Here is a 144,179-nt window from a genome sequence, read left to right as displayed (position 1 = left end):
GTATCCAGAATTGCGAATATCTTATTTTCTGTAGTATTATGACCACAGAGTCCGACATGGCAATAAGCTAATGGCCCAAATTACTACTATTGTCATCATCATGTTTAGAGGTCAATGAAAGAATTTTCCCAAGAAGTATTATTTTCTATTATCTCGGGAATGTATTTTTATGTGGGTTAATTAACGAAGGCGATGATGGATGATGGAGATTATCAAATGGAAGTAACTGAAGCACCTCTTGGATGCAAAACGTGTTTGTTTGAACATGTTTTCCATTTCTAGAAAATATGAAATTGTCTAAAATTCAACTTACATGCAATTTCGATAAACGCTAGGTGGGAAAAATACTTCTCGCTTGTTTGGAAACGTGACAAAACGGCTAAAACCTATCGGAAATTACCACAATAGCTTCATCTCGTTCGTTCCCCCAAACCGAACATCGAATTCCCCCTTGAGGGTAGTAAACGCGACCCTGCAATATTACATCAATATCTCCCCAAATAAACAAATAGCCGCAATAATGCGCCTGTGTAATTTTCACATTTGGTAAAGTGCAAATGTAACCATAGATAATTTAATGGGCACTGAACGGTAGTGATATGGAATATATTCGAGTTCATTAGTAGGTGCAACCGCATTAGTATGGGCACGTGTGCCAACCTCGACCTTTCGACCCACCTCGTTATTACAAGTAGGAGCGTGATCTCTTCCGTCCTTTAACATCTGACGCTAAGAGATGGTTCAAAATTGCGCTACTGATGGTAATAAATTACTTGCGTAGACGGAACTATAACTTACTGTATCTTACAAATCCATTCTGTGCTCAATTCAAATGTCAATACAACAGACAAATATCAATGCGCTGCGGAAAATAATGAACGTGAGGAATCTACTGGAAATCTAACTAAATGGATAAATTATTCTAGGAGTATTTAATGAAAGATTCTTCCATCCGCTTTTCTTTTACCATTGTGGCATGTTTGTTGCAATTATGCAAAAAGGACAAAATATTTCAATTAAAATTTCCATATCAGGTTACTCAGACAAAAAACACGCAATCTATCGGCGCTTATCGGTAATTACTCCAAACGGGGACATCAAATAACGCAATTTATCCCAAAAAGGGAATAATTTCACCGCTTCGATTAAAATACGCGTAACGAGCACAATAAAAAGAAGTTCTTTTTTAAGTATTTGTGAAGTGGACGTTTAAAATTGCCATAATTTTTAATGACCCACATCTTGAAAAGTGTACATCACAGGAAAAACATTTTACAAGGCAAGAAATACTCGTATGCAGCTACCATTTCGCCCTAATCACTTCCCCTGTGGTTATTCCATTAGCAAGCTCTCTCCGGGGTTGCATTACATGTCATGGTTTGTGATCTTGTGAATTCCGGTGTGTAAACTAGACAAGTAAGTACTTAAATATGAACTTGCATTTGTTATGGAAAAGTACGAAAAATGGCTTTTACAGTCAAAAAAACAAACTGGAGTGTTTAGGAGTCTTTTAAAGACGTGGTTACTTAAATAGGCTTTTATCTGAACGATATGGCACTGAGATGCAATCACATTGAATAAGAAATATATGAAGAAAAAATAATTAAAATTTAAGATATATTTTTGTACCAACGCCTTTGACAGCAGTGATTACATTGAAACCCCTAATCAACAGTTCGTCGGCTAATTTAACTCAAACAAAAAATTTTACGATTACTTGGAAGTTTTTGGATCTAAAATGTTTCTTTTTTATTCCAAGATTTTGTGTAAATAAACACGACAAAACCAGTGTTCTTGCACTAACGCAAAAAACTATTGGAGTATTACTTAATTAAGGAGAACAAACAAAAAATTCAACATTTCGTATGAAAGTTGGAGATTTTCTGTTGGTGTGATTCTAATTGAATTATCCTGTTAGAAGTTTACATTAAGTTCCCATAAACAAATCGCTCCCTATGACATTAAAATAATTCTGGCGCAAGAATGACGAACCAAAGCGTTGTTCTGAAGTTTATGGCTCCTCAAATAAAATCCGAAAAACCATAAAGTGTCACAAATATTACCTTACATAAATCAACGAAATGCATATTAAAAGTCAGTTCAGAGAACCGCAGTTTAATTCTTATTGTACCAGTCAGTAAAGTGAATTATTACAGTCAACATTAGACAATGAAAGTTTGCTTCCTAATTAGTTAAGTCTGAGCTCGAGGTAAGTTTTATTCTCTGAAAGTGAATGGAATTTCAAGTAGATGTCCATTAATGTGTTATCAGACAGTGATGTGGGTCAATAATAAAATTTTTAGAAATGACTTTTTTGTTTTATATTGCAATGTTTGCCTTTTATAACAAGACGGATGAGCATCATAAAATTTGCAGTTACAATAAAACATTCTGTTTTATTTTATTCAGATAAAATTTATAACGTTGCGCCATGAATGACAATATGAACATGGGGGAAAATGACTCTGAATTATTAGTCACTAATGCTAGTTTTATGTCGTGTATCAGTGACAAGACGCGGGAGATACCAGTTTCCTGCACTTTTATTTTTAATTATAAAGTCGTAAAACTTCCGTAGCGTTTTATTTCCCAATTATTATGTGTTTGCTTTTAATTACACGTGTTTTATGAGAGAGTGTCTTTTTACGAAATGCCAGCAAAAGAAGCAGTTTGTTTGAGCGTTCAATGACAATTTATCGTTGGCCAGTGGACTAGGGCCGTTCCAATCGAAGATGTCCTGACATTAGAGAATTGAATTTTCGAATCCCAACGGCTTTAAGCATCTACCAAAACTCTAGTTTAGTAGTCGATGCCACACATGCACCCAAACTGAGGTCGAGCCAGATTAAACAGTCTTTTACGTTTTATTCTCGATCCAACAATACATCGAGCTTTCCTACTAAATCCCCGATTTAATTTCACGAATACTTGCTCGAATTCCTTCCCCTGCTTAATTTCAATTATCATATTTGATTTGGTTTGTGGAATGTATCATTTGCAGAATTAATAATACCAGGACATCACAAAAGGGAGAGAATTAGTCAAAGCTTCTAATTTAACACGTTTGGTGAAAAGACGCTTTCGGGGTTGATAACGCGGCTATATTTCAACACCTCCACACTTTTATGTCTTGGATTTTACATATGTCAGAGGAAGACAGAGATGTGTAAGATTGTAAATTATTTGAAAGGCTACGTCAGCTTCATAAGACTGTATAATCAAGCAAAGTCCTGAATGTAGTCACTAAACCACGTTTCCTTTTCCTATGTGCACCCTGCTAGAACGGTGTTCGTAATTTCAGCAAGGAATTGTCCTGTAACAATGCACCAGTGATTTTGAGAAATTGTCGACACAACAACACATTCAATTGCTTTCTCTCTACACAACGTTTTTATAGAGTTTGCAAGCTTTAAGTTAAATGTATCGTTAGCTCACGACTTTTTCATGTCGAACTGAAAAAATCGGTTCTACGAAACAAGCAGAAAATTAATACGCCCACAGTTTAAATGAGATAAAATACATAATTTTCTCATCAAGGAATAAAAAATTCAACGATCGATCATTTATCAGACTTACAATGGCAGGATAATAATGCTGCCATTGTGTAATGGCATTAGCGAATTCCTGAAATACTGAGCTAATTTTCTAACTTTTGAGGAAGGACACCAAACGAATTGTCAAACCAGAAATAACATTATGGGAAATTTGTTTCAAGGCAGTGCTTCCAGTGGATATCGATTCGTTTGTTTAAACAACTAAATTAGTTTTCCGGAACAATGCTATTATTCTTCAGTGTCATAATCCAACTCGAGGAATTGTTGTTTCATCGCCTATAGAAATTTATTTAAATTTAATCCCTCGAAAATTGGATGGTAGAAATAAAAATTGTTGTAATATGGTAATTTTATTCGTAGTTATAAGATGGAATAACAACAAGTTCACGTAGCCTGTGGAGGCTGCTGCGCCTGAATGTGTGAATTTTAGTGGTATGTGTGTGTGTGAAATAAGCACATATCGTGCGCTCCATCAGACGACATGCTTCTCCGCTTGTACGTGTCCTGCATCGCAGGAATCATGATATTATTATCTCATCGACGTCGCTGATACCTCTCAAATATTCTAATTACCTTCTGTGGTGATTGGCACGAACAAGAAAAAATCATAATCCAGTTAGGGAGTCTCTTTTACCTAATTAAGGCATTGCGACGTGCTGCAGTAGCGTCTGCAGTCTACAAAAAATCTGCAGTCTGTCTCGATAAAATAAAATTACTCTCTGCAAACATTCGCATAGGATATTAGGTATATACGTGCATCTGAAGAGAAAATCGAAGGTGAGGGAAGGACGGGGTTGTGTCTTGTATTTCACGGATGAAAGAACAAAAATTTCATATCATGTTGATTTTGTGACCGACAGCAGAGCTTTGTCTTGCGGATTCAAGCCAAACTAACCCTAGTGTGGAAAGAATTTAAGGAATTTAATACGAATTTAATAGCATGCTAATTTATTTAGCCTTATTCCACGCCGCTTCCAGCCTTCCTTTATCCACCTTGAAGACTGGGATGTTGCCTAGATGCGAGGATTTACGTTAAGGCTGTTTCACTCTTAAACCTTTATTGCTATAGCTAGGAAACACGACGTAATTCCGACAAAAGGAAGCGAACATTTTTTCCATTCCCATGCTATTGACGATTCCACAACAATAAAATTTAAAATATTGTGTTTTATTGAAAACAGAATTAAATTTATTCGTTATGGTTTCTATATTGTTCACAATTTACTACAAATTTCTAAAATTGTTTGTTGATTTACCAGATTTTTTTGTTTAATGTCTGTTATTGTTCACATCCCGTTCTGTTTATTCAAACATTAAATTCAATTTCAAATAGATGAATTTTAACATGTCAGATCACTACTTCCTGGATAAATAAAATATTACAACACGCTACAGAATTTTATAATCGCTAAACACGAGTCTGTCGTCTTCAACTCTTGTTTGTACTCTTTACTGGTAAGATCCTTTATAAATCGAACACAATACCAACGTTTTATTTTCTTTTATTACGTTTAAACTGTGGCAGACACGTTGCAGTAAATACAAATTCTGCGGTTTATTTCAAAGCACAACTAGCTCAAAACCACTGCATCATGCTCTATTAGGTAAAGCACACGCCACGGAGTGTGAGCTTAAAACGGGATGTCATTCTAGTAAAATTCCTCACTAAAAATAATCAAAAAAAACTCACTAGGGTGTGATCAAACTGTACGAATGTTTGGCGGGCTTTGCAGGTATTACAAAGTAAAAAAATTCATTTAATGAATGAATGCAAAATATTTAAATGGACACTAAAATGTAGAGGAATTCGCAAAAAATTGGCATTGGAAATGATGTAATCCGAATCTGCGTGGTTCACCTTCCATTTGATTAATTAAGATCAGTTTTAGCGGATTTTTGGTGGATTTCGACGTTCTTTGATACCACCGCGAATTTTGTCGAGTCAGTGGTTATTATAGATTTTGTCTTTTTATTGCTCAGTTCACATAATTTCCCAGCGGAAAGTATAAAGAGTCGGGGTTCGATCATTAGTCGCTGTTGACGCTTTTTATAACAAACATCCTATTGAAAGGTTAAAATTAACCACGACAGGAGCCCTTCTCTGACTGACGTTAATTTATCGTCGGCTACGTGCATTTCCCAAGATTTAGGGAATTAGGATCTCGACATTTGGTTTTCAAGATGCAGCACTATTGTTAGTTTTCCGCTGTTGGCGGCGCTTTAATTTGTTCTCTTATCATTCCGTTCACGGCTCGATTCGACCTAAATAAGAGCTTTAAAAACTTAGCCAGCTGTACGTCATCAGCTCCAAAATATAAAGCGGCCGCTGTTAATGGCAGCTTTCAATGTAACATCCCGTGATTAATAATCATGAAATCAATTATTGAGTCTTCTACTTAAACTAAATTACCCCACGGTTCGTTCTTAGTGAAGTGATGAACATTAATATCCCTGGACCGTTTTTAAGTCGTACGTTTTCTGCAAACGCATCATAAAGCTCGTAATTAAAATCGCTTCAACAGGAGTTAATGGTTTGATATTAATTTAACGGAAATTGGTCAACAGGATGTTTCATAATAACACACTTTTCGCAACGCTATTTTCACCTAATTTGATTTTCTGTTTTTCACTGCAATCTTCAATTGCTTAGCTCTTCTTGATCAGTACTCTCATGTTTATTAATTAGCTGCCAGATCCGACCTCGCTTAATTATAAATCGCCACAATGACTCGCAATTAATAAATAATTAATAAATCAGATGTATACAAGATATAACTTATGTCAGAGATGTTGCCTTATTTCCATTAAGGACTACAAATGGCAACATCCCTAGATGCTAATTGTACAAACAGAAAAGTTACACAAGCTATAAATTCGTATTGACTTAATTATTTTCACAAAAAAACGCATTCGAAATCGGTGGAATCAGCGGAATTCTCATTTGCTCGCAGTATATTAATTATTTCAGTTTGTCGTGTTGAAATGTTGAGGCGAAACACCCAAAAGGTTCACTGAAATGCCGGCTTTAAATTATCGTTAAGCAGATTGCACTGAAATTGTGGCTCCTTTTAATGACAAATTCTGGAAGACGCTCGGTTGCAATATATTTACTTAAAATTTTTTTAAATTATAGCCGTGGGGAGACACACTAGAGATTCTTGTGCAAAGTTTGTTGTACCAAGTTAATGACCGAGCCACGATAATGATAAATTTTTATTCAAATTGGAGTTTTGATTTTTAACAGATTGCATGAGAGCATTTCGTAATTTTACTCGGCTTGAATGTTTTTGAGTCTAATTACCGCACTTGCTTTAAATGTAAATGAAAAGCTCTTCTCAAACAGACGCCATAATGCCGTAACCTGCTCAAATTAAGCGTTTCATATTATCAGCTGGTGGTTTAATAACCACTTAGACTGCGGTTGTTGTCCAGAAATGTTTATCTTTCGTGTTGAGGTGATTAGAGGAAGGCAGGCGGTAGCAGAAACGCATTTGTGCTTTTTTGGTTATTTTTACATACTTATGTTTGCGAAGATGGGCAAAAGTACTGACATTTTCTTGTAAGATTTTTATCTATTCGGTTCCTGCAACCGGATTTTACCCGGAGCTCTACCTTGGCGTTAATTAAAAACTGCAACTCCAAACCCTGTAGAAAGTTCCTCTTTATAATTTTAATCAAAATAAATTTCCATAATAAAAGTATTTACATATTTACAGCGGTTGTGACAGCTGTCAAGGAAGTATACACTTCTCTTGAAAATTAATGAATCATGCCATCGTGCTTTATGTGCTCGACTGTGAGAATCTTTTAAATGGAAATAATCTCGCCGGTTAATAATCTTGGACCGAAAAATAAAAGTGCAACTTGCACGCGAATCAGGCTAAAGCGAAACAGAAGTACTGTTTTCACCGGTCGGTATATCCTCTGATTTGCTTCTGATGTTATTATAATCTCATCGGAGTTTTGGTGTTGATTGCTAGTTTGGTTAGTTTTTTTGGTTGGCTGGATGTGGAAGCTGAAATTATTTCTTTTTATTCGACGAGGGGCGTTAATGCAGTCTCGCATAAATGTTGCTCTGACAGATTCGTTTCGAAGGGTTAATTACGGCACGAATAAACTATTTGTGCCAGATCTTCAATGCCTAGAATCATCTAATTTCAGGACGTGTTTGTAGTTTGCGGCAAAAAATCTTACATAGACTAAAAACGTGAATTTGACTAGAGTGCAACGAAATTTATCACTAAAACAACGTTAAAAATTAAATTAAAACCAGTGAAGCGTAGCATGGGCATAAAGTTGTTATTTTTCCGCTAGAATTGGTAAAAATACTACACATCTCGTTACAACATGAAAAGTGTATCAGGCCTGGAGAATTAACACTAAAATTCTCTGCTCTAAAAACTAGGCTAGACCTGTGTGGCCAAGTGTGAACGGCTCTTGCGTCACAAAAACGATTACCCTTCAAAATGCACCTGTTAAACAGAGGCGTCGTAAACTCGGCGGTATAAATCTCTCTGTATCAGATTTTTGAGAAACAATCAGATTTGAATAAATAAATGAGAGACGCAGTAAAAAAGCTCTCAGTCAATTCAACTGCATTAGCATCAGCACCTGTTCATTTTACACGAAATCCAAATAAAATAAATACACCGTCGGCGCCTCTGGCTGCATGATAATTCAGAGAATGAAGCTTTTGGTCCAGTGGCCACACATCTCCGATTCTTCGCCTTATTGGCGGCCGAATCTTCACAATCATCTCGAGTCTCCCGGTTTGATTTTTTATTTACGCTGGAAATATCTTTAGAACTTCCTTTATGTTCAGTTCAGAGCGGAAATTGGGTCTAGCGTGAGATTCTTCGAGCCTATTCGACGGTTTTTTGTAAACATTGACCACAAATGTTTATCTCGGGGTAATCAGTGGTAATTTTTAGCAGGAGATTGATTTTTCAGATCCCCTTCTAAAGTTCTTAACAAATTCACGCTGTTCTCTCACTGAAATAAAGTTTCTGACTTTTTCACTGTGAGGAGAATGCGTAATTAGAATGACTTCCGCACGGTGAATTTTTCAATAGATAATTTTACACTTGAAAGTCATAAAAAAACGGGAATCAATACCCGGACTAGCTTAAGAGAAATGCCTATTTTGTGTTAATTCAAATTTCTATATATAGTCTTAGTTGTAATAACCGCAAAGTAGTGCTTTAATAATTCATCATATGCGCCTTATCTTCGATTACCACGGATTGGTTTTTGCATTATTATTATAATGAAGCATAGCCGTAAAGAAGTTTGCAATAAACTTGCGTTACATTAACGATGTTGTTGTGTTTGTTTTAATGACCTACCATACATGCACCAGTTCACACGTAATTTATTGGAATAAAGCCTCTTCATTGTAAGCACTTGATTAAAGGTAATGTACGCGGTCATAGTGTGTAATTTCCAGTAACTGTGAATACTTCACCGTAGTCATGTTAAATAAAAAGACGATTGGCACCAATGAGGTGAAAATTAATTGCACCTCATACAAGCTCCATTCAATTTTGTTTTACATAAAACGGAACTGTTACTGCTAACGATGGTAATTCGCTTCTTGGTTCTCTATTTGATGCTGGGCTAAAAAATAAACATTCTGGAATTTAAAACTTGTAATGTAGAAAATCTACTTTTCAATTTAGCCCCTATCAATCTTCGTTCAGTTTTGTTATTATGGTTGCCTTGCACTTGGCAATTTTCCTGATTATTCCTCTTCTTTTCTCCATTCCCGTTTTATTTGCAAGTAAAAACATGCACAATTTCCGTTGTTTTTCGTCTAATTGAAATCGGAAACTCCGTTAATAAATATCATAAAATTTACAACTTTGCGTGCGATTTCCGAAACATTTTCTGTTGTGCTCGGTCGTTCTAAATCATAAAAATAGCATATTCTTACAATTAGTTCTCCTTGATTTGTGCATATGTATAAAATAATTTAGTGTCACTAAAAATGGCAACTTCCTTCACTTATGCATATGTGGAAATGGGCGCATATTTTATCCTTATCAAAGCCGTATAATACTCCTCTGAATATTTATAAGCACTTTCACGCCTATTTACGTGGATGGTTTTAATTTTTCTGGAGGATTCGGATTATGCGTGTGCGTAACAGATCGAAACAAAAAACAAATCGTCTTTTAGGCATTGATCCGTATGTGATAGCCGGCGATTTGCATTTAATTTTGTAGATGGCTTTTTGTCTCGCCTCCGGCTTGATCTCCAACCAAATCTGCAGACGATTGTAGATATGGATAAATTCGTATTTATACTTGTGCGGCATAAATATCACCGTTGGCTAAATTGTGATATGTAAATAACTTAATACGAAACTCCCTCGTCAAAATATTTAACGAAGCTTTCGTATTCATAAGCTACGTATTAATTCTTTGTCCCTGTCAAAGAACTAACAAGAAAATGAGCAGAAATTGCAGCATAACGTTACACGCTTTTTTCCTTTTTGGTTTATTCAATACAGGAGCTGATTGGACTCATGTCTCGCATAAAGATGATCCATTTATTTTAAGTGACATTCCGTGACAAAAGCTTCTATGCATTTGTCGCAGTGCACTTAAAGAATACGTCGTGAAAGATGATTAAAGGTAGAAAGAGAAACCGACTCAGACGGTTGCGTGGTTTTGCGTCGTAAAAGGTTCGCATGTTGTGCTTTGTGTATCTTATTAAAACCACTTTGACACTTTAATAACTGTTATTCGAAAAGCTCTAGCCATCGCGTTGTGAAATGAACACGATTTAGGGCTTGAATTTAAAATTTTTTCACTATCAGCCATGTTCGCTAATTTATTTTGATACAGTTAGATCTGCCATTACCGTTAACAAGATCTAGCAGGAAAAATAATTAAAATTTTTATTTTTACACACGACTGGACGAATTTCGTGGCCATAAATCTTCATTTATTGTAGTTAAAAACACAAAGAGGTGGTGTTTAAAGAATATAAAATTTAATAGTGACTTACCAGGAGGGTCATAAACGTACTTTACATACTGGGATTAAGTGAATGCCTCACGCAAGATTTTTAAAAGAAAACCCAATTATGAGTCACCGCAATAACAAATAAGGAGACTAGTCGTGCGCGTCCGTCTTCCACTGTAACAAATCAAAATCCACGTTTTAATCTGCGTTTTTACAAAATTAATTTTCACTTACAGGAAGTGTTCGTGTGAGCCAGAGATGTTAAATAGGCCCATAAAGTCTGATAACTGCTCGTAAGTCGTTGCAGAAATGACATGTAAACTCTGGCTATGAAATTTTAAATTGAACAATTTTCTGCTTGAATTGATCGAAAACAAGTGAAACTATTAAATTTTATACTCTTTCTTAGTATTATATATATGGCTAACGTCGGTGCCTTTTAGCCAGCGAAATAATTTGCTCCGAATTTTGTTGAGCTTCATTGTGGTGCTATTGAATAGTGTGGCTGCACGCTTTAATACGTTTTGTGGAAAGCTCAATTGCAACAGAGCTTGGCGACAACTCGGGAAAACTAATTTCGAAATATAAAGCTGAAACGAAGTTTTCACAGGTGGAAATGCACTTAATGGTGACAAATCTCTCGTAGGTAATTTATAAATGTTGCAACTTGAAACACTTTTCTTTCCAGAACCATATAGAAAATAGGTTTTGGTAGGTTAGTCAGGTGCCAAAATTGATTCCATTGTTACCAACAGATTGGAAGAAGACTTTAAAATAAACTGCCGGTTCAGCTAATTTTTTACAGTTATTGATTTGACAACGTTCAAAGGTTTCGATGACTTGTTTTATTGGCAGATTATACTATGTTTAGTTAGTTTTATTTATTTTGTTCTGATTAATGACTCATATTTTATCATGGGATGTAAATAGCACCAAACGAGCATTAACGTTTTTATAAATTTCCTCATTAAATGTAACTTTCAGACTGTATTCCGTTTGTATGCATATTTGAGAGCAATGTGCACTGAAATATTACAGTACTGAGTTTTTTTTGAGCTCGTGTTGAACAATGATGAAGTTGAAGACAGGGCTAATGTTCCACCTATGAAAATATCGATTTGTTTCATGCTGCAATAAATCACTCTGATCAAAAATGTCAGGAAAAATGTGTAGTTCGTTCGGCTTTTATTTAGAAGAACAAACTCGTCGGGAGCTTTCATCGAGAGAAATTTCAAGAAGAATACATATTTGTTGTAGCAGAAAATAAGAGCACAGGAAAGCACTTTCGAGATTAAAATATTTTAAAGACATCTCCCACAAATGAAGCAATACGTTTTATCGAGGTGAAAAATGAAGCCGCCCTAACAAAAACAAATTTCTTATCAACAAGAGACCTGATTTTAATCAGAGAATATGACAGGAGTTTTCCGGAAACCTGCGAACGAAATTGAGTGAGAAATTGCCGGTTTTCTCGCTCACAAAACCTTTCTGGCTGTTGTTTTTATACAAGTTTTATTCCTCGCGCCCCATATGCGTAAATAAACACATCTCTCATAATAAAATGGAACGACTCGCTCAACTTTCCAACTTATGGACAAGCTAGTGTCTCGAACGAACAATGTCAAGTGTTACGAAACAGAATAGCCTTCTCAAGTTTACTTTCGTGGACTTGTTGAGAGTTGGAAAAAACTGTGGGTCTAGTGAGACTGCATTCCCATGTAGCAGGTGTGATCAAAGCGGCAGTTGAAAAACAAGCGACGGTGTGTGGGGCCACGGCTTGCTTGATGATCGGAGTAGTAGCCACAAGCTACTTCGATCTGCGATGCTGTATTGTATTCCCAACGATTCACTTATCTGACCAAACAATGAATTATAAGTTGCGTATGGGAACTGCCGTTGTGCTCATTGGTAACAGCAATAATAATATCATGTTGTGTCAGATATAATGTATCCTTTCTGATTTTTAGTACAGATTATAGAGTGCCGATTCGCCGGAAATTATTGTTATCAAAGAATGCCGAACTTCGGTTACAATGCCTATAACACCATACTTTTCTCTTCGCAGATGCTAATAAATTACTCGGAAACATATCAATACAGATTATGTTAACCAGCAATTTGTTATTTATCAGTAAAATTGCCTGTAACATCCGATCCAACCTGTTTATATGTATTTCTAATACTTCACTGTATTTTATTTATTGCTAATTCTGTTAAAAGGTTCAACTTAAGTATTAATAACATGAATCCCTCATGCATGAATGCAAACAGTAAATTTAACATCCACTAATAACCAATAAAAAGTCTCCCAGAGCAACCCAACTGAAAAATATAAAATACTTTGGCTTTAAAAATAGTGGTAATGAGACTGATAAAGGATTAAGGTGCTAGTGAGTTTAACTCACTAAGGCTATAATCCCAGAATAATAAACGAGATACAATGTATGCTATTTTGTAGTCGAACTAGCTGTAGAAATAATTGATGCACACATTTATATGTATATGGATGCCAAAATTTTCTCTTTATGAAGCGGCGGATTATTATTAACTATTTTGACAGCTGTTTGAAATGCGTTAATATATTACAATATCCGTAAATTTCAAAGCCACATAACGTATTGATGAGAACCCATCACAGAATTTTTTCTAAAGTTTTGCTGAAGTTGAGTGAGCTTAAATTAGACAATTTTATATTCGAAGACTTGGAACCAATTGAAAGGGTTATTTCCTGAGAGTAAAATGTATTTTTAAATACTTTACTAGAAATCAGACAGAAGCTGAATCATCGAAGACTTAATTTGAGCTCTGTTCTACTTTCAGAGACAGTCATTCATAACTAAGTTCTAACATAGGAAAAAATAGATTTCAATTCCTCGAGAAATTCTGAAAACGATGAGTTCAGCGATTAAACTTGAGTAAATTAATTGCTATTGTATTTAACCGACAATTTTGTTTTTGATAGCTGGAAACTAACACAAGGTTTTAAATTTTTGCCCAAGCTCTCAACTAAAATCTGATATTCTCAGAGCCACGATTAGCCAATGCCTTCGTGCTGAAGAATTTTTATAGTGACTTAAATGTTAATTGGGTTTAATATTTAATTCACAATATTAAAACCCAGAACTAATTATTCCTTCATTTAAATTTATTCACAATATAAGATTTATATGAAAGCGATAACGTTTTGACATTACCATGTTGTCTTGTTATGTATGGTAATTAGTTCATTAAATAAAATCATTTTTAAAATGTAAACGTAACACTTCCATTTCCGCATTACACGACAATAGCTTCAATGGAAAATGTATTTTTAGTAAAGCGACAGGTTAATGGAGTGTGAAGAACAAGTACGATTTTTCTAAATTCTCTGTAATTCCTAACCATTGACTACTTCTTGTTTGCAAAAACACAAAAAAATTAAATGACATTCTGACATTTTCCGTAACTAGTCTGTATATCGAAAGAGGATGGGCAACGTCTATCTTGATCTTTATAAGGTTAAGGTTAATAAACCGTATCTGCGGCGATCAGTTCGTTCATTTAAATTAACAGCGCATGATTTTAAAAGTTGAGATAGATTTTGTAGGTATAATATTTCTGTTCTCCACCCACAAATCTTATCTCCCGTTATTGTTAGTAGAGAATGTAACAGTGAGTTTTTTCATTAATTTGAGCTTAATTAATACCAACAATAACTCATTACGTTTACAATTAACAAACCAATTATCTCAACAAAGTTAGTGCGATATAGCAGACGATACCGACAGCTCCGTTAACGAAACTCGGCTTTAATGGTGGTAAAAAATGGTAATTACGTTTAAGCATATTATATAAAGATACTTGTAGGTGTATCTCCGACGTTGCATAATTTACTACCCACTCATCTTTAGTAATTTATTTACTATCAGCCAATTAATTAAGTAAGTTGAAGCCGCACCAGCTTAGTGTCTAGTCTCTACCTTCGTTTAGACTCTTGTCAGGAATTAGGCAGGGAACAATATCTCGTCTACATAAGGATGTTAATCAAGGATTCAATTGTGTCTCGTCATCAATCGAATAATTGAGCGTTTCTATCCAGTTCAAATTCCAATAATCGCGCTCGACGTCGAATTCACAAATCTCATGTTGATGATACTCTCAGATTATTGGGCAGAGTCGGCATCCCCAGACATGATTTCCACGACTAATTGGAGGTAGTAATTTAGGCCTTTGAGCCATTAGCAGCGCACAAAGGGCCCGAGCAAATTGTTATGATGGCATATGGATATCGACATGACTTATCTATTAACAGTAATGAACCGTTCTGGCCAACATTTGAATTGGCTCGGTCGTAATGTCACCAACCAATTTCCTGTAAAAAACATTCTCTGATTCTTTAATAAACCCTATGAAAATGAAAACTGGTTAGTCCACGTATGCAACTTAAAATGATCGAAATTCAATATTATCGAGCTTCGTGTGGAAAAGTAGACTACTAAACAGGTACCAAATTAGAAGGCAAACACAATTAACAATGGCGCAGACATGATATGTGAACAATGAGCGTACGCATAACAAAATACATAGCAAAAGTGGTAACATTAACGATAATAGTCTAGAGGCACCAACAACACGAACAAATTGAGATTAGTCGTCATTACGTAAACTACAACTGAAACTGCAACAGCCGACAGTGGCGCAAAACAAACATGAAAATTCGAAACTAGTGAACACTTGCAAATAAAACAATTCCGGAATTTACCGCGTCTGTAATATTCTCCCCGTTTATAAACCTAGAAACAGACGCCGATATCTACAACAATTCAGATTTAATCAACATATTCGGGTAAAATATTTATTTATGTAAGCTTTAACACTGAGTGGTGGGCGAGCTTTTATTGAACTCGAACAAATCGAAGACGACAAGGGAGAATGTTGCGGTCGATTTTCGATGCTCAAAAGGGATTATAAGACGGAAATGTTCTGAATTTAATTAAATAACTTCCTTCTTCTGTCTGGACTTTGAAACAGTCAAGTTTGGGGTGGAGAACTTTATAAACGGTTACATTTTATAAACTTGATTAAATAAGTGGGCCTTGTTTCCTCTTAGCCTCTCTTATGTCAAACTTATCAAAGCAGAAAGTACTTAAAATAATCTAATTATGCTTCGAAGGCGCAATGGATTATGCGGAAAATTCAATTCTGCCAAATAACAATGGGATTTTTCAAAGCTCCTCCATATTTCAACAGACCAAAATGGGATGCAATCATAATCAATGAAAAAACTTCGTGCACTGCCCTTTAAGAGCTCGTGTTCTGCTCAGCAGACGATTAATCGTCTTCGATTTGTTTTCTTTCACTAAGCAAATAATGAACGCAAACACCACAAATATTTAATAAAATTTGTTTTCAACATGGAACTTGAATGCTTTGTACTGTTTATTGTCTACTAATCAAATGTTTTCGCAGTCTCTCCACCTGTCAGACAATCACAATAGTTTATTTTTGAGGTAAAACCAACGTTAATTTAGTTTCAAAGCAAAGTTTCTTTGAACCGAATATGTTCAATTTTTCGAAATTTTTTATGGCGACCTATTTCAAGCCAACCCAATTTCATGACAGAACATGGAAAGGATGAACAACAGAAACTCGCAACGCAAAGGTGTTTGTATTTATTGCCGAGCCCTAAAGTTTGGTCTAGAATGAAATAATTATTTTAATTTAACCACAAGTCCCTTGTGTACATTTAGTTGGATGAACTCGTATAAAATATTACGGTACAAAGTCAACATGCATATTTCAACCGTGATGCCAATTAAGAGGTTTATATAATATCAGAATTGATATCGAGAAGTGGTTATTATAATGATAACACGCCAACTATTCCAGTTATGAGATACAACTCGGAATAAATTAGATTCATACAAGACGTTACTTGCAATGTTGGAAAGTTTAGCAGCCTCGACAAAGCAAATAAATGCCACCTAATCAAAGACAAGGCTTTGGTTAGGACGGAACCGATTCCGATAAAGGAGACGTATTAAACTATCATTCGCCTTAAGCTCCGTAGGTTTGATTAAATCATACGGCACTTTGTCTACCTTTGTTTCACCCTCAGAAATTAGTCGGGCGTGAAGTCCACAAATTGTTGTCCAGCAGGACTTGTTATTGATCTTGCCAATTACATGACAAAGTGCGTCAATGAATTAATTCCTACTGTTGTCCTTACATGAATGGCACCTAATTAATTTGAGTCAAACTGAAAATAAAAGATACCCTTTTACAGTACGCAAGATTTTGTTTTTTGTTGTGGTGCTCTAGGATATGTATGTCACTCTCCGAGCTTATATAAACATTATTGAAGCTTGATCAAAGAGAATATCCACTCGAAAATAAAGTATAAATTTTCATCTGATGTCGCTAATGGAGTTGCAACCCTTTCACCCCTGAGCACGAAATCAATCACAAACATCACTTTGTCAACCGTTGACTGTTACAAAAGCACCGTGTAATTTACTTTCTATGATCAGAACGAATTTTTTATTAACTGCTTGCATGCATGTGCAGATAAATTGGAAATCTGATGATAACTGTTTCGATCTAGTGTATTACAAAACCCACAATTTCTCATTTTTAAATACAGGGATTTATGCCGACTCTTGTATTAGTTTCACAAAATCGCTATTATTACTGCATCTATTCATGTAGAATAGGCAATCGTACAAATATCGCTCATTCTGCTGCATTTTCAAAGTTACGAAGACGCAATTTTGACATTTTTAATTATCGCCAGAAGGTGCAGTGAAAGGAATACAATTTTGATTAAGCATAAACAGCAGCAAAACAAACAAATTAGGTAGTTATGTATGCCTTTTCCGTTGGAACAAAGTTTAATATTCATGAGTTTCGGTTGGCTCAGAAGAAAAAATATTTACCACTCCGTTTTAATTAAAAGCTCAACTAATAAAACGAAAATGTGTTTCTTAAAATTACTACAATAAACAATTGCTTTTATTTATTTACATAATCATTAATTACTGAATCAAGACCAGTGACGTGTTTCACGGCTTCAAAGGACCAAGTCCTTTCATCGTGGTTCTCGATAGGCGCAATGCCTCTCAAGTGTCACTTGCATTATTTATCCTACAGTTTTGACCTGGCAGCCTGCCAGCAAGTGCCTCCAGAATGCGTTTTTTTGACCATTAATTCTTCTTTAATAAGCCGTAAATAACGTGAATTGGTGCATTTCGGAATATTCCACCGATATTAAAACTGATAAAAAAATCTCCAAACGCCATGTGATATTTCAATGCCTGTAAACACGTTTTATGGACAGTAGTTATTTCGTGGTCATCAATAATGTCTCTTAACAGCATCTCAACATTTTCTGATAACGGAAATTATTTTTTTTTGTGGCGTTATTGGAATATCTGAAATGGTGTTCGATATGTACCGATAAGCCGAGATGGAACGCGGATATTCGGTAGCGCTCATACACGTGTACTTTCAGGAGCTGAAAAAAAGGTAGTATTAAGTTCATGAACTTTCAGTTTTGTCGGTTGGTATTCCTGAGTGAGTAATTACAGACAAACTTGCCTATTGATCAGACCTACTCGAGTGATTTATTAAAAGTGAACTGGTCTACGAGCCGGACAGACCTGATGCATATTAATTGGTTCGGACAGAGACTACTGCATCATCTTGAAGCTTTTCTTACTGACTTTGATTAATATTTTTATGATATCTATGCAAATTTGGACAAAAAGAAACAATGTGGTATTGAAACACCTTCGGACACGTGTTTAAATTGGCTGTAAATTGACCATTAATCCACGAAAGTCAGAAGCAAATTGCATTTAGATAGATTTAAAGCGCTTCTTTGTAGTGTTTGTTTCAAATTAAATGTCAAAGAGAAGAATAGAACTGTCTGTATTGCAAAGTAAAAAGCGCAAAATATCGCGGAAACAAAACGCTAGATCCTAATCAATCATAACTTATAGATATGTAATCAAGAACGAAATTGTGTTCATAATAAAAACTAATTAAAATGGTATTGGTTACTTAATAGAATCCGTCGTTCTGTTCCTTTTATAATTTTATAATTGCAACGCGGCGGTAGCCGGCATTAGATGTTTAATTACTTGACCTATGCAATTAACAATTACTAATTTTATACAGCCGTGTTGCATTACTTTCCACACATTTCCATAATAAAATTTGCACACGCACTGAAATGAAGAATATCTTCAGAGGGGTGAACGCCACATTTCGGCCTGTCTGGCCTTTAGGTGTACGATTTAAATCTAATCATGCAACTTGCTCAAAATAAATAAGTGCCAAAAAAAGTAATGAGTAATTGCCACACAAATCATTTCTTTACAAACTTCTAAGAACACCTGAAGACTTCAGGTCAAAGAAGTTCGCGTGCAAGTAGTCGATGCATTATCGTAATCGCATGATGGATAAATAGTTAAATTTTTGTTTGTTGTAGCTACCAGAAAACACACTCCTTAAAGAGTTATGTTCCAAAATGGGCATCGAGGTCTAGAGAAGTGCACATACCTATCTAATTTTAACTATTAGTACGATTCTAATAACCTCTCAATTTGTGATTTTGTGCTCACGACATGAAAAACTTGATTTAATTTTAATTGACGCTTTTGGATCGAATGAGTGTATGTGTTACTGGAGAATTCTGAAGTAATGACTCTGATTTACATCACCTCGAGCTTTAGAAAATGCAGATTGGTCTAATGGGCAAATAAACTCATCTTTTCATTTTGCATTAGTGGAGACTACTTGTTTCGTCATAAAATGATCCGAGAGTTATTTTATTTTCTTCATTACTATGATTCGCATGAATCAACATTTATAATTAACTTGATTCAGTTGTGGAGAGAAAATCAAAAATTAATGATTTATTTTGCTTTAGATTACAAAACGCGAACTGTATTAAGACTCTAATTACCATGAAGTAGTAGGCGTTAGAACCAGCTTTTGAGTGTAATCCAATTATTTATGGTACGAGAAGAAGTTATGGTGCTTATCCAGGTGGACGGAAGCCATATTTTCCAAATGACAAAATCAATAGATCTTGTAACGGGTCATAAGCCATATTTTATTTTTGTCATTTCATTAGTCGTGTAAAATAAACAACGAATATTTAATTTCACAAATGTGGCCCCACTGAAAAATTAAAAGCTTTTTTATACGGACTCAGTTTTGCATTTTTATTACAATTTTGAACGCACTTTAATTAAAGGGCTTTAATTTATAGCAATTTGTTTGCATGAAATTTTAAAGCTTTTTGATTTGATTATAGACTTTCAATTTTTGATCCATAAAATTTTTCGCATGCAGGCAAAATTGTGTAATCAAGCAAAGGGCTTTGTTTCAGGAGTTGCATTACGACACTTGGATATGTAGTTTTAAGTAGATATTATTACAACGTGGATTATGCTCAAGATCTCAGTAAAAGTCTCTTCAGTATAAATTATCTAATAACACGGAATTTCCGGCGACGCGACCTCGCAGTAAAACCAATTTCTTCGGAGTTCGTAAGAGAACTGGCGGAGCTACTTTTATACACCCGGTGTTTATTAATGCAAATTATTACAGGTTTGATCAGTTTCGTGCACTTTTTTATCGGATCCACGGCTATCCCAACACTCATTTGAGGATATTTGCGTTGCATCGAGAACCTCCAAGTTGTTTATTTATCTTCATAATGACATCTCTCTATAATCAGAGATTATTCACGTGAAAAATGTTTATCATTTCGAAGTTATTACAGTTTCATCAAGGCAAAAGCAATGAAATTTTATTTTCGTTGTAAACTAAATAATGCTGCGGGCAGATCGAGAAAAAAGAATGAATAATTTGCCAAGGAAATGCCAATTTCCCTTGTAAGCGCGGTAGATAAAGAATGAAATAAAACAGGTTAAACATTCTTTTGTATCATACAGATAATCATGCTTTATTGCAAGCTTGGATAATATACAGTGGCGTAACTTATGTCTGCAATTTGTTACTGTTGTTTTGGAGATGACTAAGTAGTGTAATGCACAATTTGGTACTATTTTTACAAGATGCTCAAAATTTATTTCACGAGTTTAATTAATACAAGTTCACGGTCTGTGTCGTTTATCATCATTTAGTTGAAAGTTAAGGCAGTTAATTATGAGCAGATGCTGAATATGTGTATTATTCTACGTGTTTTGCCACTATTCAGTGTTCTATTACATTTTGTACATAATTTAAACAATTAAACTGTACAGACGTTCAGACGGGTTCATTTGCGCACACGAAAACTATTAATTAAACGTTCATTTTGAATCTAATAAAGTTTCAGAGGTGTCAAATTTACTAACTGGGAATTTCCAACTACTCACTTGTCTAATATTTCAATGTAGGAAATAACTACTTGGACAAAATGAACTTGATAGATCGTTCGAGCACTCAAAATTAAAACATGTTCGTACATATTTAGAACTACTAACTTAGTATTAGTTCTAAAATACGACTTGTATTTTTTGGTCATTACACAAATTTGAATATTAGGACTGGATATTCAAGTTTCCTTAACTTCACTACCAGCTTAATTGATTATCCTTAGATTTTTTCGTTTCTCTTGGCTCCTCGCTACCTTTGTTCACATCATTTAACTCCTATGGCTTCTTTGGATTCCATAGATTAATTCGATAAATTTTCTTGGATTCTCAATTTCTTAAGTTTATTTAATTCATTTAGCTTCTTAAACATCTTTCTTTTTGACTCCTTTTAGCTTCTTCAGTTTTGATTCATATTTGCTTATTTCCGATTTTTGCGATTTTTCTACTTAGTTCACTCATTTAGCTTTCCCTTTCCTTTTTGTAACCTTCCAAAAATAATTTATTTTTCGAATCTTTTTGCGTGTCAACTATAACTAATTTCGCAAACTTTGTAGTCTAGTGCAGTGAATTGCATGGTCCCTATAGACTATGCATTAGACAGCGGTTTGGACGATGTCGCCACTTTCTTGCGGTAATTTGCAAACACTTTCCACTTAAATGAGGATCTCTCATCTTTGCTGTCACTTATAACAATCCAATCAATCGTCAGTAGCAATTGACAGAAGCCGGTAAGTGATTTTAACAAACAGCTAACTTAGCCAGAGATTTGTACAAATAGAATGTTGGAACATTGATGGTAACACAGTAGGCAAGTGCCGGGAGTATTGCTTACAAGTGTGTAACACGACTTTGAATGTGAGGGGATCTCAAAGCTGAGATCCTGGAGGCTATGGGCCGATCCCCTGAGAATTAAGCACTAACTAATATCTCATAACGTTGGGATTAATTGGGACACCCATAAGAAACTGGATTTCCTGAAATATGGCCTTTGTGATAAATGAGAACGCTCCGAAATTGTTTCCAGGCAGCACGTCTTTGTGTTGCTCTAATAAAACCAACACATTTTGCCGATAAGTCCGATGGCCAAATTTTAAAAGCTTCTTTGAAAGAAAATAAATAAAACCATTATGAGTTAAGTGAAAACTTAATAAAGTCTATGTGCAGCTGACAAGCTTTTAGGAATAAAATTACAAACGTCTCTTTGAACTTTATGTTATAAAAGTGTTTAGAGCGCTTTTAACAGTTTTATGTTGTTTTTTATCGGCTGGCTTTGCGAAAATAATTTTATAAGTGGCAGCTCATTTTTCACTGCAACAGATTCTGAATTTGTACAGAATACGCTTAACAGAATCTAAGCATAATCCTCTAAATACTCAAAATTCCATGCTTCCACTTTTAAGCTGCAACTATCCTATTTATTAAATGCCTTTTTAATTCTTTCAACGCCAACAAAATACAGTTTTATGCAAATATCTGTAAAACGAGAAGTTGTTCCGCTCTCGCTCTTTAGACTACCTGTCCGATTAAATTCCAATAAAAATCTCATATCTGATGACGTCCGACAAAACTCCACGTCGAAGAATAAATAAAAATTTATCAAAACGAATAATCTCAGAGGAATAAATTTAACTACTGTAAAGGTTCCCACATCCAAACTTAACCAGGTGTTATTTAATGATACGGAGTTCATTCATTCATCGACCCTTAACGCAGTTACGGAAACCCAGAAGCTACGGAGGCACAATTCAGCTTAAATGGTCAGTTTATTACAGGAGGTTCTAAAAGGTCTTGTCGACTTTGGAAACTAGAATTTCGCCATGGTATGAAACATTGCAGGAGATTCTCGTGCCTCACCACTGCATCTAATTTATGAGATTATGTGCGGAGAGTGGCAGTGGTGAGAAGTCAACCTTGTCCAGATTTATGGGGCGGTCGATAAACTTTATCAGCGGGAGCTTATTTCAGGTGAATAACAAAGGTTTCATTCAAGTAGCTCTGATACTACTACGCTGATACGGCTAAAATGAATTAAAATTTAATTAAAACGTGAAATTAGTGTAATTAATTATTCATACATTTTTTGCTTCGAAATTTTGTGATGTGTGTGTTTTTCTCGAGATGAATAAAAATGTAAACCATTACCTGCAGACATCCTGCGGTTGATATCACTTTCACCATAGTAATATAACGTGTCGTCGGCATGTCAAAGCAGTTAACAACAAGCTTAATGGAGTAATTTACGGCAAACCAGCGTCTAAACAATCTTATGCAGCTCTTTACCGGTATATTTATGGCGGCAAGTACCTGCTTAAAATTAAAATTGAGTTCCCTAGCTGATATACGTGCACGAGAAGTTTAATGAGAGAGCTTGTTTATGCGTGGCAAATGATATTTTCTTTCCCAGTATGTGATTTTCCCAAATAGTCTTTAGTTTGAACTAAACCGATTTCTGAAGGGCCTAATATATGTAGGATCTCTCCAGTTAGTTTATCTTTCCGTTTGTATGAGTTCCAATCCCATTTACCCTTAGGAAACGATACATTAAGATAACATCTCCTATGATTTAATGATGGCCATCGTTTAAATATGTGTAATCACTCGGTTATAAATGTTGGTAAAAATGTGTCGGCACCTTCAGCTTCTAATGTCTTTCATTAATGTAATTCACTTGCATAAGAAAGCTGATCAATTACTTACCATGATAAAGCTCACCGGCTCGCCGAGAACGTACGCAGTTGATACACATTATTGACCAGAGTACAAAAAATGATTTATTTTTAGCAACAATCAGTGAAGCGAGCTTCATACCGCGAGTGTTTAATCGTCCGAAAGCATTTAGCGTTCGCTAAGTACCTTCATTAATTTCTGTAAAAGGTTATTGAAATGTTTCTCCATCAATAGATGAAAAATTGTTGTGTTTGTATTCGTTTTTACTCCGAACCCGTTGAAGGGAAAATCCGGTATAAATCGTAAAATCTACTACCGTACTCTTTACTCCTTTTTCCTGGAATAAAAGCAATCCATATCTTTCAGTTCCTTCTTTTAGTTAGTAGCGAACACAAGGCCGACGTATGCATCTGAGTGGCTTAGGTATTCAAATCAAAAGTTTCAACGGGAAAATCCAAAAAAATAAGCTTTAAACATATGTAGACTTTCGCATTTACAACAAAGCAATGTTTCATGTAGTCCTTCTGAAAGCTCCCGTCGTCTAATAGTCACAATCACTGAACCAGTTCACAAACAACTATCGTCACATTGACAGTGAAATAGAACTGTAATTTATCGCCATTCATTTTACCGTGTAATATGCAATGACTGCACATTAATCAATTTTTTTGTGATTCTTTTTAAAGATCTGACGGGTGACTCCTCCGAGCATTTTTGATGGGTGATACTTTAATAATTATTTTTATCTCGTAACTGTTTTAGATTCTTGCCTTTGTTGCTTCAGTTCGGATACTGACTTGATAAAGAAAATTAATAACTTTTTTACTAGACACTGTTGTTAACAGACATTAATTAAGATAAATGCTGCTGTCTCAGGAGGTATTTATCTTTTAACCACCTAAATATCGTGTTTTTCAACGCTACACAGAAGGGGGTTCAGGTGACCGAGAGAGAATGGCTTCACAAATACAATAATTAGCGAAAGTAAAGAAGTAATAATAATTGATAAGTAGATATAAAAAAAGGCAATTTTCGGAGCAAAATAATTACAAGATAAGTATAGTTTCTATCGTATCAGAAAAAAATCAGGAATTTTTTTAATATTCTCCAAAACTAGCTCAAATTTTGAACAATAAATCTAGGGACTTGTTAACTGAATTTCGCGTGAAATTCTGCATGGAGCCCAAAGTTCCAGCGAATCGATTTCCTCCTGATCTTTCTCAGATATATTTGCTTATGTGAGCAGACTGTGTTAAATTCTAACTAGAGCAGGATTAGATTACTTTCTGGAAAAGATGTGCGTGTAGGTCGGAGATCCCTAATCACGGTAATTGCCAAGGGCCATGGCTTCGTAACAGACTCACATGTTAAATATATCGGCGAATAACCCATGCCTGATCCATTTCGGTATAAGCTTGTTTCAACAGGACAACAACATTGTTTGTAATAATAGGCAGCAGCAAAGGGGTTAACACTGTCAAAGTATTGTTTGATGTTGTGAAATGAGGTTCGCCATGAACGTTTTATTAAAAGAAATCCCTGTCATTGTGCTGCTTTGATCTGTACATTTAATATCTTGGATCAGAAATTACCTTTTGAAATTGAAAGCCTGAGGTCACATTTGATTTTTAACACTACAGTTGCATTGATTTATGAATACGGAAATCACTTCTCTAAAGCAATTAAAAGTTAGATTAGTTGGACTAAAATGTGCAGAACGTGTATAAGTTCGAATAAATACAAAGAAGCGAGTATTCGGTTTAAAAGCGCATTTCTATGAATTCTCCGTTAAGAAGTTAAATTCCGAAACTTGCGCTAGAAAATAAGAGGAAACGAAATAATCCGTGAAATTAAATTACAAAAAAGAGATTTTCAATTACAACTGTTTACGAACTCGGTTACAATTAAAAACAATTATTTTTAGATTCAAGCTGACAGTGCTCAGTCCTACAGGCGGCTCAGATATAAAAACAACAGTCATTTGCATAAAACCGTACGAGGCGACGAGAAATTCTAATTTAGATTAAAACTTTATACAAGAACAATAGGGAATAAAGAAAACAAATAAACCTTCAAGCAATTAGTCAGGAAGAACCGGTGCCGTTTAGATAAAACTGTAAACTGAAGTCGTTTATGAATAGGAACAGGTTACCTTTGTGAAAAAACTCGGAAACTTTCTTTTTGCCCTTTGTTGGATTAAAACCGTAGAAATTAACTTGGATTAAGTTATAAATTCCTCGGAAATTCTTTTTTGAGGGTGAAAACTCATCATTCGCGTTATAAACATTTATGATTTTCCAAATAAAGATAAACGGAGTCGATACGAGTCAATATTTTATTTCCACTTTACTTGCCGAATTCAAGAAAATTGGATTTTTCTTAAGCCGTATTGTTGAATATTCAAGTGGCTAATTTCTTTTTTCAGTCACAATTTACTAAAGTATAATAATTAATTCGCACGATTTTGCGTAAAGTATAAAATACGTCTTTTCCCCGTCGGCTTCCTTAAAAGCTTATTTGAATATAAGGTTCACCCGTCACCTTTTTCAGAAGTTAAAACTAAAATAACTCTAAACTTTCAGGGGTATTTAAAGGATTTCATTTAAATTCATTTAAAATGCTAATAGGCAGATCCGCTATGAATAAAAATCATTGGACTCCCATCCCGTCCTCCACCTTGGCGATTGAAATCAAGCTCGTTGGTGTTATAGAAACTGAGCTGAATAAGTTATCCATAAAAATGTATATTAAAACACTCGATCCCAAAAATATCTGAAAAAGATGAAATAAATCGACACAATTCCGTCCGGAATTTTCTATAAAATTGCGAACCGGTGCAGAAGTTGGTGGCAATAATCCGACCCATAAAACAACTTAAAGCTGGAAAACCATTAAAGGAATCAGCGATTATCTGTATCGATTTTACGTCTAATCTTATATTGGCTGACCTCAAGTTCGGTTTGTCCACTGCACAAGCCGTTAGGTTTCCATTACTTTGCCGAGATTGTGCCCAGATATTGTGAGTCTTTATCAGTGGTATCTAGGATTGCAAGCACTAATTGTTGGGTCAACAGTTCCAGCGACAACGATTCAAACTTTTCAGGCTGGCCCGGCGCATCCACCATTTGTGTCAGAGTTTGCCAGCAACTTCATTCATTAAAAATTAAAAGTTTGGTCTCGTTTTTCAATAAAACCATTTTTCCAAAATTTTCTCATAACCGTATTTTTTGTGGAAACGTTAGGTGATAAATTTGGACCGATTTATATTGGAACTGCTGCTACTGAAAGCGACTTGGGTCATTTAATTGGTGCCATTAGCCCCTTAAACTTTATGTTTGTTTCTTAAAATCGAATCATTAAAGCTTTATTGGCTAACGACCTGTTTACAAATTTACAGTTTTATTAGATCAAAGTCGTTTTCATAAAATTCATCATAAAGTCAAAGTCGCGTAAAGCGAGAAACTTTAAGTAATTCATTCAATTAGTGAATTATCTGTTTTAATACAGGAGGAATGCGGATCAAGTGTCACGTAAAGTTTTAATTAGGGAAGGAGAACTCGTTAGAAATATCAACACATAAACGTAATCCACGTTTAAGTTGCCAGGGCGTAAAATTTAGGGCGCAGTCTTAACTTTGTGCAACTAAAGAAACGATCTATTTTGTTTATTATAACCCTAGTTAACCGTCGGGAAGTAATTTTCTGTATTATTGAAAAACGTGACTGAATCTTAGTGTTACCACCGCCGGGCACGTGCAAATGGTAATTCAACTGTAATATTTCATACCTCTTGTGGAGGATGACAAGAATAAATGGTACTTTGTCTGTCTCTCTTCAGGGGTGCAAACAAAGTAAATGTGAACTTACAGGATATTACGTAACCATTGCAACAGACAGTACGTGCAAGAAATCTCAAAGGTGTTAGCGAGAGATTGAATCAATGTACAGAACGCACTTTTTATATTATTTTCTAGAATCATAAGGCAGCCTGTTGCAATCTCTATATCTCATTTTTAGAGACAACTTACTTAACATAAACTGATATCAGATTTCGAGCAAGAGTGGTTGCGGTAAGTGTTGTTCCAAACTAATGGAAATAAAAATATATTTGCATAACTTCGTGTTACGTTACAAGAGAATTCGATCATAAACAACTTCGATTTTCAATTCCCATTGCCCTTTAAGAGATAAGCAGCCTATGAGGTCAAACTCCAACCATTTAGTGCCGCTATAAAAGTAAGTTATCTAAGAAGTTAAATGTAAAGTAATTCAATATTTTATTCGTTTATTATATTTTTATAAAGATTAGTAGAGATAAATATTAAATTCCCCTAGCAAAGTTAGTTCCACAGAAATAAAACTGCGTTGTGTGTTTAAATATTCACCCACTGCAGCGTATAATCGGAAAACTGTTTGGATTGTACAAATGAAAACACGTGATTACTGAAAAAAATATTGAAAAAACCGTGAAACAATAAACACAATTTTCGCATTCTAATTTCCCCAGTGTTTTAAGCAAGTTATTTAGTACTTTTGTTCTTGTGTTTCCTGCACTGTGTACGTCTCATTGTCTACCGTTAGAACCGACATGAACTCGTAATGTGTCTAAAGAACAAATTTAGTTTGTTAAGAGGAAGTTTGTTTACGGAACAAAACTTTGTGGAGACGTAACTGTAAAAAAGATCGTTTAAAGTTTGCTTTCTATTAAAAATCTACTCGTATGTTCATCTGCAGGGAAAGCAGGTAATCCGGCTCGTGTATTAATACAGAAAATAAGTCAAAGTTTTTCAATTTGGAGGAACTAGTACAGAGAATCTTGTTAGTAAAGACTTTATTGGAATTTCTTGCAATAGGAAATGTTAAAAAATTAACGACAAACCAACAAAGCGAAAACTTTAAATTATCTCGTTAAAGTCGATAGCTTAATTTCGGGTATTTATTAACTCCATTATGATAATCAATGGACAGTTCTTTGTTTGTGTTTGCTCAAAAATTGCATCCCGCGCATCAACAACTGCAAATTAACGCTCTTTTCATTTTTGTCATTGACAGGTACAAAGCAAACTCTTGTGGTCGTGTTTATTTAATAAACTCGCCTGCATTAACGCAACGGACATGTGATAATTATTTGTGGCAAGTCTGCTTTTCTGTGCATAAAATATCTGACCAAAGCGTCATTTATATGTACGCACATAATTTATCGACAGGAAACAATGATGTCAGCTTATCAAAGATAACAAACAGTGACTACAGAGTAGCATTACATGGTTAAACGTGAATAATGAAGTTGGCAACAGCGGCTCATGTCTCTTATCCGATTCACCCCGATGCATAATTAGCGGTTTTCCTGCTGACCACAAACGTTACTTGCCACCACAAATCAATTCAATCGAACTATTGGGATGCAATTTGGCTTTGAATCTTACGAGTAGTAATTCATTTAAAGAGCTGTCTAATAATAATAACAATTAACGAGGCAGCACCGGTGGATTTGTGTCCGAGTCTCCAGGCATCCGTTTCCAGAATGCTTTCAATGGCAATTGTTGGGTTCTGGTTGAATTCCATACGTGAAATTTTGCTCATTGTTACCGTAAAATGTTCACATTATATGTCGTTATGAATGAAATACATCCTGTTAAATTAAACCGGATGTTGAAAGGAATCCGAACAGGATATCGAAGTTGTTGGATATATTTTTTACACATGGTAGAACATTCGACGTCTTCCTGTTCCACGCTCAAAATGTAACTAATTCAATAGCCAGTGAAGTGATCTGCGACAAACAGACTCCTGATCCTTGAAGCTCGATCGTCTCGTCTAAGTGTCCGAGTTGCAGGATTCTAGTCTTTTGGTCTAGTAGATAAAAGGAATGGTCACTGATTTCAAACCAAGTATCAATTTACTTTGTCGACTATAATCTTGTCTAGTTTGTTTGGCTAAGTCTTTGTTCACACTGTCTTCTGGACTTTTTCCTCGTTTTTTTATTAGTCAAAGATAGTGTTATCGGGGGAATTTAATTAAATAGTTCCAACGTTATAACGATGGGATTAAACAGCAATTTTGGACAGACTTGGATGAACTGCACGTTTTATGTAAATTTATGCCAGATTTGATATCACCCAATATTACGTTGCACAAACTAGAGACATGACACAGAAATAAGAAACATTATGACAAAACGATTTACGGTATAAGTTTAGTGATGATTCATAATGTGGCACAAAATGGGAGTTGGAAGTTTCTTATCGAGAATATCGCAAAATGAAGTTAAGAAACAAGTTCTCCACGTCTTATTCACTTTTATTAAAGAAGCAAAAAATAATTGTAATTTTTGCGATTCGTTATGTCGCGTCGAGCAGGATTTAAATTAATTCAAGAGAAGTTCGAAATAATTTATTTTTTATTCTTTGTTACGGGGCTCTTATTAAAAACGATCTTAAAAGCCAAAATATTCTGACTCGTTCAAAATAATTGTTGTTGTAAAAATGGTGGATGCGCCGGGTTTAGATTTGTTCAAATTTTTATTTGAATAACAAGCATTCAAAAAATGAACTTTATTCGAGCAAGTTTGTAATACAATTAGCAATTTGTAGTTGTTGTTTTAATTAGTTATTTAAACCGTAATGTAGGTCAATTAAGCAACTTAATTTTTATCAGTACTGGCTTGAGTTAAAATAACTGCCCGCACAACGGGCGATGCCCTAAAGCGCGCCTTTGATATGATGGGAAAATTAATATTATTATACCTCGTAACTTCCTTGCATTATACCAACACAGCTACTAGCGGTCCCCAGATTTTTATCAATCAATATTCTTCAGAAATAATCATGTTGATCTCCACAACTGTGATGAATTTCCATTAAAGGGTGATAATCTTATGCGAGTTAAATCAGATTTCTCTCGTTTACTTCTCCGGGAACCCTTATAATCTGGGTCCCTTTTAAGCTAGCGAGTTGGTCGCCGGCGGCCAACCAACACCTTTCGTCCCTGTGGTCCATTAGGTATCCAGATTTTCAGTGACTTTAAAGCTCTTTAATTCGACAAACACTCCTTGGTTTAAGTCAATAGTGTTAACATCCCGCAGAATACGTAAAAATGCTCCAAATTAAAAGCTGAAAATAAACAGACTTATCGTTATTAAAGAAACTGAAGCACATTTGTAGCAACTCCTATATTTTCAGCTCGATAAAAAGGTTCTTCTTACACAAAAGACAGATTAGAGATAGAAATATATTTTTTGTTGGAATATGAAGCTTATTAAGTACTCTTGGTAGATATTAACTGTTATCTCCCAGCCACACAGCTGTAATACAAGGAAATCTGTTTCATTTTGCTAAATTAAAAGGATTCATTTTATGAGAAGTGTGTTGTCTTTGTAGATTAAGGAATTCGACCTTTGAAAAGTTTGCCATAGGCAAATTCTTACTGAAATTGCCAGAAAGAGCAACGTAGGTTCGAGTTGAAGTACACCTTGGATTTATTTGCTTTGCTATCACAATGTCAAAGATTGCTATCACAATTGCTATCACAATGTCAAAGAAATTCGTCTTGACTGGGAGAAACACAATTTGATGCAAACACGTGCAATCCTCGGATATAAAAAGCTCATTTTTGAATGTTTTGCCACGTCTCCTTCATTTCAGGGCGTACTTAATAATTAATTCAGACAAATCTGGGAGCAAGATTGTTAATTATAAGCAACAGACGCAAACAAAGCTGTGGTATTGGAGTTTACATGATAAATGTACTGTTTCATGGTGCTCCGCTAATTTATTGAGTACACTTTACCTCTCTCACTTATTATTAAGTTATAATTCTCATTTGTAGCATAACGTTGTTTATTTATGTTAATGTTTTAAATCCAAGTGAATTCCACTAGGTGCTTCATCAAGTTTTTATACTATAGAATATTTATTATCTCAAAAATTACCCTAAAAAAATATAAGGTAGTGTAAACAGCTCTGAAATTTCAAACGAAAATTTTTTGTAGTTATATTAAGACGCCTCCACTAAAATTAAAATCGTTTCACGTTACAAATTGGGGTAGAATCCGGTGCAATGCACTCAAAAGCTGCATTAAGCTTTTAAACCAAGTTCCTTAAATCTTGCTCATTGACCAAATAGCTGATAAACATTGCAGGGCTAAAATCCAGTCTCAGCACCTGCATTGCAGGCAAATTACGCTGAACCGCTTTGACACATCGAGGGTGAATTAATATAAAAGAAACTTTTCATTTAAGGGTGTTGAACGTGATACAGAAAACAGTTTCATCAAGCATAAAAGTGATTGCAGACTATAAACGAAAACTTTGACAATATAACAGCATCGTAGAGTGACATAATCGAATTCGACCTCCGCAATATTGCAGCCACGCATTCTTTTCCTTTTTTGTGGTTTTCCTTCTTGTTGACGATGCAGAATTAGCTTCTTAAACTTTATTACTATAATAAAATATAATGAAAAAGTGGGGTGCGTCGAGTTACTTTTGCAAATTTTGATATCTGACCGGTCAAATTGGTTGTTATTCATGGTGTCGTTACGGAAATGCAACAAGATTGCAAAGGAGAAAGTCGTAAAGTTTTATGGTTTTACTTTCAGTTACCCTGAAAGTCGGTTTTTTAGAATGTGTCTGAGGAGATTATTCTTGTTCTGTTTAATGACGCGAGGCGTGGCTACACTTTTATAAAACAAAAAAAAAGTAAATAAACTACCACTTCTGCCGCGCACATGTCGTAAAAGCGTCGTTGTGAAGAGTAATAATGTCGGCGCTATTGCACATAATGGAGATCAGGTAACTAAACCAAGGATATGTTGCTGTGACAATGCAGTTTTTTAAAAAAAAATAAAGAACGCGGAAGAAAGTAAAACTGACACAAAGTCGCGACCTAAAAAGAATACAATATCATGTTTTGACCCCCGGCTTCCTCTTCGTCTTAAATATCTCATGATTTGCAGGCTTTTTAATGAGAGCCCGGTAATTAGCTCATGTCTTAATTAAAATTGGGAAAGGAGAGCACTCATTTTTGTTTATTTCTCCTCTTCATGATTCGTTTTTCCGTGCTCTAAGACGAATCACAGCCTTTGTACGATATGTAAATATTCTCCAATCGATTTGACCCAGATCTAAGCAAACAAAACATGTCAAGTGGGCGTCGAAAGGGTACATGTTTGCACGGTCTTTTTCGAAGCAAATTCTCTGTATAAATTTTCTTTTATCTTAGCAACTAACCAATAAGTACTTGGTGTAAAAACTTTAAAGCCAGTCACCGTACGAGTTTCATCCTTTATCGATGCAAAAGCTCTCGAAGCTCTGACAAAAACAACATCTTCCCTAGAGAGCTGTCAGGAAGGCTTGAGAAAGGGCCCTGCCTCGACCTCGAGGGTTTCCAAGTGCCACCTTGGGAGATTCGAAGCTCCAGGGAATACCAGAAAAACGCTGAATACATATCTCGTGCATTTAAAAAATGCAAACTGGTAATAATACAGAATGTTTGTTTGGATATCTTCCGGTGCTCGTCAAAACAAAATATATCGATTGGTTTTTCCGTTTTTGTGTACGGTCGTCGACAGGGATTACAATCCATGAAGGGACAGTAATATGACGGAAAAAGCGACGCATGTGATAGTTCCCGACAGTGCTTTTTAAGTGTTGTTAAATCCGTGTCTCAATAATGCAAGAGGGATGTCGCTCCAAAGCTTTAAAACATTAAGAAATGCCTCTATTTTATAGAGAGGATTGAAACATTCTTTACTTAGTGGCAAGAGGAAGGTTATTGAAACCTATGTTCTGGAAAAATGTAAGCAAACGTGGGGAAAACAGATTCGGGGCGGTGGAAAGCTGATTTTAATTTTAAATTATCGATAAAATGAACACCTATACAACATAGATGGTCAACATTTAATTTTTGCAGTATGAATTCCAACTCAACGGAAATTAAAACGCATGGAGATTTAAAATTTTATGTGCTGTTTAATTAAGTAAACTTTGTCTAGATATAAAAACTGCATGTTGCAGTTGGTATTAATTAATTTTTTATTGCAGACTCAATAAAAATTAAATAGTTTCAATTTTAGAGAAACTTCAGCCGTACCCTGTGGATTTCAATTTTTCAGATGCAGCAATGAATGCTGGATGTAAAAATTCTAAAAATTCGGTTTCAAATTTAATAAATTTTCGTGGAAAAGTCCCACATCTGATTTCATTCAGATGACCCTTATGAGACAAATAACTTTCATTCCAGAACCGTAATAAAAGAGGCAAGAGCTAATGCTGGCGGTGATTTAGGTGCATGTAGGGTGTCGTGAATTGCATAATACTCGCTTTAGAACAGTTAAGGCGTCGCTACAACTTGCGCACTTTAAAACAATTGCATTGGCCAAGAACTGGACTGGAGTTAAAGTGGAAAATCTAATTGAGAAAAAAACCATTTAAGCAAAGTCGAAAGTTTTTTCATTTGTAGTATTTTAATCTCATTCAATTTGTTTGCCCAGAGGATCGTAACGAGCACAGTGGTGGTCCATCGATCCTCCTGTATAAATAAGTCAAAAGCTACGAGTTGTCGTGACAAATGGGTTAATGTGACTATTAGCGGCGGTAATAAGATTTTTGCGTCGGGAAAATATGGAAACAAACCTCTTAAAATGATTCGTTTGCAGAAATCCACCCCCCGACCTTGCCCAATTTATCACTTTTGTACTTATTAAAAGTCATAAATTCAGCGAAAGAAGTTTTAAGCTTTAAAAGGCGGTTTTAATCAATCGCACCGGTTATTAGCAGCCACCCCCGAAATTAGGCAATATCCTCCAAATAATCACTACGCCAACTCTTACAAACTAGGAAAAACGCAATCAACCCTTAAACTCGTACAATTATCGCAGTAATGAACGGCGTGCCAAAGTTTGGCCCTTCTGCGCCAGCGCGACTTTTGCCGGGTTTCCCTGGATAAATCCAGCTCCAGTTTACCGTTGTCGAAGTGGCGAATCGGTGAATTTCACCAGTTTTTCGGGACTCACCACGAGGCGCTCGACCACATGATACCACGGAAACTTCTTGCAATGTGCCATCTGGATGTTCATTCCAATTAACTTTTTTAACGATTCATGAACTTCCAAACTTTCCAGCCAAGTGAAAAAGACTAATTTCATTAATTTAAGATACAATCTGTGAGTTTAAACATTGCGGTGTGCAACGTCTGTGTCAACTCATCTTTTTGTCGTACTTTGCGGATTAGTGCAAGGTAAATTTATGGTTTTACGTGCATGTTTAAATCAGTTTTTGATGTCTAATAAACTTAGACGTGATTTTCGCACATGCGGACCGTCATATATTTTTCTAAAAATGCTGCGTTTGCAACTTTGTTTCCAGGCTTTTATTGGAAAAAGGAGATTAATTTTTAAATGGACATGAAGCGATTTTTCTGTGTCAGCCGGCGAAACAGTATTTTCGTTCGAATTAAATGCATTTAGAATGTTTACTGTGGCCAATAATAGAGGTTTTAAATTTTTCATGTTGGTCTAGATCTCTAATCCATTTTATCGCAGTTTTGCGGAAACAACAATTTTTGCAAAATTCATTTTAATTCCGCTGAATTATTGTGTATGTTTTCGTGGTACAATTTTATTTTTTTAAAAAAATATTTTGTGACAAAGGATTATCACAATTCCTTTGTCGGAAGTATTTAATTTAATTTGCCTGAAATTCCATGATTGAACCGGCGTGTTTGTGACACATATGGGAAAGAAGGTGCAACACGCATTTCTATAGGATAATTACATAATGCTATTATCGAAAATGCATTGCATGTGCAATGAACATAGTGGCAGTTGTATAGCTATTTTTAAAACCTCTATAGACTGCTTTTAAACTAACAGCTTAAAAGTAGTTCCGTTCAAGTTTAAAGATAGAAAGTAAATAGTAGAACTAACTCTCGAGAAATCTTTGTGGTAATTGTTTTAATTTTACATTTGGTGCAAATAAAATAAAAAAATTGCAAAAATGGTGGATGCGCCAAAAATTTTAACTCCACTGAAGCTATAGATAACTTGCTAATTTAATTAAATTTAGTCTAGTCTCACATTTGGTCCGATTGAAAATCTGGCTCAAACCACAGAAGCTCAACAGTGTCATGTGTTCTACTTACAATTAAATTAACTCTTCCAAGTGTCGTAAACTAGTGGAAGATTTGATAAATGTTGTAAAGTTTTAATGGAAAACTCCCGTTTCGAAGATTTCTACAATTAAACAAAGATTCCGAGCGGATAATCCCATTTTACTCTTTCCGATAGAATCTAATTACTTGTATAATTGTAGCGCAATGAATTAAAACGGTAACGCTCCACGTTAATCGAAATAATATACAATACAATCGATTTTTGTTTAAAATTCTGACATCAAACTCGGATAATAACTATGAAGGATTTATTCGTTGCTCTATAATTTTGCTACTCATTAATCATACTCGCACAGCGGCAACCTTCTCAAAGTTTCACAAACTTACAGAATTGCAGTCTCCCTCATTTAATCGAATAAGATATATCCATTTAGCTGGAGTAACTTCCTATAATTATGGGAAATGCGAAATTAGATGCTAGTAACCTCGGCGTACGTGCGCTTTTTCTAGGCGGAAACTGTGCCTTAATTGCCTCGGTGACAATTCCCAAATCCATTTGGAAACATGCAGTTTAGCCGTTCGTTTTGCTTATTCGAAAAATAATAGCAGTCTGTTTTCTTTCCAGGAAATATCATTCATGTATGTAGCTAAGAGTGGCATTTTAAAATTTAATGCTGGAGAGACGGAAAGTGCCGTTATAAAGATTTTATAAATTGCTAAATGTTTCAGTGTTGTAAACGCATTTCGTTTCAGGGTATCTATGTTGCTCAGGAGCGAAAGAAAGTAGATACTGTTAGCAATTTCTCCGAGTACGTTTCCTAATTTGCTAAAATGCGGTGACAGAGATATAAATGAACTAAAGGATGACTATTTTTCGTCGAGCCCGTAACCGTGTGACTTAAATATAAGACCCGGAATCGCGCAGAAGGTTTTATGGAGATTTATTAGTAAATCGAAATGATCCCGCGGAAGAAATAGATTGTTAATCAATTGTCAGAATTTCGGTGAAAACTAACTCGTCTGAAGAATTAGTGAGACATACCGCCGCGTAAGCTCCCGCTTTAAATGTTATAAAACTCGGCCATTAATCCCAATTATTCGCTGAGAATCCAGGCCGAGGAAAGTTCCATCTTCTTTAGTGGTGGTGAACGGCTTATGAGGCACTAATACATGCCGCATTCCAGATTTGCGCAGCCCCCGCATTTGTGTGATTAGAATTCGGAAAATTAAAAGAGCACCTTTTTCGATCGATCCCCATCCACAATGCTCTTGTAAACCAGTAATTGACTTCGTCTTACCCGCGTCGCGTTGGAATTACGTGGGAGTGAAAACGCAGCTATACTACGTGCGTTGTAATTTTCAAGAGGCAAGCCGCGGCAATTCCGGTGGTAATTTGTCGAGGTGTGCGAATAGGAACTTTGCTCGTAACATTCTGAGTTGTTCTAGATTATTTTCCATCGATCGGTAGGCTGCCGGTACAGACCAAGTAACTTACACACATTTTTTCATTTGGGGTGGAAATTACTTCCAATTCCACGACTGAAACAAGCGCAACTTTCCAGCAGGAATCCGCACATTCCACCACGAGAACTCTTTACGAGGAAGATTAATACAAACTTTGCGAATTATTATTAACTTCAAATAGAGCGATTTTTGCAAACAAAGTTGAGGAAAGCTGGAGGTTATTATGGCACCACAGGTTTCTACGTCTTGTTGCTTCTAGTTGGAATGCACATTTGCTCTACGACGGTAATGTCGCATGCTCTTTTTTTGACTTCAAGATTCGTGTCCTACTTTATTGCTGCGTGCACAATATGTGCCTTTAAAATGCAGTTCATGGAAATAATAGCATCAGCATCAATATTAAATTCTGCTAGCATGATTGATTTCACTTACAAGAAACCTTCTGTAATTATTTAATCAGAAAATGTTTTATACATTAAGTATGGCCAAAGGTAAAAATGGGTCCTTCATTTTTTAATTCGATGCTATTGTCCGAGAGCAAACAAAAGGTGAAGTCTGTGTATCTCATCCAAGACTCAGCACGCACGGGAAATTCAATAAAACGTTCCTTGCAAACAACCAGCTAATTTAAAAGTACCCACTCCACTCTATACTGTGACTTGTGTAGTAACGACCCTCTTGCATATTTTCCGCTTTTCCATTCAACACATGCTAAATAAACAATAACAACACTTTCCATTCTTTAGACTTGCTGAAATTGAAATTCCCGCATTTAAATGCAAACTTGCACATTTGCAATGAAAGCTGTGCTTTATCCCGGTAGAAAACTGCATACCTATGCAAAGGTACGTTTTTTTATAGTTCCATTTAAATTTATATCTACTTCATTTAATTTTTTACGAGGTACACGACTCGGTTAATACGATTGCCTGCAAACCACCTAAACATTCAATTACTTTTAAATTATATAAATTTAGGTCGTAAGCGTCGAAGCCGGTTTACTTTATAGGAGTAGCGTGCAGAAACTTGGTTTCAACAAGCAAGTGGCTACTAGTCGGACCATTATCTAATACTCGTAGAGTTTGCATGTGCAACATGCTGGTTTGTTCAATAATTTTACCACCGCATAATGCCTTGTCAACTAGGTAAAACGAAAAAATCTCGTAAACTGTTTCAATACTAAACTATTACAGGGAAATTACGATAATCGCACGCAGGTCTCGAGCCTGTTATTACTGTCAGACTATCTGAAGCGAATGAGAGTCTTCTTGGAACTTTTATGCAGACTATTTTTACTGTTTTCCGGGATTCTAGTGCTGTGAAAATTAGCTATGTATGAAGCAGCCATTTTCTAAGTAAACTCCGGTAAAACAGGTAATGATAACATCACCTCGCCCTTGTGTTTACCATAATTGAATCGTAAACACGATGTACTAGCCGAATCAATAATTCAAGAATTCTAGGAAACGTTGGCTATTACTCATGAATTTCATATTTTTAAATTGACGATAATATCGGTCGCATTGATTTCTTAATTTCTTGTTACCATTTATGGTTCTCGTGTTACACGATGTGCATTTGAGTTTTCACTGTATTATGATTCCATTAAAAGTCTAATTCAATTATTTTTCTTCTATTCTTTATTCAATTTTGCAAAATTGAAGTTATTATTAAAGTTCTTTAGGCTTATCCGGGTTAAAATTTTGGTTTTTGTTGAATCCATTTTTGTCAAACTACGAGTAATTATTTTGAAGACTTACTGCATAACTGAACGTGTTTATTTTACATTAACAGGAATAAAGAAAACATTTCTGAAAATACAATTAATTTAATGAATATGAAGAGGCAACATTTCAAACGTATGGAAAAGATCTAGAGAATATGGAAAACAAAATAAAATATTTTATCTACGACCATTTAGTTATTCGTTTATAACGTAATTCTCTTTAAACAAGTTGTGATAGCCAAAACTGGAACCCGTGTAGTAATGAACTGATCGCGGGCTCTGATTGGCTGAAAGTCATTTAGTTATGACCACTATAACCCAATGTTTCATCAAATTAGCCTAATTCTCAACGAAAACAACTGTCAGATTTTATTTTGACAACTAAAAATTCACAAAAGTCATAAACTTTGTGTATTTTGAAGAAGAAAACAGTGTTTCAACATGAATGAAATTAATGAGTACTCCGCTAGACATTGCAAAGCTGTAACCTTAAATCTCTTGCCGAAAAAATCCAAGGTTTATGTCTACTTTTTTGTGGTCTTAGATAAAGCATAGTATTACACTCGCATGACATTGCCCTTATTTACTCGGTTGATTTACTCCACTCGCTCGTGTTGCAAACTCAACCTCGTAAATAAGAGGTCTATTAACATGCTCGTATAATAATATACTATAAAATGCATTAATTTAATGAATTTGTAATATGTAGAATATATTTTTTTTAAACCTCCAAAACTCGAATCTTGAAACGGCTTCTTGGACAAATAAAAGTTTTAAATGTTATATTACTTCAGCAGTGTCTTGTAAGCTCCGGTTTAATACCGGATAGTTTAATATAATATATCGAGTTTCTCCGATAACTTTTAGAACGACGTGACGCGTTATATTTTATGGCCTCTTTATTATCAATAATTTTATGCTTCATATACACGATCTTATATCATCTAAGCTCTTCAGCTTGTATAAGACCGATACTTAAGTAAGATAGAGTCCGCTGTAAAACTCGCAGGATTTATGTAGTCGGAAAATTTCAAGTCCAATTAACTGAAATTTTTGAAAGACTACGTGCGCTTCGTTTTTCTCAAGCACTTTTACGCTTAGCATTTACAACCCCGAAACGTACGCATATCCATCTTTTGCACGTTCGTTGTTAGCCTACCCTTCGTAAGCGACATTCATATTTCAGCGAAAATTTTCTTTGGAAATGAGGCAACCGAGTTAGCTTCGTGTGTGTGAATACAGCGCTAAAATGCAAACATTTCTTCGTCTTCATTTGCGTTTAAATTGAAAAGTGGTCTTTCACAAAGCCTGCGAACTGTTGACTGTGTTAGTCCTTTCGAAAGAATATGTGTGGAAATCTTAAACAAACAGAATAAGATTCACAAAATATTAGACGACGGGAACATTTCTTTTGTTGTTCGCCGCGAAAATTCTGAAAAGAATGTTGGCAAATTTCAACAGATTTTTGATAGCATTGGAGCCGAACAAAGCTCGAAAGTTGGTGTATTACCAAACTGTTAGATAATGATGGTATTTAATATTCTGGAGGAACGTAATTAATTAAGTATGTTAGAGACTCAACATTAATCTTATTGAAGATGGAGAGTGCGGCGTTTAATTTCCTGTAAATGTTTTCTTGTAATTATCATATTAAAATCAATTAATTACCGCTTTAAAACTCATTAAAAAAATATAGGTACGGCAGGTAATTATTCGAGGCTTCTAAAAGGAGGACCGCTGTAAACGGCTGCTAGCGCCATTTCCGTCATATGGTCGAAACGTATGGTCGATCTCTGGCGAAAATGACAGTGAAGGGTACATAAAATGCAAATGCAATGGAACAATCTATAACAAAACGACCATATCCGCACAGCGTGGGTTGGAAGCTCATGCTTATGTTATCGTGCACATCAATGAGTTCCACTAGCACACGTTTGCCCATAAACAGATAACGTCTTATAGTTCAGCCACGTTCGTCTGAGCCACCATAAAATCATAAACATTTGCGGGCGACCGCAACGGGACAGCTCGTGGTATTTTCAGATTTACGATGACGACCAGACAGCTGGCCTGTTTGGGGATGATTCTTATATTGCAGGGTGCTTTGGTAAATAAAGATCAGGTAGATATTTTAAATATTTGCAGATTGGGTTGTAATAAAAATTCTGTATTATACAGGGTCCGGCAACACTTGTGTCCACCCCCAAAATCGTCTTTAATTTTAAAGATAAAATTTTGAAAATTTGCATACGCTCACAGTTGACAAAGCTCTAGAAGCTGACGCAAAAATTTGTTTTTTATCACCAATAGTTTTGGCGTCGCGACGCCTTAAAAATGTAATTTTTATTTAATTGTAAGGGTTTGTGATATCAACCCCTAATTTAATTTTTTTTGAATATAAATGTGTTAAAAATATCTCAGTTGTTATTTTAGATTCAATGCAAATTGTCTTCAAAATTTGAGAAAAAAATGCTGTTTTATCAAGTTAGTTTTCAATTTCATTACGTCAAAGTTGGGAACTACGTTTACACCCATCTGTCAACATCTTGTGTCACAAATGACATCTGTCCTTTGGCCCGCTTTAGATTGTAACAAAAGTCTTAATTAGTGAAATTGTCGCTTTGTCGATGTTAATTAACGATTTCTGGTGTTCATAAAGTGCAACATGCCCGTGTTAATCAAAATTAACCTTTGTAAAAGTGAATAAAGTGACTTGTGAAATTTTGGTGTAAACGTAGTTTGCCACTGCGCTGTCATAATTTTAAAAACTAACTTGATAAAACAGCGTTTTTTTCGCAAATTTTGAAGACAATTTGCATTAGATTTAAAATAAAAACTCAAATATTATATCACTGTTATGTTGAAAAAAAATTGAATTCGCGAATATTTCCGCAAAAACTCAAAAGTCGCTAAAAATTATACTTCTTAGGCGTCGCGACGCCAACCAAACCGTGATAAAAGACAAATTTTTGCGTCAGCTTCTAGACCTTTGTCAACTATGCGCGCGTGCAAATTTTCAAAATTGTAACTTTAAAATTAAAGACTATTTTGGGGGTGGACACAAGTGTTGCCGGACCCTGTACAAATGAAAATTTAATCCTCCACCTCGCTTTCGCTATCGTCACTTTCATCGTTTACATGTACAATAATTTCAGGAAATTGTGCTTCTGACAGATAACTATTTTTTATATTAACAACATGGTTGCATTACCTTGAATAAATTTGGAGCAGTTGAGTAAAAAAAACTCCAAAGAGTTGGCTTTAAGCTTCTAACATGATGCGGTAGCTTAGTTCCTTTATTATAGAAACCTAAAATCGTTTGTTTTTTATCTAATGGGGATTATTTTTCTCTGTCTTAAAGAAAACGTAAAGAGTAATAAATAACGTTATTTAACTCATTTTTGACAAAAATTTGAGATTGACTCTTATGCTTATAAGGTACCGAGATGTTCAGGTACATACATAAACCCAAAGTAGATAATTAAGGACCGTTAAATGTCATTTAAAAAAATACTAGGGAATGAAAGTTAAATCAGTGGTGGAAATGCTCGTTACATTCAAATTAATTCGGGGTGCTATCCCCCACTAAACTTTTACATTTTCGTATCTTTGCGTTACAACTTTACTTAGTTCGTTGACCTAATTAGGGCCAAATGTAAAAAATTAGATAGTTTACTTTGGAAAAGTTGCGTCAACCATATTGTTAATATAGAAAATAGTTATCTGTCAGAAGCACAATTTCCTGAAATTATTGTACATGTAAACGATGAAAGTGACGATAGCGAAAACGAGGTGGAGGATTAAATTTTCATTTGTAAATACAGAATTTTTATTACAACCCAATCTGCAAATATTTAAAATATCTACCTGATCTTTATTTACCAAAGCACCCTGCAATATAAGAATCATCCCCAAACAGGCCAGCTGTCTGGTCGTCATCGTAAATCTAAAAATACCACGAGCTGTCCCGTTGCGGTCGCCCGCAAATGTTTATGATTTTATGGTGGCTCAGACGAACGTGGCTGAACTATAATAGCTCTGTTGCTGTCATAACAGAAAATTGTTATAGGTAATCACAATGGGAGCCAAAAAAAAAAGTCCATAATACCCCCATTACAGCTACTGATCTCTTTTCTTCCGTGTAAAATTCTGCCATTTAAACAGAGCAAGATTTGACGTATTTTCAAACAAGCTGAATCAACTTCACACCAGATGAATTAATTTGTGTGTTTCATTACCGACAAAGTACATTTACTCGTTTACTATTGTTTTGCGCAAATTGTGATTTACATCGAAATGTTCGGTAAACAAGAGAAAATGACGTTGCAAATTTCTGTTATTGTAAGTGACATGACGTTAATTAAGTTCGTGAAGTTATTTTTTACCGGTTATATTAATTCATTTAATTTAATGCTTGTGAAGGAGTGGATAACTACTCGGCTTGAAATATTCCAGCTAAATTGCTGTAATTTCCCTGGCCATAGCAGACAGGTGTATTGATTTTTCCGTCATCTAGCAAGGTTTATTTATATTGGCTTGCCTCGGTATATTTCTACAACCGTGTAAATATTTTCTAAGATTCTTTACAAGCTTGTTTGTACTGCCGTGCTTTGTCTGCAAAATAGAAAAACTTATTCAAATTAGTTTACTGGAATTAAAACTGTCGTGGAAACAAACTTGGCGTTGTTCGGAAAATATCTGCGAACCTCATTTTGAAATAGAAATAAATTAGCTAATTAACTAGTTTAAAATTCTTTAAATCCCAAGCCTGTAATTAAAATGTGCAACTGCATGTAACGAAATTGAATGCTTTTATTAATTGCATAAAAGCGATGTAAATTGGAGTTGTAGCACCGGCTATCGAATCAAAGAAAAAGGGTGTAACAATAACATTAGATGGATTTCTTCGCCACAATGCTGTAAAGTGTTCTAAAGGGAATTCATTGGATGACAAACAAAATTTCAAAGTAATTAGCAAGGGGTGCGTCTTGACGCACCCCACAAGTTTATTTGAATAACTATACAATTTGAAATGACATTTTCTCGAGAGAATGACAATTTATAAATCTCTTACCTACCGTTTTATTAAAAGCTTGAATGAGTTTAAAGTACAATTTATGCTACCGTAATTGACGAAAAGTTTACTGCTAAACAATTTATAACTGCATACTTTATTAAAGCCCATTTTCACGGTTTCAGTATAAATGGAGCAGGATGGTAGAAAGTCATACTTCGGATTCAACATCAGATACGCGTAAAATATACAGATACATTTAAATTAGTTTTGTAGTTGCAGGTAATAAAACGTGATTTATGCCCAAATGCGTTTGTGCACGTACTGAATCATCGCGAATATTTCCTGATAAAAAACGCAATTATTAGACAATTTTCAGAGGTAGAGTACGTCTTTTTACATTATTTTTATCGCATCTCACTCGAGAAGTGTGTTATTTACACTCCACCAGTTTATTTGAAATTACCGGCAGGTGCTTTTGAAAAAAAATAATTTATTTTCAGTGAAAAACATAAAAGACTACCTGCTTGCAAGTGCGTTTTATTCAAAAGGAAAATGGTACAAAGCGAATATCGGAAATTCTTACAGGTAAATTTAAGTTTTAGACAAGTTTAAGGAGATCAGTAGCAAATATTTAAGTTTGAAATTTATTCATAAAAATCGCACATAAAGAGACTCAGATTTCGATTAAAATATTTTGCAGAGTTTTTGATTAATCGAATGTTACGAAGCGTTTTGCAATGCTTCTTAATATTGCTAGAATGATTTATTGCTTCTAATTTTTGTTCAGTTTGATGGGATATCGGAGTTATCAATTGCTTTTCTAATTTTACGCTCGGCACGTTTCAAAATAAAAAATCACATGGAAATGTAAACAAAAAATCAGACGAAGGAATTAAGAACTTCATTTGGCTGCGGGAGCGCTGAAAATTAACAATTCTCAGCACAACTTATAGTTAAGACTTGTAGCTACTGTGAGCTTTAATTTTTTATCCAAAGTAACGGAATTATTACGTTGTGCAAATTTACATAACTCGAGATCAGTGGCATCAAGTTGACACAAGCGATCCTATTTAAAATAAAGAATTTAGACCAAAATCAATTCCCGGCAAAAGTTTGCAAGATGAAAATTTGAATTTGGAATGTCGATAACTACAGAACTGCTTACGTATGTAATTTATTTAAATTGCAGACTCAAGCTTGAGTTTTACATATTAAATGAAATTAGTGAGATTCACCTGATATTAAGGTTGTTCGTTTTGTAGTAGACAACCTTCAATTACTAATTAAAGCAAGCGATATTTCATCCATGAAATAACCCTTGATGAGCGGAAAACACAATACGTAGGTACAATCAATCGATAGTCGTAAACAATGGCATTGTCCGAAATTTTTCTCCTGCACTGAGACGATGTCTCGGCTATTTGGAACTTGGCAGAATCGACATTGGACAAACAACTAATTGGGCGGCTAATTGAGACTTCACGGTTTACTAAGTACTAAATTCATAGCCCCATTATTCGCGCCAAGCAAGTGTCCCCAATAAGTTTATTCACAATGCGAATTCATGATTTCATTGTTAGTGCAGACAGGGGTGAAAGGACTCTTCGTAATTAATTTAGTTGGAGTTATTTCCATTTTCGTTATTAGTCAAATTGCTTATTTTTTATTTACTGCCGTTGAAAGTCCAAAGTGTCACGTCATACATCATCAAAGAATTTCGGGGTTAAAGGGTTAATTTATTATGGGAATGAAATCGCGTTTCGTGTGGGCACTTCCATGTGGAACGATTGTGTGGTTGCGTCTAGGGAATTGAGCAACACTGACTGATTATTTCGGTGTATAATTAATTATGGACTTGATGGAATTTTTATTAATTACGTGTAAAACCACAGAGTGGAAAAGCTCGCGTTGTTTCTAAAAACCGTTTTTGAGATCTAACATTGCTTAGGTCGAAATCAATAAATCATTAGAGCTGCACCTAACCCGTCATCTATTTTTAACGACAGAAGAGTTGAAAATGCAAATGCAGACGATCGAAATAGCAGAAATGTGTTGCTGTTAGCAATCTGACACAAACGATTACATGTCATTGGCGGTTTGACCGATTTTTGTCGTCTGGCGTTAGTTCAAATTTCATTGATTTTGACCGAAATGAATTAAATTAATGCCAGGCCGTTGTGAGGGCAAAGAGACCAACTTTTGGCCAAAGGCCGAAAATAAATTTTTGTTTTAAACTGACATCTGACTCAGCTAGATTTTTAATTTATCAGTCACTGACCTAAGGATCAGAATTGGAAACAGATTCTTGAAGCAAAATGCGATAAAAAATTCCAACAATTAAATACCTAGTATAAGAAGAGAATGTCGAACGTGTGGTACCTACAAAAAATTTTCATGATTGTGTTTCTTTATGAACTGAATTTTGAAAAATCGCGAATGTTTTAGCTCTACGTAGGCCTGTCAATCAATCAGGACAAACAACGAGTGTATCATAAAATTTTCAAAGAAAATTTAAATTTTTTATTACAAGATAATTGCTTTTTGTGATTAAGAGCTGAATCCTGTATAATAAACTATTTACTATTATTATCACAAACAGATGTATTTTCACTTTACTATCCTTTATGTTCGTTTATAACAAGTTGTAAATGTAAAATTGCACATTAGATGCCATTAAAATGATCGAGCCAAGCACATAAAAATATTGTGATTACTGATTAAACAGGCGAGTAACATTTTTCCAATTCTAGTTGTAGCTAACAATAATTCACTTACGTCGTATTTTCTTGCAGGAAAATGTGATAAATCTCGTAGCGTGGTTACGTACGACTCATATCAATGATTTACGCCTGCAAAAATATGTATAATCCAATAAAATACAAACAAAATATTTGTTACAACATAAATAAAACTGTTATCGAATTTGTGTTATTTTAAGACGCGATATTAAAAATCTGCGAGGCTTTTTGCATCGGGGTTTCCATGACATCTTCGCCGGTCGTAATAAATTCGGAAACTTATCTTATAAAAAGCAAGCGAAAGATTTTTTGCGGAGCCAGAATGTGAAAATTGCGTAATAGTTGTCTCGTAGTAATTTCAAAAATTATTACTCGACCATAACTATTTACATCCCGTTCATATCCATTGATATTTTAAGACGTGCACATGAAAATCGAACCAATTCGGTAATGATCGGCAAACAAAAACTAAGCTCTGTTCCCTAAACGAAAGCTCTAGCTCCTGCCGAGGTCGGAACGGTACCGCAATGCGCCAGGAGCTTGCAAAGCTCTCTATATTTAACAGAAATAAGGTTTGAAATTGTATGCAGTTGCGTTGCTTGGCTGTTAGGGTGAGAACACTTGGAGAACAACAGAAACAAAGGAATTTGGACCGTAAGCATGTGTAGTGGGTTGTGTCTCCGGCGGCGGCTAAGGTGGCGGTGAATCCGTTGACACATGCTTTTCACTTTATGTCGCTGCTTGAAAGCTCTAGTCACTGCAACCTCGACACTAAGACAATTGCATTCTGGGTGGTTGATTAACCTTTCAACTTTGTTAGAGCAGGATAATCGACGTCAGCGGAATTATTGTACAAAGTATATTTTGTCGTTTAATTGCGTTTCAAGTCGGCTTTTTGAGCTTTCGGGGTAAGATAATGCGACAATTAGCAAAGCCCTAAACAATTAGCTTAGTTAACTGCAAAATCCACATCTGCCATTAGGAAAATTTGATAGGGATGTTTTCCAACGGAATGAAATCCCTATCACAAACTGGATGACCTCCAAAATGTCAGTTCATAAAATGTCATGGTAATCACATCAGGCAAAATTACCAGAAATGTGATTACTGGAGTTTATAGACGCTGATATGCAAAATTAAATTGTTTTGTTGCGGGGCCCAGTGTCCTATGCGAAGTTTTGCATTTTTCCCGGGAGCTTTTTTATTTTGTATAATTTTAAATTGAGGTTTTGAATTAAGCCACAACGTACAATATTGCAAAATCTTCAAAATTTCCGCACATAATCAACCTTAATAAAGATGCAAACGCTGATGCGTTTATAAATACAGCTTCATAAAGTAATGAAACATGAAAAACTATTGTTAGCGTATTTGTGGCACGCAGAGTATACCTTGAGCTTTTGTCAAATTTTTCCTGAAGCAATTAGAGTCGCATGCATGAAAACGCAGCTCGATTATCGTGGCGGGACCTAAATTGAACCATTGTGTGCTATTGAAGTGGTAATGTTATGCATATATGAAAGCTGATAAGGTTTTAGATCAGACATGAACCGAGTCGATTCTATGCAAGAAATTACTTTGTCTAGTCTCTATCTTGTTCCGAAAGGAAAGTACAGCCAATTACATGCATTGAACATGAAGTCAAAGCTGTTGTATTTACCTTCGAGCGCGATGTGGGAATCTATATTCTATATCGCGGAAAATTAATAGCCCATTCCAGGCAAACACGAATTTGCTTCAATAATGTCAGAGGTGTAAAAGGAAAGTGGAGAATTCGCCGGATAAGTTACATATTATTAGAGAGCATATTTTTTTCTTTTTAGATAAAATTTCAACACCTTTTTGGCAATTAAATTTGTATAATTGTACAGGGTTTGGAAATTTGTATTTTCCATTTTAATTTAGAAAATAGTTTGTTTATTATTCTTCCAAATTCAATTTTATACTCTGTGGAGTTACCACTGTCATTAAATTGAGGAAAAATTAAGCAAAATTTTGGTTTGTCCTAACATTGAAAATTTATAAAATCGCCACTTATTCTTGTTCTAAATTGTTGTGATTTGGCACAATTAATAAACATATTAAATATAATTCTACATTTTTTGTTCGACTATACAGGGTCTGGCAACACTTGTGTCCACCCCCAAAATCGTCTTTAATTTTAAAGAGAAATTTTTGAAAATTTGCATACGCTCAAAGTTGACAACGCTCTAGAAGCTGGCGCAAAAACTAGATTTTTATCACTGATAGTTTTGGCGTCGCGACGCCGTAAAAATGTAACTTTTAGTTAATTGTAGGGGTTTGTGATATCAACCATTAATTTAATTTTTTTTCGATATAAATGTGTTAAAAATATCTCAGTTGTTATTTTAGATTCAATGCAAATTGTCTTCAAAATATGAGAAAAAAATGCTGTTTCATCAAATTAGTTTCCAATTTCATTATGTCAAAATTGAGAACTACGTTTACACCCATCTATCAACATCTTGTGTCACAAATGAAATCTATCCTTTGGCTCGCTTTAGATTGTAACAAAAGTCTTACTTGGTGAAATTGTCGCTTTGTCGATGTTAATTATCGATTTCTGATGTCCATAAAGTGCAACATGCCCGTGTTAATCAAAATTAACCTTTATAAGAGAGAATGAAGTGACTTGTGAAATTTTGGTGTAAACGTAGTTTGCCGATGCGCTGCCATAATTTTGAAAACTAACTTGATAAAACAACGTTTTTTTCGCAAATTTTAAACACAATTTGCATTTGATTTAAAATAAAAACTGAGATATTTCTTTCACAGTTATATTGAAAAAAAATTGAATTTGCGAATATTTCCGCAAAAACTCAAAAATCGCTAAAAATTATACTTCTTAGGCGTCGCGACGCTAACCAAACCGTGATAAAAAAACAAATTTTTGCGTCAGCTTCTAGAGCTTTGTCAACTATGAACGTATGCACATTTTCAAAATTGTAACTTTAAAATTAAAGACGATTTTGGGGGTGGACACAAGTGTTGCCGGACCCTGTATAAACGTTCAAACTTTATTTGGATACACTTTTTATAACAATTTCATTGCTAGACATCACATTTTTTTAAAGTTAATGATATTTTGTACCAAAAAAAGAACAAAAAGTGCTTTAAACCAAATTTCAGGTATTTTTAAAAGTACCATTTCTTGGCTTAGTGGAAATTTTTTTGATGTTGCACCATTTTAAGGCACTTAGTAGTAGTTGCTTAGTTTCGGAAACTGCTGAATGTAAAATTTTATTTGAATGGGTTGGACAGAATTTCATGGCAAAAAATACTTAATGTAAAAAGGAATAGGTTTAGATTATTTTGCTGTGATTTCTGAGATGGTTTAACTAAAAAGGACATGGTACTTCCACTCATGGGCGCCTTTTTTTATCACCTTGTAGAAGCAGAAACTAAGAATTTTGTTGGATTTGAATTCTTTCCGTGTGGTTCTCAGAATTTTGATCACAATAAAAGTGAAACTATTGTTAGAGTTTTAATTAAGTTAAACCACTTGGTGTTTATAATTTAATAAACTCGAGCATAACTTAATATTATCGAGAAATTAAATCATTAAGTATGTATCTTACACAAAATAACTTCCATGACACAAGTGTACATTTTGCAAAGAGCAAGGCTAACTGAAGTGTATGAAATTAGCAAGATAATAAAGCCCTCGACACATTTGCGTATAACTAACACATTGTAGCCCAGAAGCATGCGAAAACTTTCTTAAACAATTAAAACTTAATTATACAAGTTTTCTCAAAATTTGAAAATAATTCTTTGTTTTTGACGTGTATAAAAATTTAACTGTAGCTCGCATTAATTCTAAAATAATACAATTTTGTTGAGGTTAATTAGTTTCGTCCGTCGTTTATTTTTAATCTAGCTTTAGGGAAAGTTAATTCTCTATATAATATTATGAAAACAATGCCTGTTGGCTTATGAGATTACGTCCAAAATGAATTTTAGAGGCTTAAACTACAATCTAAGTTTGTATGTTATTACATTGTTTTAGAGCATGTTTTATAAGCGTATCGTTTTGCTTGGGTTATTAGAGAAAACTTTCAGGTATCTGTACAGGTTTCTGCAGACTCCTGCAATGCGCTCGTCCTGCGGTGTAAATCCTGGCAGTCCCCGAGGCTCGCGTTGATTTATCAAAGCTATTGGCTTTGGTCGCTACAGCAGAGTGTATGGTAAAGTCCTGACACTTCTGACATCTGTTCGAGCTATAATGCGGATTCGAATCGCGAAATTTATGGATCCGTGTCTCCGAAACGGACATGTTTCAATTTAAACATAAATTATTCAGACGAGGTGGTCGAGAGTTAAAATGTACTGGTGATATATGCAGAAACACTCAAATGCGAGACAGCCAACTTCTATAGACTCCAATCTAAGCACAAATTTAGTCAATACTCACATACGAATTTCTTTTAAATAAATTCTAGAGTACCTAATCAATAAATTGTTTGATAATTATTATTGATTTCAGATTAAAGCAATCAGGCCAGAAGTGCAATAAAATTTTGATGAACCATTATTTTAAACAGTAGAATTAACCTAAATTTTGAAGGCATAGTGTTTGATCACAGAATTTAAACAATTTGAGAAAAATATGAAAAATTAAACAAGTCCACAAAATTTAGAAAATGCTTTTTGATCAATCATTCACCAGCAGTTTTAGATTTTTAAAAATGTAAACTTTGTGTGTAATAAATTCATGTGCCTGTCAAATGTGTATTAATTCTATTGTGCGCTTTGGAGCGCAATAAATAATTTGTTTAAACATGACACGCAAATACATAAATATTTCATATCTGCGCTAAGTCAGAACACCTGATTGCGTGTTGCATTTGGGGCTTTTCGAATAATAATTTGGCAGATGCATCGCTAGATTTTAGTGCCAACCTATAAATTCGAAAGTGTCAAGAAAAACTTTTTTAAATTATTTTTATATGAGGTCGACATAAGATCCGATGATTTGTCGGTTCAGCTTTTAATAAAGCATTGACATGGGAAAAATGCGGTGACATAAACTGACAGTAACCGGGCTGGAATACAGGTGCAGTGTTTGATTTACTTCTTTAATAACATAGCTGCCAGGTCAAACCGTAAATAATGCAGAACCGAGAAAACGCTTTATTTTCCTGCAGTGTTTGATGAGTTCGGCGATCCGAATCCTAACCAAGGGGAGACCCCAGATTTTCGCACATCCAACCCCTATTGGACATGACATGTGAGAAAGGATTGTTTTATTCTCTCTTATTTCGTTACTAACTTGCTAACTGATTTTCGAAACAATTAAGTAAAGTTTGCTAACTCAACTTCCAGGAAAGGAAATACCAATAAACAATTACAGTTTGAATCGATTTTGTTTCATGGGTGGCGACCAAGTTTTTCAGTCGCGATACGTCCATTCCATCTTGTAAGGAGTTAATACAGCGCTGACATAATCTAATTAAAATATGTTGTTGTTTGTTGTTATCTTGTTTATTATTGTTTGACAGGGATTTGAAACTTTGGACTGTTAAAGGGATTACCGTTAGGAACGATACAAGACTCCAACATGGACTCAAAGCCAATGCACAAAGCTTCTAAGCTTCGCTAATTATGATATATGGGTGACTCTTCTGCTGTATTCATAGCAAAATTACTAACCAATGGATTAAACAGAAATATACAACTTTGTTATTTACAGCGCGCTGGGTTAATATCCCGATTTAGTTGCATTAATTAATTTAGGAAATGTGGGCAAAGTTAAATAAGCCATTATCTCCCCGCTAAATTCCCACATTTTCTCCGGTTTTAAGTCGATAACTTTTAAAATACGAAAGCATTTATTACTCCACCACTAAATGCCTTCTACAACTCAACTTAGTTTCGCTTGAATTGACCAACTTTCTTTCTGTCTGTCCTCTCAAACTTTTCCTTCAATTGATTTTTTTCCTCCTTTTTCAACGAGAAATACATCCTTGATTTCCTCAAACTAGACGTTCATTTTGCACCTGTAACAACTTCAGACTTGATGAGAAGTTTTTCACGAAGGGAATTTCTTACACTTATGTAAACAAAAATTTGTTACACTCCAACAGTTGTGTTTAATTTAATCGAGTTGCGGAATATCAGATTGAATTTTTAAAACTCAGCCGGTCCTATACAAACGTATTGAATTTTCTTGCTTTCATTGATAAGCTAAAGAGCACTTCAATGCAATTCATTAAATTTTATATTCAATGCCGCTTTTCATTCTGGGTTCCTTTCTGCGATATGCATTTCATTATTTTTGACAATTACGGTACTAAAACGTAATTGAGGTGGAAATGTGGAAATCAAAGTTTGATGCTAATTTAATCCAAACGCAAAGCACGAGTAAGTAGTTTGAAAGAGAATTTGTATTGGAAAAAGTTTGCAAATCTTAAATCAATTACAGAACGACTTTACATCAAAAGTCATAGTTTTACAAGTTCACCTCTTTATTTTTCCACTTTGAATTCTTAAGAAACATGCGTTACCGAGATAGAGCGAAAATTTAATATTCAACAGCGGCGTTCATCATCCCGTGAATTCTTTTCGATCCTGCGATCTATTGTTCTCGTAGTTTAAAATTTTTCATCTTTAGATGTTTGAAATCTTCAGATCTAATCTGATAATAATAATTATAATTCCTAACATTTTTGGTTTCTTCCCTATTTTCCTTTAAATTCGTCAGATTTTTGCAAATTGCCCTACTCTCCGAATTTGCCACATTTCGATTATTAAATATTGTTTGAGAAAATTTTCAGATTCATCGAATATTCCAGAATTCCTCATATGGTTTCAATTCCCTTGTGTCTTTCGGATTTATTTGATGCTTCAGACATTCAAAAATTGTTTGAATTAATCTTCGCATTCAATAGAACCGATATATTGGATCTTTTATTTAAATACTTTAGACTTCTTGGATTATTTGCTTCTTTAAATTCGGTTTGTTCTATTTGATAACTTTAATATACCTACTAATCCTACTAAAAGTCTAAACAATAATAATAATCGGCTCAATTAAAAAAATCTGTTTTCAATCCTGATAAAGACACAAATTATTTGACTTTCAAAGCCACAAACACAAACCAATAAACATTGAACAATAAACAATGTAGAACAAACAATGGACTGGCCGAGTAAAATCAATTATGTAATTTATTATCGAAAGGAGTGTGTAATCTGAGTTTGATTATGAAAGCTTCGGTCAATATAAAAATGCTTTTAAGTTTAAACAGACACATTTGAATTAAAAGTGTAAAGCTGACAGAACAAAAATTTAAATCTAAATTAATCTTCGTATATTATCATGGCATTTTCGCAATAATAATTAAAATATTGGTGGAGTTTAGAAAAACTCTTATTATTTCCTAGCACGGCTTTAAAGTTTGGCAAATAGTTTTTCCGTGCTTGAGAACAGTTTAATTTTGCGGGTTAGACTTGGATATAATGTGTAATTACATTCCCGAAGTCAGCGGCCTTTTATTCTGAATATTATCGTATCTAGACTGAAGCAGTTTTCATAAATTTTCCTGGAAGATGAAATTCCATTAAATTTTTTTGATATTTTGTAAAAACTTTGAAGCTCGTATAGAAGCGATAAGATCCGAATAAACTCTGTCAGTATTAAATTTCTCAGATGGAAATTCAATTCGGTAACGTGTGTACAGTAGCAGACGCATACTTAATGATGTTTACACAACTTTAAACATTGCATCTGTAGCATATAAGGGACCAATTTACACTATAAAGTAGGACTGGTGGAAACTGGTAACGTCGGGAGAGTCGAGCCATATACCCTGAAAGCCGCGCTAAAAGCGACCACATAACAAAAGAGAAACAGCGTTCTGCATTATTAACATCGACCAAAGTGAAATATTCGGTCTTGTACCTATGCAGGTAATGCGGGACACGTAGATATACCCAAACATAGGTTATATATTATGGTGCTTTGTATGGTAACCCATCTCTGCACGAATATCTACTCCTCCAGACATTAAACTTTCACGCAAGCATGAAGAATGCTTTCCATATAACTTCCTCTCTATCTTCCACATAAATGTTTATTTACATATAAAATCGTTGCAGAAGTCAATAGAGCACTGTTTTATTTTGTGGAAATTTATATCGTGGCGAAATTGTCTAGACTTCTTGCAATATTTTCTTTGGGGTAAGGGGCCCCGGAAATGTTTTCTCCTGAGACACAACAATAAACCCTTTCTTATAAATTATTAACTGAATTTGAAAGTCAGCCGGATTATGGAAGGTCATTCTTTCTGCTGGAAGGAGATTGCAACTTGCCCTACATTCATCTCAAATATTCATTAGTCATGACCGGAATTGCGTGTCAATTACGGAATGACATTTCAATTAATTGTGTGAATTTTAAATAATTCAATAATGACGTTCAGCCTAGATTATCCGGTTCCAGCTCGATACTCAAGCAATAAATTGCCACGTTACAGGATTATAATATGTAATTTCATACCTAGAAGCGAACTATTCTAATATTTGTCTGAGTATATTAATATGTTAAACGTGATGTAGAGTGCGGCCTTAGGTAACACTTGTAGCTTCACATATTTTTGAAATTTTGATTGAATGGAACTGTTTAAATTGGGTTAGGATAAGATATTTTACTTTTCAAACAAGGGATGCTCAAATCTCTTTAGATTCTCTGTAACATTTGCCCACCTTTAAATCAAGTAAACAAAACATTCTATTAGAGCCAAATCTTAGAACATCTCATGTGTAGTTTAGGGCCCCTAAATAAAAATTATTGTAATTGTAAAAATTGAATGAATAAAAATTTGAAATTGATTCATGTATTGTTTATTAGCACACAACCTAATATAGCACATACAAATATGAATAAAAAATATGGATGCTTTTCATCGGTAATAAACTAGCAATTTTGTGAATATACACAGATGTATCCTAATGTTTTTGTAAAATAATTTTCAATTTGCACCATTCCCTAAATTTATAAAATTGAATTATTTAGTAAATCTATAATTGGCATCAATTCCATTCCAATTTATTCTGTAGGCAACAAAAAATAAATCATTTAATCAGAACTGAACATTTTATTTTATTTTATTTACGCTTAAACCTTGCTACACCGACAAGCACTTAATACTTAAATAAATAATACTTTATGTATTTTAGCTCATTTGATATAAAACGTAGTTAATACCAAATTATTAAATTAGCTCAAATTGAATGTATATGAAACAAACCCTCCATTTCGTTTTTTCACTCGGCGTGCCAAATTGAATAACACTAACTTTTATTCAATTAACTTTTCCCGCATTGTTTCGACTCAGTATTTGTTATGAAGAGCATTAACCTGACAACTTTAATCATCTGTTGACAGATTTCGGATGGATCTTTCGATAATTATGAAACTACTGGGATTAAAACAGGTTCAAATACAAAGTTTTCAAAATAAAATATTCGAAACCACCTTTCGCCAAGGTAATCGAAATTCCCGTTAAGTACTTTCTGGATTTAGTTCTGTCTGTTTATTTATTCCATTAATATAAATCTTGTTAATTCCAGGAAAAATTAGCAACATTAAAACGCACTAAAAACGTCAATTCCGCAACAAACTGTTAAACAGTTTTTTATTTTTCAGCTTTGTGAAGCTCACTAAACTCTTGTCGCACCGTCGTAGTTGTTTGAACTCGTTTAATGTATCCCATAAAAAAGCACAACCGTTTTAGGGTTTTTAAATTTGCAATACAAGCAGAAAATCTATCATTCGTAAAATACGTTACAAAACACAGTCAATTTGGCAAGCTCTTCGAGCATTCCCTTTCGTAGAGGTAACTCCTCTTTAATGTTCGAAGTTGGAGCGATTTTAAATTTGAGATGTCGTTTTTTGGGGGTGTAAAAACTGATTTAAATTCTTGTGGTATCCATCGACTTAACTTGACGTTTGGGTACCAGTGAGTATAGAAGATAGCGATTTTATGAACGGATTTATAAAGGATTACCCTAATCTGTATACACAGGAGTTGGAGATACGCTTTACCCTTCGGAATAATACCAGGATTGTTACATAGTTTTAACCATTCTCGAATTCTGACATGGAACGAGTCGTCATAATGGTTACGATATGGGAATTAGGAGACACTTGTGTGGAGATTCACGTACTGTTATCATATTTGAGTCGAGTTCTCTTTTTGGAAGTTTGAAAATTGTAACTACACAATGCCATTGTGTTAGTTTGTTGCCGGGACTTCATCAACTTCGACCACACATCTCACAAACCATTTTAATTTCATTAAAACTTTGGCGAAGTGAATTTCATATTCCGGCCTCGCCGGAATTTTGAAGATTATTAGCATCTGTGTTAATTTTTCAGACAAATTATTCAACAAGCAATATGCAAATGGCTAGTAATTGTGCCTTCTCCCTTCTGTAACTTCATTTGAAGACTCCACGGCTTGACTCCGATTATTCCCATCCTGCTCCGGCTAATGTACCGGAAGGTAAGTGGTCGAGCGAGACCTTAATAGAATAAGACAGCAAAATGTTTCACACCAGCTTCGTTTCAGACGGTTACGGCAAATTAAAATATTTACAGCCACCGGCTTATCTATCGCAGAAGCTCACAGTTTATTTGTAGACAACGCTTTGGTCCACTCATGCTCTCTAGACCGTTTCTGGAGCTTTCATAATTAAAGAAACAAACAATAGGACAAGGATGTGGTCCAACCACTTTGTTTCAAAGTTAAGTCCAGTTGGTTTCATAAAATGTTCCCTCAGGTTTTGTTGTGTCGCCTAGTGCATGCAAGCTAAACGAATAAATTAGATGACCATACAAGTTTTCGAAATGCACCACTGTTTCAATTCTGACATTGTTACCGGTGCAGTTGTTAATTTGTTGTACTTGCGACAGTTTACGTTCCGTTGTAACTTCTTTAATTAATTTTACAAGCACGGGCAATATTGTTCGGGTAGAACTTTATAGTTTGCATGTTTAAGAAATTACTCCATCATAAAAGAATTTTATTAAATTCTGCCTAGAACTAACAGGTCCTGGCGGTGAGTCCTTCAAATAGTCAGCTTTAAATTCCAGACACGGTCCTGTCATTCCTCATACACATATGTCATTTTAAACGGGTACATTTTTGTGACTGCGCTGTAAAAGTCTTTGGACATAAAAACACGGTCTATTTGTACGAAGCGCTTCAAATTAGATTTTTTATGATTATTGTGATAATACCACTCAATCTCGTCTTTTGGTTCGAATTAAACCTGAATATACAGGAATGAATTTAGATAAAATCGCGGGTTAGTTAATGGAAACGAATTTGAATAATACGACGTTATGTACCTTTTTTGTTAATTATAAACTGATTAACTTTATGTAAATAAATGAAGCGTATGGAAAAAAATGAATAATTTATCAGGTATAGTGCTAATGCAGGTGTCACCAGTAGGAGATAAACTTGTCATTTACGTATCGAACGATTCCTAGCTTACACTGAATTTAGATGATTTATAAACTCAGATTTAATTGTATATACGTAGTTAATTAAATTTATCGTTGGATTACATTGAAGTTGCTACAAAACTGTGTAAATATGAAAGACTCTGAATACAGAATGGGAATGTTTTTGTGAAAAGTTCATTTCGCAGCATTGTTATTAAATTCGCTCAACCTGATCCTACCGCTTTTTAGTTAATTTTAATGTAGATTGCGTTTTTATGATATTTGTTCAAAATTTCAACTACAGCAATCCGACAAAAATTATTTTTTGCTTTACCTGGTTTTATGAAACGTGATTTTATAGTAATTAAAACAAATGCAATAGAGCGTGATCGTATTCCTTCATTGAGCAAATGTTGAAAAAGAATTTTTCAAAAAGCTATTTCAACAGAATGATACTACACGAAATTAATCTTTCATAAATTGTTAAGTTTGAAGGAAAAAACTGACCAAGAACAATAGTTTTTTCTACATTTTTATTAGGTTCTGTGAGTTGGGTAACTTGATCCCTTTGACAGCGGAAGTTTGTATTTTTGATCTTTTATTTAAATGAGTCAAAATCCAAAATTATGGAGCACAAAAGTCTAAGTAAAAGTAAAATATTTTCATTTTCAAAACAAACAAAAAATTTCCAAAATTTTCATATTGATTTAAACTACTTATATTTTTATCCTGGTTCCTTTAAGTTAGATTGAATGCGACATTATCTCATTACGGAACTCTTTAATTTTTCCCACTCCTATTAAAAAGCAATTTTGTAAAAGCAGCATCACGATTTACGACCTTTATTAAAAAAATGTTGTTGTAGCGACTAAACAAACAAGAGCTCCCAGGTTTCGTATTTTAAAACATTTATTTCCGTCCGATCGTATTGGAAATTGTCGGACAACAATCAGTTTTTAAAGTATGTTCTGTTCACGGCTGAAACTCAATTTCCTCAAGATATACTTTCCAAAATCTTCATAATACGAGAATATGTTTACAATAGTGAAACAGGAATAAAATTTTTAGAATGAGTAGCTACTCAACAGTTTTTGTGGTCAAATACATGGCAAATTGATCCACGTAAAATCGACGGCGACAATATTGAGTAGGAAAATTGCATTAACCCATTTCACCCCCACGACCAGTACACCATATCAAGTTTTCCTACAAGTTCGTATTATTAAATAACGGCAGATGGATAATTTCCCATTATGAATTCCGGACGCTTCTGAATTGTTAGGAGAAATGTACATCTAGCGATGGTGCGAGTAAAGTTTATTACGTCGAAACCGTTGAAACAAAACCAATTTTTCCCTTGTAATTTGGAGGTACTTGTGGCAATTTTCAGTCGATAATTCGATTACTGGTGGAACTCCTGAAGCGACTGTATTTTTTGCCGGCTGTTTATTAACGTTCACACCACCTCGCGACTAATTAAGCGTGCTAATCAATTAAATCGCTTATTAGCTTTTCCCATAGTAACGACGTGACGATATTTGACTGATGAAAAAACAGAGCACTCACAGCTGTTGACTGAAGCCACATTTTATCGAATTTCCCAACACTAATCCAAATTTAAAACGAAAGAAGGGAAGAAAATGCATGCTCAAATTGGTAACAAACAATTGGTTAATGGCGCGGATTAGTGTTTGGACTCGCTTTATCTAAAACCCTTTATATTTACGACCGTTTCGTTGTGTAGTTTCTTGTTGCTTTTAATGACTCATCGATTACGAATTTTAATTCGTTGGCTTAGAATCCGCGGGGCTTTTTCCCATTTATTTGCTTTTGATTACGTGAACACGTCCTTTTTTGTTGGGCTTTTCATGAGTTGAAAGCTCGCATTGATAATTTCTCCTCGAAAATATTTTCACAATGCCGAACGTTGCTAAGAATATCCATTGAAGAAATTTTTTGTGTTAAATAAATTTTGCACAATAACGGCAAGCTGAGATTGGTGACTAAGCAACCAATCCTGTATTCAGTTATATGGAGGTAATGTTTTCTTGTCTTTCTGAAATAACACACTGATTCTGCCGGAAGTGAAATTCGCAATGTTTTGCTTCCATCGTTCAGGTAAGCGTTATTCCGGGCCAAGTTACACCCGATTCGCGGAGCTTCAACCTTTTTATTTTTTTACGAAATAGTCCAGACATTATAAATAAAATATATTCTGAAATTGTCTGCAGAAAATACACTTTCTTGTTTACCCCATAGCTGTTCTGATCCAGATCCTTTCAAATATTTCTCTTTAAATAGGGAAATTTAATTAATTTGATTTTCCAGAGCATAAAAGCAGAGTCTGCTTCGGGAATATCTGAACTATTTCTCGGGATGTTTTGAGTTTTATGTCCGATGCAAGTGTTCCCCAATAAGATTGGGTAACTGTGAATGCTCCAAAAGCGATTGTGGTGAACAATAATGACATTTTCTCAAATGAGTGTGGAATAAGCAGTGAAATATTGAGCTCTCCGATGTGCATAATTTTCGCATTTCAACAAGACAACATTTCCTTCCGTTCGTGCCTTCGACTACAAAGGCAGTATATAAATTCTTCATCTTGGTATCCGTCCTGAATTATGTCTGGGTAGATACAGAGCTCTCCGGATAATGAATTTTCCAGATATGTTTTACAGTGCCATAAAAGTCAGTGGAACTTATGTCACTCTAAGTCGCATCGAGTCGATGGCGCGCAAACTAAGATGTGGAATTAATAGAGATAGATGGTGCTATATTAGTTTGTTTGCCGGAGTCTCTAGACCAGAAACTGTTAATGGATCAAATTTATTATCATTATTCTGGTGGTGCGCCTTTTATATCTCTCTCATAATTATGCAGTGCCATTAGCTGATTAAACAAGTTACCTTTTTCAGAAATTTTAATTTTTCGGAGCGATTAAGGATGTAGAAAATTTTCCAAAGAACAAATCTCCCGGGAAAATCTTGAAGAAAATTTATTAAATACTTTGACTGTGTCCACCAAGGCATGCTAACATGACCTGAACCCTTGTCATACGTCGCCTTATTCTGTCATTTTCAGCTTACAAGCAGCATTGTGAACGAGGATATTCCCACTTCTTTCCTTCCCCCGGAATGTCTCAATACAAATTTTCGCGAGCCGATCAAAAAAGAATAATCGATCAATGCTAATGAGTTTTTGTGCCATTTCCAATTAGAACCATCGACGATTCGCGTCAGCTTTTACAAAAGATGAAAATCCTTCAAAAATGTCGTCCATGCCGTTCAAATATTCCATCAAGATTTGAAGTGGTATACAAAGCTCTGATTTCAAATTAAAGGACATCGTTTGCCTATTGTAATTTTACATTCAAATGCATTTAAAATGTCATGAAAATTCTTTTACAACTTTAAACACTGCTGCGAAATCAAAGGCGCGAGCATATTGACCGTGCAGTTTCAAAAGCTTTTGACTTTTAGTATTGACTTTTTAAAACACCCAAGGCTTCCCCCAAATACAATGTCGGAGGTCGGAATTAGATTATTTAGATATCGGGAAATTACGTTGAAAGATCAAAAAGAGTTACAAAATGAAAAGAAGAAGTGATAATTTTTTCCTTTTATGATAGCCTGAATCGCAAATTGAGGTTTTTCGAGTCTTTGATCTCGTGAGCAGTGAAAATGATTACAATTACATGGAAGGACATATTAAATCAAGCCGGGATTATCATCCAAAGACCGACAAAAATTATTGTTCTTCCTGTATTCATATTCTCGGTTTGTTTCAGGTGTGTATGCTCAAACGTGGGAAGTGAATTCCGAAACTGAGTAAAAGGTAAGTTTTAATGCTTGAAACACAATTTATAGTAATTTTAGTTTTAGAACAAATTCAAAATTCTCAAAATTTTATTTAATTCGTTTAGGTAGTTTTCAACCTTCCAAGATTAAAAAAAAATAAAACCAAAAATAAAACTACCTTTTGTGTGATGATTTTCTCCTCTCTGCTCAGTTTTTAATTCTGAATAACTGTGAACTGGCCTCCCGCTCCGATCGACTTCTACCTATATTTTTCCCGCCGTAGAAAATCTCTCCTCCACCGTGAAAATCGTATCGTAAATTTAAGGAACAACATCCCATTGCAGATTTGATCATGTGAAACGACACGGCTGAAGACGACGTGCTAAGCCGTAAATTTCCCATTGTGATTTATCCAGCATTACTTAAAAAAACGAGCCCAGTTAATTTATTAGCCGAATAGTAAAACGATGTTTAAGAAAAAATCGCAGGGTTTGTGTAGCTACTTAAGTGTATAAAGATAAATGATGAAACTTGAGGAAAGGTCTCGCCACCGCACATCACTTCTCAATTAAACCCTTCTCGTGAGTGTCAAAAGCTCGGTCCGGTGCAGTTGAAGAGCGGCCAGTGTTAAAGATTAATCCTGAGGCGAGAAGGAGATAAATTCCGTTCGCAACGCTCGTCCTTATTTTCAGACAAGTTATTATCGGTCTGAAGTTGCAGCACCTAATTGGCTGATAAGAATGCGGCGTTCGTTCACGTCCGGAAACCTCTAATTCTGCCTTCAGGGCTCCGGAGCTTCTGGAGTCGGTCAGGGTTTCAAATTGCCATTACAGAACGTTTGCTACGGGGCTTTAGAATAAAGGAGATTGAAAATATTGTAATAGAAATTGAGAGAAAAGAGAATTTTACAAGGAGAGGAGGTTCAATTAAATTATATCGAACTAGCGAAGACTACCTTGGCAAAAAGAACATAACTCTAAACACTAGAAGCTGCATTCTTTTTATCGGAGCTAATTACTGAAATTGCAGCGCAAATTTCCGAGAATTGCAAGACAAAAATGATAAAAAATTAATAAATTTTATTATCAAGTTTTCAAGAGGATTTAAAATCACACTAAATGCTAGGAAATGCTTCGCACCCTCGAGACGCATAAAGGTAAAAAAAATAACATAAAACGCTAAGTAGAATTAAATTCAAGCGAAGCATGACATCAATATTCCCCTTTTTATAGCCCCGAGCCTAAAATAAATTAAATAATTTTCCCCAATTCAAATACTGTCGAAATTCTATTACTGCTGGTTTTATTGTCGATCCGCCCAAAGAAAATATTCGGTTCGTTTAAAATTGTAATCATTATTGATTTCAGGAGGTACAATCTTTTGTATCAATATTGAGGGACAATTAAACGCTAGTTGATCTCGCAAAGTATCACCACCCATGGGCTCGATTTCGCATAGAGACTAGTGTAATCACATATTAGTCTCGCCAGAGCTCTACGCTGTAACATGAGGCAACAATAGAGTAATTAGTCAACTCAATAATTTTGTGTAATAGCTTGCTTGGTCTGTAATAGAGGAATAAACCTGAAGTAATTTAAAACAATCAGTTGTAATAATTGTAAAAAGCCCTTAAATTGTACACTTATTTATTGTGAGAATTAAGTAAATATTGGCCACGATCTCCAAACATGTTTTGTAAACACGCGTATTTGCTATCTCACAATCGGATAATCAGAGAGAATACATGGGTGAAAAGTCATGTTTTATTATGTGGTTTAAATGATAGTGTAATAGCTGCATTTGTACATGTGGGTACCCTCAGCTTGCGACTGGATTTAACATTTGACTGTTGAGGTCAAAAGTAACTGCATGCAACGTCGAGAAAATATTGCACTCCAGCATTATTAGCTTTTGCGGCTTTCATATTTACGCCCAGTTGTACGAAATTAGACCGAATTTACCAGAAACTATGAAACTACCTCATTTATTAGATTTTCAGTCCAAACCGCCCTTCTATTTCAAGAACGAATTTTGTTTTTCGGACGTTTGCTTGTGTTTTTGATCGTTTGCAGTTGCTTTGTCATCAAAGAACTAGAGACGTGCTTGCTGTTTTTAAGCATGTTTTCTCAAATCTCTAAAGTCAAGTAGCTTGGCGAGCGTTTTGAGTTGCTCGAGTATACAAGTGCGATCCCCGGGGACATCAACATTTATCCTACTTGAATCCTGGTAAATTCCCAAAGGACACCGGATATGGCTACAATGAAAAACACTTTTGCTAACATTGTTTTGACAAGGCCAATTATGGTCCCCCTGTTTCAATATTGTCTTTTATTAATGGGTTTTTATGTCGCGGAAAGCTGTTTATATGGTGTCTAATGTACTCGAGTAGACAAATTGGTAAAAATGTTTACCTGTGTGTCTCCATTCTTCGACTTTGTTTGCTCGGCTAGGAAAATATCCCTTCGACGCGGCAAAAACTATTCTAGGTAAACACATTTTATTAATAATCTCCTGCGCATTAGCGAAGAAACCTCATTATGGCGTTAATGTATTATTGACAGAGCAGTAGATCATTCGATGATGTGTTTATTAACATCTGCTATTACACATTACCGGAAGCCGACGTCAACGCGATGAGAACATAAATCCCGAAGGACTACGTCACAATTCGAAACGGCGTAATCAAATATAATAAAGCGTCACTAGAACTGATGGCAATTTCATTTCACAAAAAATACCGACAAAATTAACAAAATGGTCGACTTGCCGTTTAATACCAACTAACGCTATTTGGGACACGTTTCAGTTATTTTGCTAATTATATAATTTTAAATTAGATCAAACATCCCCCTGATTTTACATAAACGCGGAGCTGCTAATTACTAATTAGTGAATCAAAATTAATGACTACTGACGGGGAAATAGATTTCAGTAGTTATCGATCGGGGGAACTTTTTTTATTCACACTCTTTAAGATACTTATTATAATTAATTGATAAGCTCATTTGAAACTCACCAAAACCGCGCATGATTAATGGAAAAAGTGGTTTTACATTATTCGCAGTTCGGTTCTTTCGATTCTCCATTATTAGCACCACATTTTCGATATGAAGTAATTACGGTTACATATAGAGTCAGAAAATTCCTTTATCTCGATTATTTGCAAAACACTGCTGGAAATTGGTTCATTCGTTGGTGATTGCCGCTGCAATAATGACTGCGGCATTCATTTTTTCTTTTTCCATTTTGATTGTTTGTATTATATTTAACCTCGTTGGCTTGTACAATTTTTATTGGTGATACTGTGCTAACGATCGGGAGCAGTCAAGCTTATCCATTTTTTTGCAGATGATTTCTTTCACTTACAAAATGAAATCTACTTTAATCACGATTTTATTTATCTTGTTAGGGATAATTTGTAATTTTGAACAATGAATGTGGAGTTGGAAATTTGTTCAGCTCATTTTCTGAAGGGTAATCAAAGTGTTGTTATGTGGGATACAATTATTATTAAGTTTCAATAAAAATAGGTGGGTAAAAGTGGAACGAGAGACCGCGAGAATTGGCAGTACCTAGAGTTCGATTAATTTATAAGACAAATAATAAATGGGTCCACTGTGGCTCCGAGCGAATGCTGTCAAGTAAAACAGTTAAAAGCGCTTTCCTACCAGCCTTATTAAAATACCTCATAATAAAAAGACCATAATAAATGTAATTGAAAGTAGCATGATTTACTGTATCTTGTAGATTATCGGTCATTATTAAAGAGCGGATTTTATGAAGTTGTTTTTAATATGTGAACCTATTACTTTCTTTGGAGATGTTATAAACTTTTATTATTTAGGAGTAAAATATAAAATATTGTCTGAATATTGCTATAATAAGAATAAATAAAAAATCAATAAATTACAAGGAACTTAAAGAGAAAAACATTGTAAAAAACAAAGAATTGGAAAAATTTTAGTGTCCTGGAAGATCCTAAAAAATACTGATAAAGTGTTAATTAAAAATGAAGTAATATTCAATATAACACAGATAAGACAAGTTTTTCTCAATAGACTGGGGGCCATCAATCTGCACAGCATCTCCTGTAAAAACGGCGATGTTTTTGGGCTCTAACTCATTTTAGTTTGCAACAGTAGTCAGAGATTTTCACATCGGTAGCACCCGTGAATATGATATATGGTTCTCGAGGGCCCTAACAAAATTACTGTCACAATAATGGAAAGGATTGCGCTAACATGTTTTAGGTGTGTTTTTGTCACAGCGGGGACTCCGTTCCTAACTTCGAAGGCGGCGTACATCGGCTATCTCTCCGTGTTTTCAGACAGAAGTGACACTACTACAGTCGTATTATCAAATTATAGGACACCGTTTCCTCTTAACGTATTACATCCATTATTGATAAGTAAATGGTGCTTTTGTTAAGTATTTATGCGATCGGACGATATGAGTCGTTATTTATTTACTGTAATAACTAAAAATAAACAATTCATGATGAAAATTGAAGCCTTTGTTTCTGTCCCGTCTGATTTGCTTTGACAGCCGCCATCTCCCTGACAAATACTTCTTGACATTTGAACGTACGTCGTCTGGCGAAGATGTTCGATTGCTCGAAAAACTACTCTGTCACATTGCAATGGGCACAATGGAGCTCTGAAATGGAGGCAAATAAAAATCTCGATTTTCAACTTGTCGACCGAGCATCACTTGAGACCAGATTATATAGAGATTTTCATTATTTTTATTGGCGACCCTGCACTTGAACACACGCGCGCTCTCCTCTGGTAATTGAAGTTACCCCCGACAAGTGTGACGTTGTTCTTAAGGAACATTACGACAAAATAATATTAGTTCGCGTTGGTCTCATTTTAAAATCTGCAGTACTTTGGTTTTTTCCGGCAGAATTTATGGATGCGTATAAACATTTGTTAGAAGACCGAATTTAACGCCACGTTCGGAAACACTGTAACTAAGTTCTAAAGTCATGTAATTCCGTCTCTATTACTTACCGGGAGTTTATAGTGGAGTAAAGAGGAGCAAATTTCCTAGACTTAAAGCACCTCCGACGAAGCGCAACTGCAGTCAGAAAGAAAAATGCTCAAAGTTTTCCGACGACGCGAGAAATCGTTCTTTTCGCAAAGACACCGTTCGTTAAGAAAAATGAAATTCGTTGAATGCTTTGAGAGGCATGTTGAAGTAAATACTCGTTAGCTTTGATTGGTAGTATTGGATTTTTTATTTGTCTGCTGGATACACCAAGTTTGGATGTGTTATTAGATTTAGCTGTCGTGATTTTATGATTCATAGTGCGTTCGGGAGAGTATTTTATTACATTCCGATGCAGCACTTTATTGCCAATATATATTATATTGCTGAAAACTGGCGCAAAATGCTGTAAAACCTTCTTCTATCTTCGACACTGATCTGAAAAACGGCGGATTTTTGAATTTTGCTCAGGTTAGTTGACGTGACGAGCTATAAGCTTCGCTGAAAACATATTCAATCTTTATCCATGCATGTTCTGTAAGTTTATAGGTATACCTATTTTCATAGCAATAAATCTATCTGTTTTTTGGTTTGTAAAATAATAATTTTAATTCGTATAAACAACGGGACTATAAATAACAATTATTTAGCGATTAAATTAATTATATGACCAGGTCAAATTCTATTTAAACAAAATAAATGGATGAAGCTATAGTACAGTACAAAAATTAAATTACATACTCCGAAAAATAGTTATTTTAGGTACAATATACCTCTACCTGGGCTTTGCGAGGGTGGGTGGTTTACATCGTCCGGACCTGCTAAATACACTACGTTCCCGAGGCGCATAAAGTTGAAGTTAAATTTACAAAGGATTTTTACTTTCAGTGTAATTAACATTTTCTTGAAAATTTTGCTGTTTTAACAAAAATTGAAAATGCTTCAAATTAGCCCGGAGTTTTAAAAATATTGAGTTGGGCGAAAAGTTTGTACGGATTTGCAAAATAAATTCAATATAAATGAGGATTTATTAAAGTAGGTACGTCTTGTTTTATCACCTTTTCCCAAACACTAAAATCTATCATCAAAAATAGAAGTACATAAATTTGAATAGTGCAAAATAGTCGATGCGCCATTACGAAAAAAAATTCAAATTTTTGTTAAATTGCTTAATTTTATAGCGTTTATCTCGAAATTCTTATTAGAAATTTTCTAAATAATGCACGAAATTAAGACAATTCCACTGTTGTGAAAAAATGGTGGATGCACCAATTCTGAAAAACATTTTAAACTTTTGCTGAAAGATTTAATATGACTATGACACCATTTTTGTCTTAGTTTTATTTTACAAAATCTGAGGATAGCAAAAGCTTCACGGAACCAAAGAAATAAAAATTTAATATTATATTTAAAAGCAATCACAATAACTCTCGAAACGCTTATTTCAAAGCATTGTAATTTGGACAGCTGTAAGTTACCATAATCCTCTGTACGAAGCGCACTTTTAGAATATATAAATATGACCACAACAGTAGTTGCCGTGCCAAAGTAATTATTTGCTTTAGCTTGCAAAAACATGAAAGCTCGCATGTTTTCACTGTAAATTCTGTGTAGCTAATTGTAATGTTTGAAAATTGTTTTTGCACTAATTGCCTAAATCTGACAGTAAATGGCATTCCTACAGCAATAAATTTGAAAATTAGTTTATTACCCATCAAACAGGTTCAGCAATTATTTAAAACGAACGAGGAAAGTGCATCATAGTCGAGGAAGCAACTGCGCGCATAATTTAATTAGATAATTTATTTGCCCGCACATTAATAATTTTATCTTGTTGTAACCCTGTTCTTGTGGTGCTTAGAGACTTGGATGAATTATAAATGTGTAGATACATTACGGATTACAGATACTAATAGAATTGACCCTGAAATTCTGCTCACCTGCCACAGTAGTAGAATGTTGACGATGGCGGTGGAGGGTGAAAATGGAATTCTGCCAGACTGGGAATTATGTCGGCCCATTAGCCCCGACGTAGGTGAAACGCTTTGTTTATGAGCTTGCATGTACAACAACAGAGTTCACACTTCGATGGTGGCGTGATGAACTGATGAGTTCCCAAATTACGCCTGTTTGGAGTTATGGACAATTTTAAAGGGCATGGGGGCCATTGTAATTATTTTTGAGCCCCCCGCGGATTCCACATTTTAATTTAAATATTTACAAGTAACTCTGTCCGGGAAAACAAAACATTGAGTGACAGATTCGTTTAGAAATGAAATTAGTTTTATTCATTGCAAACAAATATGGTTTTTAATTAAACTTTGGTTGAATAAGAAGATTATTAATCGATCTGGTGGTGAGGGAGTAGCACTTGTATGTAAATTAATTAAGAGTAATTGAGGAGGAAGTGCGCCAATCATGTTGACCTCTAAAAACAGTGTTGCCAAACACATTAGTCCCCGGATCCAACTAACCCGCCCGTATATCATTAGTTGATGAATTAATTGTCAAAGTTATTTTACCAGAATGTCGCAGAGTGAAAACTATCGAGTCTGACGTGACAAATATGTTTGTTGGTGATTCAGGGTCGGATTTAAAATAAGGAACTCCAAATTCAGTTATCTGCAGATTTATTGAGCCGAGTTTCGACAGGGAAAATATTTATAGCTTAATTCTCGTTCTTTATTACCCCGAGATATTTAAATTAACGTGGAAGAAAGACGATTGTTGAAACTGAGACGATATTTACACTACCCTAATTAATTTTGCGTACTTACTTGATGACCCAAGGGAAAGGAAATGATTTCACGGAACGAATTTATTAAAATTGGTCGCTCTTTATCAAAAGGGTAATTAAATTGCCATTGAACGCCAAACTCGGTCAATTTATTGAAGAAATACGGCGACTGGCTTGCACCGAATGAATTTTTAATTAAGACAGCATTCTTTGCTTAACTTTTAGTTTAATTCAAAATTAAGTTTGGGCATATAAATCCACGCGAGGGACTTGGCAGCCGTGTATCCAACATCGCTAGATCTCCCTAGAGACGTGAAAACGCATTGCTACCAACTTCGCGGATGCAAATCTGCCGTAAAACCACTAATACCCCCTTTCAGGCCTCCATGAGGGAGCGTACAAAGTTGCTTGACAGATTTATGATAGTCTTCAATACGATGGGGATCTTTCAGACGGCCAGCTTCGACGCACCCCGTCAAATTGTTTTAAACTGAATTCGAACGCGCCCCAAAATGAGTTATTTATACCACAAAGTTTCAATATGATATTGAAGGAATTTTTTTTTAATTCGAGACAGTTAGGAAGTAATAGCTTGTCGAGACACACACATCAAGTGCAATTCTAGCATTTCCCCCCGAGACGTGTTCCACCAAAGCTGGCGCAGTTCACAGCTTCCGGAAATCCGTCATCTGGCCTACTACAAACTAATTTCACATGATAACAGTGGATAAATTGTGTAGTAACGTTGCACTAAGGAAAACATTGCCCTTAGGACACTACTTTAACCGTCTCACTGTTTATGTAATTAATAATATTCCACAACAATAACGATTTATGAATGTAGAAATTCCCATAGCTCCGATCGTCTCGAATTTATTCTCCCTAACGTATGACAAGGTAACAATAATGAAATATTCATGAGAAGTAATATTTGTTTGGAATTAGAGCCAACATCAAAGCAAACAAACAGAACACTTCTCAAATTAGGCATAGGAGAACCCTCTCGCCAATCTAATTTAAAACGACACAAGAACGCCACTGCTGCTGAAATTCCTGAATCATTTAATAATTGCCTCGCTATTGTCAACTGACAATGGGAACAAGAACAGATCTAGAATTGTCCGCAATTGTCTCCGAACTAAATTGTTAATGAGGAAATGACTATTAATTTGTTGCTTTGAATGCGCGTTATTGTGGGCCACTTTAATGTTAATCAGATTCAAAATTTCTCAAACGCTTTTCCATTCTTGTCTACAAATTTCTTTTACATAGTTTCTAAACTTGTTTTGGAGAGTGCATAAACTATAAATTCTCTAGAAATCTTTAAAAGACTTCTAGAATTTCCTAAAGTTGTTCCTACCTTCAACTTCTCCGTAAATATCCAAAATACAAACAATAAATTTATCGTCAATTTTTAGTTAAGTCCAATGTTAATTTCTCAGTATTAAATTTTTTTAAAATTTGGCTTCAAATCTCCTTATCTCTTTCACCGTATTCTACGAGTTCTTTTGCGTTGATGCAAACTGTGCACTTTTTCGAAATATTGTAGTGAAAACCACCAATAAATCATCGCAATCGCTACATTTCTCTCAATTTTCCCTCATTAAAACTAACAAGAAAATGTGCATAAACTCACCAAAAGTTGAGCTCGTCTCTGATAGGTTGTCCAGCGTCGTGATGATCGTCTCTGCCTTAACGTCTCCGTTGACATTGCACTTTGCACTTTTCATAAATTCACTCCACTTTTCACAAAACTAATTTTTTATTCGAATTTGCTTCATAATATAACCTCAACAAGCCCCCAACCGCCATCAAACACGGTGGATACAACCACTTCGGACACAGTCGGTTGTCTTCGTTTGATGGACAGGGCCAGTAACTTTAAAATATTATTTCTATGTACAATTAATTTATTAACTACGTTACAGCATTATCCGTTTGGTCTACTGTTTCACAAAAATTCAATTTTTTTACTTGTTTATCTCAATTTTTTTTAAATTTGAGTATTCCAATTATGACTAGCTAGCCGATGGTATCCGAAGTAGTATATGCCCTTCGTGTTTACAATTCCCGGCATTTTTGGTGGTGTGTGAATTTTTGTGTTTGAATTGTGCATTATGTGAAAGTAGCTATATTTGAAGTATTCTTGAAAATCTAAACGTTTTGGAATTGTGACAACACCAGGTAGTGAATAGAGGAAATAGGCTCGATTTTGGTGAGTGTTATAATAATGTGAGGTTATGTCCAGCGCTTTATATTTTTTGTTACTACTAAATGTACCGATAGTCTCCGGCGCTGTTATTTAAGTTCTTTAACTAAATTTACAAATGGTAAGCAATAAGCAAATGTGATTAAAAGAGCGAAACAGCTCTGTCGAATGCAGTGCAAATTTCCGTCAAGAGATGGCAGCAACAAAACAATTTAATGTCACTGTAAATTTAATAAGTTCACTTGATTCCATCTAAAGTGTTTGTAAAATTGTCTTCTTTTCTGTCAAATGCTCTAAATTCACCGTAGAAAACGATGTTTGGCACCTTTGAGTTATACATGAAGCTACATCTTAACTAAAAGATTGTCAGAAAAACGATGGCAAAAACTGTGACTATCAATCAGTCGTGGCTGATTTGTTGCCGGATCTGAATTTCAATCCCAGGTTTGGAACCTGCGGCAAATTCTGCGTAAAATGATGTATAATAACGCAAGTTTACTCGAAAAAATAGCAAGATATCAATATCTGAAATTTGGCATAGTTATAGTCATAAATTTTGCGAAAAATTGCAACTTTCGACTTTTAGAAAATCTAAAAACTATTTTTTTTGTAAAAAATTGCGAGAAAAACGATGGCAAAAACGGTTTCTCAATATTTCTAATAGTTTTAGAGATATTGAGCACGGATTGTTTCAAACCTTCAAAAATTTGGCTCTCTGGCGACAACCCAAAAATTCAAACGGCCATAACTCAGTTATTTGTTGACAAAAATTTAGAAATTTTCATGTTTTTGGATTCAGCGCGACATTCTGCGTAAAATGAGATCCAAATTTGTTGAGTTTGCTTAATAAATAAACGAGGCATTGGCCAAAAACTGTTTTGAAAACGTAATTTTAGGGTCATTTTCAATCAAAGTTTTCAAAATGAAAACGACGTTTGATAGCTTTGAATTATACACCAATCGAAAAAGAAGCTCAAAATCTATCTACTGGCCAAATTTGAGATCGATCGGAGAAATAGTTTACAATTTATGGCTAAAAATAAAAAAAATGAAAAATTTTCATCGTTTGAGTCGTAATTTTTTTTCGCGAAAAAGCGACTATCGAATTTTGGGCTTTTGAGTACAGCTTCTAACGTAAAATGAGCCGAGAAAAAGAATGGCGCAAACCGCATCTCAATATCTCAAATAGTTTCCGAGATCTCGAGCACCAATTATTTTGAACCGTCAAAAATTTGGCCCTCTGGCGACAACCCAAAATTTCAAACGGCCATAACTCGGTTATTTGTTGACAAAAATTAAAAAATTATCATGTTTTTGAATTCAGCGTAAAATTCTGCGTAAAATGAGACCCACATTCGTTGAGTTTGCTTAATAAATAAACGAGCTATTGGTCAAAAACTGTTTTGAAAACATCATTTTAGGGTGATTTTCAATCAATGTTTTCAAAATGAAATCGACATTCAATAGCATTGAATTACACATCAGTCGAAAGAGGAGCTCGAAATCTATCTACTGGCCGAATTTGAGATCTATTGGACAAATAGTTTACGAGTTATGGCCAAAAATAAAAAAAATGAAAAATTTTCATCGTTTGAGTCGTAATTTTTTTTCGCGAAAAAACGACTATCGAATTTTGGGCTTTTGAGAACATTTTCTGACGTAAAATTAGCCGAGAAAAAGAATGGCGCAAACCGCATCTCAATATCTCAAATGGTTTTTGAGATATTTGACTTTAAAAATTAGGAAAAATGAGAAAAAATGAAAATCGACTTTCCGAAGTTTTGATCGGCCATAATACAGTTACCTGTTGTCGGATCTGAATTTAAGTCCCAGATTTGAAATCTACGTGAAATTCTGCGTACACTGATGTATAATAACAAGTTTACTGTAGAAAATAAGCGAGATATCGATATCAGAAATTTGGCCATAGTTTTAGTCACGAATTTTTGCGAAAATTTGCAAATTTCGTTTGAGGATAAATCAAAGAACTGTTTCTTATGTAAAAAAATGCGAGAAAAACGATGGCGCAAACCGCATCTCAATATCTGAAATAGTTTCAGAGATCTCGAGCACCAATTATTTTGAACCGTCAAAAATTTGGCCCTCTGGCAACAACCCAAAATTTCAAACGGCCATAACTCGGTTATTTGTTGACAAAAATTAAAAAATTATCATGTTTTTGAATTCAGCGTAAAATTCTGCGTAAAATGAGATCCATATTCGTTGAGTTTGCTTAATAAATAAACGAGGTATTGGCCAAAAACTGTTTTAAAAACATCATTTTAGGGTGATTTTCAATCAATGTTTTCAAAATGAAATCGACATTCAATAGCATTGAATTACACATCAGTCGAAAGAGGAGCTCGAAATCTATCTACTGGCTAAATTTGAGATCTATCGGACAAATAGTTTACGAGTTATGGCCAAAAATAAAAAAAATGAAAAATTTTCATCGTTTGAGTCGTAATTTTTTTTCGCGAAAAAACGACTATCGAATTTTGGGCTTTTGAGAACATTTTCTGACGTAAATTTAGCCGAGAAAAAGAATGGCGCAAACCGCATCTCAATATCTCAAATAGTTTCCGAGATATTTGACTTTAAAAATTAGGAAAAATGAGAAAAAATGAAAATCGACTTTCCGAAACTTTGATCGGCCATAACTCAGTTATCTCTTGTCGCATCTGAATTTAAATCCCAGATTTGAAATCTGCGTGAAATTCTGCGTACACTGATGTATAATAACTTAAGTTTACTGTAGAAAATAAGCGAGATATCGATATCAGAAATTTGGCCATAGTTTTAGTCACGAATTTTTGCGAAAATATGCAAATTTCGTTTGAGGATAAATCAAAGAACTGTTTCTTATGTAAAAAATTGCGAGAAAAACGATGGCGCAAACCGCATCTCAATATCTGAAATAGTTTCAGAGATCTCGAGCACCAATTATTTTGAACCGTCAAAAATTTGGCCCTCTGGCGACAACCCAAAATTTCAAACGGCCATAACTCGGTTATTTGTTGACAAGAATTAAAAAATTATCATGTTTTTGAATTCAGCGTAAAATTCTGCGTAAAATGAGACCCATATTCGTTGAGTTTGCTTAATAAATAAACGAGGTATTGGCCAAAAACTGTTTTAAAAACATCATTTTAGGGTGATTTTCAATCAATGTTTTCAAAATGAAATCGACATTCAATAGCATTGAATTACACATCAGTCGAAAGAGGAGGTCGAAATCTATCTACTGGCCAAATTTGAGATCTATCGGACAAATAGTTTACGAGTTATGGCCAAAAATAAAAAAAATGAAAAATTTTCATCGTTTGAGTCGTAATTTTTTTTCGCGAAAAAACGACTATCGAATTTTGGGCTTTTGAGAACATTTTCTGACGTAAAATGAGCCGAGAAAAAGAATGGCGCAAACCGCATCTCAATATCTCAAATAGTTTCTGAGATATTTGACTTTAAAAATTAGGAAAAATGAGAAAAAATGAAAATCGACTTTCCGAAATTTTGATCGGCCATAATTCAGTTATCTGTTGTCGGATCTGAATTTAAATCCCAGATTTGAAATCTGCGTGAAATTCTGCGTACACTGATATATAATAACTTAAGATTACTGTAGAAAATAAGCGAGATATCGATATCAGAAATTTGGCCATAGTTTTAGTCACGAATTTTTGCGAAAATTTGCAAATTTCGTATGAGGATAAATCAAAGAACTGTTTCTTATGTAAAAAATTGCGAGAAAAACGATGGCGCAAACCGCATCTCAATATCTGAAATAGTTTCAGAGATCTCGAGCACCAATTATTTTGAACCGTCAAAAATTTGGCCCTCTGGCGACAACCCAAAATTTCAAACGGCCATAACTCGGTTATTTGTTGATAAAAATTAAAAAATTATCATGTTTTTGAATTCAGCGTAAAATTCTGCGTAAAATGAGACCCATATTCGTTGAGTTTGCTTAATAAGTAAACGAGCTATTGGTCAAAAACTGTTTTGAAAACATCATTTTAGGGTGATTTTCAATCAATGTTTTCAAAATGAAAACGACATTCAATAGCATTGAATTACACATCAGTCGAAAGAGGAGGTCGAAATCTATCTACTGGCCAAATTTGAGATGTATCGGACAAATAGTTTACGAGTTATGGCCAAAAATAAAAAAAATGAAAAATTTTCATCGTTTGAGTCGTAATTTTTTTTCGCGAAAAAACTACTATCGAATTTTGGGCTTTTGAGAACATTTTCTGACGTAAAATTAGCCGAGAAAAAGAATGGCGCAAACCGCATCTCAATATCTCAAATACTTTCCGAGATATTTGACTTTAAAAATTAGGAAAAATGAGAAAAAATGAAAATCAACTTTCCGAAACTTTGATCGGCCATAACTCAGTTATCTCTTGTCGGATCTGAATTTAAATCCCAGATTTGAAATCTGCGTGAAATTCTGCGTACACTGATGTATAATAACTTAAGTTTACTGTAGAAAATAAGCGAGATATCGATATCAGAAATTTGGCCATAGTTTTAGTCACGAATTTTTGCGAAAATTTGCAAATTTCGTTTGAGGATAAATCAAAGAACTGTTTCTTATGTAAAAAATTGCGAGAAAAACGATGGCGCAAACCGCATCTCAATATCTGAAATAGTTTCAGAGATCCCGAGCACCAATTATTTTGAACCGTCAAAAATTTGGCTCTCTGGCGACAACCCAAAATTTCAAACGGCCATAACTCGGTTATTTGTTGACAAAAATTAAAAAATTATCATGTTTTTGAATTCAGCGTAAAATTCTGCGTAAAATGAGACCCATATTCGTTGAGTTTGCTTAATAAATAAACGAGCTATTGGTCAAAAACTGTTTTGAAAACATCATTTTAGGGTGATTTTCAATCAATGTTTTCAAAATGAAAACGACATTCAATAGCATTGAATTACACATCAGTCGAAAGAGGAGGTCGAAATCTATCTACTGGCCAAATTTGAGATCTATCGGACAAATAGTTTACGAGTTATGGCCAAAAATAAAAAAAATGAAAAATTTTCATCGTTTGAGTCGTAATTTTTTTTCGCGAAAAAACGACTATCGAATTTTGGGCTTTTGAGAACATTTTCTGACGTAAAATTAGCCGAGAAAAAGAATGGCGCAAACCGCATCTCAATATCTCAAATACTTTCCGAGATATTTGACTTTAAAAATTAGGAAAAATGAGAAAAAATGAAAATCAACTTTCCGAAACTTTGATCGGCCATAACTCAGTTATCTGTTGTCGGATCTGAATTTAAATCCCAGATTTGAAATCTGCGTGAAATTCTGCGTACACTGATGTACAATAACTTAAGATTACTGTAGAAAATAAGCGAGATATCGATATCAGAAATTTGGCCATAGTTTTAGTCACGAATTTTTGCGAAAATTTGCAAATTTCGTTTGAGGATAAATCAAAGAACTGTTTCTTATGTAAAAAATTGCGAGAAAAACGATGGCGCAAACCGCATCTCAATATCTGAAATAGTTTCAGAGATCCCGAGCACCAATTATTTTGAACCGTCAAAAATTTGGCCCTCTGGCGACAACCCAAAATTTCAAACGGCCATAACTCGGTTATTTGTTGACAAGAATTAAAAAATTATCATGTTTTTGAATTCAGCGTAAAATTCTGCGTAAAATGAGACCCATATTCGTTGAGTTTGCTTAATAAATAAACGAGGTATTGGCCAAAAACTGTTTTAAAAACATAATTTTAGGGTGATTTTCAATCAATGTTTTCAAAATGAAATCGACATTCAATAGCATTGAATTACACATCAGTCGAAAGAGGAGCTCGAAATCTATCTACTGGCCAAATTTGAGATCTATTGGACAAATAGTTTACGAGTTATGGCCAAAAATAAAAAAAATGAAAAATTTTCATCGTTTGAGTCGTAATTTTTTTTCGCGAAAAAACGACTATCGAATTTTGGGCTTTTGAGAACATTTTCTGACGTAAAATTAGCCGAGAAAAAGAATGGCGCAAACCGCATCTCAATATCTCAAATACTTTCCGAGATATTTGACTATAAAAATTAGGAAAAATGAGAAAAAATGAAAATCAACTTTCCGAAATTTTGATCGGCCATAACTCAGTTATCTGTTGTCGGATCTGAATTTAAATCCCAGATTTGAAATCTGCGTGAAATTCTGCGTACACTGATGTATAATAACTTAAGTTTACTGTAGAAAATAAGCGAGATATCGATATCAGAAATTTGGCCATAGTTTTAGTCACGAATTTTTGCGAAAATTTGCAAATTTCGTTTGAGGATAAATCAAAGAACTGTTTCTTATGTAAAAAATTGCGAGAAAAACGATGGCGCAAACCGCATCTCAATATCTGAAATAGTTTCAGAGATCTCGAGCACCAATTATTTTGAACCGTCAAAAATTTGGCCCTCTGGCGACAACCCAAAATTTCAAACGGCCATAACTCGGTTATTTGTTGATAAAAATTAAAAAATTATCATGTTTTTGAATTCAGCGTAAAATTCTGCGTAAAATGAGACCCATATTCGTTGAGTTTGCTTAATAAATAAACGAGCTATTGGTCAAAAACTGTTTTGAAAACATCATTTTAGGGTGATTTTCAATCAATGTTTTCAAAATGAAAACGACATTCAATAGCATTGAATTACACATCAGTCGAAAGAGGAGCTCGAAATCTATCTACTGGCCAAATTTGAGATCTATCGGACAAATAGTTTACGAGTTATGGCCAAAAATAAAAAAAATGAAAAATTTTCATCGTTTGAGTCGTAATTTTTTTTCGCGAAAAAACGACTATCGAATTTTGGGCTTTTGAGAACATTTTCTGACGTAAAATTAGCCGAGAAAAAGAATGGCGCAAACCGCATTTCAATATCTCAAATAGTTTCCGAGATATTTGACTTTAAAAATTAGGAAAAATGAGAAAAAATGAAAATCAACTTTCCGAAATTTTGATCGGCCATAACTCAGTTATCTGTTGTCGGATCTGAATTTAAATCCCAGATTTGAAATCTGCGTGAAATTCTGCGTACACTGATGTATAATAACTTAAGATTACTGTAGAAAATAAGCGAGATATCGATATCAGAAATTTGGCCATAGTTTTAGTCACGAATTTTTGCGAAAATTTGCAAATTTCGTTTGAGGATAAATCAAAGAACTGTTTCTTATGTAAAAAATTGCGAGAAAAACGATGGCGCAAACCGCATCTCAATATCTGAGATAGTTTCAGAGATCTCGAGCACCAATTATTTTGAACCGTCAAAAATTTGGCCCTCTGGCGACAACCCAAAATTTCAAACGGCCATAACTCGGTTATTTGTTGACAAAAATTAAAAAATTATCATGTTTTTGAATTCAGCGTAAAATTCTGCGTAAAATGAGACCCATATTCGTTGAGTTTGCTTAATAAATAAACGAGCTATTGGTCAAAAACTGTTTTGAAAACATCATTTTAGGGTGATTTTCAATCAAAGTTTTCAAAATGAAAACGACATTCAATAGCATTGAATTACACATCAGTCGAAAGAGGAGCTCGAAATCTATCTACTGGCCAAATTTGAGATCTATCGGACAAATAGTTTACGAGTTATGGCCAAAAATAAAAAAAATGAAAAATTTTCATCGTTTGAGTCGTAATTTTTTTTCGCGAAAAAACGACTATCGAATTTTGGGCTTTTGAGAACATTTTCTGACGTAAAATTAGCCGAGAAAAAGAATGGCGCAAACCGCATTTCAATTTCTCAAATAGTTTCCGAGATATTTGACTTTAAAAATTAGGAAAAATGAGAAAAAATGAAAATCAACTTTCCGAAATTTTGATCGGCCATAACTCAGTTATCTGTTGTCGGATCTGAATTTAAATCCCAGATTTGAAATCTGCGTGAAATTCTGCGTACACTGATGTATAATAACTTAAGATTACTGTAGAAAATAAGCGAGATATCGATATCAGAAATTTGGCCATAGTTTTAGTCACGAATTTTTGCGAAAATTTGCAAATTTCGTTTGAGGATAAATCAAAGAACTGTTTCTTATGTAAAAAATTGCGAGAAAAACGATGGCGCAAACCGCATCTCAATATCTGAAATAGTTTCAGAGATCTCGAGCACCAATTATTTTGAACCGTCAAAAATTTGGCCCTCTGGCGACAACCCAAAATTTCAAACGGCCATAACTCGGTTATTTGTTGACAAGAATTAAAAAATTATCATGTTTTTGAATTCAGCGTAAAATTCTGCGTAAAATGAGACCCATATTCGTTGAGTTTGCTTAATAAATAAACGAGGTATTGGCCAAAAACTGTTTTAAAAACATCATTTTAGGGTGATTTTCAATCAATGTTTTCAAAATGAAATCGACATTCAATAGCATTGAATTACACATCAGTCGAAAGAGGAGGTCGAAATCTATCTACTGGCTAAATTTGAGATCTATCGGACAAATAGTTTACGAGTTATGGCCAAAAATAAATAAAAAAAATGAAAAATTTTCATCGTTTGAGTCGTAATTTTTTTTCGCGAAAAAACGACTACCGAATTTTGGGCTTTTGAGAACATTTTCTGACGTAAAATTAGCCGAGAAAAAGAATGGCGCAAACCGCATCTCAATATCTCAAATAGTTTCCGAGATATTTGACTTTAAAAATTAGGAAAAATGAGAAAAAATGAAAATCGACTTTCCGAAACTTTGATCGGCCATAACTCAGTTATCTCTTGTCGGATCTGAATTTAAATCCCAGATTTGAAATCTGCGTGAAATTCTGCGTACACTGATGTATAATAACTTAAGTTTACTGTAGAAAATAAGCGAGATATCGATATCAGAAATTTGGCCATAGTTTTAGTCACGAATTTTTGCGAAAATTTGCAAATATCGTTTGAGGATAAATCAAAGAACTGTTTCTTATGTAAAAAATTGCGAGAAAAACGATGGCGCAAACCGCATCTCAATATCTGAAATAGTTTCAGAGATCCCGAGCACCAATTATTTTGAACCGTCAAAAATTTGGCCCTCTGGCGACAACCCAAAATTTCAAACGGCCATAACTCGGTTATTTGTTGACAAAAATTAAAAAATTATCATGTTTTTGAATTCAGCGTAAAATTCTGCGTAAAATGAGACCCATATTCGTTGAGTTTGCTTAATAAATAAACGAGGTATTGGCCAAAAACTGTTTTAAAAACATCATTTTAGGGTGATTTTCAATCAATGTGTTCAAAATGAAATCGACATTCAATAGCATTGAATTACACATCAGTCGAAAGAGGAGCTCGAAATCTATCTACTGGCCAAATTTGAGATCTATTGGACAAATAGTTTACGAGTTATGGCCAAAAATAAAAAAAATGAAAAATTTTCATCGTTTGAGTCGTATTTTTTTTTCGCGAAAAAACGACTATCGAATTTTGGGCTTTTGAGAACATTTTCTGACGTAAAATTAGCCGAGAAAAAGAATGGCGCAAACCGCATCTCAATATCTCAAATACTTTCCGAGATATTTGACTTTAAAAATTAGGAAAAATGAGAAAAAATGAAAATCAACTTTCCGAAACTTTGATCGGCCATAACTCAGTTATCTCTTGTCGGATCTGAATTTAAATCCCAGATTTGAAATCTGCGTGAAATTCTGCGTACACTGATGTACAATAACTTAAGATTACTGTAGAAAATAAGCGAGATATCGATATCAGAAATTTGGCCATAGTTTTAGTCACGAATTTTTGCGAAAATTTGCAAATTTCGTTTGAGGATAAATCAAAGAACTGTTTCTTATGTAAAAAATTGCGAGAAAAACGATGGCGCAAACCGCATCTCAATATCTGAAATAGTTTCAGAGATCCCGAGCACCAATTATTTTGAACCGTCAAAAATTTGGCCCTCTGGCGACAACCCAAAATTTCAAACGGCCATAACTCGGTTATTTGTTGACAAAAATTAAAAAATTATCATGTTTTTGAATTCAGCGTAAAATTCTGCGTAAAATGAGACCCATATTCGTTGAGTTTGCTTAATAAATAAACGAGCTATTGGTCAAAAACTGTTTTGAAAACATCATTTTAGGGTGATTTTCAATCAATGTTTTCAAAATGAAAACGACATTCAATAGCATTGAATTACACATCAGTCGAAAGAGGAGGTCGAAATCTATCTACTGGCCAAATTTGAGATCTATCGGACAAATAGTTTACGAGTTATGGCCAAAAATAAAAAAAATGAAAAATTTTCATCGTTTGAGCCGTAATTTTTTTTCGCGAAAAAACGACTATCGAATTTTGGACTTTTGAGAACATTTTCTGACGTAAAATTAGCCGAGAAAAAGAATGGCGCAAACCGCATCTCAATATCTCAAATACTTTCCGAGATATTTGACTTTAAAAATTAGGAAAAATGAGAAAAAATGAAAATCAACTTTCCGAAACTTTGATCGGCCATAACTCAGTTATCTGTTGTCGGATCTGAATTTAAATCCCAGATTTGAAATCTGCGTGAAATTCTGCGTACACTGATATATAATAACTTAAGATTACTGTAGAAAATAAGCGAGATATCGATATCAGAAATTTGGCCATAGTTTTAGTCACGAATTTTTGCGAAAATTTGCAAATTTCGTTTGAGGATAAATCAAAGAACTGTTTCTTATGTAAAAAATTGCGAGAAAAACGATGGCGCAAACCGCATCTCAATATCTGAAATAGTTTCAGAGATCTCGAGCACCAATTATTTTGAACCGTCAAAAATTTGGCCCTCTGGCGACAACCCAAAATTTCAAACGGCCATAACTCGGTTATTTGTTGACAAAAATTAAAAAATTATCATGTTTTTGAATTCAGCGTAAAATTCTGCGTAAAATGGGACCCATATTCGTTGAGTTTGCTTAATAAATAAACGAGGTATTGTCCAAAAACTGTTTTAAAAACATCATTTTAGGGTGATTTTCAATCAATGTTTTCAAAATGAAATCGACATTCAATAGCATTGAATTACACATCAGTCGAAAGAGGAGCTCGAAATCTATCTACTGGCCAAATTTGAGATCTATTGGACAAATAGTTTACGAGTTATGGCCAAAAATAAAAAAAATGAAAAATTTTCATCGTTTGAGTCGTAATTTTTTTTCGCGAAAAAACGACTATCGAATTTTGGGCTTTTGAGAACATTTTCTGACGTAAAATTAGCCGAGAAAAAGAATGGCGCAAACCGCATCTCAATATCTCAAATAGTTTCCGAGATATTTGACTTTAAAAATTAGGAAAAATGAGAAAAAATGAAAATCAACTTTCCGAAACTTTGATCGGCCATAACTCAGTTATCTGTTGTCGGATCTGAATTTAAATCCCAGATTTGAAATCTGCGTGAAATTCTGCGTACACTGATGTATAATAACTTAAGTTTACTGTAGAAAATAAGCGAGATATCGATATCAGAAATTTGGCCATAGTTTTAGTCACGAATTTTTGCGAAAATTTGCAAATTTCGTTTGAGGATAAATCAAAGAACTGTTTCTTATGTAAAAAATTGCGAGAAAAACGATGGCGCAAACCGCATCTCAATATCTGAAATAGTTTCAGAGATCTCGAGCACCAATTATTTTGAACCGTCAAAAATTTGGCCCTCTGGCGACAACCCAAAATTTCAAACGGCCATAACTCGGTTATTTGTTGACAAGAATTAAAAAATTATCATGTTTTTGAATTCAGCGTAAAATTCTGCGTAAAATGAGACCCATATTCGTTGAGTTTGCTTAATAAATAAACGAGGTATTGGCCAAAAACTGTTTTAAAAACATCATTTTAGGGTGATTTTCAATCAATGTTTTCAAAATGAAATCGACATTCAATAGCATTGAGTTACACATCAGTCGAAAGAGGAACTCGAAATCTATCTACTGGCCAAATTTGAGATCTATCGGACAAATAGTTTACGAGTTATGGCCAAAAATAAAAAAAATGAAAAATTTTCATCGTTTGAGTCGTAATTTTTTTTCGCGAAAAAACGACTATCGAATTTTGGGCTTTTGAGAACATTTTCTGACGTAAAATTAGCCGAGAAAAAGAATGGCGCAAACCGCATCTCAATATCTCAAATAGTTTCCGAGATATTTGACTTTAAAAATTAGGAAAAATGAGAAAAAATGAAAATCGACTTTCCGAAACTTTGATCGGCCATAACTCAGTTATCTCTTGTCGGATCTGAATTTAAATCCCAGATTTGAAATCTGCGTGAAATTCTGCGTACACTGATGTATAATAACTTAAGTTTACTGTAGAAAATAAGCGAGATATCGATATCAGAAATTTGGCCATAGTTTTAGTCACGAATTTTTGCGAAAATTTGCAAATTTCGTTTGAGGATAAATCAAAGAACTGTTTCTTATGTAAAAAATTGCGAGAAAAACGATGGCGCAAACCGCATCTCAATATCTGAAATAGTTTCAGAGATCTCGAGCACCAATTATTTTGAACCGTCAAAAATTTGGCCCTCTGGCGACAACCCAAAATTTCAAACGGCCATAACTCGGTTATTTGTTGACAAAAATTAAAAAATTATCATGTTTTTGAATTCAGCGTAAAATTCTGCGTAAAATGAGACCCATATTCGTTGAGTTTGCTTAATAAATAAACGAGCTATTGGTCAAAAACTGTTTTGAAAACATCATTTTAGGGTGATTTTCAATCAATGTTTTCAAAATGAAAACGACATTCAATAGCATTGAATTACACATCAGTCGAAAGAGGAGGTTGAAATCTATCTACTGGCCAAATTTGAGATCTATCGGACAAATAGTTTACGAGTTATGGCCAAAAATAAAAAAAATGAAAAATTTTCATCGTTTGAGTCGTAATTTTTTTTCGCGAAAAAACGACTATCGAATTTTGGGCTTTTGAGAACATTTTCTGACGTAAAATTAGCCGAGAAAAAGAATGGCGCAAACCGCATCTCAATATCTCAAATAGTTTCCGAGATATTTGACTTTAAAAATTAGGAAAAATGAGAAAAAATGAAAATCGACTTTCCGAAACTTTGATCGGCCATAACTCAGTTATCTCTTGTCGGATCTGAATTTAAATCCCAGATTTGAAATCTGCGTGAAATTCTGCGTACACTGATGTATAATAACTTAAGTTTACTGTAGAAAATAAGCGAGATATCGATATCAGAAATTTGGCCATAGTTTTAGTCACGAATTTTTGCGAAAATTTGCAAATTTCGTTTGAGGATAAATCAAAGAACTGTTTCTTATGTAAAAAATTGCGAGAAAAACGATGGCGCAAACCGCATCTCAATATCTGAAATAGTTTCAGAGATCTCGAGCACCAATTATTTTGAACCGTCAAAAATTTGGCCCTCTGGCGACAACCCAAAATTTCAAACGGCCATAACTCGGTTATTTGTTGACAAAAATTAAAAAATTATCATGTTTTTGAATTCAGCGTAAAATTCTGCGTAAAATGAGACCCATATTCGTTGAGTTTGCTTAATAAATAAACGAGCTATTGGTCAAAAACTGTTTTGAAAACATCATTTTAGGGTGATTTTCAATCAATGTTTTCAAAATGAAAACGACATTCAATAGCATTGAATTACACATCAGTCGAAAGAGGAGGTTGAAATCTATCTACTGGCCAAATTTGAGATCTATCGGACAAATAGTTTACGAGTTATGGCCAAAAATAAAAAAAATGAAAAATTTTCATCGTTTGAGTCGTAATTTTTTTTCGCGAAAAAACGACTATCGAATTTTGGGCTTTTGAGAACATTTTCTGACGTAAAATTAGCCGAGAAAAAGAATGGCGCAAACCGCATCTCAATATCTCAAATACTTTCCGAGATATTTGACTTTAAAAATTAGGAAAAATAAGAAAAAATGAAAATCCACTTTCCGAAACTTTGATCGGCCATAACTCAGTTATCTGTTGTCGGATCTGAATTTAAATCCCAGATTTGAAATCTGCGTGAAATTCTGCGTACACTGATATATAATAACTTAAGATTACTGTAGAAAATAAGCGAGATATCGATATCAGAAATTTGGCCATAGTTTTAGTCACGAATTTTTGCGAAAATTTGCAAATTTCGTTTGAGGATAAATCAAAGAACTGTTTCTTATGTAAAAAATTGCGAGAAAAACGATGGCGCAAACCGCATCTCAATATCTGAAATAGTTTCAGAGATCTCGAGCACCAATTATTTTGAACCGTCAAAAATTTGGCCCTCTGGCGACAACCCAAAATTTCAAACGGCCATAACTCGGTTATTTGTTGACAAAAATTAAAAAATTATCATGTTTTTGAATTCAGCGTAAAATTCTGCGTAAAATGAGACCCATATTCGTTGAGTTTGCTTAATAAATAAACGAGGTATTGGCCAAAAACTGTTTTAAAAACATCATTTTAGGGTGATTTTCAAACAATGTTTTCAAAATGAAAACGACATTTAATAGCATTGAATTACACATCAGTCGAAAGAGGAGCTCGAAATCTATCTACTGGCCAAATTTGAGATCTATCGGACAAATAGTTTACGAGTTATGGCCAAAAATAAAAAAAGTGAAAAATTTTCATCGTTTGAGTCGTAATTTTTTTTCGCGAAAAAACGACTATCGAATTTTGGGCTTTTGAGAACATTTTTTGACGTAAAATTAGCCGAGAAAAAGAATGGCGCAAACCGCATCTCAATATCTCAAATACTTTCCGAGATATTTGACTTTAAAAATTAGGAAAAATGAGAAAAAATGAAAATCAACTTTCCGAAACTTTGATCGGCCATAACTCAGTTATCTGTTGTCGGATCTGAATTTAAATCCCAGATTTGAAATCTGCGTGAAATTCTGCGTACACTGATGTATAATAACTTAAGTTTACTGTAGAAAATAAGCGAGATATCGATATCAGAAATTTGGCCATAGTTTTAGTCACGAATTTTTGCGAAAATTTGCAAATTTCGTTTGAGGATAAATCAAAGAACTGTTTCTTATGTAAAAAATTGCGAGAAAAACGATGGCGCAAACCGCATCTCAATATCTGAAATAGTTTCAGAGATCTCGAGCACCAATTATTTTGAACCGTCAAAAATTTGGCCCTCTGGCGACAACCCAAAATTTCAAACGGCCATAACTCGGTTATTTGTTGACAAAAATTAAAAAATTATTATGTTTTTGAATTCAGCGTAAAATTCTGCGTAAAATGAGACCCATATTCGTTGAGTTTGCTTAATAAATAAACGAGCTATTGGTCAAAAACTGTTTTGAAAACATCATTTTAGGGTGATTTTCAATCAATGTTTTCAAAATGAAAACGACATTCAATAGCATTGAATTACACATCAGTCGAAAGAGGAGGTTGAAATCTATCTACTGGCCAAATTTGAGATCTATCGGACAAATAGTTTACGAGTTATGGCCAAAAATAAAAAAAATGAAAAATTTTCATCGTTTGAGTCGTAATTTTTTTTCGCGAAAAAACGACTATCGAATTTTGGGCTTTTGAGAACATTTTCTGACGTAAAATTAGCCGAGAAAAAGAATGGCGCAAACCGCATCTCAATATCTCAAATAGTTTTTGAGATATTTGACTTTAAAAATTAGGAAAAATGAGAAAAAATGAAAATCGACTTTCCGAAATTTTGATCGGCCATAATTCAGTTACCTGTTGTCGGATCTAAATTTAAGTCCCAGATTTGAAATCTACGTGAAATTCTGCGTACACTGATGTATAATAACTTAAGTTTACTGTAGAAAATAAGCGAGATATCGATATCAGAAATTTGGCCATAGTTTTAGTCACGAATTTTTGCGAAAATTTGCAAATTTCGTTTGAGGATAAATCAAAGAACTGTTTCTTATGTAAAAAATTGCGAGAAAAACGATGGCGCAAACCGCATCTCAATATCTGAAATAGTTTCAGAGATCCCGAGCACCAATTATTTTGAACCGTCAAAAATTTGGCCCTCTGGCGACAACCCAAAATTTCAAACGGCCATAACTCGGTTATTTGTTGACAAAAATTAAAAAATTATCATGTTTTTGAATTCAGCGTAAAATTCTGCGTAAAATGAGACCCATATTCGTTGAGTTTGCTTAATAAGTAAACGAGTTATTGGTCAAAAACTGTTTTGAAAACATCATTTTAGGGTGATTTTCAATCAATGTTTTCAAAATGAAAACGACATTGAATAGCATTGAATTACACATCAGTCGAAAGAGGAGCTCGACATCTATCTACTGGCTAAATTTGAGATCTATCGGACAAATAGTTTACGAGTTATGGCCAAAAATAAAAAAAATGAAAAATTTTCATCGTTTGAGTCGTAATTTTTTTTCGCGAAAAAACGACTATCGAATTTTGGGCTTTTGAGAACATTTTCTGACGTAAAATTAGCCGAGAAAAAGAATGGCGCAAACCGCATCTCAATATCTCAAATACTTTCCGAGATATTTGACTTTAAAAATTAGGAAAAATAAGAAAAAATGAAAATCCACTTTCCGAAACTTTGATCGGCCATAACTCAGTTATCTGTTGTCGGATCTGAATTTAAATCCCAGATTTGAAATCTGCGTGAAATTCTGCGTACACTGATATATAATAACTTAAGATTACTGTAGAAAATAAGCGAGATATCGATATCAGAAATTTGGCCATAGTTTTAGTCACGAATTTTTGCGAAAATTTGCAAATTTCGTTTGAGGATAAATCAAAGAACTGTTTCTTATGTAAAAAATTGCGAGAAAAACGATGGCGCAAACCGCATCTCAATATCTGAAATAGTTTCAGAGATCTCGAGCACCAATTATTTTGAACCGTCAAAAATTTGGCCCTCTGGCGACAACCCAAAATTTCAAACGGCCATAACTCGGTTATTTGTTGACAAAAATTAAAAAATTATCATGTTTTTGAATTCAGCGTAAAATTCTGCGTAAAATGAGACCCATATTCGTTGAGTTTGCTTAATAAATAAACGAGGTATTGGCCAAAAACTGTTTTAAAAACATCATTTTAGGGTGATTTTCAAACAATGTTTTCAAAATGAAAACGACATTTAATAGCATTGAATTACACATCAGTCGAAAGAGGAGCTCGAAATCTATCTACTGGCCAAATTTGAGATCTATCGGACAAATAGTTTACGAGTTATGGCCAAAAATAAAAAAAATGAAAAATTTTCATCGTTTGAGTCGTAATTTTTTTTCGCGAAAAAACGACTATCGAATTTTGGGCTTTTGAGAACATTTTCTGACGTAAAATGAGCCGTGAAAAAGAATGGCGCAAACCGCATCTCAATATCTCAAATAGTTTCTGATGTGGCAGATCGGCCCTTATGGGGACGATTGGTTTGCGAGCGGTTAGGCTCAATGTCGCTGCCACCAGCACACTTTTATGGCGTGTGCAACCAAAAACGAAAGAATTAACAAAAAGACAAAGATCTTCGGAGAGGTGAATAAGTTGAAAATAGTCAATCGGATCAATATAAAAATGTTTATTAAAAATAATAAAATACAAATAAATCGGAATAAAAATAATGAAACTAGTTAACTTGGGCAAAACACGAAAAAGTAGACGAACATGGAGTTAAAAACAAGTAAAATTCTGAGGACTTACCAGATATCCAGACTCAGGGCAGTTGCAATCAATTGGGGACACTCAATTTAAAAGTTAGGAATAATTATTAAAATTAAAACACAAAAAAAAAACACTTTAAAAATTTGGAATAAAATTCACGTATAACTGACTCTACTTTACTCTAATGATTAATCAAGAATCTTTTTTCTTGGCGGTGGTACCAATATTTATCGAAGTTACCACCTCCAGTGTGGGCGTCGTAGGCCCTCAAAGATTCGTCATCTGTTGCAAACACAGCGGTTCCCACCGAGTATTTTGGCAACGGCAGCAGTTTTTAAGAGTTCCCAGTGATGCAATTCCTGAGTCAGGATGCTACAATCTTCCTCAATAATCACAATCAATAAACAGTACATAACTAACATCTTAGTGGTAAATTAAGGTGGCGTCGCCAATCCGGCATAATATTATTTTTAACATTTCGAAATGCGTACTGATGAGTCATATTGCGTAATTCGTCACACTGAGATATTTGACTTTAAAAATTAGGAAAAGTAGGAAAAAATGAAAATCGACTTTCCGAAACTTTGATCGGCCATAACTCAGTTATCTGTTGTCGGATTTGAATTTAAATCCCAGATTTGAAATCTGCGTGAAATTCTGCGTACCCTGATGTACAATAACTTAAGTTTCCTCCAAAAATGAGCGAGATATCGATAGCAGAAGTTTGGCCATAGTTTTAGTCATCAATTTTTGCCAAAAGTTGCAAATTTCAACTGTAGAAAAATCAAACAACAATTTCTTATGTAAAAAATCGCGAGAAAAACGATGCCGCAAACCGCATCTTAATATATGTAATAGTTTCAGAGATATTGAGCACGAATTGTTTCCAAGCTTCAAAAATTTGGTCCTTTGGCGACAATCCAAAAATTCAAACGGCCTTAACTCAATTATTTGTTGACGAAAATTGAACTAGCCCAATGTAAGATCTATCTGACGAATGAGCTATAATAATAACACTTCAAAAATAAGGAAAATATCGAGAGAAATGTTATTATGTTTTAGTCGGGAAAAAAGGAAGAGGGTTTTTTACTTTAGAAATGACTGCCTTTTCTTACAAGTTTTGTTGACTATTGTAATTAATTAAAATACTTTAGTCTCTAGTTGTATAGGAAGCTCTCACCACGGAGAGTACATAAACACTTGGTTTTTGATACCTAGAAGGTTGTAACGGTAGGTTCAAGATCTCACTAGATAGAACAGTTATTATACCTATTTTCAGAATTTTTATTGTCTTAATCGCATTATCGACCTATTTGAGCTCTTGCTGGGGTGTCTTTATCGGGGCAGTAATCTGACAGAATTTAACTACTATAATGCAACAACAACAATATTGATTGTTTTGTTCAGTCAAGAAAGGACTTTTAGCACTATTGGAATTTTTTTCTCGAAAACTAATACTCCTACAATAAGTAGTAGATGTTTCTTCCTAGAACAAATTTATTCTATTTATATCACTATCACCAATTAAGAAATTTCAAATTGTCATCGCAGACTCTCTAAATACCTATTTGAATTCTGGATAATTATGTACCATAATACATAAAAACTTTTCAATATCTTGAAACTATAATTACACGTTAAAAATTATTAATGCGAAGCTATAAATCTTCGAGTTATTTCATGTGAGTATTCCCACTTTATCAATTTATAAACGAGGTGTCATTAAGATTTTATTAGTTGTGTTATTTAAAGTTTCAATAATTAATTTAATTGTAGCTATTAATATTTTTCTAGCGCTACTTATAAAGTGATTTATAACAAGTTCTTTTCTTCAATTGCTGATAGAAAATATTGATAATATGCGAAATAGTTCAGATTTTAATGACAGTGAATTAGATGCGAACTGATAATAAACGCTGCAAATATGTAAAATATTGTAGTGATAAATTCAACATTTCGAATTTTTCACCGTTTTATTACCACTGCAAAGCGAGCTTTTGTGCAATTTAGCGAATAGTTTTTCATTTATTTAAATAAAATTGCCGCAGCACTGCAGGAATGTGGATAACTGAAGGTAACAACGGGTGTCTTGTTCAATTCGGTGTTGGCCACCTCTGGATTTGGTTTTTCCGCTGCAAAGGTGAAAATGTCCACGTTTACATTTTTTGCACATACGTTACCAAAAGAGCTGTCATTTCCCAAGCGAAAATGCGCACTAAAGCCATCGTCCGACCCACAAAGAATGGAATAAAATCCTTCACGCAAAGGTTATAGGAGAAAATTCGTCCGTTTTTTCGATAGCTTCATTGTCATTTGCCAAACATACACAGTGCCTGTAAATTGTAAATTCTTTCATCCTGAACGTCGGTATTCCTTAAGGACCATAGTGTGTCAGACCCGAAGGACCCGCGACGTGCTGTAACCAAGGGTAACGTAGGGTAATGTACGTAGATACAGTTGCTGGAGCCTCTTGAAAAATCTACAGTGACTGAGACCGACTCTTCAGAACCGGAAGCGGAAGAAAGACACCACCAATTTGCGCGCCAATTGAAAATACTGTCACGCGACTCTTCTAATTGTTTTTGAGATTATTTTTTCAAGTCAACTTTTGGAAGAGTCGCCGCTGTGTTGACACTGTGGACATTAATAAAGAGACGGTTTTTAATTTGTTTCGGGTTTTTGTCAACGGAAACGTATTAAATTCGTAAGGGACGGTAAATATTTGATTCAGGAGTTGATTTAAACTCGGCACTTACGGAATCCTGCAAAATTTACATTTTATTAATTTCAAAGGAGCGCCCATTAATTCCGCCTCAACGCACGCCCAAAGATACATTATTTTTCAGTCGGCATCGTACTCACATATCTTAATTAACCTACTCTGACCTATATTTCAACTGACCCCTATTTTAATGGAGAGGGTGAATACTTAGTATCAGCTATCGATTGGGAGCGTGAGTAGGGTAGCAGCTTTACATATTTAATGGTTTCCTAACATTTCTGCAACAAAAGTAATTTGATTGTTGGGCCTGATCAGGTGTTTGGGGCTGTTGTCTTCTCTCATTAGGACGACGATAATTACTTTGCTCATTGACAAATTTATATTAGCGGCAACCTACTTTCATTACCACGTTGTTATTACACTGGTTTCAGCCATTCATTAATCAACAGGAAGGAGATGTAATCAGGAGTATGAATTAAGAGCGGATTTTTCGAAAAAATCCGGATGCGGGAACTTTTGAATTTTTACAGGCTTTGGTTCATTTGTAAATATTGTCGTTCTGCATCTTCACTTATTTGTTTTTATATAAAATTTGAACTATTAAGGTAATCTAAAGAATCGAGAGAATTGTCAGTTTCTTTCGGTTTTTAGTCACAGCTTCTCAATTTGTTCATTTTTGCATATTTAAGCCTATCAATGTCTCAGTTTCCAGACTTCTTTCTTAGTTCCTCTTTATCTCAGTTCTTAGTTTTCAATACTACCAGTTCTTAATTTTTCTCTTTTTCAAAATGGCAATTTTAAAAAGTCTAGTTTCTCATACTCCGAAGGAATACAGTATTCAGAGAATTTAATTTGAAACTAAAAAAATTAAAAAATCCGAAGATTCTTAAGAATTTACAGAGGAACCGAAAATTATGAAGTGGACAGCGAATCTGAAGGATTTGAAGAACCTCAGTCATTAGAAATTCTGCATATTTCTCTAAACCCTCTAGCAGTTGTAATTTTTTTGTTTTAATCTGAAAAGTCGGTTTTACTTCTGAAAAGTTATCTTACTTTTAGCCCTTCTGGCGGTGCAATAGACGATATATGGAAATATCTTCACTAAAGACGATATAAGCAATTTATCTTTAATAACTCGCAACTTGCTGGAACTAATTGCTGCAGCCTTTTTATCCTCGAAATGATCTACTTTGCTCACTGTAAGTAGCAAAGTCTCATGTTTAGCAAAGTACCAACAAGACAACCCTATAATAATTTCCTCATCACATCACACTTTGGCTTTGAGTTTCAGTGAAGCGCTGAAGCAAACTAGTCGCTAGTCATCCGCTAGTTTCATCCAACACTTAAGAGTTTAATGAAGTTTCTCTACGATTTCTTTTTATAAAACGAAGTATTTAATTATAGAATTTAACATTAGCCGCAAACATTAATTGAAGGCGTTCAACTGAACTTTTACAGTGTTTGTGAACAAGTTGAAATGTGTTGGATTGGCTGTCTAAAAGGATAATGTAGTTCGAGTTTCTCGTAACTTGTACGGCTGGGGTTGAAATCTGACTTCAAACACAATAATGATGGAGCAAACTATTAATTTCTGATGACGAGATTCTGGACTTGAGTTGATTATTCTTAAGAGGGTCGGGTTTTTTGATGTGGGAAATCCGTGTCATGTCACCTTATCAAGTTTTGATGAGCCACTGTTCCTTCGTTCTAAAAATATCCCCGGCTTTGTCAGGCGGGAATTATTAAGACATATCGATTTTTAAAGAACTTTTTATGATCGGCGTAAGATGGTTTTTGGATTTCTTTTCCTTTTAGGTAAATCCTCTCTCTCGCAAATGATTATCTCCCACGGTTTGAAATTGTAATTAAAAATGTCGACTTCGCATTGATTGATTGTGAATAATTCAATGCTATGGTTATTGATTTGAATTCAACGAGATTTCACGGTACCTCCTAAGAGACAAGTGTGAAACTATTGAGTGATATTACCAATCGATGAAAAGAACTAAAGTGAAAATGATGCGACAGATTTTTTACCTTTAGATTCTACACGAACTAAACTAGTGGGTATTCAAGCCAATAAACCGCGTCGGACCTCACTATGTTATCGTCCTGTTATCGCTCTTTAGACAAATGGCCCTAATTGGGCATGGGCAGTGCAGACTGCCATCGAAGCTACTCCGTCCGTGGGCGGGCCGGTGGCCCCATTTATGTCCGTGATTTACCTCATCAATGGTCACCGTACCCTCGTGTTTATCTTGAGTGATTTTTATTACCCAATATCCACATTCAATCAAATCTCTGATGGGCTTGTTTATATAGCGTCGGTCGGAGTTGATTAAATAATGATTACCCCAATCCTCAATAGCAGACGCCCTTAAAAAACGGAAATTCTTGAATGGCTATTAAACCCCAATTTTGTCGTCTTTATTTAGCATAAACACCGCAGAGTTAGGGTAATTTTAAATAATGGCTTGTTGTTTCAGGAGCCATTTTCGGAGCGAATCCATCACCATCTTTGAACGGTGAGTAGAAATACCTTATTAGATAGTGCTCAGTTGCTCAGGTTTATTTAGTACTATTAATCAATGTGGGATTTGCTCATCTATCTAAATATCAAACGCAGACATGTTCACTCGATGAGTCTTATTACTGGTCGTTCTTTACTTTGGTACATTTGTTTGATGTTTGTGGCGGGATAATTGATCGAACGAGAACCAAATAGTTGACAAAAAGCAGCAAACTCTCAGGTCATGCGTTTAGCGGAGTGAACCAATTACGTTTTTTCTAAATACTTCACCGCTTGCATGCAATTTACATAGATCACATAAAATTATATGCAAAGTTTTATAAAATTACAACTTTCATACAGCTCTTGAGCTAACGAGGGCAATTTAGTAACCGTTACAAAGAATGTAATGTTTGCTCGCAACAATTGGTTTTTGGTTCTTGTTTTAATTAGAAATTATACAAATAATTTAAACACATACACAGAGATGCACCGGAAGCATGTTTGAACATAATTGCAGCTAGGGTTTCCATCTATAATCGCATACAAAGTAAACTCAAATCATTAAAGTTTACGTGGAAATGCAAGGATTATTAACAAGAAGGATGATTTGTGCTAGGAAACAATGGAGGGCTAGTCCTTGATAGTGTCTTATAGTAAACTATGTTTACTCAGGCCTGCTGGCTTAGCATATGCTTCAGTTTAATGAGCCCTTACCATTGTCATGTTAACTAGCAGACAGTGGAAGCTCCTTGGCAGTTCTACTTGTGATTGATTGTTTGCAGTATCGATTACGGAATTATCCCTTCAAGGATTGGAATTAAATGTTAAGTTAGTTACAACAAGGCGACATCATTTACAAAGATTTTCCTTTAAGGTCTCAACGCAGTGTTGTTTATACATCAAGCGACTTTTCGAAATCTCTAAAAGTTTTGTTAGTCTCATTATGCGAATTCAAAGTTTCCTCACATATTGAGGTGAAGTTTACAAACCAAATATGTCATTTTATGGGTGATCGTAAAAATTTTATGTATTTACTTGCCACATAAAGAATACATGCAAGTATTCAAATGGCTAACACAGTGCCAAGATGCGGTTTGCTCACATTGAGTGAGAAAGGAGCAAATTTTTATTTTATGAAATTTACATTTTACGGTTATTCTGAGACTTTAACGCTAAATTTAACGGCTGATAAAATCTACAGACATTGTATTTGATCAACGCAAAAATTCTGTTATGCAGGTTATTTATTGCAAATTTCATTGGCAACAAAATTTTTATTTCAGTTCGATATTTATTATTTCATTATTTTTATTTCCGATTGAAAAATTTGTTGATTTGCCTCTCATGGGAAAAATTGTCTGTCATAATAATGGATAATAAAATATAAACATTTCACAATGAAGTAAAAGCAACTTTTAAATCTATGACAGTTTTATTTACGATTTTTGTGTGGCATTACTCATTTAATTTTTTAACAGAAATTCCGCAATTTTATTCAAGTAGTCGACGACAAATAAAATTGTCGTTTATCTGAATTATCTAAATACCCATTTTCTTCAAGATTCCGAGTTAAACAGCTAATAAAATGAAAGCGCGTATTTTCCGTTGTGAAAATAGTCAGATATTAATTAAGCAAAATCTCTAATACAACGCGATTCGTTCAATTCAATCTCTGTTCCGAATAACTGGAAATAAAGGAGAAACAATTCGGTATTAACCGCTATTTTATTGTACTATGAACTTTGAAAATTACAGTGCAGAATAGCTTTATGTAAGCTTGCGCCATAAAATTAAATGGCAATACAAATTCCAGCAGGAGTTATTTCCATAGTTTTATTAAGTGTAACAAATGCAATTCAATCTTTATTGTGAATAAAAATTGTTTTGATGGTTATATGGAATCACGTTTGCAGACGACAGACATGTTTTTAAATATTAAAAAGTTCAACCACAAGCCTCTTACCATCGTAAAATATGAACTTATGCATGTTATTCTTGTGAGTTACTTTAACGTCGGCGCCGCTGTGTCTTTATCTCGTCAGGAAAATACCTTGAGCCATTCTCGAACTGAAGATCCCATTTCACATTGATTAAAACATAAAGCCTTGTTGAAAATTAAATTACACGAAGTAACGAGATGTTCTTAGAAGCTCTTCTCTGTACGCAAGCATCGCCTTATACTTCAACAAACTCATATATTGCACAGCTAAAAGGGTATCTACACCAATCGCTTCATGGGATTAACGTGGCTTATATTTAATTTTACATCGGGCGATTAATACAGTCGAGGTTTAAAAATTCGTTTTCAGACAATACGTAATTAATATTTTAATCAAAAGGGCGAAAACGCGCGGTTTATTCCGACCAGAAATAGACCGATGAACACTGAATAATGGGCGGTATTAAATTTAATTTCCGGCGTTTTCAAACTAAGTTGGGAATAAAAGAAACGATCCGTTTATCTGCCGCAATATATCATCGCACAGATGTAAAATACGCAACATTTTAATGAAATTCAATTTCAATTCAGCGTCTGATTGATTCGTTCTTCCCTGTTTGATGTCCACTTCTAAATGGAATATTAAACGTCCCTTTCGTCACAGTTGAACAGACAGAACTATTTTGCAAACGTGACGCCCAAGCAATTAACATAAACTGACCCTGTATAAATGGAATCTCCGTAAGTTTTGTCCGAGTAAATTATTAAATCAGAGCCAAGTTCGAATTATGTACACTAAATTGGTTGAATTTTGACCACTGTTTAGTAAAAGCACTTAGCAGGAAGTAAGGCAAAGTTTCGAAAGCACCCCACTCGGAACTTCTCCACTTAAATAGCATACATGCTGAAAGATAATTATTGCAGCTATACAAAGACCCACAGGAGTCCTCCGATTTCATTCAATTTGTCTCCGCATTCAAAGTTTGATTCATTAAATAAACCAGACTATAATGAAGTCTTCTCGGTTAAGTTTCACTCAAAAACTTGACGCTTTCAAAGCTGCATGACAATAGTGTCCTGAGAAAACAAAGATTCTGATACAGTAAGCTGCACCTCCAAAACTCGCGTTTGATTGAAAAGTGAGGTTTGCACGGCTACAATGAATTTATAGTGAATGACACTTCATTTAGATCTCGATAAAAGCTCATTAGGTTTCTGACACTCCTAGACGGGAACCTGTTCTGTTCACATAAATGGAAGTTTATAACTTGCAGAACAGTGCATAACAAATGGATGCGTCCCTCATAAGCATGGATTTTCATAGTTACGTGAACGCGGATTTATTTAAGTACTGCCATAAATACATAACCAAAGGCTGTACAACTGTTGGGAGCGTCAAGTGGTAATGACGACAGAGATAACTTGCTACATGATTCTTTGATAATGGGTCATTATCGACAAGCTTTTTAAATCCCAGAAGCTCAATAAAATACGTTACGTGTACCACATTTTCCACTCCAATGGTTGGTTTCACACCTGAATAAAAGTATAAAATATTGATAATAAAACCTGCTCAGATTGCAGATGCTTTATGCAGTGATAAACGTTCATAAAGTCAACAGGAATGAGCTCAACAATGTCTCAAACTGTTGTGAATTTATAGTGCGATAACAGATTTGAGACAAGCATTTATTATTGCACATGTGAATGCAACTGCAACTCTAACGTTCACATAAAAATTGAGATTTGTTGCGCACTCAGTCAGAAATTGGTTATAAATTTTTAAGCGTATGTTATCGCTCCAGTAAAAAACCAATCGTGGTCGTGTAAAATTGCATGAATAAACAAACGCAAAATCAATAATTTTCTATAAAATTGTCTGATTTATGCATAGAGCCACTAAAATTATCAGGTAGCTCCAGTGCATAAGTATGCAAATATCTGATCACCAGTCAATTAGAATATCGATGCAGCTACTGTTGTATAATAACAGACAATTTTGAAACGTTAGAGCTTCCTAAAGAATCCAGAACAAATCGGTACTGCGACTTAAAAAAAGATTTAACATACTACTTCCGCTGCGAAGAAAAACTTGATGGATCCTCTGCAAGCCAGATGCATTATGTATGGCTCTGCAAATGTCGGAAATTGCTATTGTTAATGTTTAATGTGAAATCCCACAATTTGCTTAGTTTCCTACGGTGGGATTGGGGAGTTTTAAAATACATGGGCTTTGCCGCAGATTTCGGTTTGGGTTTCTTCACCTGAGAGTTTATTGGAGATTTCATGACGTCAAAGACAAGTTCAGTTTAAAGAAAAAGCGTTCCGAAAATAAAACAAATATTTGATTGCCGTTTGTTTGTTAATTTATTGAGTGTTTTCGCAAAGCGGGGACAAAAACGGCTCATAAAACGATTGATATCATGTATGTTTTATTTATTTGGAATGATTGAAATAATGCAATCAATCCAAATACACTCCCTTTGCATCCGTCGGAGTATCACGAATCAAACATTTGCTGGGTGCTTCCAAAACTCGGTAATATCGCAGTGATTTTCAAACAAGGTTTCATTATTTGTCAAACACGTAAAACGAGGCATGTAGCAGTTTTAAAAGCAATTTTGAATGATATATGTGTCGTATTCCAACTGTGGCTGCATGTAGGATGTGATGAGCTAAACAGATTACACTAAATTAAGGGTTATTATTGAATCAGTTGAATTAAATAATAAGTCCCGCACTGACCGCGCGTGCCTGGCATTACAACTCTCATATTTCTCTGTCTACTTCAATTGAAATGAACGTAGGAATAACGTATTTCACCACACATTTAGAACAAATTAATAGCGGACATTCGTTGCGTTCAAAATTGCGTACTTGTAATTCGATCTAAAATAATCCATTTATGTCTTTAGTTCCATTAAAGCCGTTGAGCAATTGCTCACGGACCAACTTCTCCTAATCGCCTTCACAATCTTCGCAAGAAGTGTGAAGTGTGGCTGGTGAACGAGCTTCTTGCTGCAAGTTTAAATGGTTTCTGCGTTTTTTGTTTTTTGCAGATGGAAATTTCGTTAATGAAAAAGATTTATTGATTGAGTCAACTGTCAAGTTTGAGTGATTTGTTGCTCTTATCAGATCGCCGCAACTTTTAATGAAAAAGTCTGGTTATTAGAATAGACATAATTAAATTGTGGAAGTCAACATGTTATTATTGTTGATGTGGGCTACAAATTGGACATTACATATGCGCATGTTGAAATCCATAATCATATAAAATTACTGGTGCTAACCGAGTTTCTCACTTTAATAACTTGAACGGCAGAAGGTTCACCTCGGCAGAAAATTTATTTTATCCGTGGATTTAATATCTACGCACGAAACGTATAGAAATTCCCCTGTAGGGATATCAATCACCAACCAATAAATTCCGATACCGTTAAATGTGCAAGAAAGTACAAATGGCGGCAATTATATGAGGACGTCGAGGATAATTGCGTAAAAAATCACGTGCGTAGTTTAGTGGTGGTCGACGATGTTTTATATTGCCTATATTTTATCCTCCTTCATCACAAACAACTGGAGTGTCCCTTGCGACCAATAACTCGTCCATTATTGGTCTGCTTCTGTCGAGTTTTCATCTTACAACGCGGTACCAGAGAAATATGTTCGATTGTATGCTTCATTGGAGGCTGTATAAAAGAGATTTAGATCGTTTTATAGTATATCTACCGCAACAATAATAAACGGATTACTGCTGCATTATACTGCAATTGGAATAATATCATGCTGAGTCATGTTAGACGCGACTACTGGGAACGAAGACAAGAAGCAGCTCCATTATTTTTGCTGTTGCGATAACCATATTAAATTTTGTGTAACACGGAAATAATTTCGCAGATCGGGAGTGTTAATATCCGTAAGAGAATTTGTCAATTTCTATGCAGCTTACTCATAATTTACTTGAAAAAGTCTGAAAGATAACACATTTTATGGTGCAGCGCCTAGCGCACTGCCTATCATCTTCACTGTTTCCATTTTCATGCTTTGTTTACTATGAATCGATATCTGGCATCAAGGACTTGGGAATTCCGGCACTTCTCGTATATTATAAATTTATTCGCTGAGACATCAAGTAGTGAAACGAAAGCGGCCAAGGGTTATTAATAGAGGGTGACCGCACGGAAAGGCATTAGAAATTGTAATAGGGGTCGCAGAATGGTCAATAATTAGTTCTAAAGAGTTGTTATTTTCCCTTCGTCACCGCATAAACTTACCGTCCCTAATTTATGCAAGTGGCCGTGCATTTTCTTCATTGGTTTAGCAATTTCAGGAAATGTCGAGAATTCCAAGTGCTTTCCTGTTCTTTCCTCCTGACATGCAATTCTCTCATAAATACGCTCATACAACAAAAACAACTCTTTCAGGAATTTACGTATTGATGAGAATATGAAATCCCACTGGGATTCGAGAAGATGAAATTAAATTTTGTTTTATGGAAACCACGGGAAAGGCAGCATCTGGGCTCCTTGTGCGCACCCAAAGCAAGCTCTTCTAAAAAAGCCAAATGAGTTATTGGCAAAATGAACGTTGAAAGGTAAAACTTGCCAGAGTAGGGCGCGTCTTTGTGTTATTCCTTGCTACAGAGGAAATCAGCCAGCTCTCCAGGATAAGCCTATGCGGACACAGCATCCAATTTGGAACTTATTTCCCTTACGTGAATTTCATATTGACCCGGGCTTTGTCTCGAATAAAATTATGCGAGTTGAACAAGTTTATTTCCACGAAGAAATGGAATCCCCATACAACTATACAAACTTATTTCATAAAATATAAATGGATTCCGATATCATTGCTTCCTTTTCAGAATCCAAAAATAAGAAGGCGATTTGTTGAAAAGAATGTTGCAAAAAGTAAGCATCTAAAAGAACGCGAACGCTTCTTTACTTATTTAGTATTACGACTGCCATAATTTTGAGGGATGCCGCAACGTTCGCTTGGAATTTATTATGTATGCCTCAAAGCGAGCAGATCGATTCAATTCAAATATCGTTCTGACGTTTACAATTAATAATTACATAATTAAACCTCCTATATCAATCATTTAGGAACTCTCAAATGAATCGCAGGGTTGTAGCGATATTAAGCAAATATTTAGAAGCGAGTGAAACTCTGAAAGCTATCGAATAAAAACACGCTTCTCATCAATAACCACAACAAGTTGGCAATGTTCGTTGTCATTTGGAGCATAAAGGTGATTTTTGATCAAACACTGCAGTTTCCATGTTTTAATGGACATTTATGCATAAACAGCCCGTTGCTGCAGTGCCACAGAATAATTTAACAAACGCTACACAAGAAGTACCTATCTAACGTCCATTAGCTGCTGTACCGGTCAGTTAAAATTTACATCAACAAATTGCCTCTTATTCGCTCCAGTTATTCATCATCAGCAGGAATATTTTGAAGGTTTACCTTGACATAACCACTTAATATCCGTGCATCAGGTGTTTAAAACCATGATTAACCAAGTAAAAGCTACCTGCTTGTGAAGATTGAAAATCAGCGACGCATCACCATAAATCTTCGCAGTTGAAGTACCCGGAGTACTATATAAATCATGACATCCAAAATATGTTGTCAACCCATTTAATTATGCAAGTGACAGGGGACTTCGCAAGCAGCTTCTGGGGTTTTGGCATAATTGTTATATGTGCCGAGAAACGTCATTTTAGACCTGTAGAAACCAAAACTAATTACCAGTGCTCGTTATTATTCATAATCTAATTTAAAGATTGAAATAAAATTTTACAATTTACCGTTTTTTCCTGTTTTTCATAAAGTACATAATCGTGCCAATAGAAGTACTAATTACTAACTAGAAATGTTTAGGAAGACGTCAATATTGCGTCCCATTATTTTCTTAAGCTTCGATCCGTTAAATTGCGATGTTTGTCAATTAGGTTCTTCCGGTACAGCTAAGATTATGGACACTTCCTTTACAAGAAGGACCGTTTTGTTCTTTCCCTTAATGATTTAGTGCCTCTGCACGCACATCAGGTCTTTATGAAAATATAAAAAAACTTTTTCTAGCCACTTTGAACATCTGCAGTTCGTGTTTCGGGCAAAAACGCCCCAAACCAAGGTGAACAACAAATCAAACAACCAAACCAACGCGGATCTAAGCTCCTAAAAAATCTTCGTGATGCCTCCAGAAGCGCCGTCGGAGCAATCGATATTAACCCTGAAACCATAAAATCTCTCATCGACAGACTGAAAGTTGTTTGACGGCGTGTATCCAACCCGCGGCGACACCCGATACAAAAGCCCTTTGGCGAATCTCTTCGCGTTGTTGAAGGAATATTCTCACTTTATTCATATTTTATAATTCTACCGGACGGTCGTATAAAGTGTCGCCGCTTTCACGCACCCCTCCGATGTCGTTAAGATAAGCTTTAGTGCTTCTTTCTTTTGCCTTTTTGTTAAACTGCGACGTATGCCAGCTTGAATATGTATTGCGGTATTTTATGGAACATCAAAAATATTGTCGCGAAAGCTTGGGTCCGGTTTATTGGAGCCGTCAGCGATTTTTTCCGCATAAATTTACACACGGAATGGAAAAGATTTATTAATTGGTACTGTGGAGAAAGGAACGGTGCGGGGTTTTGTATTGTCCTCCAGATTTTAAATTGCTTACTTTTAAATAAATGGGATTGGGATCTGCCTCGAGTCAGCTCGATTTGGAAGTCATTTTTTTGTGACCGGCGCATCCACCATTTTTCACAATTTTTGACGAGCATCGTTACCTGAAACTACAATTTAGCGCTTTTATTTCGCTCCGCTTTCTGCAAACTAAATCCGATGAAACCTGCATTTTACAAGCATTCGTAAATTCAGGAGCGTAAGTGTGTGACTAATTACTTTCGGTGTTCCTTCGCAAACTTTCGCCGTTATAAATCTTAAAGCTTTCAAGTGTACACGAGTATTCGATTTCATTGTAATACATTTTAGTTAGCGAGCTGCTGGTGGTCTAAAGTAGATATAAAACCATTCCGTGTTTAAGAATTGTTCCAAGGACCGTGAGAAGATATAAAGGAGAAAAGATTTATGTTTAGTTACCGTAAAGAGAAGCTTGGTTTTATCCTCAGTTCGACAAAAATTAAATGGCGTCGCTGCTGTAACAGCAGATATATTAAATTTGGGTATGGAACTGTTGTATTTGTTTCCTGCAACCATTTATCTTGTGCTTAACCGCTCCTTGATTACAGTAAAAACTGAGATTGTGCCATCCTTGCCGCTATTTGTTGCCTCGTTTTATTAGTGTTTTCAGAGTGTGGTGGTCTTTTTTAAATTATAAAGCAATTATGACAAGCCGAATTAGAAAAAGCGTGATTTATAGCGTTGCGCCGTCATCGACCATCCTAAAAAAAGATTTGTGGGGGGCAAATACAATGAACGCAATCAGACTTTGGCCAAACATGGCGCTTTAGGACTCCTGCAGAGTACGATAACTTGACAGTTGACCTCTGCTTTCCCCCAACTATGAGAATGACTGTTATAGCATCTTTTATATTACGTTTGTGCCTGTAATGTTTTTCAGTTTGCTGAAAGATACAGCTTTGATAAATGGTCTGTGCGAAGCATTGTACAAACGACAATGAACTAACTTTGCATGGAAATTGTTTTTGCTTTATATGCCATAAAAGACTGAATCTGCTTGTCTCTATTCTCTTTTCTCGCTCCAAGTAAATGAGAAAAAAGAAAACGTAGGGCTTATAAAATCGTCGCGTTAGACAAACTCCGACATGGTATGCAGACGACGCTGCTAATTAAGACTAATGTAACAGTCTCTAATTTTCTACTAGTTTGTAGTTGGAAACTTTTAAACATTGCACTTTTGGTTACGTTTTTATGCTGTTCAAAGATGTTGCAGCAGAAACTTGAATATTCAAATTTATGCACTACTCGCCTAGATTAGATATTAATAACACGAATCAGTTTATTTTTAAATTCGAAGATGTCACAGTTTGGGTCGCATGTTAAAGGAATTACGGCTAAAACACCACATGAAAGGACAACTAAATGGTTTCACATTACGACGTACATTAGTGAGTCGAACCCCTAATTTTATGAAAATTTGACCTAAAATTGCGGCGCAAAGCAACGAAATTTTTCTGTTACCCTCCACGAACTTGTGGAAATTAAAAGTTATTTTTAAACCCACATTAATCAGGTACATAATTTGAAATTTTCCTGCTGACGTATCGAAAATTTGCCTAATACAAGATATTTCTTGAATACGAAATGCAATAAACCTTTTTCCCACACAAAATAAATTGCAAACAACAATTTCCCAAATAAGATTTTTACCTCGCCCAAAAAATGAGTCGTTTAAAAAATCGTTTTATAAAACCCAAAAGCGAAATCCGGATATATCTCGAAGGAACGTTTTGCATCCCTCTTTTGTATATATTAAGGACTGGTGCGTTAATTCCTTGGAATGTTATTGCGGTAAAAATCTCATTTTAGCGAGAGCGAGCGTTGTCAGCGTAAAGTTGATTTGACGGAAAATGAACCGCGCAATAATTGCGGCACAAAAGAGGTGAAACTTGTAAAATTGCACGAGAGGACGTCGACGTCGGAGGCGGCCGATCCCACGGCTACCGTAAATCCATTTTGGCGGCAGTAAGCTGCGAGTTTAGATCCAAGTATGCGATAACCAAGGTCTGCCTCGATCAATATCCACTCAATCCGGTGGCGGCACACGGCCTGCAATGGCTTGGAGACGTATTGAGGGGAGATTTATAGAAAGACAATTTTTCTAAATGCGAAAAAATAGTGCTTGTAAAAACGGTTAACAACGGATTTTGAAGTGGCGGTCTGTAAATCAGAAGCGAAATTTAGCACCAAACACTAAACGACTTTAGAGGAATCGTTAAGAAGATTTGAAGCTAATAACAAAGACGTGATGGAAAAACTTTGCAAAAGAACTCGCGAAAGAGTCCATAAACTTCAAAAAAACATTTGGAGAGCTCTGGCCACAGACCGGAGTTTCTTAATTTGTCATTTATTTAATATCAGAGTTTGTTTAGTAGTTACACAAGTGGAGCAATTTTTATTTGAAAAGTTATAGCTTGATTATTTGATTAGATGTGTTTTTAGTTCCTTGTCATTATAATAAATGACTTAAGAGTACTTAAAATGTTTTATTATTTACAACAACTACTCAACAAGTAATGTTAAACGATTTCTTTAACTATCCTGACATTTACGCTTCGTAAATAATTGTATTCGTTACTTAGAGCACTAAAATCTGTTACGAATTTTATTTTTGTGTGAAACCAAAAGAAAATAATAAGCCCTACCTGCCATATCTTCCAGATTCCTCCTTCGATTCATCATGCTTCGCTTCACTCCTGTATAGGACCACACGGTTGAAGTAGGACAGTAGGTGAAAGCAACCGGAGGAAACTCAAAGAAAACGAAAAGCAGATTTACGGATCACTCGTCATTCCGCTTTTCTAACTGCTACAGAAAAACATCACGGCTCATATTTGTCGATTTTGCCAGATTTTCACAGCCTTGAGGCGATATTCGGGATGGAATCTCCTTTTCTAATAATTATCGCTCACGTTTCACAAATCGAGTTCCACATTTAATTAAATAAAATGCTGGCTTATGGTCAATGACCTGAAATAATCTATGAGCTTTTCGCTAGAAAAACAAAATGTGTGCTGTATTGATTTAATTACGAGGACAAGCAGGGCTAATTGCGATTTTTTATAACACACATTTTCTACTTTGGAATTCTTTAATAAAATATCTTTGATCCATATAATTGAATTTCTAAAATGCGACTCTCGGTAATATTAAAAAATGCCAAAGCTTAAAGCTCGCAGGGCGCCTAATTTTGGAGGCGTATAATTTTAAATGCGATTTAAATTTTTTATAGGCTCTAATTGCTATTATTAATTTTACAAATTGTGCTAGAATTTATGTATTGCCAAAGTTCACGTCTCTATTTATAATCCCGGAAAATACAGCGAAATTGATTGCCGACAATAATAAAATATTTGGACTCGTTTTCCAAAAGTGTTCAAATTCAAAACATCACAGATTATTAAACTGTAACATTTTAAAATGATAATGAGAGTTTGGCATTTATTGAATAAATTTTGATGTCATTTCCAGGATCCGAAAAGGTCATTTTTTACGTTCGGTTTAATGCAGCTTGCAGACAGCTAAGACTTTGTTTCTAATTAGCAGTCATTAGCAACAGTAAAGAAGTTAAGTCACTCAGATAAATTACTCAAGACTTATTACCTCCAAAAAACATAATTTGAATTCGAGCCGGGCCGGTTTTGTTGCAGTTTTTGTGTAAGCTGGGTCTTGCAGAATTCCCCTATAACTTAATTTACCGGGGATTAGTGATAATCTTGCGACATTAATTCAAGCAATCGATAAAAAGACCTATGAATTTCCGGCGTAAGATAATAACTCTGGAATATTTTCGGTAATTATACAGTGTGGATTTTATGTCTAAGGATTCTCGCGTTTTGTCATAAACATGAAATAAACCCGGACGTCTTTCCCAGCGGTTGAGAATTACCGATAAATTAGGGATTTACGAGCGAGGCGTCGATTATACCATCTTCGACTAAGGCAAGAAATCTCACTTCATAATTTATTTACCTCTTACCTTTTCGAAAATAAAGTCATAAAAATGTAATTGCACTAAACTGGCACATAACAGACTTATTCGATTACAGCATCGTGGGCGAGCTCCTAAATGGTCTAACACAAAAATTTCTTTTATTTAAGAAATAAAACTTAGGTGGTCGATTTCCAGTGCAGCCATTAGGATATCATAAAAGACAATGGTCGCGTTTTCGAGATATAACGTCACTCTGCTAGGAAACGTATTGAATTAAAGACGTTTCGCATATCGATGGATCTTTTATGATCGAAGGGGTAAAAAACTGAAGCTGTCTTTTATACCGAGTAATTCCCATTCCGCTCAAATTGAGTTTATGTTCTTATTCGCTGAATTTTTCCTGCACACTGCACATTTATTACGTTGTTGGCTTATTTTCCCCATTTAAATTGCACTGGAGCCGCGGAACGTGTTTCCTTTGTGGGTGCTCCGATTAAACATTAACGACGCCACTCAAACGAAATCACAATCGAAAATTCGAAGGGACAAAAACCGAATTACTTCCACCACGGTTTCTGTGTAGGATTTGAATTTTGACGCTTATTTGCTTTCTGGTAATTGATAAAACTTAATATGTTTAGCAAACGTGAGATCATAATGTAAATTCAAGGATTTTATGGTGCCTTCACAGAAAAAAATGACCTGACCTGACCTGACGTAAAATGAGCCTAGAAAAAGAATAGCGCAAACCGCATCTCAATATCTCAAATAGTTTCCGAGATATTTATTTAACTTTAAAAATTACAAAAAATGAGAAAAATTGAAAATCAACTTAACTCAGTTATCTGTTGTCGAATCTGAATTTAAATCCCAGATTTAGAATCTGCGAAAAATTCTGCGTACACTGATGTATAATAACTTAAGTTTACTGTAGAAAATAATCAAGATATTGATATCAGAAGTTTGGCATAGTTTTAGTCATAAATTTTTGCAAAAATTTGCAACTTTCGACTTTTGAAAAATTTAAGAACTATTTTTAATATAAAAAATTGCGAGAAAAACGATGGCGCAAACCGCATCTCAATATCTGAGATAGTTTCCGAGATATCGAGCACGAATTGTTTTAAACCTTCAAAAATTTGGCCCTCTGGCAACAACCCAAAAATTCAAACGGCCATAACTCGGTTATTTGTTGACAAAAATTAAAAAATTATCATGTTTTTGAATTCAGCGTAAAATTCTGCGTAAAATGAGACCCATATTCGTTGAGTTTGCTTAATAAATGAACGAGACATTGGCCAAAAACTGTTTTGAAGACGTCATTTTAGGGTGATTTTCAATAAATGTTTTCAAAATGAAAACGACGTTTAATAGCTTTGAGTTATACATCAGTCGAAAGAGGAGCTCGAAATCTATCTACTGGTCAAATTTGAGATCGATCAGACAAATAGTTTACAAGCTATGGCCAAAAATAAAAAAAATGAAAATTTTTTATCGTTTGAGTAGGAATTTTTTTTCGCGAAAAATCGACTATCGAATTTTGGGCTTTTGAGAACATTTTCTAAGGTAAAATGAGCCGAGAAAAAGAATGGCGCAAACCTCATCTCAATATCTCAAATCGTTTCCGAGATATTTAATTTTAAAAATTAGGAAAAATGAAGAAAAATGAAAATCAACTTTTCGAAACTTTGATCGGCCATAACTCAGTTATTTCTTGTTGGATCTGAATTTAAATCGCAGATTTGACATCTGCGGAAAATTTTGCGTGCACTGATGTATAATAACTCAAGTTTACTCGAAAAAATAAGCGAGATGTCGATATCAGAAGTTTTAGTTATGAATTTTCGCGAGAATTTGCAAATTTCGATTTTTGAGAAATCTAAGAACTATTTCTTATGTAAAAAATCGCGAGAAAAACGATGCCGCAAACCGCATCTTAATATCTGTAATAGTTTCAGAGATATTGAGCACGAATTGTTTCGAATCTTCAAAAATTTGGCCCTCTGGCGACAACCCAAAAATTCAAACGGCCATAATTCAGTTAACTTTAGACTTTAGACGAACGATTTTTTTTTAGTTTACGATGGCGTAAACGGTTTCTCAATATTTCTAATAATTTCCGAGATATTTTGGGCACGGATACTTTCGCTCGGTTCTTAGTTTAAATTTCACTGTGAATATCTAGATGATATTTTTGGGAAAATTAGTTTTGTGGCTCGAACATCTCTGTAAGACCAATTTTCTCTGGCACATCCAAGTGTTTATTTGAGCACTTGACGTTGTTATAGTTGTCGCAATGAAATAAATTCTTTATAAGACAATATCTCAAGTGTCAATCCAACCACCATATAAGTTTATGCTCGTGAAAATGAACAATAACAAAGTTAGTAGCTCTAAAAGAAAGCTGATTTGTTTCGCTCCGTCAATCATTCCAATTTAATGCATTTCAAGTTTTGATGAAAATAGCTAACGGTTGTGTTCGGTATGTAAATGGCCTGTCGAGTTGACAAGGCAACTTTGTCTTTTCGATAAATAATTTATTGTACTTGTGCCAATTACAAAATTATAAAAAGCAAAAATTGACAAGTTATTCTTTGTGAAGTTGATTTATGCGCTGGTGATGAAGCAATTAATTACGCTAATTATAATGAAGGTCGGGTATTAATTGATTACAAATTAGTACGTAATAAATAACGTCATAATAATGGCAGTTCGCAGGGCAGGAAAAGTAGATCGTTCCATAACAATGATTTATAATTACAGATTTGACAAGAAAATATGCTCATTATTGTTGCAATCGCCATTCACCGCATATGTATATGCATATCTTGATCGTTATTTATTTCCTTTATCTACATGTGTTCACAAGGCTTTAATTTGTGTATAATAAACATTTCTCTTCGACAGGTTTTGATTTTTTCAACATAAAAGGGTAATTCAAGTTGCCATATTTCTACACCGGAAGTCACTTTTCTTATTGGTATAAATAGTGCCTTAAGAAGAAAACTGGAAGACTTGTGTGTTTGAGGCATAAAAGCGATTGATTTTTCTGTCATCGTAGCCCAGAAATCTAAATAAATTTGCATTTATTGTGATTACAATGGAACGGTTCATATTCAAAGATTGAACATGAAGTTGAACATTTTTACCGGTGCATGCGAATTCCCACTTCGTCATTATTTCGTTGCAAATTGTACATCTGATTACAACCAAGATAGCGTTCTGGTTCGGACGTCTCTACTGTTTTTAATTCAAACACGGTGATAATGCCAGTAACAGCGCGCAGTCTCTTCTTTGTAATGCATTCCCGTGTTTTCACCGTAAAGACATTCATTTGAGTAGTACAGTCGTGTGTTTAGGCCAGAATTCCGGAACCGGAAAGAGGAATGTCAGAAACGCCACATCCTATTTCAAACGTTGCATTCGACATGAAAAATCCTTTTGAAGACGCCTCAAAAAATCTTTAGTTTTCTACACTTTTCACATCTCGTCTTCTCTCCATTTGTGTTCCAACGACAAATTCCTTTTATTTATTTAGTGAATAAAAGTTGTAAAGAATGGATTGTCATACCTATATTTGCAGATGCCGTTTTATTTAAGCAAGCTATTTTCCAAGTTAAATGAATTGGAAAAGTTGAGACGTAAAGCTCGGCTGAAACAGAGTAGTAGGCTATGTCATCTTTCAAAACAAATGCTTCAGGAGCGACATACCCCATCCGGATGGGATTGTCAAAAAAGCAAATTGGCTCAAATGTGTTTTAAAGGTGTTTTTACGTATAGAGGGAACGGAGAAACAGCGAAATGTGACAAATATTTTCGCAGAGTTACACGTTTCCTTCTCCCAAAGGACAACCGGGAAAAGCTATCGACTCGGGCTGATTTTCGCCCAATTAAATCAATTTCATATCTAATCGGGTTAAATTATGGCGTAGATCCGCCCGGAGTATTCCCTCATGCTCTGACGAAAGAATTAATACCATCATCGGTCGATTAATAATTCCGTTCCAAACCAAACTAAAACTATTCTTCTAAGGTACCATTTTAATGAAATTCTCACCTTTAAATTAAATTTCGAATAGCTCGGGCACGCGAAAAACACTTTTCAAGAACATGAATCTGTCTGGCTTCGACGGAGAATCTTAACTATGGCGGAGAGATTGTAGATAATTTCTTAACGGAAGCTCTTAAAGAATTAACTTTCTCTATCGGATTTTGCCTTCCCCCATCACGAATAAAGCTCACGAGCTCGTCATTCGGAGGCCAGATAATTGTAATAGGCGAAGACGTTACTTTCCAAATAATTTATTGCGTGCATCTTGACGTTACAGCGTGTTGACATGAACGAGGAATGTGGAGGATTTATAAAATATGAAGCAACACTGTCGTTAATTTATCTGAAGATGTTTTAACAGCGAGCAAATAATCAGTGTCCGAAACTTCCATTTCAATGTTCAATAAACATAAATAGCGTGATAACAATTTCGGCAAAGCCTTTCATTGTGATCTCTGATTCTATAGACAGGAGGAGCGTCTTTATAGATCCCCCTTGGTGATAACAAAAGGGTTTCCAAATAAATAATCAACGTTCTGATAAAGAGAACGTTTCAGCATCGTGGATCTATAACGCAACTTGATCCTCTAAAACAGAGAGACCTTTACGATCTCTTCCTTTTCGAAAGAGGTATCGGAAATAACAAAGTACACATAAAGTTGTATGCACGTACCATTGTTATTGTTACAGCTATCCAAGACTTTATTAAACGTTCAAGTGATGCTACACGTTTTCGTGTTGTAGTAGCTCTTTATTGACCGATGAAATTGATTCGCTTTCAATCCGTCATGACAAGATGGAACTGGCGGAAATTTCCCGCCCATGCGAAAAATTTTACAATAAAAACTTATCGAGATAGATTTATGGAAGCTCGGAAAACCAGACTACGGTTTTAATTAAACAACTTCGTGATTCATTCGCTAAAGATTTTCATCGTAAAAAAACAGTGAAGCGTAAGTAATCAAACATTTATAACGACTTTACTAATAAAACTTCACCTTTATTTACTTTTCAATTAAAAAATAACCCCCAAAAATGTTCTGAAGCTGCAGTAAAAAATTAATTTACCCTCGTCGTTAATTAATGAATGAGAGCGTCCTCCATTAAGATTAGCCGCCCGACGTTTTACCAAAACATTTAGATTTAGGCTTTTTCAGTTCATTTGCATCATTTTTTAGTGGTTTAGTAGAGAAACTGGATTCGAATCTCCGCAAAATCCCCTAAATGCCAAGGTCAGATTTTTGGAATAATTAATATTTAAAGCTTGCGAGGGTTTGAATCATCTGCAATTCAAAAAACACCCTTGGGGATCAAAGTGGCGAATAAAATATAAAGCTTTATATTTATTAAAATTCAACCAACGGCTACTGAAATGGTGATAATGGAAAACGGTCCGGATTTGTTTACAATTAGAATCAAATTAATTGTAATTTATTTGTTTTTATAAACGGATTAAATTAGGTGCTGCTGAACAGTTTTTTGATTTGTTTTGTGAAACTACCAAATAGAACGCTTCTGGAAATAAATTTGTAATCTCATCTTCGTTCGCACAGATAATCTGAAGGCTGCTTTGTGCTATATTTCACTCAAGAATGCTAAATAGTTCACGATTCCCACTATTTGGTGCTAGAAATTGCGCTCGTATTGCTACGATCGTATAAGAGAATGTATAGCTACCCAAACAAACTCTTTATTGCTTCTTAAATTAATGAATCAACACAGTACATTTCTCACCTGGATGTCAAACTCACCTTTTTCGACCCACGCAAATCCAGCACACATCTCTGTTTGTTTGGTTTTTACTGGAAAATAATTGCTGCTTCGGCTGTCTTTGTAAATCCCCGTAATGTGTTTTATGCTCAAAGGGTATTTGAAAAACATTACATGGAGAGCTACATAAAAGAAAATAATTGAATCAGACAACATCGTAAAACAAATGTAGGTTTAATTTGCAGTTAAAAAGGAAATGTTTCTTTTATTTCTAGTATTCAATGGGGATGTACGTGACCGAATTTTTGGGTCAGGATTCTTAAATCGAGAATCTATTTCTATTTAAATTTGACCCTTAGAGTTTTTTACAACGGGAAGAGCAATGGTTGATATTTTATACATAAGGGGAGAACGTGACGTCCTGTTTTAAAAGCCGCGAGGGGATCAGTTCAAAACCATTGTGTGAATGCCGATTAGTATATTTCTGCAATGTCGAAATCTTTTCGAAGCAATTTAGCAGTTTCAGAAATTACTCGTCCTCCAAGCGCTTACGATGTCCTAATCTAAAATCGATACTGTATATCACAAACAATTCAACTTTTTCGAAGCGGGTATATACCTAAAATAAGAATAAACGACCCAGGAGTCTATTACAACTATCTAAAATCAAAATGATACTCTATAACCATTACAACGAGAGATTTCGTGCAGTTACCCAAATGTAATACAAAATAACTAGTTCCTGTCATTACTGGAATTACTACTAGTTCTGATCATAACGTTTTATTAGTGTTATTATATAATTACAAAATTAACTGCACATATCATGTTCGGCAAGGGTGTACTAGTGGAAGCGAACGGTTCTAACTGTATTTCTATTTCCGTATAATTGATGCCCTATCATCTGAATTTATGCCCATAAGTACTTTATATTTATAGAGGATAAACATGTATTTCTCGCGTTCAGGAAATTTATTTTCCGTAATACATCATTCAACTTGTTTATTGCTGTTATGTTAATGTTTTAATAATAATAAATGGAACAAGATTATAGTCGAGATGAGATGATTTAGTTATTTAATTCAAGTGCCTAAAGTTACAATTTGTAAATATAACTATTTCTCCAGCGAGGGCATGATTATCTGTTATTATTTTATTAGTACTAGCTATAAGCAGGAAGGAAAACATCCTCACCAAGGGTTCTCATTTCCGCTTTAACTATTCAGTTTTCCCCCGCACAAAACAATACCGTTAGCTTAATTTAATTACAGCTTAAATGCCGTTAATTGTTATTAGTTAAAAATTTAGCCCTCTAAAACTTTAGGGTCCATAAACATTGTGCACTAATTAGGTGTAATTATTATAAGGGTCAATCTCTGCCGGTCACTGCTGGGGTTATTTGACAAATAAGACATTCGATTCGACGCCCGCAATAATGTTATTTGGTAATTTGCCGAAATAATCAAACAGAATGGTCTGCTTATACGCATTTAGATACGATCTAAGGTGACTGGCTGATACTATCACAGAGCTTATTTACAAACCCTTCTAGATTTGGAGACATTTGGCTTATCTGCGCTCATTTCGCTTTCAACTGGGACCTATTTTCGAAAGATTCATATCAAATTGTTTCCTAATGTTAAGTCTTTCACTGATCTTTATAAAATTGCAGCGGAGAGAGATAAACAAAAATCAAGGAGATGTGAATAATTCATATGTTTACTGCAAACATTTCATTTGCTGCTACTAAATAGCTTTTCGTGCAACGACATAAATTAAGAATGACACAATTCCCGTGACGGAAATTTAAATGTCAAATCGCGCGCTTCTAGCGGGGTATTGCTACTTTTGCGTTTTACACAAAGATCAGTGTCGTTTTAATCGATTTGATTCAAAAATTATGTTCTTCGTTTAGCTCAACATCAAGTTTCATTTGAGATAATTTCCTAATTAGCTAATTCAAGTTTGAAACTTTTTCATTAGCTGCGTGCGCCCTTTCATACGTCTTATAGTGTTCATCAAAAACTTTGGTCTCTCTTTTCTCGAGTTGCTACATCTTTCATACGTTTGCATTCGGAATGACCGAAGGGAGAGTTTTAAAATGTCTTTAAGGTCGGCAAGAGAAGGAATCCCTTGGGAATCGCCATTAAGATATGCTTTTAGGTAACCCATTAGCATACGAACGAACTCACGTATTGCTGACGAGAGCTTTGCCATCTCGAAGAACCCTCTCCATGAGGCAGTCTTGAGTGGCCACTTTAGCATCGGCATAACACGGCTGCAGTAATTAATTCCTTTGAGTTTTATCCATGGGCGTAGCAGACGAGTGTGAGGGCACTCATCGAAGACTTTGGTTGGGCTTAAATTTCGCACCAGCCCTTCGTTTTAATAGATTTGACACTTACTTTGTTTCGAGGCCAAGCGCCAACAAGTAGTTCGCGGGGGAGTGGAATATTGGATTCGAGGCAAAGGAGAACTGATTTTACTAAAAATTAACTTTCCTTTGTCTTTTGTTCATTGCGGTTTTTCTGTTTTTTTTTTGGTTTTTCAATTCAAGCACAAATATGTTTGATTTCAGGATTTTAAGGTTTCTCTTTTTCAGATTTTTTTTTGATCCTGCAAATCTTTCAGTTTTTTTTTCCGATTTTTATAGACATTTTTTAAAAATTATTTTCTAAGATTGCTGAAGCAGTCTCTCCTAAAATTCTTTTTGGGAAATTGTTCAATGCTACCTCTAGAGGTTTTTTCAAGGCTTCTTCTTCAGGTACTTCTATGTAGATTCAAGTGGATTCGTTTAGAGATTATTTCGGATTTAATTTTTTTTAGATATTATTGCGTTTGCTCCATCAGAGATTCTTCGAGATTTTTTGAGATTTTTTTTTTAATTTTTTTAAGGGATAAATGTCTAGTTTGCGTATACAGAATTTATTCGAAATTTTTTAAAACAATTATGCGAGAGTTTGGTCTACACACTAAAAGAGAGACTTAAGAAATATCCATTTTTCAGTAAAATCCGATTATTATTTAATAATCTCCACGCTTAGGAGCTTTTCACCAGAATCTAGGCAAAAAACTGGACACATCAAATATTGATTAATATTTCAATAAGTTTAATAAAAGTTTTCAGCTTAGTAAAAGTTTTCTCTGCAAACTTTATAAAATGTGCTCAACTTCTTTTTACCTTCGGGCATTGCAGTGACGTTTCTAATTTCTTTACAGTCACTTTCCTTGACCATTTACAGCTATATTAGAGTTAAACAGCGTGAAATGAGTTTATTGTTATTCTGACATGGATTTGGCTGGATGAGGGCGCATTAACAGCAAATTAATTGAACATACAGTGAGTCCACTTTTGGACCTTTTGGTATTTCGTGATAACATTTTTATTATAATACACTTGCATGAATATTTTAGAGTTAAGGCAAACCATAAAAGTGGAAACCATGCAATGGCAAAACCGCTTCTTTATATTTTATAAGTTGTAGTGAAGTTAAACAGTGGATAGGATCCTCTTGGGGATTTTTAAATCTTCCTCAGCAATTTTTAGATATTTTGGAATACCTGTTGTTCGCGTTGTTTTTTATGGAGCCAGCAATATAATCTAGTCATAATGTTGTTCCATCTGTTTTTATCGTTATATTTTGTGGCTCTCGTATAAATCCAAGCGATGAAATTTGTGTACTGAAAGAAGCCACAATAAAACTACATCCTAAAAAGCAAAATGTATTTATTTTTATTAGCTTCGTCGACAATTTAATTTCTGACATAACACCCACCTTCTTTCTCTTGTGTTTTTTTTTAATTATCCCATCGCTGAGTCGTTTCCACAAGCTTACGAATTTAATGTAACATTAACCAGGATTTTACACGAAATTGCCGAAGCTCCTGAAATTAGACATTAATTGCTTTGGCTCAGATACCTTGAAAGTAAGTAGTTAGGTGTCTCCACGGCGCCGTAAAGACACTGCCACCATTGTCGTCTCTTCTCCGCGTCTGTTCAACACATGAAGTTGGCAAACTTGTGTTCTGCATTATAAGCGCTCATATGGGGCATATTATGGCAAGGTTGTCTCTTCCGTATTGCCTGACATGTGAACCACCGACTTCTAACTGTGCTTTTTGGACTAACGGGGTAATTTTAATTGATAAATGCTCTAAACGACTTACTTATCTTCTCTCCAGAGGTTACCTGTGCTAAGTTGATATATCCTCACAATTTACTTTAGTCATTATCTCCTATACTTAAATGACTCTGCTAATAGCCCGGAATGAAATGCAAATTTTGCGACTAAATAGTGCCGGTAAGACCAGAAAATGGCCGGAGTTTTTATGAACCTGCAAAGAACTAATGGCGTCGTTATGCAAGCGAACTTTCAGTTTACATGTTAACTAAAAATGTCGTTACAAATTTTACAACACTGTTGGTTCATAAGCCTGACAAGAAGCTTAGTCGGTAAAACAACAAGCAGGTGATCCAACAAACAGCCGGCGGTGTATTCAATTTAAACAATTTTGTTTGAGATATTCATTACAGGAATTATAAAAAAGTGCCTCTTGAACTCCTTAAAGTGTACGAATTTTCCCGATAAGAGTGAAATAAACGTCAAGAGAATAACCCCATTTTACGGTATAGCTTATTCTCCGATATCACGGCAATAAAACGCATCATTAACCAAACCGGCGATTCCCTCATTTTTAACATTGCCTTTGGTGATTGGCAAGACTTTAAAAGATTGCATCCGCTTCCCATTAAGTCGTGTTTTCGGAATTATTTATGGTAGACCGTCTCAAAATTCGGGAAGATGTAACCGATTCGTAAAAATCGCGCAACAATTATTTTTAATGACATCATTTGACTGAAATATGCCACATCTTACAGATAAACTCGATGAAAGCAGGTTTCATTAATAAAAATAACTGCTACAGACATGAATGAAACGCGAATCTCTCCATTCATTTTTAAAATGGTACAATTAATAATAATTTTCTTTGTTGGATGAGACAATGGCAGAATAAGGCACTAATGACTGTGGAAATTATCTAGACATCATTCTTAATGTGTATTAATTGGTTCTGTAACAATTTCATTTTTCGAGAGATAACTGCATTAATGGAAGGAGTTATTGAGTTACTCTTTTCGCTTCAGGGTTGTTTTCAGGGAGTTAGGGCTGCAGAGCGCACGTTTTCGTAGAATTGTGACCTTAACATCTCCCTCGGTGGTAATGATGATTACGCATGTGGCATTAAACAAAGCAGAATAAACGTGAAAATGAAAAACTGCTGCGGTCGATAGCTCGTTAAATTTTAAATAAAATATTACAACTAATAGTCAGAATGATAAATATAAATGGCCACCGCTTCTGGTGAAATAATTATCTAGTTAATTGAGACGAATATAAATTAACAATAAATTTCTCGGCATAAGGAAGCTTTCGTTGTTTACATCAGAAACTGCCTAAATAAATTAGATTTAATCAACTTCTGGTTCTTAAAAAACAGCACCCATGTAAATTGATGAAGAGCTCGCTATAAATTTGGCAAAATTCTTTCTTCTTGTAGTTTATTAACACTTGTGAAGACGCTATAATTGGTAGTATAAATTAGAAGTTTTCTTTGAACATCTCCACTTAACGAAGTTTATTGTTCTCAGATACCCGTATTCGCACAGCTCCCCGGCTCAACTCCTCTAAAAGGTAAGCATTCTTTAAGAAGTCGTGAAAAAAATCGGTTAATTTCGCATGCCAAGTTTCCGTCTATTAGTGAAGTTTGAACAGAGATTTAAATGGAGGTTGAAGCAAATTAACCAGCCAATAAAGTCGAAGTAAAATACGAAGACACCGCTCTGATTCATTTCCTCCCAAAGGACGTTAAAAACACGCGGTATCCACTAAATATGCACAAAGTAATTACAATTTAAGATGTACTTCCGAATTGGAATAACTCTGAGCAAACTTTACACAAAGTTCAGTTCTAAATCAAGTAAGTAGGCGAATCCGCTTCTACTTATTTCAGTTGTTGAGTCCTCGGAGACACATTCGCTTTTGTTACACTGACAAAGCCAGTGAAACATTTGATATGAAAACTAACGATTTTGTTTTTTTATTCGGTGAAGATAAACAGAGTTATCTGTAAACATGAAGATCTCAGGCCATTTCGTTTGAAGGATGGTCAAGCATATATTCGTGATGGGGGTACAAAACCACATTTGATACGTGCGGAAAAAATAGCGAAAGTTACTGAGCTTTCAGAGAGAAGCTTCTTATAAAACGCGGTATTCTACAGTGGATGCACGTCTGCACATTTATCGAAGGGGATTTTGCATAGAATGCTAACAACTCTTGGTTAGTATGTTTCTCTAATTATTTTTTTGCAAGCACGACTAATAAAGTCTCGAAAAGGTTAAAATGCGCGATAGCTGCCTCATTAGTTATGTGCTATGTCATAATCTGCAACTTAATTGGGACTTTTGATATCAATGTAACACTTCGGTCAATTAGTCCCGGTACTAACTATTAAAAAATTACAATTTTTGAAAAATTAAAAAAATTAACTTTATTCATCAACATAGCCTCCTTTGTTAGTTATATTTAACATTTCGATCCCTTTCTTGTAGAACGATTGGTCAAGGTCTTCAAAAAAATTTCTGTTTGAGATATGACTTCACAATTTGTCCCATTTTTTTTTCCCTTTAGCATCCTTTTTAAATTTGCGAATAGGTAATAGTCGCTGAGGGCCAAATCAAGAGAATATGGGGGGTGCGGCGCAGTTCGAAGCCCAGTTTTTGTAGTTTTGCCATCGTCACCGTTGACGTTGTGACACGGCGCATTACCTGGGTGGAACAGCACCTTCTTTTTCGCCATATGGGGCCGTTTCTTCTTGATTTCGGTTTTTAATCGGTTTAATAACATTGAGTAATATTCACTATTAATGGTTTTTTCTTTCTCAAGATAATCAATGAAAATTACACCATGTGCATCCCAAAATACGGAAGCCATAACCTTTCCGGCCGACTGTTGCGTTTTTGGTCGTTTTGGACGACTTTCACCTTCTGCTCTCCACTCAGCTGATTGCCGTTTTGATTCTGGAGTGTAGTGGTGTATCCATGTATCGTCCATTGTCACATACCGACGCACAAATTCCCATATATTTCGGGTAAACAAATCCAAACAACGCTCGGATTCAGTAACACGTTGTTGTTTTTGTTCGTCGGTAAGGAGGCGCGGCACCCATTTGGAAAATATTTTTTTCATGCCTAAATAATTATGCAAAATATTGTAGACACTGCCTTTCGAAACCTTTACGGTGTCAGCTGTCTCCTGCAACTTTATCTTTCGGTTGTCCAAAACAATTTTAAGGATTTTTTCGCTGTTCTCTGGGATTGTGACCTCTTTTGGACGTCCAGCGCGTTGTGCGTCATCAGTGTCTGTAGGGCCCTGTTTGAACTCAGCAAACCACCGACAAATTGTTGTTTTCGATGGAGAAGATTCCCCCTTTTCAAGCCATTGCTGAGCTTCAACGGTATTTTTTCCCATCAAAAAACAAATGTTAAATAAGCACTCTAAATTTGCTTTTTTCCATTATTTTGAAAATATCAAAAGTAGCTTCCCAAAAACTTCAATACCTTGAAAATTAATGGCCAAAATATCACTCGTATCTTTTGAAGGTTGACACTATCCATCGCATACTTATAAATTTTAATTGTGAAACCAATTGTGGGTTAGTCCCGGGATTTTTTGACTGAAGTGTTAGTTTAAAAATAAACTGTTCTTTCATCCAAGCATGTAACTTTTATAGAGACGAGCGGATAAAGACTAATTAGTACGGTCAACGGAGATTCTTCAACGATATAAAATGATCTAAATCAACCAAAAGCTCGGAATTGTACAGATAAGATAAAAGGGGTTTCCTTAAGATACTCGAAAATTCTCCAAAATTTTTTTAGTTCTCTTAAATCCTGTAACACTTTCTAGGATTAGATACTTTTTTTTAGGAGATTTATTAAATTGCTGCTGACCAGATTTAAAGCTCAGTAGCAATTTTTCCGCGTCCAGAAAATTGATAATTTGTACCTACCAAAGTCAAAGAAATAGTTTTATTCATAATGAAAATAGAAACATGGAGAAAACTGTACCTGCCAGAACAAAATACCACTCGACAAATTAGATAAACATCACGTCATCTTTCTATTGTGTATTTTAACTGAACTTGCCTGTCATTTTAGAAAATTTATAACTCAATTTCAGCCATATCATGCATCCAGCACATCCCTAAAACACCCGGTACATAATGTTTTCTTTTTAACCTTAACAGAATTTGTTTGTGGAACAATTTTACTAAACTTGGACTGTTGGTAATATAACAAACCGCTCTGAATTTCAACTAGTATTTGAAGCCCACTGCAAGTGTCCGGCAATGTCATCCCTAGCCAAGTGCCTCATGTAAAACTGCACTTTATGATATTGGATAGTGATAGTCACGTCACAAACGATAAATCTATTTATATCCCGAAGAGCAATTGCTTTTAGAGACTGGTTGATTTCAATAAAATACGTCTGGTCGTAAAAGGGAATAATAAACAGTTTCTGTTTTATTCTAGTTCTATATAGTTTGATGCACCCCGTACTCAACGTTTTAGAGGTTAATAAAACTTCAACCCGTTTCCTTTTAGGCCAGAACTTCATCATTTACGTTGCTAACTCTGCTAGTTTATCAAAAGTTGAAACTTTCGGTCCCTTAGAACACATAAAATACTTACACACGTGTTACGGAGGAATATAAATAATAATTATTTTAATTATAAAGTTTGGTATGTTCAGTATAGTTGGAATTACTACGTAGATTTTTCTGAAAAAAATTTAATTGCGCAAACTTATCACGTCTGCTAGTTTGGAATATATAGTGCTCTAACTGTAATTTATGTCGAGGCAGTTTAACTACGTGCTTTCATCAGGTCTTGCTTTACTACCGGCTTACACAAATTATAACATATTTACATCTTCATATGTTCTTAACGTGTAAACGAAAGCTCTGAGAATTTATGGGTACTGCCAACTCTAAGCTCGCAAACTACCTTGTTACGAATAACCGCGGAATTACCATCTTTGGTGCAATAAAACCATCAGCCGAAAAGTTCCCAAGAAAAACCCATGAAATATTCATCGAAAACAATTTTTAATTCGCAAAGTTTCTAAGAGCTTTCCAAGCTACTAGAACAGCAATTTTTCTCCACATGCTAAATTTAGTGCGATTTTAAACACTTGACTTCCACCTGTATCAGATACCGCGAGTGCGCGACAATGGATTTGAAAAATGACCGCCATTTGTGTTCAGCGCCTGCACAAAATTAGACACAGAATGTAACATACATATTAGCAAATGCACGCACACACTAAAATAGAAATGGATTGGCGTTGACAAATGTAGCCACAACTACCCTCATATTTCCTTCTATTCTAGCGTACCGCAAAATGTGCACGGTTTGCTAATAAATCAAACACGGTTTTACTATATCTGTACAGTTAAATACCGGTGTAGGTTCGAATATGTCACGTTTATACCGGAATATGACAGTAGAGTTTCACTGTTGTAATTATTTTAATTGATTTTTGGTACTAGATGGGATTTTGCAACATTCTGACTGTAGCTCGCGTAATACCATAAGTTTTAGGGAAAGCCGTCTCCTCCGGTTGTGTCGTTGTATAAGCTTTTCTCGCAGACTGAATCAGCCATTAAACCAAAGGAAATAATTGGCAGAACTAATTAGGCAGCCTGGAGGTAAAAGACCGGCGTCGATAGAGCAGAATGAGATCAAAAAGTTGGCACAATGGGAAACATTACACCCAGAAAAATTGACTTTGATGATGTGGTTTCCTCAAGACTACACGCATTATTTTTGTGTTTTGGGTTTTTAAGTTATTCCAAATGCAGCTCATCTGGGAGTTTGCAAAGTGCAAAAGAACAAAAACAAAGTATTAGTTTAATAATGCTACTCTGGAGAACCGACATTAAACTAATACCCTAGTTAAAGTTGAAATGTTTCAAGGTTTTTCTTTTGCAAAGTGAGAACAATGTCGGATATTTTCATAAATTATAAAGTGTAAAATTTTCATAGTGGAAACTGTAATTACTATTATTCGTTTTAAACGAGAACCTTGTATTTTTATACAGGTTTTCTTATTCATAAAGTTCAAAACTACCGTTTACAAAAAGCTGAATAGTTCAAAACAATACTTCAAAACTTTTATGGGTTTCTTGAATTATTGATTAGGTGCTCTGGAGTTTAGAAATCTCTTACATTTTGGATTTTTTGATTTTATTACGTCATTTAGAGACGAAAGAAAAATTCTATATTAAGATTTTTAAAAATCGTCGCTCACAAATAAATGATTACTTATTCCTTCATTATTTCTTCATGTCGCCTCCAATACAGCCTGTTCAGAATTAATGTCGCTTATATTCACATCCACAACATCTTAATAATAAGACACTAATCCACCGCTGAAAGTTATTTACGACCCTCTGTACCGCAGCACTGATGCTTTATTTAGCGGATGTTTTATGCATTCACATTAGTATCGCATATGATGCACCAACAGGTGAAGTAACGACGTTCCTGCGACTTTTTACACGCTGAACTTGCAGAACCCATAAAACTGTTATTACCATAAAAACGGTTCATTTAGTAACCATCATCATGAAATTGCAACAAATATTTATAAGTGACAAACGTTTCCTTCATGATTACCGGAAATTGCTCGCAACTACCATATTTTATTCAACTGAACTGGAGATTTTAACAAATTAAATAAAACACTGCCCACTCAAATCTTGCTGACCAAGTCTCAGATGGTAAGTCAAGTAGGTAAGCGATCAAAAAACCAAGTTCGATTTTTTCCATCGTTAAGGCTGAAATTTTTTTTCAGATAATATTGAATATTCTTTTGGCCCGAAATTTCAATCGCTTCTAATTCAGTTATTTGTTGACGTATAGAAAAAATTGGCCCAGTTTTGGATTCTGCGTCAAATTCTGCGTAAAATGAGTATAATAACCTAAGTGAGCTTTACAAATAATCCGGAATAGTAAGACCGGATTCTTAGCATAACAAATGCGAGAAAAACGATCGGAAACATAATTAACATTTGATACACTAGTTGGAAAAGATGAAGTTACCAAGTTGTGATTTATATTCGCATAATTATGTTCAAGTTTGTAATGTTTTCTTGTGACAGATGTTCTTGAGCGCGCTTGAGCAGAATTACGAATATCTATTACTGTCCTTCGCCACGTATAGGTTGGCGATATTTTTTACTTTTATTCAAAAGAAAAATATTGAAGAATTATGGAAACAAACCTATCGAAGCGGAAGACGCCCTCGAAGTTATTAAAAATAAATGCTTATCAAAAAGACATGTCTAACAAAGCAACAATAGAGCAATCTAGGACTACTAAAAAAGCGGAAGCTGGGAACATAAAGGAAATTACCTCATGTTTTCTATGTTGAACATTCACCGTCCCGCAGCTATATTGTTTCTTATTAAAAATAAACTTAAAACGTTTATTGAAAGTTGCAATATAAAACATTCCGTACATTTAATTACCCCATTCGTAGTCCTGGAAATAAATTCTATTTCCAAGAAACGATCAACATTAATAAAACTTTTGATTTATGTAGAACTTTGATCATTATCTCTTCCGTTGCAGGTAATCCACATTACGCTTCTGCTTCTTCTCCTCAAGCAACAAAAGAATGTATTTATTGCATCGTCGACTACAAAAGATAGGAAATGCTAAGTTGACGTCCGATAAGACGCCTTTTAATTAAAACATCCTAGCCAGTATTGAATTAAAAAAAAATCAATTTTTGTTGAGAGCAGTTATCATGTCTGAGCGGAAATAAAGCAATTTAGCAGGAAACTGCACCTACAGAAAAACATAAAAACGGCTCCTGAAGATAAAAGCTACTTGCAAAAGCTCTTTTCGTAACTTTATTACGGTATTATCGGCGAGTCTTATCGGTAATAATGGTCCGCGAATTTTATTTTGCTTTCATTAATCACGCGAAGGAACGTGTGGTCATCATTGTTGAAATAATTGTAACTTCTATTGTTTAACGTCATTCCTTTTCCCATTATCCTTTTAGATTTAAGGAGTGGAAATGAACTGAAATAAATTTAAGGCTTTGCACGCCTTTCCCTGTTCTGAGCTTTTGTTTAAGGCAATTAATCTTTTTATGCGATTCACCTTAATGCACATTTTTTTTTATTTAAAAATTGTACCGTGCAGCGTTTTACTAGTAAAGCGAATTGAACACATGGATTACTATTGTTTTTCGAACGGTGATTGTGTTATCCGACCATTATTTTTGTTAACTTAATTAAAATTGTAACAGATAATTTAGAACGTTCGTGATTTTTATTTGCAGAGTGGAAATCGATGTTTGTGTAATCAGATTTTCATGAAAAATAAACACTGAATTATTACCCTTTTCTTGTTTGAACAGAGAGATCATTGTAAATTCTTTTTGTTGTAAAAGAACACGTTTTTTTAATCTCTGGAGCGTCTTATTCGAAATTATCTTGTATCCATTGCTTAAAGGATCACAATAATTATTTCTTTTTTCCATGTTTAATTAGTTTTCCCTTCATTCTTTTAGCAGGGCTGGATTTCAGGGGCAAAGCTATTGTTTTCTTTTTTACAAAGCTCCACAAAGCAAAAGATCTAAGAAGTACAAGACAAAAGAACATAAAAAGTTTTATCTTAAACATAATGCGCTGATTGTCAAAGCAAAATACGAAATATAATGACAGTTTGTTTGCTTTAAGGGTATTGTTAAATCGATAGGTCGTTAACGCTCACGCTAGTGCGTTAATATGACGCTAGAACACTAATTTCTTTTATATGCTTCTAACAACAGAAGCTTCCATCACAGTCCATTTCAGTCTAGGCTTTATGTTATATTATAATACATTCTTTGGTAATCGTCCCACGCATCCTGTTTTTTACTAGAAATTAATATGGACGAAAGAAAATGTTACAATTAATGAACACATAGTGAGTGGGCGCTTACCTTTGAAATCAGAAAAACATTTCCCGCAAAATCGCTACGTCAACCGGTACAAGAATAAAACATTATCTCTACGCACAAAGGCTTTCTTTCATTCTTCACATTTCTTTCCACGTTTGTCGGTATTACACATATCAATAAACTAACTTCACTTTCCTTTTATTCACAGACGTATTGTGCGCCTTGGAGAGCGTGATTTACGGTTTCTGTACTCTGTATTGTTCTTATTTCACATAAATTTGTACGTCGGCACGATTAGACAATTCAATAAATCCGGATTCCGGAGTCACAATATTTATGGTAAATTTATTGCTCACCGTTCACAAAGGGTATGTATCACATCGTTACTAAACAATTAACTCCGGTTTCCATTCCATTTCAGCACATACATTCATTGTAAGACGTGATTTCTTGGGCAACAAAAGCTCCGTTTGACGCTTTTGTGAATAGATGTCATCAGACATAATCGTGTTGTCTGCAAGGAAGAATTTGTGCCAAGGATCATTATTGTATGAAGAATATCGCTGAAAAATAAACATGCAAGTGGGAAGTACTCGAATCCTGAATTATACAGCCTCATAAACGTTTTTCTTACCAAACGGTCATCAAGCTCTGCGTGGTTTCTCGTGAGCGAACACGATTTAGCAACTTGTAAAGTATTTATATTTTTTTGCATGTTTTGAAACCCTTTGTAATCCAAAATCTCAAATTCTTTGGACAAGATTCATCAGTCCACTTTGATTCTGTTGATTGTTTTTCAGTGCTTGATTCATTAAATGCCTCTGATTTTTCCAAACGTGAGTTCCAATGATCCTTGCCATCCTCTTGATACTTTAATTTTTTTAATACTTCACTTTTTTAGATCTTTTAGTTTAAATTTCATTACTTTACTTGCATGTGTGTTCTGGATTTTGTACAGTTTCTCAGGTTTTTCAAATTCTCTTAAAAAATAAATTTTGGAAGACTAAGGATTTTTCTGGTATGACACCTGAGAAATACGATGGTGCAAAGCCCATCTTTCTATCTGCCCTAGTTCCGGAGATGTCGAGCCCGGAATTTCACAAATTTTGGCGAAATTCAGTCGATTCTAATTCAGTCACTTTTTGTCATAGGACATTTTTGGATTTAGCGTGAGAATCTTCGTAAAACATATACCTACTTAATTAGAAATTAGAAAAATAAATTGCATATTAATTTTCGGATGGATTTAAGGAATTTTTGCGCCACGAAATCAACTTTTAATAAACCGATCAAATCTCAGGTCTGCAGATCGAATGGTTTACGAATGGCGCTAAAAAAAAAACAAAAATTCACTTTTCCATCGATTCAAAAAATTTCAAATTAAAACCAGTATTTTTTTAACGATGAGACAACCAATTCGTGGCGTCAAAAACAAACACCTTGTGTACCTATGATAATCATTCGTTTTTAACACCTGCTATGCCGTAATATGGCCATTACAAACTCAAGAACCGAAACGACTGCACAAAGTAAACACCGTAAAATTACGAAACTAATATTAATGTACTAATCCATCCTAGATACGAAAATAATTCCGTTTGATCTTTCCGTTCATTAAAAATATTAATGTCATTTTTCCGTGAAACAGAACATAATGAATGTACACATTTTCATCTCTGAGCTAACATTTAAAGTAATAATTATGTGTTATTTTTCTTCGCTGATAAATAGAAGGTAACTTTTCGGCGCAGAATGCATTAACCTTTTCAGATTGATTATCCTGCAGGTGTTTCCCCAAATTTGTGATAAATGTGTGAGCTTTGTCAATTTTATATTTATCGTATTAACTGTAACGTGCCTGATTAATAGGATATTCTTGGACAAATAGCTTGATTTATCGAAGGGGAAAATGTAACTACCGTGGTGGCGTGCATGTTTATTTTCCCGAGCCATTTTTCTTGCAGACAACGTGACAATTGCACGGTCTGTTGTTTATCAGTAGAATAGAGCTGATAGTCAGAAATGTTCGCCCCTCGTAAAGGGAGCAGTTTAAAAAATTTATAGCACAGCGTCGATACTTCGTACAAGTGACGTCCGCGTTTTAATAAAATGCTTGTATTTATGTCATTGAACACCTATAAAAAGTGCAGAAGACTCCAAGCAATTCACGTCAAAAGATTGAATCTTTGTGCTGCGAAACAAATAGAAATCGCTTCTTTAAGCCGTAGCTTTATCGGCAAATCCGCTGGCTGACATCCTTCAGTTTCCTGCACGGACTGTAGTGTCTTTAATTTAGACGCTTTGTTTTGGCAAAAATAAATAAAAAAACAATTTAACAATAAAGGAAACCTTACGACCTAACTAAATTGAAAACTGTCTGATTTGGACTCCACATTTCCAAAATCTTGTTGAATCAAATTAAGGAGGTAATGTTCAATTTAAAACTAACAGTAGATTTCGTGGAGCTTAATACAATAGAGTTATAACATGTAATTTCGTAGATCGTAATCTGGCAGCAGTGTGACTCTATCTCACATTACAACGATATTGTCACGTTGGCCGAAAAATCAAAAGTCTCGCTTGTAACAATAACAGTTTTATTGTGCACTATGAACACTTTCGTACTTCACAATTACAACACTTTTCAGGATTTCCAAATACTAGACTATCTACAATCCTATCGCTACTCCCCTATATACAGATATTCCCCTACTACTAGCCTAATGCTGGAGCGCTGCGAGAATATTCGGGAGTTCCGCCTATGACTCAGCGACCTTCTAGAAACGGCGATTCTCGAAACGCACGGAACATTCCAGCGCTGGCGCTCGAAGCTTCCAGAATCTTCTCGTAACACTGCCCCCCTCTTAGTTCTGATCGTCCCGATCAGACCAAACACCTGATTCTCCGTGATATTTACAAAGTCTATTTAGATGAACCACTTTCATCTTTGAACGGGCGCTGCGTTGGATCCGATACACCACGTCGTTGATCCTCTTGATCACCTTATACGGTCCCTCCCATGTAGGTGTCAACTTCGGAGATAGGCCCTTCTTTCGCCGAGGGTTGAATAACCACACCAAGTCTCCTTCGTTGAATCCTTCATGATTAGCCGTCACATTATATCTGGACCGCATTCTGTCACTAGCCATTTTGATCCTCTGCCTCACAAGGTGGTGTGTATCCAATAGGGTCTCTCTCAGGTTGTCGACGAATTCCGGTACTTCCTTTCGTTCCGCCCCAGGCGAACCAAGCAGAAGATCACAAGGGAGACGCAGCTCTCTTCCAAAGATAATCTTCGCTGGTGTTTCTCCCGTGGTTTCATGAATGGCAGCTCTGTAGGCCATCATAAACAAGGGCAGTCGACGATCCCAATCCCTCTGGTGCTCTTCCACTACCTTGGACAGATGTTCCTCCATCGTCTGGTTGAATCTCTCGACCATGCCGTCGGATTGCGGGTGCAAGGGTGTAGTTCGAGTCTTCCTAATTCCCAGCAGCTTACACATCTCTTGAAAAACGCCAGACTCAAAATTCCTTCCTTGATCGGAATGCATTTCGAGTGGAACTCCAAACCTGCTGAAGAAATTACCCACTAGGACTCGAGCTACTGTTGTGGCTTCTTGGTTGGGAAGGGCATACGCTTCCGGCCATTTACTGAAATAATCCTGCACAACCAAGATGTACTTGTTGCCGTCATCAGTTTTTGGAAATGGCCCGGCCACATCTAGAGCGATTCTCTCGAACGGGGCTCCCACGTTGTATTGTTTCATGCCTCCTTTAGTTCGCGTTCGAGGTCCCTTGCTCGCCCCACAAACTGAACATCTCCTACACCATCGTTCGACATCTTCCCGGCAGCCAACCCAGTAATACCGCTGCCTAATCTTACTTAAGGTTTTGTTCACTCCGAAGTGAGCGCCTGATGTCCCGTCATGGACCTCCTTGAGTACTTGGGGGACTCTATTCTTGGGCACTAGTAACTGGGAGCTTACTTTCTTCCCGTCTGCGCTTTCCCAAGCCCTTTTCAGTACCCCATTTTCTACTAGCAGTGAGTCCCACTGCGCCCACATCGCCTTCAACCCTGGACTCTTTTCCGAGACATCTTCCCAACGCGGCCTTCCATTATCCGCTTCCTTCCACTCCAGCAGTGGCCCAATTTCCTGGTCTGCCTGTTGATCCTTCCGAAGATTCTCCGTAGTCCAGTCATCATCACAACCGATAACCATCCTGTTTACCGGCAATGGCCCTTCAATCTTCGCGCACTGCTTGCAATCCTTGCAAGGTCTTCTAGAGAGAGCGTCAGCGTTATTGTGTTGCTTTCCTGGTCGATGTTTGATTTTGAAGTGGTATTGCTGTAGCCGCTCAATCCACCTAGCCACTTGTCCTTCGGCGTCTTTCATCTGTAGTAACCACGTAAGGGCAGCATGATCAGTCCTTATCAAGAACTCGTGGCCAAACAAGTATTTGTGGAAATGCTCTACAGATTTTACAACGGCCAGCAATTCCTTTCTTGTAGCGCAGTAATTTCTCTCTTGCTTGCTCAACACTTTGCTGTAGTACTCGATCACTCTCTCTTCTCCATCCTGCACCTGCGATAACACTGCTCCAATGCCGATGTTACTGGCATCTGTGTCCAAGACGAACTTCCCATGAGTCCTGGGGTAGCTCAAAATCGGGCTAGTGCACAAAGCTAACTTCAGTCGCTTGAAACTGCTTTCGCAGTCTGATGTCCAGTTGAATGATGCCTTTGCTTCCGTTAGTTTGTGCAGAGGTGCAGCAATGTTGGCGAAACCTTCTACAAACCGCCGATAATACGTGCAAAGTCCAATAAAACTTCTCACATCGTGCTTGTCCTTGGGTCTGGGCCATTCCTTAATCGCCTGAATCTTATCTTCGCAGGTCTTGATTCCTTCAGATGACACCGTATGCCCCAGAAACTCCACATTCTTCCGAAATAGATGGCACTTTTTCGGATTAAGTTTCAAATTGGCACCCCTAAACCGGTCTACCACTTCTTGAAGGTTCTTCAGGTGTTCATCGAAGTTTTTACCCATGACCATAACGTCGTCTAAATAAACCAGACAAGTTTTCCACGTCAATCCACGCAACACACATTCCATTAGTCTTTCGAATGTAGCGGGTGCGTTGCAAAGCCCAAAAGGCATAACCGTAAAGTGGTACAGGCCACTTCCCGTGGAAAACGCTGTCTTCTCCTTGTCTTCGGGATGAAGTCCCACTTGCCAATATCCACTCTTCAGGTCTAAGGTTGAGAACCACGTCGACCCTGACAGAGTTGTGAGAGTGTCGTCAATCCGGGGTAATGGAAAACTGTCTTTCTTGGTAACATCGTTGAGTTTTCGGTAATCCACACAGAATCTTGTACTACCGTCTTTCTTGGTTACGAGCACAACCGGCGAAGACCAAGGACTGTTGGATTCTTCAATAATCCCTTCTTCTTGCATGGATTTTACCAACTGTTCGGCCTGCTCTTGCTTCGCCCACGGTAACCTTCTCGGTGCCTGTCTGATGGGTTGATGGTTGCCCGTATTGATTCTGTGTTGAACGATGTTCGTTCTTCCTAATGGTTCATTCTCAACGGCGAACACGTCCTTATTCTTCTTGATGAAAGCCTGCGCTTTAAGAGCCTCTTCTTCAGAAAGGTCACTCGTGTCTACCTCCAGCTTTAACTTTTTCACGGTCTTCACGTTTTTCTTTGATGGCTGTGCGTCACTTATTCTGGAGATCGGAACACACACAGCAACTAGATCGCCCTTCTTGATCGTGACTGGAGTAGGGTTGATATTCGCCACCCGCACAGGTATTTCTTTCGTCACTTTTACTAGTGTCTTTCCAACAAGAATTGGTTTTGTCATGTCTCTAGTCGGTTCAATCATTCCAACGCAGCTCCCAAAGTTACTTCCTAAACGCACACTTATCACTTTCTCGCTGTTCCCATCCACACAAGTATTTTCACAGGCGAACGCTTTCACTCCATCTTCTTTTACTTCTGGGGTCGATAACACAAAGCTTTCGGTTCCAATCTTGAGGATCTTCTCGTTGTGATTAAAGGAAATCCCATGTCGTCCAATAACATCCATTCCCAGGATCATCTCATCCTCAATTCCTGCCACCAGCACCCGATGCCGAAACTTCATACCTCCCAACTGGACCGTGACCTCTGCCTCGGCACTTACTGTGGCGACATCTCCCGTGACTGTTTTTAAAATAGCACTCGTTGTTTCCAGAGATGTCCTGTTGTCCAACATGTCCTTTCTCACAAGGGAAACCATGGCTCCGGTGTCGACCGTCATCTTCACTTTTCTCCCATTCACACTTCCTTCAATTATCAAACTCTCAAAATTCCTCTTCAAACGCATAACGGAAATAACTTTGGGGCTTGTGCTCTCCCCAGCCAGTGTGTGCCCCTTGACACTGCTGGGCTTTAGTTTTCCGACTGCTGAGGACGTGACTGGGGACCGTTCTGGTCGTTCCTAGGAACAACCCTACAGTCACGTTTAAAATGGCCTGGTTTTCCGCAACGATAGCAGGTCTGGCTAGTTCGCTGCTTCAGTGCCATCCGTAGCTCCCTGTTTTCCTTGAGGATGTCGTTTAGCTCGGCTTTCGTGACGAAAGCGGTAGGTGTTGCCTCTTCTTCGTCAATACCCACACCTCGAATTCGTCGGTAATCGGGGACATTTACAGAGCTCTTGAAAACGGCTTCCACCTCTAGAGCGCGCACCAGAGCTTCTTTTGCGGAGTGATAGCTGCCCAGTCGGACCGTTCTTTGTATTTCTGGATCTCGAATCCCTTGCAGGAACGTATCCACAGCTAGTTGTTCCACAAAATTCGCCGGAGCCGAAGGGTAGGCGAGCAAAACAAGGCGCTTGACACTTGCCTCAAATTCCTGCAGAGACTCTCCAGTTCTCTGCCGCCGCGTCTTGAGCTCTGAGACGTATACTTGCTGCAGGTGTTGGTTTCCAAATCTGGCCTCTAACGCTGCCATCAGCTGGTCGTACCGCTCTTTGTCTCGACCTGGAACTGTCTCTAGCAGGTCCAGAGCCGCCCCTCTCAAGGAAACTATCAGAAATGAGGATTTTTCTTCTTCCGACCATCCATTTTGTTTGGCCGCCACTTCAAATTGCAGCTTGTAATTGTCCAGTGAGGTCGACCCATCGTAAGTCGGAGGTTTCATTTCTTTCGTTGTGGTCAGACCGGTCCTATTTGGAACTTGACGCCTTAAGCGAAGTAACTCATTTTCCATGTGCTGTTTAAATCGCTCCAGATCTTTAACTTCTTCTTTGACGCCTTGTAGTTCTCCCTCAACGCCTTCAAGACGCTCTGCTACTTCTTCTTTGACGCCTCGTAGTTCCTCCTTGACGCCTCCTATGCACTCTTCTACTTCTTCTCTGACGCCTAGTAGTTCCTCCTTAACGCCTCCTATGCACTCTTCTACCTCTTTTTGAATTTCATCGACCTTAACCATAATGGCTACGTTCATGTTTTGTTCCATGTCTTTAAGCTGGTTCAGGATTGCTGCATTCTCTGTTTGTCTTCTTTCTTCTTCTTCCAGTTTTTCTCTTTGTCTTCTTTCTTCTTCTTCTAGTTTTTCTTTTTGTCTTCTTTCTTCTTCTTCTAGTTTTTCTTTTTGTCTTCTTTCTTCTTCTTCTAGTTTTTCTATTTGTCTTCTTTCTTCTTCTTCTAGTTTTTCTTTTTGTCTTCTTTCTTCTTCTTCTAGTTTCTCTCTTTGTCTTCTTTCTTCTAAATTTGTCTCCAATTTTGCCATCATAGTGGTCATCAATTCTTGTAGCGTCTCCATTTCTGCGGCTTGCTGTCTGGTTTGAACAGGCATAAAAATTGTCCACAATCAGGTAACAATGTCACAGTCCGGTAATGTCACGAATTTTCCGATCGAAAATTCCAGAATTTTCTCGATCACAATGCTGGACGGGATCCCACTTTCTGACACCAGTTGTCACGTTGGCCGAAAAATCAAAAGTCTCGCTTGTAACAATAACAGTTTTATTGTGCACTATGAACACTTTCGTACTTCACAATTACAACACTTTTCAGGATTTCCAAATACTAGACTATCTACAATCCTATCGCTACTCCCCTATATACAGATATTCCCCTACTACTAGCCTAATGCTGGAGCGCTGCGAGAATATTCGGGAGTTCCGCCTATGACTCAGCGACCTTCTAGAAACGGCGATTCTCGAAACGCACGGAACATTCCAGCGCTGGCGCTCGAAGCTTCCAGAATCTTCTCGTAACAATATTATTAGGAAGGTATGCCAGAAGCATCGTATTATTCAAATTAGTTATTTGAAATAACGCTATCGCTGAGTGCCAAATTACTTGTAAGACCCCACTCTTTAATTTTATGTGATGATATGCGGATATTCCACCCGACTTTCTGACACTAATACCACAGTTCTAATAGATGTAATAACAGGCGATACTGGAGCGAATATGGCTTTTAGAGCGTTCTCATGCAGACGTCATCTCATGGGAACATACCGACAAATATTTAATTTTATTTAAATTCTCTTGTGGTTTTCTTACGCAACGGGTAATTCGGGTTCCGAGAAAAATGATGATGAATGGAATAAAACACTACGTGATACCAACATTAGCAGGATTAATCTAACGGGTCACCACCATGGTGCCGCACGTCAAAAGGAATTCGTAATGTTAAGCTTATCAGGAAGTAATAAGACCATGTAATGTTTCTCTTAATTGCCGCTACAAGAAATGATAGTATACTGTACACTCTGTAGTTAATTTAAATCGTAGTTGGAGCTTACAAGTTGGAGCATTTTGTTAATTACAGCCATTCAAAGATACATTCTCAAACTAGATCTAGGTAACCGTATTTATTTTTGAATAAGGCAAATTGGAGGCGATTATTAGTTGCTTGATTTATAATCACGGGTATGCACCATCATTCATCTTCTCTTACATGGAAAAAGTTTAAGCAGTTAATAGTATAGTTAGCGGCTAAATAATTGATATAAAGTCTTCAGTCCCCTAGGGGTGTGATGTTATTAATCAACAAAATATTATAGCATCCTCTTTAGGGTACAACACGTTTTGATTGTCCGCCGTATAATACTATTAAAAAGCCGTACTCGAATCCGCTTTTATCATTGCGTGTTTCCCACCAATCGCCAATCAGCTTTATAGCTCAAACTATGAAGAGTTTGGTTCATTGTGAAGTAGGAAGCAGTAAAAGCATAAAAATCCAACAAATATGTAGCCGCGTCCTGCTGCAGCACCGGATACCGAACCGTTACTGCAGAATAACGAGTTTCTAACGATTATGACGTGCTCGATTTTCAGCCTAAACTTGCCTTGTTTCAAATAGGAAGCAACGAACAAGTATGAAATTTATCAGAGCAAGATTGGTGCCATTAGAGCCATAAGATTTAATTGATTATTCAAGTTTGCTTCGACGATGCTAACTGCGGTTAATTCTTCTTATTTTGTCGGAGGATGTCGGGATCGTTTAATTGAGTGGTTGCGGATGTAGTACTAGGTAAACTTTGTTCACCTATATGAGTCCCATCAATAAATGTAATTTCACTAAGAGACGCAAAAACTGCCGCTTCCGTTCTACTAACACAAGGAACTGACAGGTTAAACGCCCATTGAAATAAATACTTCAAAAGCTATTTAGCCATACATGAATAATGGTCTGGATGGCAAAAGCGGGACAATGCTGACGCGAATTTCGAGCGGCAGCGGCTTTTCATTTACTTCGTTTTTGAAAATTGTGCTTTTTATTATTCAACCCTCCTGTACTATCTGGAAGTAGTCAGATTTTTTGTCTAATTTAATTAAAACATTTTACGTTGCTAATGTTCAATTATTCAGAGCGAGAATCAGCAAGCGTGAAATGGGACAAGAATTCCTGTGCTTGCAGACCGATAACCGGTGGTTTGTCTTATTTTCTGATAAAATCCCACTTAACTGAGAGTGCTAAAATTATTCATGAGGTAGTTTTATCCTTTACTGATTGTTATTATTATTACAAGCACAATTACAAGCTTCTGAAATCCGCGTTTTTGCTTAAATTTTGAAAATTTTAAAGATATGATTATGAAATTTAGAAAAATTATCCTGTCTTTTGGATTACTATTCTGAAGCTGTTTATCAATTTTAAACATTATTTTAATGCTATATCATTCAAAATTTGGGGAGGTTACTATTTAGACCTACATTTTAAATGCGGCTAATTTCAAAATTATAGAGCAGATGCATCAAATTTTAGATTTTTTCTGTTATGGGACGAACTAGAACTTTTTATTTATTTCTTTTTTGATAAATTGAGAACTCTGTTATTTGTAACGTGGTACTATCTTGGGTCTCAGCAAAAATGGTGTCAATATAAGAACTTAATTGATGCTTTATAAATCGGTAAATTTTCTGCAGGAAAAATGACGTATAGGTAAATTTATAGAGACAAATCTTCGTTTTTTATTCTTTTTATTCGCTCCATTACAAAAGGATAAAATATAATAAATTTTAGCAATGTTTACTTTTAGGAGGAAGCAAATATTTCCAACAGGTATTTTTGTTGAAACCTAAACTTCGGATATTTGTTGTGCCAATAAAATTTTGGGAGGATTCCTAACTGCAATTACTTATTAAATATATCCCAAAGTAATTAATCACACTTATAGAAGAAGAAAAAAATTATAAAAAATATGCCTATGAGAATCCAGAAGTAACATGTAACTTTCGTTGTTGGCTGTCGGATTGAAATTTTTCCAGGTAGTTTCGCAGTGATTAAATATCGAACATGTCGACATTTTTTATTGTACTCGTAGACATGTAGCAATTAACGTTACCCCACTGGCACTGTTACAAAACAATCAGTATAAAATGTACATTCGTTATACTACCTATGCCAACATTAATAAGTCCGTGACATATTTCAAACTAAAGAAACAAAGCGTTCGAGCTTTTGTTTATGGCAACAAAAGCTCAACTCATTGTCAGCGCTATCACAAGTGTGTATGTAGCTCGCATAACTTATCAAACTTTAAGTCACATATTTCATTTCTCCAATAAAATTTCCGTCTCGCAGGATCAAGATATTTTCATCAGGATATGTGAACTTCATTACACATGTAAGATATGATTTGCAAAATCCGTATGCATCTGTTTTCTGGAGTAACAACGGTTGCTTTTACATAATTATTATGCATTGGGAACATTCCGAAGATGTGCTTATAAATTCTAGAACAGCAGCATTCATAACGGTGCGAGCTTGACAAAACGAAAACCCAGTTAACTAATTATGCTGTTATGCAAATAAAATAACTATTAAAGAACAATAACATCGTGTATTCATGTTTCGGTAGAGTAACACATTTTCACACGATCTATTTTTTATGTCTGCCCGCGGTACACAAACGCGATGGCACGATAAGCTGGAAACTCAGCTCTAATTTTAACAATTTCAGAAAATGTTCCGAAGAGACATGTTGTTATTGCGTCCGCGAAAGAAAACATGTTTATTTATTGAGTTTGAATCAATGCAACGTAAGCATTACATGCTCTCAACTGCGACGTGCGATTTTAATAAATATAAGTGAAAATGGGGTAATTAAGGCGACGAAAAAACACGTTCATAGATTTAACATAATCGACAGAACATGGGTGTAACCTGTACTTTTGCACGATGCATATAAAGTGCATACCATTATACGAATGTACGGATTACAGTAGATTAAAATCTCTCGGATTTTACAGAGTGTCTGAAAAAACAGTGAACCTCCCAGCTCTTGTGATCGCTATTAGCTTAAAATAAAAGAGGAGCACAACACATGATTATACCTCTGCTTAACGGTATATTTACCTTGTTGTTTTTACAAGCTAATTTTGGCCCGAAGCCCCAAACAGCGCATGGTAGAGAATCAGTAAAGTGCCATTATCATAAGAAAGACATTCAGGTATGCAGGAAAGCGACTAAATTATTGGAAAATTATCGCAAGCTTGAGTTTCTGCTTATGGTGGTATCGCGTTGCGATAAATTTCAGCAAATTCCGGCTTAATATGACATAAAAAAGCGAAGTCGCACAAATGGCTGTCAATTTATTGTATTTGCAATTAAATTCGACATCATCCGCATACGTAAGCGAAACGAGTGGGTCGATGGCTCTCGGGACAGTCGAGCTTTATGAGTGCTTTTGTGTTTTAAATAAAAAACACCCACTGGCGCAACTTTTTTAAGGAGGCGTTTCCATGCCACGTCTTGGCCATAAATTCGCTAATTACTAATATTCAACCTCATGCAAATCCAAACCAGTTCTTCACTATTAATTAACATTTCCTGTTACATCAACGACCACCTTAAAATATTCTCAAATTGGGGAAGTCTAAACGGATGTGTCCGCTATTACGAAATTACAGCCATATCTGTACACACGGAGAATCTTCGGATGTTGAAATTTCCGGATATGTAAAAATCCGAGACCGACGAGAATTTGTGAATGTTGTCGAACTTCATTTCCTATTAAACGTATTCAATCCTGAAAAAGGTTTAGCAATCTTCCAAAAAAAGATTATTGAACGCTGTTCTAGGTATGAAAATTTCGCTCCGCTGAAAATAAACCAAATTTACTCCACGAAAGCCCACGTACAGGACGTCCGGACACTATTCAAACTTTCGCTGGAATATTTAATATTAAACCGTCTGTTCTCGCATTACAACAAAACTGATGGAGCAAAATGGGATTATACTGCTTTATTTTATTATGTCTACATCAAACGGAAATGGAAATTTTGAAATCGTGTTATGGTCTACACATAAAAATTCACAAAATGCACTTACTCGGCAAAATAAATTACAAATGAAATGCTACGTATTAAATTGTTGTAAAAATACATGAAAGGAACTCATTTGGAAATGAAATTCAACCTGGAAGCAGTTCGTACTGCTTGAATACGTGCTGAAATTTTGAATACGTAAACACGAAGATTCAAATGAAAATATTGACTCTTTGAGTTGGTTTTACCTTTGTTATTGCCAATCGGGAATTATATTTCATTGCGTTAAAAATTGTACAATTTAAATATTTGAATCGATAGATTTAATGCAAAGAAAGAGACAAGTTTGAAGAATTTCAGAGGTGTAAACAAAATTAAAACATCTGGAAGCGCTAATCTAAAAACGAAATCCAAGAATTTGTATCTGCAAAACTAAAAGAACTAAAAAAGAAAGATTTGGACAAATATAATTCTGATAACTTGAATATAGTCGAAGCAAAAGTGTATAAAAATCCGAGAAATAAAAAAAATCGAAAAATCGTAACATACTGAAAAACCGAAATCCAAGGTTTCAAAGAGCTTCAAATACGCCGCACTATTTGTAAAACTTTGTCTAATTCTGATTTATTTATAATACGTCGAGGTCGGGACCTGCCTATTTAAACAGCTCCACCTGTTATCGCCAGCTTGGTCAAATATTTGCAAGCCACTTTCCATCTCTTTTTCTGGCGCATATTTTAGCATAAAAATCTAAGCGCCAAAGTTAAATAGCATAGGTAATTTAAACGACCCGTTCGTTCGCACAATTCATCATTGCTACACCCAAAAACTGGAAATAGAAAAGCGTGGAATCAAAAATTCATTCAGTCTCTAAAAGCGGCTAAAAATTCAATTAGTCCTGACGATAAATCAAACATGTTGTAAAATTTAGTGAGTGGAAATGTTGACAGCGCTGAATTTTTACTTAATGACAGTGATAGTAATTCTTTCTGAAAAATAAAACCTTGTCAAGGAATGCAAAAATAACGGTCATGTTAATTGTTGCAAATGCATTGGAATGCGGTTTATATAGAACGATTATCTGATATTAACGGTACAAAAATTGAAATAACACATGTGAATGTGTCATATAGTGTACAGAAATGAATTGTTCTAATAAACGGAGATCTGTTGTGACAGAAATCAGGGAAAAGTGAGTTTGCTTGAATGTAATGTATTACCATAAATACATAGAAATTGTTCATTAGTCGGTAAATGGTTTCAATTGAACTGTTTTATGGATCATGAATAAGCCACTAGGCGGTCTTGACCTTTATATTGGTAGAAGATCCAGCATGATTAAATTGTGTACGTCTTGATGGTCGAGTTAATAGACGTCTCTTGGATGCAAATAGACTAATTTAAACATTACCAGTCGTGAAAACCGATACATTTGCGTGCGGACGAAGGCTTTGTAATGATCGGAAAGACTTTTAATGTTATTTAACACTAACAAAGCCCAGATTGGACGATTATACCGCTGACAACCGCACATAAGATATCTATCAATAAAACGCAATAAACGGATTCAATATTTACTCTTTTTAGATATCCTGCGTAGATTCCGCTATAGGATATTTCATTTAAACTCAATAAGGATAAGCGACAACTAAACCAATATTTATAAAATGCTCCATCTAACGCCGAATCAGAATGTAATATCGCGAAATAAAAGCTCCGGTATTTCGTTTATCACCACAGAAAATTATCCGAACACGACAGCACCGATTTAATTAAAAGTATCGAAAGTTTCGGTCGGAATTGAATTTATGACTACAATGTGTCCGAGTTAAAGATCAATAATTGGGTAAAAAGTCGGCCTACGTGGCTCATGAATAGAAATAAACAGTTGATGCCAATTTAGTTTCAAATTTACTTCTTTAAAGAGTTTCCGTTATACAAAGTAGGGACCTTCCGACCGAGAAAAACACCTGGCTGAGTTTTCCATTTAAAACGTTCCCCTTATTCCTATTATTTTCAATTCTCTTTTGCCATTTATTCTGAGGACTTTTTTGTATTATTTATGTGTCATTTACTTCAATTCTGCTTTGCGCAGTATTGTCATTACTTGTCGGAACAAACGGAAAATTTCAGCTTGGAGCAAAACTGTTCCGAATGAGGTGCAAATTGCAATTTCACTTCATTATGGCAATGTACTTGGCAAGTTTTATCATTGTTTCGAGATCTAAAGAGGTGCGATGAATTATGTACGAGCAAACTTCCCAAAAAGTCCAGCTTTTCGGCAAACATTGCCCTCAAACAAAACGTGACCTGCACACTTTAAAAGTAGCTATGAAAGTATATTGAAAATTGATTGACTGTGGGAAGACAATGGTGGAAATGTAAAATTCGACGATAGTGACTGCGGATGTAGACTTTCTAATATTGACACAGTTGCAATCGATTGAACGATGCAAACAACGGAGGAGGTAGAGCATACTTTGTTTACTTTTGCTCTCAGAAAGTTGCTGTACCATATTTACAGAGATCAAATATGGAAATTGAAAATGTTTTTACCGAATTGCTGGCTTTATTGGCAGAAATTTGATACTCATTTCGTTTGTTGCCGCCCGAATAAACTAAGAACAGTTAACAAGCGCTTAGCCATTAAAACTTATTTATGGGTTCTAAAACTTTATTGTTTGCTATTAATATTTTCCAGAAAATTTCGACTAATTAAACCGACCATCTCTTTTCACGGCAAGATTGGGAATTGTGATTAGTTTTCTCAAGCTACCGCGATTTATACATGACATGATTTAAAGCCCAGATCGAATCAAACCAAGAAAAATATACCAACCCATAATCAGTTTATTGATTATTCTAATAAAATTTTTACGACGATTTTTTGTAAAAAATTCCTATAAAATAAAAAGCATTTTCCATCCTCCAAGCACTCTGTAAAATGCGTTGTGGCTGTAGTCAGATTTAACAGAACAAGATTAAATTTTACATAATAAATGAGTGAAATTGTGTAGCAGAGATCCAGTTCATTAACCTTCGAAACTACAAATTTTCTAAGGTCATATCTAATCAGTACTAATTTAGTTAATTTGTCGAAAAAGATCAAAATTGAGGTAAAAACTGGTTGATCACCTGCTCCCAAATTGCTTAATTGAGGTAATTTTACTAAGTTTCAAGGCTTTAGAATTGTTGCTGACAAGATTCGATCGCATAAATTTTTGATATAATGTCCGGGCTTCTTCGCTTGATAGTTTAATTGAAACTAATTAAAGGAAATTACGCGAGATATTTATGTGACTTAATTTATTGGAACTGAAAACTTTTCTGCAGAGCCAATTAAACTGCAAATAATTTAATGTTAACATAATTATTACACTATTTATTGCATTTTCAGTGACGTTTTCTTAACAGGAATCGACAGTATTATTATATAATTTTTCTATTTCGCGTTCATAATGGAGATATTTCGATACGCGTTTGAGCGTATTTCGGTATCGTAATGAACCAATCCCGTGCCAATATTTCCAGGAACTCATATTTTTCTTAGGTTTGCAGCAGACAAACCGTCAACCTGCCGTCAGCGTTGACAATTTAGATTTTGGTCTTGATTAACCTTGATAAATCGATCAATACACTATTATTTCTTGTTGTACTTGGCTTAATAATTCATCGGAGAAAAACTCTTTGGTTGCAAGAGAGCCATCATGAACATGATCAACATCTTCGCTCTCTTGGCTCCCTTGGGCTCCGGTAACCTCAAAACGTCACACCTGTCAAACTGACTGAAATTGGATTTGGCTACTTCGAATTTTTTCCCGAACATTTTGCAAATGCCAACTACCCTAAAATTTCCTAGATTTCGAAATCAAATTTTTTTGTTTAAAATAAGGCGAAATAGAAAAAATAGCGTATGATATTTGTTCATAATGCATTTTGCCGCACTTACTACTTTATTTACTAAAAACTTTACTAAAAACGTGCGTGCGGTAAAATGTTCATTGTGAAACGGGTTTCATAATATACTATTATTGCGCCTCGGGTGTTTATTATTATTTTGAACAACAATTTGCGCAATGAAGTGCTGCATTGATTTTGTTCAAAAATGGATGGAGTTTCCGCCCAAAAATAAGCTGTTGGCACAATTGGGTTTAACATAATACAATAACGAATAACAAAGTTGATAATGAACTGATAAAGATAATTAAATTTACCTACAATTAGTTACATTATGTATAACAAAGGGTCTGGGTTAAACGATTTACGGTCGGCAACATTTAGACATGATTTGATAAGGTCAAACTTGTAGTAACAACTCAATTTTGCTACCACAAAAATGAGCATTTTAAACTCGACACATTGAGGTTACCTTTACTAATTTTCCTGCCGGAAATTTTCGTCATGGCCCAATACCCAAAACTGTGCCCGCATTTGACTTGGGCAATTATATTGATTAAATCGCTTAAAGGATAATAAAGCATGGCACGGCTCCGAGAACGTGCAGGACTAATTTGTCTGCATATTATGTTGATCATACATTATGAAGAGATATTTTATCCAGGTTGCGGCTTATTTGAACTGTAACTTCACATCCACATCAACCCGCAATCATTTCAGACCACTGCAACAAATGGTTCCATTTATTCGCAAAAACGGGTTAAATCATGTTACAAACTGGCATGAATACAAACTCGGTTCGAATGGATGCTTTACTTCACCGCAACTAGGATCCCCTTTTTATAAATGGAGGTGAAAAAATGTGGCAGACGTTCCGGTTAATTTAGAGGTCGCGAGCGAATTCTTCTTCAAATAAAAGGGGAAAAAGGAAAATTTAATATTCTCGTTAGCCAACTTGTCAGAGGTTCGAGTTAATCTCATTGTCAATAAGTAATTGTAGCGAAATTTTTGGTACAAACGAAGATGCTCCTCGTGTTTTGATAAGAATGCGTCCGAATCGATTTAATTAAAATTTTATCCAGACGGGCGAACTCATTAAGAATCTAGAAAATGAGCCGTAGCAAGATTCTTAGAAGTCTTTTGTTTTTTTATTACTTCCTAGTAGGTCACCTTGTTAAAAGAAGTTTGTTTACAGTAAAAGTTAATCACGTTCTGTTATCTTCGCGCATAATTTATTTTCAAAAACGGCTTCTTTTGTATCGCAGCTAGTTTCCAAAATTTATTCACTGGGGACACCTAGATCACATTTCAACAAAGTTTATTCCAATGGTTCACAAAAAGACACATATTCAGCCTGACTTTGCCCCCCAAGTACGAATTAATTAGATATAAAGAAGCTTAATATGAAATTCTATACAGAGCCTTGAATTTTACATGGATGAAAAGTTTAGCTCGTATAACATTCTTAAAGTTTGGTAGTTTTGTAAGTT

At 35.2% G+C, this 144,179-nt stretch overlaps 1 long non-coding RNA gene across 1 annotated transcript; it reads left to right on the top strand.

Annotated features, from left to right (window-relative positions):
* The first annotated feature begins 34,526 nt into the window (after nt 1–34,526).
* LOC148179626 (uncharacterized) lies at nt 34,527–118,689 on the top strand. Its single transcript, XR_015771781.1, has 4 exons — nt 34,527–34,796; nt 61,878–61,924; nt 94,620–94,658; nt 118,647–118,689. It is a non-coding gene; the product is annotated as an uncharacterized LOC148179626 (long non-coding RNA).
* The last annotated feature ends 25,490 nt before the right edge of the window (nt 118,690–144,179 follow it).

Source organism: Gnatocerus cornutus, chromosome 2 (assembly GCF_029298725.1).
Source record: "Gnatocerus cornutus isolate USDA-ARS CGAHR chromosome 2, icGnaCorn1.1, whole genome shotgun sequence".
In the NCBI taxonomy this organism is placed as follows: Eukaryota; Metazoa; Arthropoda; class Insecta; order Coleoptera; family Tenebrionidae; genus Gnatocerus; species Gnatocerus cornutus.
The sequence above is the reverse complement of the archived record's forward strand: the minus strand, read 5'-3'. Positions and strand labels throughout refer to the sequence as shown.